Source organism: Salvia splendens, chromosome 19, assembly GCF_004379255.2.
Source record: "Salvia splendens isolate huo1 chromosome 19, SspV2, whole genome shotgun sequence".
Taxonomy (NCBI): Eukaryota; Viridiplantae; Streptophyta; class Magnoliopsida; order Lamiales; family Lamiaceae; genus Salvia; species Salvia splendens.
Window position 1 is genome coordinate 13566365 of NC_056050.1, and position 144179 is coordinate 13710543.

General features: G+C 39.2%; 9 protein-coding genes and 2 pseudogenes across 12 annotated transcripts; 3 read left to right on the plus strand and 8 right to left on the minus strand.

The window, feature by feature from the left end:
* Nucleotides 1–6861: 6861 nt before the first annotated feature.
* LOC121779042 lies at nt 6862–8356 on the plus strand. Its single transcript, XM_042176393.1, has 5 exons — nt 6862–7020; nt 7153–7379; nt 7459–7936; nt 8101–8187; nt 8276–8356. The coding sequence occupies exons 1-5, from the start codon at nt 6862–6864 to the stop codon at nt 8354–8356; spliced, it is 1032 nt and encodes a 343-aa protein (XP_042032327.1).
* Nucleotides 8357–12827: 4471 nt separating this feature from the next.
* LOC121779043 (L-type lectin-domain containing receptor kinase S.1-like) lies at nt 12828–21751 on the plus strand. Its single transcript, XM_042176394.1, has 4 exons — nt 12828–12888; nt 20973–21031; nt 21095–21215; nt 21468–21751. The coding sequence occupies exons 1-4, from the start codon at nt 12828–12830 to the stop codon at nt 21749–21751; spliced, it is 525 nt and encodes a 174-aa protein (XP_042032328.1).
* Nucleotides 21752–22097: 346 nt separating this feature from the next.
* LOC121779822 (ferric reduction oxidase 8, mitochondrial-like) lies at nt 22098–25109 on the minus strand. 2 transcript variants are annotated; one of them, XM_042177265.1, is made up of 8 exons: nt 24762–25109; nt 24588–24681; nt 24315–24503; nt 24012–24249; nt 23598–23925; nt 23254–23518; nt 22512–23173; nt 22098–22419 (listed from the first exon to the last, which is right to left on the minus strand). In XM_042177265.1, exons 1-8 carry the CDS (start codon nt 24901–24903, stop codon nt 22241–22243), a joined length of 2097 nt encoding a protein of 698 aa, XP_042033199.1. In that variant the 5' UTR covers nt 24904–25109; the 3' UTR covers nt 22098–22240. The 2 variants fall into 2 exon arrangements, with proteins under 2 accessions (XP_042033199.1, XP_042033201.1); XM_042177267.1 differs by having other exon boundaries at nt 24315–24441; nt 24762–24786.
* Nucleotides 25110–37245: 12136 nt separating this feature from the next.
* On the minus strand, nt 37246–37965 carry LOC121779044. The gene has a single exon (XM_042176395.1). It carries the CDS (start codon nt 37963–37965, stop codon nt 37246–37248), a length of 720 nt encoding a protein of 239 aa, XP_042032329.1.
* Nucleotides 37966–42039: 4074 nt separating this feature from the next.
* Nucleotides 42040–44121, minus strand: LOC121778693 (putative pentatricopeptide repeat-containing protein At1g64310). Its single transcript, XM_042176089.1, has one exon. It carries the CDS (start codon nt 44103–44105, stop codon nt 42450–42452), a length of 1656 nt encoding a protein of 551 aa, XP_042032023.1. The 5' UTR covers nt 44106–44121; the 3' UTR covers nt 42040–42449.
* A 645-nt stretch (nt 44122–44766) lies between these two features.
* LOC121778247 (bet1-like protein At4g14600) lies at nt 44767–47277 on the minus strand. The gene is made up of 4 exons (XM_042175569.1): nt 47137–47277; nt 46900–47023; nt 46135–46191; nt 44767–45108 (listed from the first exon to the last, which is right to left on the minus strand). Exons 1-4 carry the CDS (start codon nt 47157–47159, stop codon nt 44947–44949), a joined length of 366 nt encoding a protein of 121 aa, XP_042031503.1. The 5' UTR covers nt 47160–47277; the 3' UTR covers nt 44767–44946.
* Nucleotides 47278–54260: 6983 nt separating this feature from the next.
* On the minus strand, nt 54261–56313 carry LOC121779046. The gene is made up of 3 exons (XM_042176396.1): nt 55870–56313; nt 55311–55826; nt 54261–54386 (listed from the first exon to the last, which is right to left on the minus strand). The coding sequence occupies exons 1-3, from the start codon at nt 56311–56313 to the stop codon at nt 54261–54263; spliced, it is 1086 nt and encodes a 361-aa protein (XP_042032330.1).
* Nucleotides 56314–57172: 859 nt separating this feature from the next.
* On the minus strand, nt 57173–63378 carry LOC121779047 (annotated as a pseudogene).
* A 2870-nt stretch (nt 63379–66248) lies between these two features.
* LOC121779855 lies at nt 66249–72322 on the minus strand (annotated as a pseudogene).
* A 19485-nt stretch (nt 72323–91807) lies between these two features.
* Nucleotides 91808–92989, minus strand: LOC121779048. Its single transcript, XM_042176397.1, has 3 exons — nt 92430–92989; nt 92257–92375; nt 91808–92193 (listed from the first exon to the last, which is right to left on the minus strand). The coding sequence occupies exons 1-3, from the start codon at nt 92987–92989 to the stop codon at nt 91808–91810; spliced, it is 1065 nt and encodes a 354-aa protein (XP_042032331.1).
* Nucleotides 92990–116688: 23699 nt separating this feature from the next.
* LOC121778312 (protein LATERAL ORGAN BOUNDARIES-like) lies at nt 116689–118202 on the plus strand. 3 transcript variants are annotated; one of them, XM_042175641.1, is made up of 2 exons: nt 116689–117009; nt 117548–118202. In XM_042175641.1, exon 2 carries the CDS (start codon nt 117554–117556, stop codon nt 117989–117991), a length of 438 nt encoding a protein of 145 aa, XP_042031575.1. In that variant the 5' UTR covers nt 116689–117009; nt 117548–117553; the 3' UTR covers nt 117992–118202. The 3 variants fall into 3 exon arrangements, with proteins under 3 accessions (XP_042031575.1, XP_042031574.1, XP_042031573.1); XM_042175640.1 differs by having other exon boundaries at nt 116690–117009; nt 117514–118202; XM_042175639.1 differs by having other exon boundaries at nt 116691–117009; nt 117535–118202.
* The last annotated feature ends 25977 nt before the right edge of the window (nt 118203–144179 follow it).

Consider the following 144179-nt stretch of genomic DNA (forward strand, 5'->3'; position numbering starts at 1 on the left):
TTCAGACTTGTGGCGCATCAAATAGACATATCCAATTTTCGAGAAGTCGTCAATAAAAGTGATGAAGTATCGAAAACCACCTCTTGCTTCTGTTGACATTGGTCCACACACATCAGTATGAACGAGCCCAAGTACTTCCTTGGCCCTATTGCCCTTAGCCTTAAAAGGCCTCTTTGTCATCTTGCCTTTTAAGCATGATTCACACTTATGAAAAGGTTCCTCCTCTAGACCTCTAATAAGGTCTTGTTCCATAAGAGAATGGATCATCCTTTCATTGGCATGACCAAGTCTAAGCTGCCATAAGTACGTTTCGTTCATTGAACATGAAGGTTCTTTTCTTTTCTTTGAAATTTTTGATGTTGTATTGAGTTCTGATTTGAGAATATTAGACTGTGCAGATGTGATTGTGTACAGATTGTTTTCCATGATACCACGACATATATAAGAACCATCTTTCTTAATAATGCAACTGTCATTAAAAGAAATCGAATATCCATCAAAAACCAATTTAGAAACTGAAATTAAATTTCTCCTAAAAGAAGGTATCAAAAAAACATTCTTCAAAATCAAAAATCTATCACTACTAAAACGCAAATAAACGTCTCCCACTGCAACGGCAGCCAATTTTGTTGCGTCGCCCAGCTGAACTTTGATCTCACGATCATATAGCCGTCTTGTCACCTGCATTAAGTCAGGATCAAAACAAATATGATCAATGGCTCATATGTCAATAACCCAAGTATGAGTAGATGTCGAAGTGAAACATGACTCGACTACTAGAGCATGGTGCATACATGTAGCCTTGCCCTTTTTAGGACAATCTGGCTTCTCTCCACACTTGAAACACTTCCCCAAAGGCTTCTCATTAGCCTTCTTCTTCTTTCCCTTAGCAATCTTAGCCTCATCAGGGTTCGGTGCCCTCTTCTTTCCTACGCCAGGCTTAGAGCCATACGAATGAGGCGCCAAACTCAACATGTCTACCTTAGCCTGAACCATAAGGTCCTCTGCAGACTGAAGTTCAGTAAACAACTCTGCCAAGGTGTAGTTCCTTTTGTTCATCTCGAAGTTGAGTTTGAACTGCTGGAAGCTAGGGGAAAGACTCTGAAGGATAATGGTTACTTGGGAGTCGGGATCGATCGACCCTCCCAAAACCTCAATTTTGTTGAGGTGGCCCATCATCTCGAGGACATGGTCCAGCACAGACGTGCCTTCCTTCATAGTCTTCGTCATGATACTCCGAAAGGCTTGAGACTTAACCGTTCGATTCTGAGTACCAAAAAGATTTGTGAGATTTTGCATAATCTCGGTGGCAGTTGCCATGGCAGAATGCTGATGCTTGAGCACTGAAGACATAGAAGCCAACATATAGCACTTAGCCATCTCATTCGCCTTATGCAACCATTTGTGCACATCTCTGACTCCTGCCGCGGCGTTAGCCGCCAGCACTAGAGGCCGTGGGGTTGAGCACAAAACTGTACTCTTCCGCTGTGAGAACGATGTACAAATTTTATTTCCATTCTATGTAATTCTTTTAGTATCTTACTTTAGGAAATTAATTATTCTAGAATTTAATTCTTATTCATGTCTACTATAAGATATTTCTAAAATAAGAGAATTATTTAAATCTTAGTTTAGACATGAAGCATTAAATTCAAATTATTTCTATATTCAAGATTAGGAAGAGTAATTTTATTATTTAATGTACTTATACATATATATCCTTATTAGGATTCTAGATATATAATAATTAGGAAACTATTAAATTATTCTTGTCCATATCATCTAAGAATCAAAATAATATTATTTATTTCCATAGATATAGTCAATAATCCAAATATTCCTAAAATCTAGGGAAATCTTCCCAAAATATTTTATTTCCGTTAAATAATAATGAAAATATTTTATTTCTATTAAATAATAATATTTTAATGATATCATTTAATTAATGAATTAAATAATCATTAAAATAATCCATCATCGATATCTCATCGTACGAGGTTTGCACGAACGATGAACTACAAAAATCTGATGAGTTCGTCGTCGGAACCCCAACGCACACGGCGTCTCGGCCAGTAGCGCACAGGGTGCGCCTACTCTCGGCCGTCTGGCTCGTACACCGGCTTGACAGCGACCCAGCACCTCTCGGCCAACAGGACGCGTGTGTGCGCCGCTCCTCTCGGTCAGGCGAGGCTCTCCGTCTCGGCATGCCGTGGCTCGTCAGGTGACGCGAGCTCTCGTCCAGCAGCGCGCATGGTGGCGCTGCTGCTCTCGGCCAGCTCCTTCCTCCCGTCTCGGCCAGGCGCGCATCGCATGCTCCCACTGTCCCTGCCAGCGTCACGCCCAGTGGCGCGTCTCTCTGCTGGTGCCTGGTGCAATGGCGGCACTTCAGCTTAGGGTTCTCGGTCTGGTGGCTCGTGGTGTCTCGGAAGTTCTCGGACGAACTGCCACGCCGCGCCGGCCGCCGCCTTGTCGAGCTTTCCGGGTGAGAACTCCCTAGGGTTCGCGGTCTGGGTCAGGGGTGCGCACGAGCCAACGCTCGTCTGCACATCGCCCCGTGATCACGACTTCCTTGGCTCCCACTCGATTCAACATCCCTATCTCGATCGCGCGTGGTGCGATACGTCTCGGCTCGAGCGCTGACGGATCGCACGTCTCGTATGATCAAAAAATTCAAGTTCTTTGATTCGATAGTTCTTGAGTTCATCATGCATAAAATATAAACAAAAACACCAAGAACATGCTTTGCAATCAAATAACACATGAATACATGAATTTCGTGAAATTTAAATCCAAACAATCAGAGCAAAAGATTGGCTCTGGTACCAATTGAAGGGGTTGGCAGCGGATGCGTGCCTTTAAACGGATAACATGATAATTCTGATCTATTTAGGAGATTATTTAGACAAACTCTATTCGCGTAATTTTCACATGTATCATGCTTCATAACTTGAATTTGAACATGCTTTAGCACAAATAATACCTAAAACATGCTTGCTACGGAGTAAGCCAATTTACTTCATTGATTCACTGAAGAATCGAAGATGGCTCGCGTCTTCTCCACGTGAAGATCTCGAGTACTAAACCACAGATCTTCTTACTGGTTCTCGGACTGTAATCTGATATCAGTGTGGGTTGATCTCACCAGAATACTAGGACTTGAATAAAGAAGACGAAAACTGCTCACGGAGGGAGAGTAAAAATCGTCCCCTTTAAGGAATAGGGGGACGAAAAATTCAGTGAAAATAAAAGTTTATTTTATGTCTCCTTTATTCTCCTGTTTATATTAAGTCACATATTGGGCTCAGTCAGGGATCTATGTAAGAATTTGGATATGGCATCCCCCAATTAGGTTCTTTCTAATTAAATTGAACTCACAATTTAATATAGAGTGAACTGCACAAAAGGTCTCTAACTTTTTGCCTTGTAACAGCAGAGACCCTTAACATTTAAAAATCCCATCACAAGTATCTAACAAAATATATAATCACAAACCTTGTTTTTTCAGACCATAACACCCTCAGGGCTTGAAAGGGCAAACTCGACCTTTTGTGAGGCTGCCACTGCATCCCACCTGCTGCATGTACTGTGGACGAGACGCCAATGCTAATTGATGTGACAGAAACATCATGTCTTTTGTCCTCTCTCTTCTTTTCCCACTTTAGACGCCTCTTCACGACCTGCATTGAAATTTTAGATAATGTAAATTACAAAACACTTAGGATGTTGTTTCTCTTTCCTATTTCCCTCCAATTCACTTTCACTTCATCATTTTCGTGTCGCACACCCTATCTCACCACATTTTTCTACTCATTCTCGGAAAACGCCGCTGCCATTTTCGACACGCCATTTTCATCAATGCCTCCAAAACAGAACCGAAGTTCTGCTGGAGCGTCCTCCTCCCGTAGTTCTTCAAGGCGCAAAAAGAAGCCGTCAACGCCATCGTCTTCATCACCATCACCTCCGGCATCACCTAGATACGGTAGATACGGTCGAGGACCGGAGATAATCGACGTAGACCAAGAAACATTGAGCATTCGCGATCCTAGGTTGGATTTCTTTGTCCCAGAAGAAGAAAATAGTAAGTTCAAATTTAAAATTGCACAAAGCTTGCACTTTAATTAAAAATTCCAAGCAAGCGATTTTGACTGTGATTTAGGGCTCCGAAAATTGGTTGTTTTGTGAAATTGTTTTGATGTCGTCGCGTTTGGGAAATTATTTTGACTGTGATTTAGGACTTTATATGTGAAATTTGTTGGTTTAAATTTGGAATTTTTCTAACTCTATACAAACCCTGACAGGGGACCGTTTCGGGATGTTTTCCGTCGCTTTTCATCACGGAGGGTCAATCTTCGAAATCAATGGACAGAAGAAGTATGTTGGGGGGAAATTGACATTCTTTGACTTTTGCAATATTCTCCAATTCTAGCTCTTAGATCTTTCCAGTATGGTGTTGCGGTTGAGGTATGATAGGAAAACCATCTGTGAGTTCTATTACATTCATCCAAGGTACAGTGATGGTTGTATGGGCGTGGACAGAAGAGGTCCCTTGCTACCCATTACTGACAATCCACATCTGGCCTCTTTTCTCGAAGTCGCGGCTACTAGCACAAAGCTAGTTCACATTTATCTCGTGGAGATGACAGAGGCGGCCGCCTTGCTCAAGAAGCGAAAGGAAGAAGCGGAGGAGTTTATAAAATTTGTGAAAGCTTGTAAAAAAACCACGGTGGTCATTGAAGAGATTGACGAACCGGAACCAATTGTGCCGAAACGTAAACCGAAAAGTAAGAAACATCAGCACGAGGAGCAGAGGAAACCATCGGCACCATTATTGATGCTTGACTGGTACCCTAGGGATGTCGAGTTTGAAGAGTATTTGACCAAAAGTTTAGAAGACAAACGTCGGGAATGGAAGAGGGAAGAGGGGGCAGCACGTAAGAATTTGATGGATGCATTTGCATCATGTAGTGCAGAACAAGCCGAAACTGGTGTGGTGGAGGTTGAAGAGAATGATGCAGTTGATGGAGTTATTGGACAAGGAGAGGTCCATGCATGCGAATCTGTTGTGGTGCAAGATGTCCCAACCCCAATTCACCCCATGTCAAGACCTCCTACTGGGCAATCATTGCCTACTCCAATTCACCCCTCTGTTACAGATATACAACCTGATGTTGAGGTAGAAGATGGAGTTGAACAAGTTAGACATGGTGAACAAGTTATACAACCTAAGGTTGAGGTTGAAGCAGTTGTAGACCCTGCAGAGGTTAGTACACCACTGTGGACTATGTTTGTGATTTGTTATTTATGTTTGGTATTCATATGTGATTCATCTTTTTGTCAGATTGGGCAATAAGATCACTACCATCAAGAATTACAACATGAAGATGAAGTAATTGTAGACCCTGATAGCGTGGCAGAGGTTAGTGCACACCTTTGTACTAGAGTTGTGATTTATGTTTGTATGTATGGTGTTCATTTGTGATTTTATGTTAAATCAGATGGGGCAATCAATCCATAGCCAAGATGTTCAACATGTTGAAGACAGTGTGTACAACCCGACCCTGGATTTTTCAGACGAACCTCAATGTCAACTACAGTCGGAAGTTCCCATTATCGAGGAGATTCCGAATGAATTGCTAATGTCCGGACTTGAACGTGATGTGGAACATGTTGGACATGAAGTACATGATGGGCCTGAAGTGCATGCTGGACCCGAAGTGCAAGCTGGACCGGAAGTACATGATGGGCCGGAAGTTGAACCTCAAGAGGAGGTATACATTCCATCATTTGAGTACGTTCCGGACGGCTGCCATCTCCATAACGAAGGACCGCCGTCTGATGATAAAGATGATGAGACCGACCATTTTATCTCATTGGCACACATGTGCCGAGATGAGTAGCTTTTTACGTTATATTACGAATCTATTTTCCAACAACAACATGCGAGTCAGGAACCAGAGAATGTAGACCAGCCGGGTGAAGGCGAAGACCTGCCGGGGTCAGGGGGGTCAGGGGATAAACTGCGGAGGAAGTATTCGCCTTATGTGGAAAAGAGGAACATGACAGATAACCCACTTTTCGAGGAAGAATTTGTGGACGAGCTACAAGATATTGATGACCTTGAAGATTTGGGGGGGTTTGAAGAAGAGAGGCATAAAGTTTACCCCGTTCAAGCTCATGCGTAAGGAGCTTCCGTTGTAGAAGCCTGGTGATGTTTTTAAGCATAAAGATTTCTTCTATGACGTGTAGAGGCATTGCGCAATAATGACCAGAAGGCGGGTGCACGTGAAAAGAAATGACGGCGACAAACTTCGTACGATTTGTAAAGGGCAAGGCTGTGAGTGGTATGTGTACTTGAGGAAGCTCGAAATACACAACGGTCAGGATTATGTGGTGATGAATATGCAAAGCGATCACGCGCACACATGCTCTCATGTGTTGGATTCGAAGTGGCTGACGGCAAAGTGGCTAGGTGAGCGTTACATGGACAAGATCAAAGCCAACCCTCACATTCCACTGGCAGCTATACGGCAGTGTGTCGATGAAGATTTTGGGCTGAAGATAGGTAGGATGAAGGCATATCGGGCCTGAGAGCACACACTGGACGACATATTCGGCTCTGCGGCAACCCAATATAGAAACTTGTTCTACTACAAAGCTGAATTGGAGCTGACGCACCCTGATTCCAGCATACATATACATTATGAGAATACGAGGGATTCTGGCACTGGAGGTCCGAGATTCCTGAGGTTCTACTGTTGTCTAGGACCATTGAAAAGGGGATGGATGCAGTTATGTCGGCCAATTATCTTCTTCGACGCTTGTTTCTTGCGATGAATGTACAAATGACAGCTCATGACAGCAATGGGAATTGATCCCAACAATGGCTGGTGGCCGATTGCTTGGGCTGTGACTAAGGCCGAGAGTTATGTCCAGTGGAAGTGGTTCGTGGAGTACCTATCTGATGACCTTAACTTGCATGCAAATGTCCCACGATATGTGTTTATGTCTGACCAACAAAAGGTATGGCCACCGTGATTTCAATATTACATAATGTACTTGATATTTGATTTAATTTTATCTGTAATTTGATCAATACATTATGTACTGGAACTGTGATTTTGTGGTAATTTTTATTTTGTTGTGTTTCATCAGGGCCTTGCAAAGGTGGTTGTTGAGGAATTTTCCACAGAGCGAGCATCGCTTCTGTGTTTAGCACATATACAACAATTTCAAGAAGAGATTTGTCGGAGAAAATTTCAAAGACCGGTTGTGGGAGATTGCCGCGAGTACCACCCTCGAACATTATGTGGACAAGATGGATATGCAGACCGAGTAACCCCAACCACATCAGTGCCTTCTGGAGTTGCTCCCAAAGAAAAGTGGGTCAAGGCATTTTTCTCTCCACACACTTGTTGTGATGTGCTCCTCAACAACATTTGTGAGACATTCAATTCGAAGATTGCATTGGCTCGAGAGAAAGCAAGTATCAGCATGTTGGAGGACATTAGAACAAGTCAAATGGAAAGGATTCAGATTAGAGGCCAGTGGATCAAAAGCTACGATCACGCAGTCTCCTGTTATCAAGGAGCTTGTGGATAAGTGGTACGCGCGGGCTGCATCGTGGAGGGCTACATGGAACGGACAGTCTTCGTACCAAGTAATTGGGCCGTCTGGCCAATATGTTGTCAACATGCGCGATTTTACATGCTCCTATAGATTGTGGCAGCTAACCGGAATCCCGTGCACTCATGCTATCGCAACAATCAACAAGAATGGCGACGACGTGACACGATACGTCTCCCGCTATTATTTGAAGTCAACAATGATCATGTTGTACGAGAATGTCATTTATCTAATCAATGGGGTGGACAATTGGCCCAAGACTACTTCTGATGGTGTGTTGGAACTGGCGCCCCGAGGTCAAAGCGACAGCGTGGTAGGCCGAAGAAACTGAGGCGTGAGGAGCCCCAGATTCGTCTTCATGCGGACGGAGGTGAGTCATTGCGTCGAACCTTCGTGATGAAATGTCATCGGTGCGGTCAAGAAGGTCATAATAGGAGGACATGCAGCAATGATCCTCGGACATATGCTCGTTCTCAGGTTGGGGAGACTTCACAGCACAACGAGTCGCGTGAGCGTGGTGAGAGTACTTTGCCTGAATCGTCAAACAATCGCCGACGCCAAGAGGTACTATTCAATAAGCATCTACAACTATATTCTCTACTTGTACACAGTGCTTTCTCATATATACTTACTATACTATTAATTGTTGCAGCCTAATGTTTCAGATCCGGGACCAAGCACTTGGACCAAGACTCAGCCTCAGAGATGTGGCCGCCGCGGTGATCAAGATTGATGGGCCTTACTTACTCTAAAAACTTGGTGTTTGTTTGGGATGGGTGAACCGTTCGTATGAACCAAAATTACTTGTTTTTGGTTAATATTTTGGTTAATATTTTGTGGCAGTGATGATATGATATGTATGTTAACGAAGAGTTGTTACAGACTAGTTTGTAACAAATTACTCTAGTATTTTGGTGGAAATGATATCATGATATATTTTGGTGGCATTTGATAGAGTACTTCGTCGGTTTGTATTCATTTGTGTACATAGTTTGTGATTTCAGTCATAGTTGAGTAACTTCATTCGTGATTTCAGGCATAGATGAAAACAAAACGTAATCAATCAACATCAGAAGATAACGAAGAAGTGAACACGACATAGCTTTGTTATAAAAGTAGAAAAATTACAATGCATAAGAACAAGATTGTGATTTTTAAATTTCGGAAAGTTGTTGCCGTTTTAGCAATTGTTAGCGTCAATGCTTCACACTCTTCAGTTTTCATGCCCAGTTGTAACTTCAAGGCTTCACACTCCATAGTTTTCATGCGCAATTTCTCTTGCAGAACACCTTCAAGTAGCGATTTGGCTCGAAGTTCAGATTCGAATTGGTCTCGCTCAAGTTTCACTATCTGAAAGTAACTATCTTGGCTTGGGGATAGACTCGCATCAACCCATCGAAAAAACTTGCAATCATCTTCCTGCATAATACTTTCTCATTAAACTTTCTGCCAACAAAATTAATGGAAAACCGAACAAAATACATGATTTTAACCTTCCATAATGGGCAGCGATAGTAACGTCTACCCGGGTTAGCATCAGTCCTAGATGTCACAAGCTCGGCCTCAAGATCGTGATTACAATTCACAATTTTGGGACGAGGCCAATTCCAATTGAAGCTTGAACCGAAAGATCGAGAAGAAGAAGAAGAAGAAGAAGAAGAAGAAGAAGAAGAAGAAGAAGAAGAAGACATTGCAACACGACCTGAATTCAATTCGACATTACAGAATTCAAATCAGCAATGCAATTTTGCCGAAACATAGCACATAGCACAAAAACTAAAATCATAATTCCAGATGTCCAACTGTAAACTTCAACCAAGAACTGCAAAATTTTCCAGATGCCCCGACTGTAACCCTACAACCATAAAATTCGACCAAGAATTGCAAAATAGTTTTTCAGATGCCCGACAGTAACCCTACAATAATAAAATTCAACCAACAATTGCAAAATAAAATTCCAGATGAAATCGCCTAAACCCTTGTGGATACCCTAAATTTAGGGGATTCCAGATGAAATCCCCTTAAATTCCAGATGCCGAATAAATGAAATCCCCTAAAATGTGGATACCACTGTAACCCTACAACCATAAACCCTTGCCGAACAAACCACAATTGCAAAATACCTGTTACAACTTACAAAAAACAAACAGAAGATCGGCCAGTCTATTACGTTTAGAGAGGGAAAGATGAAAGCCGAAGAAGATGAAAGGGAAGGAATGAAATCATTTTGAGAGGGAAAGATGAAAGAAAATAGGAGAATGGAAAAATAGAGTCTATTATGTTTGAAGAGACAACTCTTACACAGTAGCCTAGATGTGCAGCTTAGGGTGTGCAGAAATGCAGGTTTGGTAGGTAAAGAGACTAAACTGCCCTTCAGTCCATTTGGGCATTTTCGTCCGGATAATGGCAAAAAACACAAGGTTTGTGATTATATATTTTGTTAGATACCTGTGATGGTATTTTTAAATGTTATGGGTCTTTGCTGTTACAAGGCGAAAAGTTAGGGACCTTTTGTGCAGTTCACTCTTTAATATAAGCTTATATTGGAATATTACAAGCGACCACTACAGAAGTAATATTGCACTGCCCATCCAAATCCGAGATTACAAATATTTCGGGTTTCCATTTATTTGTCATTTATTTCCCGCGCTTAAGATAGAAACGTACATTAATTAATCAATGTCTGCTATGGACTTAATTAATTAACATATTATTAACTCCAAGAGTGGACTTAGCAAGAAACACTTATTTATTATTCATAGAGTACTCAAACTCCAACTAGCTAGGTTCCGAATAATAAAACCTTGTTTCGAGCTCCTCTTGTGGACGTTATCAAACGAGACTCACCTCGCGCACGATTCAATATAATAGCAATCCTAACACCACTAGATATTAATCACATCTACCCAATATACCAGGATTCTTGGGTTACCAAAAACCCGCACCTATTGGTAAGTCAAAGTAGTAGATAATTAATATCGTATGCTCAACGCTAACGTACATTAATTAAGAAATTAATTATCAAGACTTCGTCTTTCAGTAGATAGCATAAAGACTTGTCTTGCCGTTAAATCCAATTCAGTGCTACACCACACCAATGTCATCTTATTTCAGTAAGGCTTAGAAATATGCGGACTGACATTGCAACCTTTCACGATAGGTAGTCTAGGTCTATCTAGGTTGGAAAATTCTTATTTTTCTTTGTTCAGAACTGACCGTGTTACCTTAAAGTGGACGACGCCCACAACCGGTCTACTAAAACAAAGACTTGGACTTTGTTACGTTACTTATACATTTAAATATGCAATAAACATCCATTAAATGTAAAACATAACAACATTATGACAAAAATAATCTGTTGCATTACATTGGAAAATAAAATATAGAGTTTTACAATATTCAATCACTCGAAAGGTGATTTCTAGTATTCAAACTCTAACAATACAAATTCCAACTACAATACCCTAGGACAGTTCTTACTTCAGTAAGACGAGTCACCCAAGTTATGCTCGTGCGATACAAACGTAGATTACTAACACTAGGGTTGTCAATCCTAGATCCGTAACTCCTAAAAACTCCCTAAGACCCTTGAAAAATCTTCACTCTCAATTAACAGTGTTGTTTTAAGGGAAGCTAGTTGTAGTGTCTATTAAGCAGATCTAACTCGTCAACCTCCTCTCACGATTATGTAGCAAGTTATATTAAATTATCACATAATGTGTCATTCAAATGTAAAGCAATTATCCAACACTTAGAAAAGAAATGAAGTAAGAACAAAACGGATATTAAATAGAAAAGGAATTGTATAACCAATGTCATTACTAACACATCCCTAGAATCCTATGAATTTAGTTACACATGATAGAATAAGCTAAAGACATACTCCCTCCATTCCATAGTAGTGGGGGCATTTCTTTTCGGCACGGAGATTAAGAAAGTAGAGAGATGAAGAGAGAATAAAGTAAGAGAGAATAAAGTAAGAGAGAGTAAAGTAAGTGAGAAGAAATGTGTTAACTTTTACTAAAAAGGGAAATGACTCCACTACTATGGAATGTACCAAAATGGCAAAATGACTCCACTACTATGGAACGGAGGGAGTAGTTTTTAGGAAAGTAAAAAGAACATAAGAACTAAAGCAATAAAACTCAAATGGTAGAATCCTCTTCACTTGAATCCTTCTTCAAGCCCTTGAATTTTGAGGAACAAAGAAGAACTCTCAAATATTATTCTCTGGAATTAGTTTGTAGATGATGTTCTCTTGTTGAAGAGGTTTGAGGGGGGTATTTGTAGCTGTAATTTCAATCCTCATCAGTCTATGCAAAAAGTGGCTAAGTATGGTAAATCTTGGGGAGAAAGTAGGTCAAATTCGTCCGCCGCGTTTTCCCAGCGGGCCACTGTACCTTGGCCAGCGGTCGCTGTGGGTTGATACGTAGCTTCTACCTCTCGAACAGCGGTCACTGCACTTTGTTTCAGCGGTCGCTGGTAATCTCCCCGTAGCTTCTGCATCATTTGGAGCGGTCGCTGCGCACACCCCAGCGGTCGCTGGGCGTGTTCCTCTTTTCAGCACAACTTTCCCGGAGCGGACAGCTACTTGCTCAGCGGTCGTTGGCCGCCAGCGGTCGCTACTGTGTTGCAGTGGACTCGCTAGTCATCTCGAAAGCTCCAGATTTCCAACTTCAACTTTTAGCTATCTTTTTAGGCTCAAATATGCACATTTCTCACAAAACATGTCAAAATACCAAAATAGACAAAATATGCAATTAAAGGAACTGTAATGGAACTTTGACACTCAAAATAGACCAAATAAGGGCCTTAAAACAGTGCAAAATACGAGCGTATCAACGAGCTTTAAGGAGATGTTATTTTGTGTGTTAAGTAGAGAGAGAAAATAGTACACCCTCCATCCCTAAGTGAGACTATTCTTTTCGGCATGATATTTAAGAAAATGAGATTTTGTTAATTAATTGGGGAGAATAAAGTAGGAGTGATGATAAAAATAGAGAGGAATAAAAAAGAACGCCAAAAAAAGAACATGACTCACTTAGCTTGGGACAACCCAAAAAGAAATATGAATCACTTAACAAGGGACGAGGGAGTATATTTATATTAATCTGAAAGAACTTTTTCCAAAAAAGAAAACATGACATCATTTGTGGGACAAACTAAAAAGTAAAGTGTGACATCTATTGTAAGATGAATGACAAATGCAAGCTCCTGTTGCTGCATCGTCGAGTTTCGAGGCGGAGCTTATGGCTCTCCTTCGAGGTCTTTCGATGGCCATGAAGTTTTCTACACATATCTGGATAGAGCTGGACTCAGCGGCTCTAGTTACTTTATTGTCATCTGGACAGCTTGGCTCTACAAATCTTAGACATCACATGACTTTGATTCAGAGCATGATTTTTCAGCGGGAGGTTCGATTCTCACATGTCTATAGAGAGGGAAATCGTACTGCCGACTTCCTTGCAGGGAGGGGGCCCAGACCCCTGCTTTGTCCTTCTATGATCCAGTCTCTGTGCCTCGGTATCTGAAGTCTCTTGTTAGAATGGACCAGCTAGGATATCCTAACTTCCCGCTTCCGATGCACAGATGTGGACTGATTTATTATTTTGGGAGTTTCGTTATTTCACTTTTATTCCTTCCACTTGCTCATTATAGTTTTAGCTCTAGTTTAGTTTTGATAGCATGGAGGGACTCGACTTCTAGGATCTCCAACTTATTTGTTCTTGTTCTTGTTTTGGATCCTATTCACTTTTGGGCTTGGATCATGTTTTGGAACGATATATTTTGATTCTATTCACGGGTTGGGGGTCTGTCTAAATCCCCCGCCCACACTGAATGGTTTTGATTAAAAAAAATCTATTATGGGACGGATAGAGTTTAAAACTACCATCCACTACATTATGAGAAAATATTCCCTAGTCATGACATACCACATGTCAAAATGAGTTGATATGCCCAACCATTAATATTTTGACAAATGGATCTACAAAAGATCACTTGCATATGGAAATTCAAGTAAATATATAATTTTTTCCTAAAATTGTGATCCTGACAAATATTCATACAAATACAAATTTACACATATATTTAGCATAATTAAAAAAAACAAAAAATCATATGCAATTTCGTGACATGCTTTAATTTTTACTGATTTATATTTGTTGTATATGTACACGAAAATATACTAGTAGTAGGTTATATCTTAAATTTTATTTGTGTGTTAATTAATTGATATTAAGTTTTAAAATACTTTTTTTAACATATCAGAAATTTAATAAAATATTTAAAAAAATATATCAAAATGGATCATTCATACATTCTGTAAACATAATACGACAAATAATTTATACTTTAATTAAGTAGAGTTGTTAAGATTGATAGCATGATAATTTGATTAATAATGATAACGTGAGTTTAGACTGCTGAAATTAATTAATAAATATAAAAGAGAATACATTAAAGGATGAAAATGCCATGACATATATGACTTGTCTTTTTAAATTATGCAAAATATATGTATGAATTTTTACTTGTACAAATATATTCTACTATGCAATTTTTGAAAAACTTTCTATATATATTTCCATTGTTATATGCGAGTAATTCTATGTGGTTCTGTTTTTCAAACTATTAATGGTTGGACATACCAACTCATTTTGACATGTCATATGTCTAGACTAGGGAATATTTTTCTCATACATTAGTCCATTTATTTTTCATTTAAAAATATTAATTGAAGAAATTTATTTATGTTTAAACTAATAAAGATATACATATGAATAGTACGAGTGAGGAGTATTTACTAAATAGAGTTTAAACTAATAAATTTACATAAATTGTAAATTGTACTGTGTATTTAAATCTGACGGTTTGGCAGTTCAGAATTGGCGATTTCTATACAGTTCTGGTTTCAATCGGAACCATAAGTCCATAACCGAGATTCCAATTTTATAATATATTAACCACTGATTCAAGAAGCTTTGAGCATCTCTAATCTATGCCATTGATAAGTAAAAACTCTTATGTTGCACTCCAAATTTGTTTTGTTTCGAAACTCTATTTTGTTCTAACTTATAATTGTAGTATCATCTTTGAAAATCTAACAGTCGAATGATGAGAGTTGTCTAATCTACGTTTTAATAATTCTCTCATCCAAAAAATAGATTTCATAATACACTTACGTATTAATATAAAATTAATAAAATAAAAATTATAGAGACAACTTTATTAGAGAGTAGTAATATGCAAGGACTAAATTTCGTCGACGAATAAATTAAATAACTAAATTATTTCCGTGAATGAAGTTGCATTAGCTTAAAAATATGTGTACCATACAATATTGCACTTAAAAAAAACAATTGTTAAGAAACTAAATACGCTAATTTGTGTTATGAAATATACTACTAATGTCTCAAAAACGTCTTTATTGTTGATGTATCAACTAAAATTAGAGGGCGCAAATGAAAGCGTTCTAAAAAACTAAAAGATTAAATTAATATGTGCTTAATTTAGGAATGCTTTCTTTTCCGTCATAAAGTTATTATTTTTCAAAAAAATTTAGCGCAAGTGATTGCGTCTCAATTGTTGTATTCCTATAAAAGTTTTTATATTGTTATAGAAGTTTTTATATTGTTGCCATTTCAGCTTCATCTAGTTTCGACTATAATGTATATAAATAAATATAATAGATTTAAATATAACAGACAAAATTTGGCTCTAATAAGTTAAGTTCAGCATATATCAAGTATGCTTGTAAATTGGTGTGCAATATTAAATTTCATTAACGTTCAATAACTTATAATATAACCCCATTTATTTAAATATACTTCACCCAACTTGTGGTATTGTTCTTTATAATAATCTGTCAATAACTAGTTAATTTAATTTTATTACTTATTTGTGAAGGCTATCCGATTATCTGATATGGCTGTGACTTGGTGGGATGTGGCAACGACATCTATCAGATGAATTAAAATGGTTGGGATGCAATTTTCAGTTCTTATCTAAGTATAGATAAAAAAGCAGTCAACAGATTTTTGTCACTATTCCACACAAACAAAATAATGTGCTGCAGTTTTATCCACAAATCTATTCTTCGATGTTTTCTGTTTCTTGATTCTCTCTCACATATATACATCATGTGTGTGGGTGTGTGAGTTCAAGTTTTCGACCGAATATGAATAAGTTTATTCCAATTAAATTATGAATTATAGTACTTCTTATTGCAAGTATACTTTCGAATAATGGTACACCACTATAGTATAGGCATGGAAATTATGGAATTGACTTATATACGCTATGAGAAACGCTTGGATGACATGCAATACATATTAATATTTGTTCTTCTTTAGATATATATTGATTTTACATGCTCTAATACCATGTACAAATAAGTCTTTCATTTTTTAAAAAAATTATAAAATTCAAAAATATATTAATAAAACATGATTATCATCAAGTTAATATGGGACAAAAAGGAGAGTTTCAATATTATCTGCTATTTCACATAAAATTTTCAAATTCGATAGAATAATAATGATGATGGAATTAGTCGAATATATTATCACATAAATTTGCAAATTGAAAAGAATAGTAATGGTGATGGAATTAGTCCAATGTATTTCCAAATTCCAGCATCTTACTAGCGTCATAGGAGTAGTTCGGATCTTAATCAAAATCATAATTTGATCAATTTGGATAGAAATTTTGGGCCTTAAATTGGGGGTGGGCTCATGTTTCACAATCTGAGCCCATTTAACTGTTTCCGATTTCAATTTCTAATTTTAGGTAATGCAATTAGGCCTGCTATACCAGCCGGTTCTGGTTCTATCCGATCTGGTTTGACCGGGTATCTGGTTACAAATTTTCATGAATTTCGGAATTGGAACCGGAACCGGATCCGACCGGTTCCGGTTCTTACCCCACCTATTCCGGTTACGAACCAGATCCGATTTGTAGTTTTAATTTTTTTTTTGAATAATTCAACATTTAAAAATATAGCAATTTATACCTAAAAATTCAAAGAAACACACAAAAATACAAATCAACAAGATAACAATATTCATCATCCAATATTCTAATACTTAAAAACAATAATTCAATAAATACCTAAAAAGTATAACACCTAAAATTTAAATAAACACACAACAAAATACTAACAAGTATACACCTAAACATATGCAGCACCATACACACACACAACACCTTAAACACACACACACACAACACCTTAACGCACACATACAACCAGTGGCGGACGCAGGATTTTAACGATGGGGGGTCCAAAAATAATTTATAATAAAATTAGAAAAATATAAAAATGTTTAAATATTAAAGGAAAAAACAAACATATCATAACATTTCTCTTCTATTCTTCATCTTCTGGAATCGCTGCATAATAGTTTCATTAGTAACATTAACAAAGACATCCTTTTCAATGTAAGGAACTAAGCAATCTTGTAACAGTTGGTCTCCCATACTATTACGTAGAGAACTCTTGATGAATTTCATTGCTGAAAATGCTCTTTCCACTGAGGCAGTAGCAACCGGCAAGATCAATGACAACTTGACTAACAAATAAACCAATGGAAATTATGCTTGCGTGGTTGACATGGACCTCTTAGTAAATAAGCTCTACGAATGTCTTCTATTGAGTTTGGTGGATAACTCATTATGTCAGGTCGTTCCCCGGGATCACTTGGAAGCTTCTCTAAATCGACTTTATCTTTGTCTTCACTCGGTAACTCTTGAGGTTGGAGAAGTGCGGATCCATCCTCTAGATCAACTTTATTTCTGTCTTCATTAGGTAACTCTTGTGGTTGGAGAAGTGGAGGTTCATTCTCTGACTGAGATAAAACCGCGGTAACAGGAGAAACTTTCTTGAAAAAATGATGCATCACCCTACATATAATAAAATGCACAATTAATAAATGCATATTGTAAAAAAAATCACATAACCAAATGAAAGGCTGCCATTTACAAATCAAAACAAAAATAAGGAAAGGCTTTATATTACAAACTTTCTAGAACAGAATTATACATAGGGGAACTCCAATATTAAAATATAAGCATAACATACCTCTTTTGTTAAATGAAAATATACCACAAAATTAAATGGGGGACCACTACATCACTACTAACTCAATGAAAATGAAACAGTACATAATTAAATAAAAAGCTCAATATGACAATCACAAACAAACAAAATTAAATGTTATTCTATATCTAGAACTAGAAGATATATACAAATACAATATAAAGCTCAAAGCCACAAACACCCAATTTTAAGAATGCAAAACAATTTTTCTCTCACTTGTTTTCTGAACTGCCAAACCAACAGCAACTCAACTATTCAACAAGACAACAATGGAAATTGGAAGTGAACATCACAATACAGAATTGCCGTAGTGCCGTTAATTCTAGAGATGGAGAAAATTTATGTATTGGTTATTGGAAAAAGATGGAAGATTGGTAGCGGCGCCTGGGAGTGAATATTGGCCGAGAAGGTTAATTATCTAGGTTTAACTATAATTTAATATAAAATAATATTTAATTTAATTTAAATGTGAAATTACTAAAATACCCTTGGAATTTTTAAAAAATATTGGGGGTTCCATGGGCCCCCCATGGCTCTTCTTATGTTCGCCTCTGCATACAACCCTATGCTCAAACACACGACTGATGCACTTTTTATTAGCACTATAAATACCTGCAAATATACAAAGTAGGAATAGTATAGCTAAAGGTTAGTACCGGATATCGATCACGGGGAAAACAGACATAGACTGTCTATCTTCTACTAAAACTCAATTACTATTTAGAAAACCGAAAGATTTTTGAATTTTTGAAAACAAAGAACGAATTGAAAGCAATAAACAACTGATTGCAAATAAAACACGGAGATAAAAGTATAGAGATAAGAGAATTCCAGGGATGTGCACAGTTATGGTTATACAAATACCAACTACGATACCCTAGCACAGTTCTTACTCTGATAGAACGAGTCACCTACTTTATGCTCATGCGATGCAAACGTTGATTACAAACATTAGGGTTGTCAATCCTAAATACGTAACTCTTAAAAGCTCCTAAGACCCTTAAAAAGTCATCAATCTCAATTAACAATGATGTTTTAAAGGAAGCTAATTGTAGTGTCTATTAAGTGGATCTAACTCGCCAACCCCCTCTCACGATTATGTAGCAAGTTATATTAATTCATCACAGAATGTATCACTCAAACATGAAACATTATCCATTAACTTAAGGAAGAAACAAAGTAAGAACAAAACGGATATTAAATAGAAAATGAATTGTATAACCAAAGTCGTTACTAACACATCCCTAGAATCCTATGAATTTAGTTACACGTTATATAATAATGTAAAAACACAGATTGAAGGGAAGGCAATGAAAACGTAAAACTAAAGCAAATAAAACTCAAAGGTTGAATCCTTGTAGCTTTGATGTTCTTGAATCCCTCTTCAACTCCTTGCACAATGAAGTACTCTAACTTTAAACTCTGGAATTATGTTGCAAAAAGAAGATCCTAGTGATGAAGCTTGAGGGGGTATTTATAGCTGAATTTTCATCCTCCTCCAATAAGGAAAAAGACTGCAAAGTATGGTAAATCTTGGGGAGTAAGTAGGGCAATTTCTGTGCGCCGCTGCACCTTGGCTAGCGGTCGCTGCACGATGTCCCGTAGCTACTGGAACTTTTGGAGCGGTCGCCACGCACTGCCTAGCGGCCGCTGAGCGTGTTCTTCATTCCATGCACAACTTTCCCGGAGTGGACCGCTACGCGTTCAGTGGTCGCTGGACGCTCCTAGAATCTTCAGATTTCCAACTTCGTCTTCTAGCTATGTTTTTAGGCTAAAAATGCACATTTCTCACAAAACACGTCAAAAATACCAAAATAGATAAAACATACATAATATGGACATGAATTGTGATTTTGACATTAAAAACTGACCAAATAAAGACCCTAAAACAGTGCAAAATCCGAGCGTATCAACGACATATACACACATAGCCCCTATAAGATAATTGGATAATAATTAATATCTTATAAAATCTATAATTGAAAATCTAAAATTGATTTATTATTCAGTTCAGGGTAGAACCGGAACAAGAATTTTTTAAAACATTATGACTGGAACCGGTAAACCGGTTCCCGGTTCTTCAATTATCCGGTCGGTTGCGGTTTCGATTCCGGGTACTCGAGAACCGGAGAACCGATTAAGACGGCCTAAATGCAATAGTCAAAAGTTAGTGTGGTGAATGATTTGATATTTTTGAAATTATATGTTTGGAAAATGAAAATATGTGTCTGACTGTTGTCCATCTTTGATTTTTGGTAGTGTGATGTGATGAATATGTTTAGGCGGCAATATTTTTGTTGTAACGATTAGAGCATCTTCAATGGCGGACGTCCGGTCGGACATCCGCGACGGGCGACCGGGACGTCAGCCATTGTAACGAAGCAACTAGGATACGGACGTCCCGTAAGGACGTTAGATGTCCTCGGACATCCGGGCGACGGGCGGGCGGACGTCCGCCATTGTGGCGAGGGTCGGACGTCCGGTATTATTTTTTTTATTTTTTATTACTATGTAATTTTTTTTTCGAATCATGTATGTTTTTTTTAATGAAGTTATTAATTTTTCCCGTTCGTATTCGTGTTGAAATTTTATTTCCGTAAACGTAAATTGCTTTATTTGTGAATTTGTGATTTTTTTTATTGCGGGAAGTCCTAGTGGGAAGGGCGATGGGAAGGGCGGATTGTGCAGGGGAAGTCCTAGTGACGTGGCAGTGGGATGGGAAGTCCTAGTGACGTGGCAGGAGGTGTTTTTGGGAAGTCCTAGTGGATGTCCGAGTGGGACATCCGTACATTGGAGATGCTCTTATATATGATTATGAAATGGTAGAGAATTGAAACAGAGGATTAGTAGAGTAGCCATATGTTAACAAGGGGTGCATACATTTATACTCCTAGTTTGTTTTTTATAATATTGATATTGACTTTATTGTTGTATACAGTCGTCTGCATAAGTCCAATACTCACTTGTCACAACTTCTTCTCATATCAATTGAAACCAGTTCAATAATTGTCCTTTGTTGAAAAACTTGTTTAAACAGAGGGAGACGCGAGAATTAATCGCTTGTGTTTTAAATACTTTAATTCTTCCAGATTCTACTATACAGAGTAATTTTTTGGAACGATGTTCACAATGAATAAGTTGCAAATAGCGATCAATGTATATTTCTACAAGTTTTCGATGGCAATATTTTCTACCACTTGAAAGAAATGAACACTAAAAAATAAATTAAGTTATTTTTTTTACTGTGCAGAGACACTAAAGAGGATAAATGCACAACTATGGGATGGAATTCTTCTTCCTGAAACTATGGTTTGTAAAATTTGAAAATAGATTATTCATCTATATTAATTTGATTTTCCGATATATTTTTAGGAAAAACTCGTGGAGCTTCACAACTTGGAACACGTGTCTGAATCTGACCTCACCACATTGGTATTCTTCGGCATCGTTTGGTTCGTAAGATTTGGTATACTGAAAAGCATGTTTGGAGCAAGTTCGCATGAATAGAATCTTGCTTTACGAAAAACTTTACAATCCACTTTTAACCCGATTCAGTCTTATTCGAATAGTATCGCACAAATATGATCAATATATTATTACATTGTGTTTGCTTGTGCATTTATAAGATGTTTTATAAACATTTAAATGTATAAGAAGCAAACAAAGTCTAAGTGTTTTGCTTAGTAAATTGGTTGTGGGCGTCGTCCACTTTAAGGTAACACAGTCGGTTCTAGACAATGATCAGGTGGGAGGCTAGGCGATTTTGGATTAGCAAAGCTGTACACTCATGGTCAGGTGCCTAGCACGACACGGGTTGAGGGGATGTTGGGGTACTTGGCGCCCGAGGTGGTCACATTGGCTTCCCCGACTGCAGCTAGTGATGTTTATAGCTTTGGTATTGTGGTCATGGAGGTGGCGTGTGGGCGGAAGCCTATTGAGACGAGGGTGGAGGACGAGGATCAGGAGGTGTTGATAGATTGGGTGAGGCATAAATATGTAGAAGGGAGGATCTTGAAAAGCGAGGATTAAGGGGGAGTACGAGGTGGGGGAGATGGAGGCTGTGTTGAAGCTGGGTTTGTCGTGTTGCCACTCTGATCCTAACCGGAGGCCTACTATGAAGGAGGTGACAGCGATTTTGTTGGGCAAACACGTGGAAATGGAGCCAAGGGATATGCTGTCGGGATTGACTCCCGAGAAGAGCATCATTGATAGAGATGAAGATGGAAATGAGCAAGAAAAAGGGTTCCTGGCTTAAGATGAGGTGTGAAGGTCTCTTTTTATTTTGTATCTTGTATTTGATATGTATATATAGTTTTGTTGTGGTTTTTGGAGTGTGACTTGAATATATGCGGTTCTTGCCATTGTTGTTGTATCATATAGATAAGAATTTTTCCAATTATGAACTAAGTGCTTTGCTACATTTCCTTATAGTCTATCTTATTGCACTCTTATTAGTTATTATAGACTATAGTGTTACAATATATGGCCTCAAATTAATTTTTGCAGTTATCGTGCAAACTAAAGTGTAAAACTGAGTGAATGAAAGCTGAAGTTTGCCCTCTTTCCCTTAGCATTCCTCTGTGAGACCCGAGGTTGTCTGCAAGCTAAGGCAACAGATTCTTTCATCCCTTGAGGGCCACAGACGAAAACTCCTATATCCGATCCACCAGTTTCTCTAGCGAATGTTGAGATTAAATCTGTTAAATCATGAATGAGTTAGGCTGTGTGTGATGCAGGATCACGATGTTTCATTAAATTCTGTTGTGAAATAGACAAATTCGTGTGTTACCTTGAAATATTGGTCTTCCTCCAAAATGAATATCATGTTCATCAAGATCTCTGCTAGCTTCAAGTGAGCTCTGTTTCACAGCTTTGGTTTGCTTATCGGAGAATAACTGTAGCTTGTTAGTTACCCTCTTCCACCGTAGGGTGATGGCCATTATAGCCGCGAATATGATTGCTATGGCAAAGGAGCAAACAAGGAGGAGATCAGTTTGTGAGGAGGGATTCTTCTGAATTGCTGCCGGTGTTATAACAAAATGGTTGAAAACAACAAGGGAGACGAGAAACATGACTGACGAAACGGCTGTGACAGCAGCCATCCATGCTAATCTTTCAGGTCCATGAACTGCATAAGTGGTGCCTGCAGTGCTAAAATTCGTTGTTTGTGCTTCAGGAACTTCGTTGAGCACGTCTCTTAGTGTCGTGCCAATTTGGTTTTCCCTAGTGACGAATACACTGAGTTTTGTGTGAAATTGTTTGATATCTAACAGCAGTGGGAGTATTGGATCCAGTAAGCATACATCTTGTGACTTCTTTATAGTGTATAAGAGATGTATTCTATGTGGATATGCATTTCTGCCGCTGCTCATGCTGCAGCTTAATTCGCGAAGAATGCTGAGAAATGGTGTCACCCCAATCCCTCCAGCAACCAAGAGTAAGTTATTGTACCTGAATATCATAAATATGGAGATGAATTTGAGATTTAGCATTTTAATCCTATGCTAAGTTGATCCTGGATTGCATTTTACCTTAACAACTCCATGGATGCAGGCCCGTATGGACCTTCGACTGCAACTGGGATGCATCCCCTTTGATCTTCTTCCAAGTCTTGTTCTTCAGCATGAGTGATCTTGCTGTGGAGGGAACTAGTCCATTGCCCCTCGCTCTTTACGATAACTGAGATGCTGTGCTCGTCTACGCTTGAGCTAGAAATTATGCTAAACGGATGCCATTGCAGCTTGGAAATGCTCGGTATATTGAGGAAGACGACACTGGTTGGCGCATATTTCAACCCTGCAGCAATGAGGTATGGATTTTATAAGTAGTTTCTTGAAATTTTAAAAATGACGAAGGTGAAGTGATGATGACTAACTTGGATCCTTTGGCAATGTGAGTTCTATTGCTTTGCAGGGAAACACTCGAGCAGAGAGAATGCACGTCTCTGGCCTTGACTGCACTACACGGAGGAGCTTATCCAAGGCGAAGAGGAAGACTCCGGGGAACACTGTGTAGAAGTGGCGGTCTCCACCGTGGAAGAGGAAGAATAGAATGAAGACTACATAGAGATGATGAGTGTAGTAAAAAAGTTGAAACCATTTTCTTCTAATCTGTGGAAGTGCTGTGAGAGCCATTACAAAAGCCGTTGCGAGAGCAATCTCTCCAGCAAGGTATATACGCCCTTTCTTCTGCCACTTCCACATCTGTTTGATCGATTTATAACTGTCAACTGTCATATGCAATGTGAGAAAAAGTTTTAGCTTGAACAATGTTGGTGATCGTTAATTACCTCGTCTTGGATTCTGTGTTTGATTCCCCAGACTAAGAGGGTGCCTCCGCCATGTAAAGTGGCGAAGAGTATCATTGCAGAACCGAGCCAGATATGGTACCTGATCGAAGCCTCGAATTGGATACCAAGAAACCGGAATATGGACATTCCTCGTAGCACGGGAAGAAGCAGCAGAGCGAGGCAGGCTTCTGATAACAAGCCACAGCGCGTCGCCATTCTGAAGAGCTTATATTGCCATCTGAAACCAGGTAATGATGATTTTACAAGCCAGCTTCTTTATTTTGAAAAAAATTGAATGCTTACAGGCTAAGTTTGAACGATTTGAGTGGCGTCATCTTCTTGAGGTCATTAGAGATACGAACATAGAAAGTCCAGATGATGAGCATGATGAACAGAGACGAGGTTAGAATCTGTGCTCCTGATAAAATACCTATGTATCGATTCACCAAAAGTGGATTAGAGAGAGCAGTGAGTGGAGTTTTCCTTCCTAGTCTGCATCAAATTGTCATTACATATTTAGATGTAGAAATAGGAAAGGTTGAATGTTGCTGGTGAGTTGAGGGAGTTTGTATATACCTATTTCTGGGTTCGCCTCGTTTCAGTTCCAAGTAGATGAACCCGATTATAGACAGAAGGATTAGAGGAAATGTAAAGACAACAAAATCAAGACCTGTGCAATTTGATCATACAAAAACATACTTAGGCTCTACCTGTGCAGAAACAACTTGAAAAAAATAGTAGTAAACGTACTGTTATAGCCAAACGCTGTGGTTGATGCTTTCGCCTCCATGCCCTTCCATATCCTCGTCCAGAACTCAGTTGGCTTGAGAACCCATAGCGACACCCAACCGGCAAATATGAAGATGAGTATTAGAAGAGACAAGCTAGTCATTTTTTGGTTTTTTAATAACCCAAGGCTTGGTTCAACCTTATATAGTTCTTGAGTAAGAAATGCTATTGCTAGTTGCTAGAATCCCCACCACCATTTCAAGAGAGAGATAGGCATTGCTGCACAATGGAGACAGCACCATATATGTGATTGGATATTTGTGATAATTTCCCTTAGTTTCATCTCAAACATTATGCCAATTTGGACTGTGGTTATGTTCAATGACTGGAAACACTGTTCCGTTTCACACCGTGACGCAAGCATGGCGATATATATATATATATATAATATTATTTCTTTTTATGAAGTTTGATATACATATATAGATCAATTGATGTATAGAAACACCTCGATTGCTATTGAGATCATTGGTCCAACATTCTTGTAGTGGAAATGGTCCAACCTACCCACTAATCTCTTTTCCTGTAGGAAGATTTTGACAAACACCTATCTTCTTCTACATACATGAACACCAAATCGCATCCATTAGATCAAAAAATGGATGGATCACTTTTAGATTTTGAAAACACGGGGGTCATTTTTAGATCCATACGAGGGGTAGGGTAACACCATCATTTTATCAACGGCAATCCGTTGATAAAGGCTATTGCAAACATGTTTTCAAGAGCTACTTGTGGTAAAATTCAATTTTGTAGTCATTTTTTTATTATCTAATTACTTAGTACATGAAATATGTGTGTTTCATATGATTCTTCAAGTAGTGGAATAGTAGATACTTGAGTGTGGAAGTCGCCTAAAAGATTGTTGATGATGAAATTCCATGTGAAGAGAGAAGAAAGAAGTTGAAAAGGTTTGTTACACATGCAAGAAGTGGTCTACTTGTGCTAACTTTTTTTCCATCTTCATTCGTCGCGTTGCTTGTGCCTTTTGGAGTGAACTTCTTTATGCAAATTGCTTCTTGAGTAAAATCTCCAGCTATCATATATGGAGTATTATGAATTTTGATATTGGGTGGTTATGCTAAGTAGGGGTGAGCAATAAACCTGAAAACCGAATATCCAAATCGGACTAACCGAAAAATTTAAAATTCGGTTCGGTTCGGAGGGAAAAAAAACCGAAAAACTGAATTATATTATACTAATATATATACTAAAAAATATATATATGCAATAAAACTAAACCCTAGAAAATGAATCCCCAACACGCCAAACCTTCCGCCTCCAACTCTTCTTCCTCCACTCCTTTCCATCTCCACTCAGCCTCCATCTCTACTCAGCCTCCATCTCCAAACTCCAATCCTAAATCTCTCCACCTCCAAACCTCCAGCCGTGAGCTGTCCACCCAAGCTATCGCACTTGCCTTCAACTTCACGCCATCACCGGTAACCTCCGCCATCCAGCCATTCACGCGGCGACTCCGGATCTGGCATCTATCCCTAAATGCTAAATCTCTCCGGATCTAGCTCAGCAGAATGCTATGTTAAGCTAGAATGCTATGTATAATCCAAGTAAAACATATAGTGGAAACTTAAGAATTTTGTAATCGAAAATTATGGAAATTTAAGATTTTTGTTGATTAATTTCCTGTTTAGTGTGTTCTAATTTTGTTGAAATTGTGGAAAATTGTTGTTGATGAGTTTACTGCTTACCCATTTTGATTAGATTAGTTAATAATGAAATTTAATTTTTTTGTATTTTAGATTTTGGTTGTTCTTTATGGGTGATAATCAATTTTTCTATTTTTTTTTTGGTTTTAGCTTTTTTTAGAATCTTATAGAATTTCAGTTTTTTCGTTTTTTTTAGTTCGGTTTTTGATTTTTCAGATTTCGGTTCGATTCGGTTTTGGCAAAAAAACCGAACCGAAACCCGAATGCTCACCCCTAATGCTAAGTATAATGCGTTTGTGCATTAACGAATCAGTCCAGGTTCTCGATTTCACTTTTTAATATCTCACCATTGGTTCCACCACACCTATTCAATTTAAATTCTTAAGTTTTTGTTTAGTTTACCAATTATTAACTACAACTAAATATCCTATTAGGCAAGACTATTAACTTTTGATTAGTTAATAATCGAACACTCCGCGTCTTTCCATAGTTAAGAGCATCTCCAGTGGGCGGACATCCCACTCGGACATCCACCAGGACATTCCAAAAACACCTCCTGTCACGTCACTAGGACATCCCACCCCACTGCCACATCACTAGGACATCCCGTGCATATCCGCCCTTCCCATCGCCCTTCCCACTAGGACATCCCGCAATTAAAAAATTCACAATAATTTAATTTTAACATAAACAAAAAGTACGGGAAAGCAAAAATACGGAAAAATTACGGGAAATACTTGAAAAGGGCAAACATACAAAGTCATAAAACATAAAAAAAAAAAAAACAAATTTAGGAAAAAAAGAAAAATACATAATCATGAAAAAAAAAATACATAGTCCAACATTCCCGGAACCGTTGACACAAGTGGTGCAAATGAAATGAAGTTCAACGAGCCGTATATATAGAATTTAAAAAAAAAAAAAAATCAAATATCGGACGTCCGACCGGGACGTCCGACCTTCGCCACAGTGGCGCCCGTCCACCCGCCCGTCCCCGGGACGTCCGAGGACACCCGACGTCCTCACGGGACGTCCGTATCCAACCTCCGACCTCCCAACGGCGGACGTCCCGTCGCCCTTCCCGGTGTCCGACCGGACGTTCTACCGGAGGGGCGCCATAGGAGATGCTCTTAGGATAATTTTTAGTAATAAATGATTATTATAATACTTTTTTTACAGTGAACATTAGTAGAATATCTACTGCTACAAATTATACTATAGCAAATTATCGATAGGATCTACGTCACATCACCAATGGTCTATTTTGTCTTAATTTTTTTTCCTACGAAAGATACAATGATATAAAAAATGATTATTTTTTATTAAACTTTTAAGACAAGTATTGCATTTATCATCGAAAGAAATTCGTGTGGATATCTAGCAAGATCGAAGTCTGGAGAGAGAGTAATGATTGATAAATGAAGACTGCACGCAGTCGCGCAACATTAGCTGATCATCGCAAAGCGGGATTAGTTGGTTCGTGGTTCGCGATGATCACTTGGGGTTGACGTGAAGCCCAACTTTTTTCCTATTTAAGATATACTACTTGTATGATTCGATTAATATCATATCTTATCATCCTCCACACTATAAATATGTATATTTTGGCACCAAAAATATATATTCAAGAATTTGTACTTTGTCTAGCTTTTGACACATTTTGATTAGAATTTTGTATTATACTATTAATTTATCTCAACCATAAACAACATTAGCAAAAGTGGTCGAGATGAAATCATTAATTTGAACCGCACGGCTAATTTAAATTGCTCAAACTAAAATAATTAACAGATAATTTATGAAAAAGTTTTTAAGTGGTATAACCATAATAACATTGTAAAGAGATACTCCCTCGTCCCACAATAATTGTCACTCTTATTGTGAGCACGAGTTTTAAGAAATGTAAAGAAAAGTTGGTTGGAAAAGTTAGTGGAATGTGATACCAATTTTTTATATTAGTTTTATAATAAAATGTAAATGAAATGAGTAGTGGAATGTGTGACCTACTTACCATTTATGGTAAAAATGAAGCGTGACAATTACTGTGGGACAAACCGAAATGGAAAAGAGTGACGATTATTGTGGAACGGTGAGAGTACTAGTCACAATACAGTAACATTTTCCCGTAAAATTTAGATTGGTTACAATCTAATCGAAGTCATAGTAATACACGAAATTATTCGATCCTAATATATTGTTAAGAGATAACTGATAAAATTTTCCATGATAATTCGATGGGTTACAATCTAATCAATGTCAAGTGTGAGACACGAGCATGATATGAAAAAGTATTGTGGACCCTAATATGTTATCATTCTTAGTGGATTCTTATGATTCAAGAAAATGTAAAAGAAGCCATCTTTCCAATAATGGTTGCTAAAAATAAAGTGAAATAGTGATGAAAACATACATGAGTGGCTACTATCAAAAGAAGAAGCCAAAAGATTCTTACATTATTGACATTGTGTTTGTAAGATTTTTGTGGACTCTAATATTTCAAGAAGATGTAAAAGAAGCCATCTTTGGTTGCTAAAAAATAAAGTGAAATAGTGATGAAAACATACATTGTCGTTTTTCTCTCAATTACATCTTGCTCTATCTTTTCCTTGTGTAAGAGGCGGACTAAAACACGGACTAGCGGTTAGGGCGTGGAGACGTCCATTATTACGTTAGGCTAACACGATGGACGTCCCGAATTAGGACGAGCACTCATCCGCGACCCAGCACCATTAGCCGATCGCTAGTCAGCTATTGCGCGGTCACCGATCGGCTAGCTGATTTTTTTATTTTTTATTTATACACTGTATTTACAACTCATTGCACTTCATTTTTTAATATTTGATAAACAACAACAATTAAAATGAATTAATTTTATTTGTCAATTTGTTTTATTGGCTAGGGAGTCGGCTAGTCCTAGGGCTATCCTATTATTGTGTTGTGCTTAGTCTTGATGATGTGGCAGGTTGTGGTTAGTCCTAGTGATGTGGCGGAATGTGTTTATAATTAGTCTTAGTACTGGACTATTGGTTAGTCCATCCTATTGCATAAGATTTTTGAGTTCATAATTGACATTGTGCTTTTTTATGTTTGGCAAAAAGTTTTGTATCTTTATTCCTGAAATGGGTTGGAAGCTATTTCATCTTTTTCGATCAGGCATTTATGTCATTATTGAGAAATGCAAGGTTTAAGTTCATATGCATCTCTATGAAATGAATTGGCTCCCCATCATATTTGCCTAGACATGGATAATACTAAGTGCAACATGATATTCCAAATGGATATCATTTAGATAGATAAATATTTTGTTATATAATTATATTCGATATTTATTCTCTTTTCCTCGTGGGGCTTTAGTTTACAAAATCCCTTCTTGCACTGTGCAAATTCGGGAGCTTCATCCAAGCCTAAGTCTGATGACTCGATGACTTGGAGTCTCAATCATTGTAAAGAAGCTTCAATGAGTACGTTGTTAATGGCGAATCCAGAAATCTTGATTCGAGGTGCGATATTTAATTGCAAAGACTTAGAGCACTAAAATTCGACCATTCATTATTGGATCATGCTATTTTTGCAATTAAAACGTCACTCACAAGTGTACAGGATAAGTAGCACGTGGCAAGTTAAAATTATCGATCCTCGAAGACTAAAAGCCGGTTTGAGTATTACGATGCAACTTTGAACACTATCTAGACTAATAAAAGGGGTTTTTGGTTTTTCTTAACTAAGAACAAAGAAAAAGTAAGCAAACAGAGACAATTAACTAAGCAAATCAATAAAAGATGGTTTTCACACAAAATGGGAAAGGATAGGGAAATGGACCCGTTAGAATGGATCAAGGATGTCATCTAAGGGTCATGCTCATCTATTGAGCCTCAAGTGTGGCTAGGAAAGTTGGGATGGTTGGTTAGACCCTCTCTTGAGTGCATCTAACTCGTTGGTAGGCCTCTAATGTCGGAGTCTCCTCCCTACAAGTCAAGGCCGACTCCTAAGACCTACGGACTCAAGCCCTCTCTCTAGCACATGCATCTCTCGATCACATGGGTTGCACGGAGTTGTTGATTGCACATCTATCCTAATCATACATTTCTCAATGACAACAATTAGGTAAAAAAGATGTATCTAATTGTTATCTAAGCAATTAGATAGTAAAAGCTCAAGAATCAGCAAAATCAACGAAATGAGATAGATAAGCATTCAACCATAGATTCAATCTATACAATCCATTCAAATTTCACCAAATCCCTACTAGAAACTTAGCTACTCATGATGCAAGCTAAAACAAAAGAAAATTGATAGGGCTCGTTTCAAGCATGGTTTAATAGTGGTTGTTATACTAATCGGGGCATTAATGTAAGAAAAAGTGGGTGTTTAAGTGTGCAGGAGCTGAGAAGCAACAATGTGGCTAAGTGTTGATGCGACTTGATCAAGTGGGGATAGAAGCGTAAAAATTGCCCAGAATTGGAGCAAACTGATCAGGCGAAGGCAGATGGAGCAACTAGACCTGGCGGTTGTGCGAGTTATTCAAGAGAAGTCGAAATTAGGAAGCAGCGAAGGATGAGTCATAGAGAGAGAAAGAAGAGTGCCTTCCTATGCAAGGGATTAATGCCAAATCATGAGGAACTTACCCTAGGGATTGGTGCCCCAAGCTATCCTATAGATAGAAGAAGAAATATGGAAGAAATCATCATCGAGAGAATCAATCATCCAACATACCGAGTACCATCTCCTCTCATATCATCACTCACATCCTAGTTAGCATGGAGCAACCGGAATCAAAGTTCTACCACAACAACCCTCTCTTCTTCCTCGTCTTGGGAGAAGAGAGCTTAGTTTAGAAAGAAGCTTGGTCATTCATGTTTTGTTTAAGTCCCGAGGGGTTGATACATTTGTTTACTCTATTTTACGTTCATTTTTAGATGCTTTGTTGGATCTACAGATACTTTTAAGTTTTCTTAAATTAGATCGTAATTTTCACATTTGTTGGCGCTCTGTTTTTTTAATCTGAAGTTTGATTGTTGTTTAAGTTGAAATTGCTGGAGTTTTTGTCGGTTGAAATGGAATTTGTGATGGATGTTGGTTTAGATCAGGAGTTTTCGGAGTTGGATTTTGTTCTGATCGTGTTCGGTTATGTTTGATTGTCGTCGATTGCTTAGATCTAGTGCCATAATGTGCCGATCGTTGTTTGTGGTCTCGGATTTATGTCTTCTTAGTTAGATTTACGTCGATCTGAGTTTTTACCTACGTCAGTTGCATGAAATTAGGATAGGTACTGGTGATCTGCTTTCATTCTGTTCAAATTGCATGGATCTAGTTCAGATATACTTTGTTTCATGTTTTATGATAGATGCTCTGTTCAGATCTGCCGTAGTTGTTTAGCTAGTTTATTTTGGCTGTTTGGAGAAGAAGAAGATAGTGACTAGTTAGCATAGCAGTCTCTGTCACCTTTTCATGGGTTTCATTTAAGAACTCATACGGGCACTCATTCCTACGCCTAGAGAATGTTGGTAGGATGCCGAGCACATTCGTCTTGATCTCAATGACCCTCTGGCGCTGATTCATCACTATAGCTTGGGCTGGCTCACCATCGAGATGGGCAGTGAGCGAACTAATCTCCGGATTTGGATCGACTACGTGCGCCATGTCTCTGATTTTTGTTTCCTCTGTATCTGTCTCTGAAGATGATTTAGGATCCTCCCTTCCTGACGAAGTCCAATCCTCTTCACTTTCTGAACCGAACGTAAATGGATCTCCCGTGGATAACCCCGATCTGGTGGTAACTGTAGATGTTGTGTCCTTGACTTGCCAAATAAACTGCTCGTTCCTCCACTCAGATGAGTCACCCAGTGTCCAAACCGTGAGCCTCTGCTCATAAACTGAAAATAAAGAAAAAGAAAAGAGAAATTAAAACTATGTACGCCTAAATCCTCTAAACACAATCACAAATTACGCCATCCATCCCCGGTAACGGCGCCATTTGAAAAGCCACTTGGAGCTAGAGTGTGTACGGTGTGTTCTACTGTTCTAGGTCGAGCTACTAAGTCCAATGAATCCACTAGATCACTAGGTCTAGGAACTCAAGGGAATATAGAAAGACTCAGTCGTTGGACACACAAGCTAGTGTTTCAAAGATCCCTTAACCCGTTATACTATAGATTAGTATAGAGAAGCAGAGGTCGATCCCACGAAGATGGACGCGTAAGAAAGCATCTAGAGACCTTGGTATAAAAAGCGGCTGCTGCCACGCAAATTGGGTTGAGGTTGACTACTATTAGACCTAGGCACAAAATCAAACACTAGACCTAGGAAACTGTAAACATTATGCTGACATCGAACATTCTCATGACTACGAAATAACTAACTACCTTTCTAGACTTAGCAACCAACTTCCTAATCCAACTAACAGAAAGCTAATAAAAGTGGGGACCAACTTCCAGAAATATCAAGTACGGAAGGAAAGTTGCAACTAACTAACTAAGGATTTTACTAACAGCAACACGCATCTCATCAATTGAATTAAACACGAACATGAAGAAAACAGAGCATGCATCTAGATTCCAACAGAATATAGAAATTCGGACGTCGGAAACTTGCAAACAGCCGGAAATAAAACAGATCTACATATACTAGACGGAATGAAAAGAAAACACGAAAGCTAGGCATATATCTCGATCACTCTGTTTCAGATCCAAACGTCGGATGTTTAATCCACTCCGGATCCAAGCAATCCGAACCCAACAACAACCTGATTCAACTCCATAGTCTCAGATTCAAACGTCGGATGCTTAACCCACTCCGGATCCAAGCAATCCGAACCCAACAACAACCTGATTCAACTCCATAGTCTCAGATTCAACAAATTTGCTCCGATCAACGCTAGATTCCAACGATCTTACTCAAACTCAGCAACCAACATGAAATTCAGACATCCAACTCAGCGATCGTAACAAACTCAAAATGAAAAACTTCCATAATAGAAATCAACAGCAGCTCAAACACAGAAAATATAAATTGCATAAACAACGGAAATTTAACAGCAAACAGTGCCGAGCTTCGAACGGCGAAGCTCGGTGAAATTCACGACGGTAAAGTAAAATGAAAGCGATTAAAGTGTATCTTCGCCCTCCGCGAGGACGGTGTAGCCCAACTACGGACTAGCAAAGTAAAACCCAGACCCCTACAATTTCCCGATAAAACCCAAAAGTATGTAGAAGAGAGTGAGCTAGAGCAACAATCTGGTCATCAGGCCTCCACCGAGAAGGTCCCCTCTGATTGCATGCTTTCTTCTTTATATAGGTGCGGACATAATCTTCTAGAAGCCTTCGTAGAAATCTCCATTCTACCCTTCAGCCCCTTGATTTCCTCCGTCTTGTAATTTTTCTTCAAATTGCTCACTTATTCGCCAGTTTCCTTGGACCATGCAATTGTCCTTTTCTATTCCTGGATCTGGCGAAAACCTTCTACATAACTGGCTTAAAACATGTGTTAGACCCCGCAAATGAATGAGTTTCACCCCTAAATCTATGCATGAAATTAGTCTTATCAACGGCCTACCCCAATACCTGGGGCTGCTCCTTCTCTTGAAATGATGATTCTGTCCCTTCTAGATAGATGATCATTTATAGCAATCCACTCCTTCTAATCCTCAAGCTTCATGGCGTGCATTCTGATCAATATAGCACCCTTTCTGCGTTCCTTTCACCTGAATTTCTTCCGACCCTTTCCTCGTGACTAGTATCTCATCGTGCACACTTTAGCAACCATTATCCATTTAAGCATGCTATCATGACCTGTATCCAAGACTTAGAACGAACCTTATCATTGTCCATATGTCTCGGGACCCTATTGCTTATGTCACGGGCTTCGGACGAAAGCGGTACCAAAAAAATGCTTCATAAATATAAACAATAATTTGACCCTTCCAACATTAAAATTCTGGCTTGTCCACTAATCATCACAGTATTATATAAGAGCATTAGTTAGATGGCCGATCTTCTGAGGCCATCATAGGCCCGGAGATCGGCCGCCATTGCGGAGAATGGGCTGATGAAAGGCCCTCGCTCGCCACCCCCAAATGGTCGTTGGGTCGGCCATGATCGGCCCATCATTGCGGCGATAGGACCGATCATCGGCCCTATCGGAATTTATAATATTCCTTTAATGTTTTTTAAACCCTCAATATATACCTCCATACCCCATTACTTACATTTATCCCTTCATTTTAACTTTATACTTATAATTTATTTTTCTCTTAGAAATTATTTTTAACTAGTTTAACTTATTTTATTTGATACCAACAATTACCAACTAATTACCTACAACAATTACCTACTAATTATCTTATTCTAATTACCTACAACATGAAAAATCAAAGCAAACATTAATGACTTATAGCCCCCTATCATGTCGGCACCTTTACCGACACCGTTGTCCTCGAAACGGAACCGGACAACCTCCCCCCACTTGAGATGTTTGTGTACTATGGCTCTGAAAGCCCATACTACGGTCCACCACCATCATCACCCACCCCCTACTACGGACCACCCCCCCAGCCACCCCTACTACGGTCCACCACCCCAGCCACCCCCTACTATTGTCCACCACCACCATCCTACTCTGACAACTTACCTCAAGCTTCCCCCATCGTGTATTCAGCTATTGAGAGGGAAATGTTTGCGATCTTGCTGCCTAGGTTTTTGGATCTAATCTAAGCATGTTGTCCCTCAAATTCCTATCTTTCGGCTGATGATTTGTGTTTGGATGCTGTGGTTGGTCGATGGGTTGGAGCCTGAGGGTGTGGATGGGTTTGGAGGCTGGGGGTTTTGATGGATTTAGGGTTTGGAGGCTGGGGGTTTTGATGGATTTAGGGTTTGGAGGCTGGGGGTTTAGTTGGGTTTGGAGGCTGGGTAGGGCTGGCAATTTTCTACACGACACGATAATCCGACACGAATCCACACGAAATTATTGGGTTGGGGTCAAGTCTTATTGGATCTGTGTCCTTATCGGGTTGACCCATTAAGAACCCGATAATTTCGGGTTGGGTTCGGGTCGGATGCGGGTCGGATACGGGTAACCCATTAAGAAATAATATTATTATTTTTATTATTATTTAAAACTATATATATTACTTTAATATTTTAATTTCTTATAAATTAGGTTTAAATAGTATAAAACGAATTTTAATTGTGTAAATTAGGTTAAAAATTAAGGTTTAATCGTGTAATATTAGGTTTTAATCGTGTAATATCAGGTTCGGGTTGTTATAGTGTCGTGTCAACCCATATTATATCGTGTCGATAACGGGTTCGTGTCGGGTGCGGGTCGTGTTCGGATTTGAAGGTAGCAGGTCGGGTTCGTGTTCGGATTTACAGTTTCCTTAACAGGTCAGGTTCAGGTTAGGCCTTATTGGGTTGGGTCATTATCAGGTTGACCCGATAACGACCCAATCCGCACGATTTGTCAGCCCTAAGGCTGGGGTGTTGGACGGATTTAGGGTTTGGATGCTGGGGGTTTAGATGGGTTTGGAGGCTGGGGGTTTGTGATGATTTAGGGTTTCTTAAAATGGGTTTGGAGGCTGGATGTTGTGGGTGTTGATGGGTTTGGAGGCCGGATGTTGTGGTTTATGGTTGTTCTTTACACCGGAGGTTGTGGGGTTGGATGCCATGGTTGTTGTTTAATCTGGAGACTGTGGGTTTGGAGGATGTGGGAATGAATGTATTGGTTTTTGTTTTATGCTGTTGTTGTGATTGTGATGAATGGTTATGCTTGTGTTGCTCATACTGAGGCTTTTGCATTGTTTGTTGTGTCTGTTATGATGTTGTATGGTTTGCTGATGCTTGTGTGGTCCCTGTGATGATTTTGTTTGTGTTGCTTCTTGCTGAGTTGTTCTTATTAATAAGCCACCCCTGTTCTATGGTTAGGAGGTTTATCTGTCCATGATTTACACATGCTATTTGAGGGATTAAGCTTAAAAAACCATACAAATTCTTGCACATTACAAGTCACCCCTGTACATGGTTAGGAGTCTGTTATGTGTGATAGGGACCCTTAGAAGCCACCCCTATACAGGTTTGCAGGCTTCCCTATGATGAAAGCGTTCTGAGGGATTAGGATTTTAGAAGCCACCCCTACATTGGTTTGGAGGCTTTACAAAATGTAAAAACAGTTGAATAGCATAAGCCACACCTAATTCTGAGGCTTACTCAACCAACTGACAAAAAATATGATTCCTACATGATTAACTAGAAGCCTACAGCTTTTGTGACACTTGAGATGTCATAATTTGTACTCACATCATGCTCTGGCTGTTGGAGGTATGCCACAACAGCCTTCAAAACTCCTTCTTCAACCTCTAATGCATCTGGCAGTGTCCACATCCTTGCTAACCTTTCTTTATTCATGTGTGGAGTCTTGTAGCCATTCCACCCTTGCACCTTAAGAATCTCAGTTAGACAACCTTGTAGAGTAAGGAAAACATTATTGAGTGTGTATGGGCTAAGCTCATCAAAGGAGCTATGCACATTCCTCAACAACTCATCCACTCCCTTAGCTACCTTATCATCCCGTAGAGATTGGATTGCTCTAAAATATCTCAAATCCAACACATTGCAATCTGGGGATTGTGGTGGTTGGCACCTGATGTGAAACTTGAACCCATCTGTGGATGCAACTGACAGAAAGTCAGCATCATTGTGGTGTATATGAGGCTTGGCATTGTCTTGTTGAATGAAAATCTCCTTGCTCATATTCTCTGGTCATTTTGCCTTGATTGCTGGTATGATCTACACATATGATCTGTTACTATATGCCTTGTTAACTGATTGAATTGGCTTTATCTCCAGAGTGCCTCTTGGTCTGTTCTTGGACTTCCTCTTTGCTGGCTCCATAGTTGTGAATGGAAATATGCATATTTTTCCATCAAAAATGACTTCCCCATTTTTTGCAATATGTGGCCTACACACAGCACACATAAACATTACCTTTGTGATGAACCTCTTTGACTTACATGCTCTGTATGGCTCAGTTTCACCGGGCAGGAGGTAGTACCTATCTGAAGTCTTAGCCATGTAAAACCATTTTTCATCTATGTTCAGCACATTGTGCATTGGGTGATATTTTAGCATACCATTGGCTATGAGTGGTTGGATATGGCTTAGACTCCATCTCATTCTGACAACTTTGTTTGAAGAAGTAAGTATAGGCTTTATGGCATTTGTGTGTGGCCTTAGTTGGTATTCTTTCACAAACCTACCAACTGTGCTCTTGCTTACATCAAGTTTATAAGCAAGCTTACGGATGTTAGATCTCTCAAGAATTGACAGCTCTCTTACCTTGGCAGCATCAAGTTGGAATTTATCTTTGTGCTCATATCCTTTAACTCTGCCTTTTATGTTGACAGGTACCCCACTCTGAATTTGAAGTTTTGCTTCTGCCCAAATTCTCTGGGCTGTGTTGCTGCCTTTTGAATAGCTCCAGATGATACTTCTCCTGCTTTGCTCCATTGCAGCAGTGTCTGAGCTAGCAGATTTTTTTTGCTGGTTGGTATTATGCGTGATTCTCTTCCAGCAGGCTCCTCCTCCGTAGCCCAGTGATGAAAATTTTCTGAGGGCACAAGTTCTAAAAAACTGAAGTTGTAGTTAGTTCTAGTCCTTTTATAGCTATGTTTAGCTTGAAATTCCCTCCAATATTGTATGTTGTAAATTGTGTTCCCTCCATTAGTTTGAATTGTTTTCCCTCTTTGGAGTAGGTAGTTGGGGTATGGCCTCTCAACATGTATGGAATATGTGAGCCATATTTGTGTGTTTTTGAAGAATTTTCACTTCATATCCCCAAAAATTTCATTGTTAATCACAGATTTGTTAATCACATTACTTATGTAACCACATTATTTTTGTATTAATCCTTTTAATCACATTAATTTTGTAATCACAACATTAATTAATCACAATACTTATGTAACCACTTTAATTTTTGCATTAATCACTCTAATCTCTGTTTTTTTTAATCACATTCAATTTGTATTCACAAATGTAATTAATCACATTAATTTTTTAACCAACTAAATTTCGCATTACTCCTTTTAATCACATATTTTTTTAATCACGTTACTTTTGTAATCAAACAATTAATTAATCACATTAATGATTTAACCAAATTAATTTTGCATTAATCTGTTAATCACATTAATTAGTTAATCACATTTATTATTTAATCACACCTCATTTAAACAACAATAAAAGAAATACACCCATGTGGGACCCAAACTCCACTACACTCCTTCATTTAATACAAAGTCAAACAACTCCTTAAAACCCGTGCCCGGTTAAACCGGGATGAATTTTGGGGGACGGAGGGAGTATATGTTTACTGTGGAAAGACTTGATGGTTTATTGCTCTTCTATATTTGGTATGAGAATCCTATTGGCAAAAACTAAGTTCTTGTGCTATCCATGTGTTCTACATGATGCAATATGGTGCTGAGGTAATTACCTCGCTTGTGATCTCTCTCGGTCTGGGCCTGATCCTTGCCTCAAGGCTTCCCCTTGCTCCTCCTCCACTCCTTGCTGCACTCCTTGAATTTGAGTGAATTTATGGTGTCGAATTGTGGGGAGGAGAAGGGAGATGAGGGTTGTTTATATATATCTCAAGTCTTGGCTTTTTGCCTGAAATCCTTGGAAAGTGATATGCTATTTCGGGTTACAATCTTAGCTTGCTTTTGAGCTTTGTGATATTGTTGTTTTACTCCAAAATGGTGCAAGTTCTGGGGAAAGGCAAGTCCTCCCTTGGCTGTTCCTTGAGTCTCGATAAAAGGGAACCCTACTCCTCAACTTTTGGCTTGTGGTTGAGCCTTATTACTTGGTGGTAGCTTGGTTTTGATTCCTAGATGATGCAAGTTGAAATGAGACAATTTGTGGCTGATCTCACAGCCAAAAACCGCAGCCTCTTGGCTGCTCTACGTCGCCTATTACTTTCCCTTTCTTAATTGAGCTTGTGCCTCCCTTTCCTTTCATATGTGTGTCAAAAATTGATCCCCCTTTGATGTTAACATTGTAGGTGAAGTGGATGTCACATTTGGAGCTTGGCGGCTGTGAGATCGAGAAGGATGGAGAGGAAGATTTCACTCATGTCATCTTTATTGGCTATTTTCCCAATGTAGTTAAAAGCCAAGTCAAAACCTTGTATCTTTGTAAAAGAGTAGCTTGTGTGTATATTTTTTCTAAGATTGTGCTTGTAGAGAATCTTTCCTTATGTAAGCATGTACTATTGCATCTTCATTTCTTGAAATAATACTCCTCAAAGTATTTATCTCATAAAATTATATCCCTTACTTTTATCCTTGAATTAAAATTTCTCTGCACTTTGTTTCTCCCAACAACTACTTGATTTATTCCAAAATCGAAGATTACAACGAAAATTCTATGCCCACACGCCTTCTAAACGAGAATTAATTTAGCTAATACGTCTAATTTATCTCGAAAGACAGGAACGAAATTCCGGGGCGTCACACTCCAAAAATTGAGCAATACAATGTTCCTAAAATATACTACAATAAAATGTTGAGAGCTTGAGAGAGAATGAAGAATGTTTTTTTTTGTGTGTAATTCATCCACAACTCTATGCCTTTAGACACAAAATTAGGATATGAGAGATCATGGAATTAAAACATCATAAATTATAAAATTAAGAGAATATAGGTTATAAATTTTGTTAAATGCTCATTATCCTATTTAAAGATTTGTAACCGCTTACTCACTTTAAGTGCCTATTAAAATATTTAAATATATATTCATGAGAGTTACTTATAAATGTTCAAAGGATAGTGATTTAGAGACATAATGTCCCCATGCCATAATGCCCCTATGTCACTTTGCCGTAGCTATATTTATATCATGACTAATTTACCTAATGCTATATTAAGTAAATTTATACCATTAGATTATGATTGTTTCACATAATATAAAATTATATCATGACTAATTTACCTAATGCTATATTAAGTAAATTTATACCATTAGATTATGATTGTTTCACATAATATAAAATTCTTAATACACATTAATACACTTCTTTGGATATATACATACGGCAAGATTGGAATATTAAAAAAAATATTTAGTTATTTAATATTAATAATTTTAACTTGTTTATAAAATCAAATCCGCAAACTCAATCAGTATGATTATCAAATTTTAATTTGTTACATAATATAGTGAATGAGCCATAACCCTAATATTTTGTAAAGAAAAAGAGAAAACTTGAAGATATATCTTTCGATTATTAAATAGATGAGTTAAGAATATGTGATTATTTTTTATTGAGGTTCGATGTAATGTTTCAAAAATTAAGATTTTAAAAGAAATTAAAATTTTTGAAAGTAAAGAATTAAAATCATAAAATTCTTAAAATAAAAGCACTAAACTTAATTAGTAATATTATATATCAAATTTTAGTTTGTTGCATAGTGAGTGGAGTGGAGCCAAGAAGTCTAATAGTACTATTTTATAAATAAAAAAATATACAAGTTAAGAACATATGATTGTTTTTTATCGAGGTTCAATTGTAACGTTTCAGAAATTAAGAATATATAGAGATTAAATTTTGGAAAGAGCAAATATTAATTATGTAGACTTATTAATTTATTTAAATCAAAATTATAAAAACTAATTTGATAAGAAATCTATTATAAAATATTTGCAAATAAATAGTAGTATATCATTACTTTATTAGATAGATAAATGAACACTAAATATATAGAATCAATGGAATTACACTATTTTAAAACTTTAAATATGTGTCTTTAAATAAATGAATAGAAATATGAGATAAAAAAAAAAGATTGTCAATCATAAATATAAAGGTTGTATGTTAATTGAATACGCATAGTTAGAGCAATGTTCTTAATTAAGTATGTTAATGAACAATTTAATGTAAAGGGTAATAAAGTATATAAACATAACATATTTTAAATACAAATAATAATATAATACACAATTACTATTTTAACCTCATTATGGCATTGCCATTATGTCTCTAAAACATTTCTCATGTTCAAATTCATGCCTAAAACTTAAAAATATTTAAATTTATTCTCAAAACTCATAAATTCCCACATCTATTTTTTGACTATGTATTTTAAAATGATGCATAATTAAATAATTAGATGCAAAATTAAGGTAACTTAGATGCAAAATTAGGGTAAGATGCATAATCAACTTACACGATGTAATTAAATAAATGAGTATAAAGGTTAATTAATATTGAATGGAAATGTAAGGTTAATTAATATTAGTCTGCTCAATATATATTGGGAAGTGAAACCATAGTATGCAATTTGCCATGAGTTTATACGTAACTGTCATACTAATTCATTATGTAACTGCCGTTTAGGGCTAAATTTAATATTTAAAAAAAATATTCATGGCAGTTATTACAAGTATTTTAATTAATTTATTAGAAATTATGTTCAAATCATATAAATATTTCAACTTCTTCCCAAAATTAATAAATATTTCAAATCCAGAAAAAACTCTTTAATAGTTTTTATTTATTGCATTTACATCCCTTGCAAAAAAATAGTTATTCAAATCCTCCCAAAACTCGCATTTTATATATGTATAGATAGATAGATAGATGTGTTTAAAATACAATCGTTGCATTTTGGCCCTCGTTTTCCTTATACTTGAGGAGATATAAAAGAGGTGAACTTTCTTAAGCAAAAAACGACGATGACCGGGCATGGCAGGAAGCGTAGAGATAGACCATTGGGCCTCAGACAAAGGCGATGACCGGGCATGGCAGGAAGCGTAGATATAGACGATTGGGCCTCAGACAAAGGCGAACCGCTGTCATGTGGCTTCCTCAAGGAAGGTGTAGCATTCCCTCCCTAGAGACACATTCTTCACTCCAGACTCATCTCTAACTCCACACCTTTATCTAGTGAGACATGAAGGGATTTCAACGAGCTTTGCTTCGCCACTTGATTGATCTACGAAGCAATCCAGCTGCACCCAGGGAACTTCCCTTTGGCTCTGGCCCCATCAACCCTCAGCTGCTCCACACATTCCCACCTCCCAACGTGAGCAAACGAATTAGAGAGCATTACACTGTCACCACTGCTTATGCTCTCATTCTTTGAAAAATGCTTAGTAACGGCCTCATGCACCTCGTAGTTCTTATAGTGCTCACAGCACGACAAAAGAGCACCCCACACGCCAGAATCCACGGGTTGTGTCAATGACATAACGAGATCATAAGCCTCCCCTAACCTCCCACCCATCCCAAGAAGCTTAACCATGTAAACATAATGCTCAGTTCTCACTTCAACACCAAATCTATCTCTCAAAAGTTTGAAATACCCAATCCCTTCCTCGACTAATCCAGAGTGACAGCACGCACAGAGAATGCCGGTAAGAGTCGTCTCATCCGGTCTCATCCCCTGCTCAAGAACCTCGTCAAACACCCTCAGTGCTTCACCACTCCGCCCATACAAACCAAGCCCCAAGATCACAGTATTAAACGACACAATGTTCCGTTTAGGCATCCTCTCGAAAACCCTAATCCCCATCTCCAAGAATCCACATTTTGCATACATGTCAACAAGAGCAGAGGAAACTCCAACACTCTTATCAATTCCATGCCTCACAGCATAGCCATGAACCTCACACCCCGGCCCCACAACGGCCGTTTGAGAAATAGCTGCCAAAGCAATAGCAAGCAGAGGCGGATCCGACTTGCATCCAGACATAACAAACTCCCTAAAAAGCATCAATGCCTTAGCATGATCTCCACTCTGGGAGAAGCCAGCAATCAGTGCTGACCACGAGACTACATCCGGTAAAACTATATTTTCCACCACTTTACAAGCTAGCTCTACACTCCCACATCTCGAGTACATACCAACAAGGGCACTCCCCACATGATCACTCAAATCCAAACCACACTTAACACAAAATGAATGAACCATTTCTCCCACATTCACCAAACTAAAGCTTTTAAACCCAGTGATAAATCCCACCACCGTGTATCCATCCGGCCGTATTCCCATCCCCATCATTGCGTTAAACAACACCACTCCTTTAATCCAATCTCCACACCTCCCATAGCAAGAAACCATCGCATTGCAAAGCACCAAATCAGGCTCTCCATCGATCCCACTAAACAGAAGACTCGCTTCCTCAGCTATTCCCATCCTCGAGTAAGAGCTAACAAGCGCACTAGTGCAGATAAAATCATCTCCTAAGCCATAAGCAATCAGTTTCCCATGGACAGCTCTCAAGGCTGAGATGTCGAGCTTATCCGAGCAAGCACGGGCGAGGCACGCGAAAGTGAAGTTATCGGGTGGAGTCTCGGAGGTTAGCATGCGTTTGAAGAGACGAAATGTGTGGGAGAAGTGGTGGGACTGAGCGTGGGCGCGGATGATGGAGTTCCAAAGGTAGACGCTTCGCTGGGGACTTGTTTCGAACAGGTTGCGTGCGGAGAGTAAGTCGTTGTTGATGGCGTAGAAGCGCTGAATCTTGGTGGCGTAAAAAGGGTCGAAGGTGAGTCTGTGCTTGATGATCAAGGCGTGCAGGATTCGGGTTGTGGAGAGGGTTTGAGTTGGCTTTGTCAATTGCGGAACAAGTGACTGTATATGGCTTTTCATTTCTTTTTTCAATACCCATTAAAATTCAAACAAACTATGCATTTAATTATTTCATACTTACTGAAATTTTAATAAGTTAGCTCAGAGTATGCGCAATTATGAGAAATTTCAGAATATGGAATTTACACGAATATGAGATCAAAGCAACTGAATTTTTCATTTTAGGAAACTTTTGTATTTTCTCTTATTTGCTTATTCATTCCCGTATAAAATACAATAATCGATCAAAATAGCTTGGTCAATTCTTATATTTTACGAGGAATGAGATAAAAAAAAAAAAAAAACAGAAATCTCTTGCTAGATAACTTGGTCAATTATTTTATTTACAAAGAGAAATTTCAATATTAGGAAAATCGAAATCCCTTGTTGGGTAGTTAGATCAAATAATAAAAAACTGAAATCCCTCAACGGGTAATTTGGTTATGTGAGGGAATAGAATAAGAAAAGGATAAAATAGAAAGAAAGTGAAAAAATCCCCTAAAATGAAATCCTATATTATGAAAGGTGGAAGACAATCTATGGAATTTTGCAATATTAACCCCTGTATATTTAACCGAGTTTGAACAGTTGCACAAAGTGGAACCAAAGTATATTAATAGTGACAAACATGGATCACCATCATTTTGAACTACTAAAATGAAACCAAATCCCAAAACACGAATAGAAGGCAAAAATAATATGCTATTAATAATTCCATTTACTCAAGACTGGGTCAAACCACAAGCTTAGCAAACAAAGTTCCAAGTGAGATGGTATTTACAATAAGTTGCTCACAGTGTATTATGCCTGTCTATTAACCAACAGCAATCTTTGCCATAGTCACAACAGTTTGCTCACATCCTTATCTTCGAGATATTTTGGCTATAAAGTACACAACGAAAAATAATACCAAAGCAAAAAGAACGACATGCATCACATGGCTCGATCCTTCCCAGACGATGCTCTTGTTCAGTCTCCTCATGTTGTTTTTTACCCCAGCTTGTGCTTTGATCAATGTCATTTGCTGAATATATCGAATAAACAGATCCTTAGTTGTTTCGTTGCATTAATTTCAGCATCAAACTAAATATAATTTCAAGCAACAGATCAATTTATCTGGATCATACTAAGAAAACAGTTCCAAGGGGAGGGGCACATATTATGCAAGAGATAAACAACACTATATTACAATCCCACAATCAAATTACTCTAGCCCAAGTGGCTAAACAAGTTCAATTAACTACAACAAAGCCTTGATGATAACCAGCTAAAGTCCGTCATGCTGCTATCAGACTTACAATTCAGTACTTTTATAGATAAAAGATACCATTTTCACCAAATTAACAGTTGATTGCTCAAAAAAGGATGTAATCAGTTTTCAGAATATATATATATATATATATATAGGAAAATGATCAATACAAAACTTGATCTCAATACAAAATCCAGACCAAATCCTGACCATGAGATTTGACAATCCAATGGTCAATAATTAAACAAAAACACGGAGGGTCATTGTAAAGCAGTTTTAGGTCATATTATAAACTTTGGGTTTGAGGTCATGTTAAGATCATTTCATGTCATCCTTACTATAATGATGTAAAAATAAGCTTACAATGACCTAAAAATGACTTTTGTATGCTTGGTTCTGCATTTTTGTATTAAGAATGGTTTTGCATGGATCAAAACCCTGTGTGATCAAATACTTACTAAGTTACAGTAATAACTAATAACAAAATTCAATTTTGTATGTTAAAAATATCAACACAAAAACATAAATTTATCAATCTTCTTGTGTTGATAAACTTATGTCTTTGTGTTGATATTTAAATCTACATGTTGTATTGATATAATTATGCCTTTGTGTTGATAATTTTAATACACAGAATTGAAAGTTATTAGTTATTACTGTAAATTAGTTAGCACACTAACACAACTCTCTCTCTCTCTCTCTCTCTCTCTATATATATATATATATACATGCATTAAAACAATAGAACAAAAACTAGAGCTATCAATTTAGATTCTGAGCTCAGCTTTTGTAGCATACCAGCTGATTAAGGAAATCATTCTGAAACTTAGCTTCTGTCTCGATGTCTTGAGCTACCTGCGATTTCATCCAGGAATATTATCAAGTTAAACTTAATGCTATGGACAAGTAACAAACACTGTTTGATATAAGAAGCTATGTTTCTCAATAAAACTTAACAATCCTAATTAATAGTCCTTCCGTCCCATCTAAAGTGAGTCATTTCCTTTTTTGGCGAAATATAATACAATTACTCTCTCTTCCTTTATTCTATCTCCTACTTTATCTTCTCTCCACTTAACTCTCTAAACATCATTTTCTTAAGTCACGTGCAGCAATGTCTCGCTTAGGGCAGGAAGGAGGGAGTAATTATTACTGGAAAATGGAAAATACAGAAAGTAAATAGCACAAGGATAGATTATGAACTACATTAGGTCAAAATTGGGGGTTTGGATCCACAGGTTTGAAAATGGTGAATATGCCTAAAAGAACATACTCCAAATAACATGAGAATGATGAACAGAGGCATAACTGATCGACAGATCCTAAATTTCAATAAAAAGTTAAGAGTTCCAAGTAAAGCTACTGCGCGTTCATTTCTCCTAATCTAGGTAAATGCCTAGACAGCAATATCCCCAATTCACAGCAAAATTTTTAGGTAATCGAAAATTCAAAACTATTGAGGCATTATTTAGGTATCTCAATCTTATATCACCTGATCGGAACAAAATTTCACCGTCAAAACCTAAAAGAAGAATGAAAAACGAATTAAGAGCTGAAAATTACATCACGCAATCGTCGAACTTGCTTGCGAAGACCGGTGACCTCGTCTTCGAAATCGGGCTCGATTCGCACCTGAATCTCATCTGAATTGCTACCAAATGCCGCGGATCTGGTGCTTAATCCCTCCCTGCGATCAATTATCCGAAATTAAACAACACCCACGGCGATCTCGATTAATTTTAATTTTAATTTAAAAAAAAAACGAAACAGAACTAGTTGACGGATATATTTGTGGAATACCTCGATCGATAAGGGCCGGGCATTGGAGAAGACGTTGAAAAACTAAGAATTCCAAAATTCAGGAAAAAAAAGCTGGGATGGAAAGACGACGAAAATTATTTTCTCCCGAATTATGGAATGCTTAGATAGAAAGTTGAAGGTTTCAATTTATAGTACTCGCGTTAAACTTTGTTTGCCCTTTTTGACGGCGTAATTATTTTACCTAGGAAAAAAATGGCAATATTTTAATTTTGGTAAATCTATATGACATGGCATTTTAATTATTTCATGCTCAAATATTTTGATATTTTTATTCATACATAGTAGTATTTTTTAAACTAATTTTAGTATAGCATTAAATAATAGTTAAATTATAAAAGGTGGCACGTTTTAAAATTTTATTTGTTTTAATATATTTTTGTATATTCACTAATTATTATTTTTATTTTTTATTTACTTAATTTTATTCGGTTTACATTTATTATATAAACTCAATAATAACCATACTTACTACTTCTCCGTCCCCTAATAATTATCCACTTTGGTTTCGACACGAATTTTGATAAATGTAAAAAAAAGTGGGTTGAGAAAATTAAAGCACCCACAATGGGGCGCCCGATGGCGTCCATTGTCCTCGGGAGCGGACGATAGCACCATTGTGGGTGCCTGCCTTCGGGCGCGCCCGATGCTCCTGCCCAATACATCGTCCGCGGCGTATAGCGCGGACGATAGGCTATTGTCCGCCGCATTGTGAGCTCCGCGGACGATGGTCGCGGACAATGACACGCGGTTTCATTTTTTTTATAAATACCCTTCATTTGTAACTTTTATTTTTGCGATTCCACTTTCGAAACTCACATTTTTTATTACTACGAAATGGATTCATCAAGTCCCAACAGTCCAATGTTCAGTGGTGAGGCGCGTTGGCCGGGTACAGAACCCGACGAATATCGATCATTCACCGCCAACACGCAGTACGATCCCGAATTCAGCACGGAATCGTACGGTTTGTCTGACATGGAGCCGTCACCAAACTGACCCCGAAAGCCACCGTCTTTGAGTCGTTGGCAACAGCCTCGATGGCAAGGACGATGTTGCAGACGCACAAGGCCCTCAAGAAGTGTACGGACCCCAAAAAAGCCGAATATCACCGGGCGTTAACCGATGAGCTGCGCCGGAAGTTGGGAATTGCGTAGATTAGCCGGTTTTTTGTGTAAACTTGAATCGTGTAACTTGTTTTTTTAATCAATCTTCGCCGGTTTTTAGTTACTCATTCTTTTTTTGTTAATTTTCGTTTGCACACTATATTTGAAAACATTTAAATTAATTAAACAAAACAATAGTACAACTGATGACGTGGCGCGCCTTAGGGCACCCACTGCAGGTGGGGGGGTAGGAGGATAAAACTGATGACGTGGCGTGCCATAGGGCGCGCCTTAGAGCATCTCCAATGGAGGCGTCAGCACCGGCACGCCGATTTTTCGCGGACGTTGGTGCTGACGCTGAACCATTGCAGCCGGCGTTGGCGAAATCGGCGTCAAAATCGGCGTGCCCACGCCGATTCTTGGGCTGACGCCGATCCTCACGGCGCCATTGTAGGCCCCGGATCGGCGTCAGACCGGCGTCAGATTTTTAATTTTTTTATTTTTCGAAACACTATATATACGCGCTTTGGACATCATTTTCATTCGCACCACTTGTTTTAACGAGTACTCTCTCTATCTTAATTAATTTCTGTACAAGATCAACAACGAGAAATGGAGAACAACTACGAAGGTACTCCAGTGACGACCGGGTCTCAGACTCCCTTGACTCCCGGGGGAGGGTCTCAGACTCCCCCGACTCCCGTGGGAGGTGGTTGGCCTCCGATGACCGGGTACTACAACATGTACCCGTGGCAGCAGATGATGCCACCGATGGCCGAGGGGGGAAGTGTGCCGGCTTGGCAGGGGGTACCGCCGATGCAACCCCCTATGCAGATGATGTCGGGGTGGGCACCCGGGATGCAGCCACCGGCGCAGCAGATGATGCCACCGCCGCAGGGGATGCCCGGGGGGAAAACGACTATCGGCCGGCTTTTGATTTTTCCACCGGTTCTTCGCACACATCGACTCCAACGATGCACAGTACACGCAGTATGAGACCTTCTCCTTAGAGGAGTTGGGTTTTGATATTAACGAGGTTCCGGAAACTCCCATTCAAAGCCGGGGAGTAGGGAGGGGTCGGAGCGCCCCTAAGAAGAAGGGCAAGGCCAAGAAGGTCGGCGAGTCGTCGCAGCCGGGTGAGGATAGCCGGGTCCGGAGGAAGTGGACGGACGCGGAGAACGTTGCGGTGGCCAAGGCGTGGGTGAGTGTCTGCGATGATCCTCTCGTTTCGAACAACCAGAGGATCGTCAACTTGTGGGCCAAGATAGCCGCAGCCTACAGGGCATTTTGCCCTGAAGGGAGACCGCGCACCGGGGAGGAGTGCCGGAAGTGCTGCGACCGAATCAGGTCTGCCGTCTCTCGATTTTTCAGGTTTGTACGCCAACGCCCTCCGCATGCGGACCAGTGGCCAAACAGAGGAAGACTGCAGGAGGATTGCGGAGAGAGCCTACCCTGATCCCAGGAAGTACTATGAGTTCACCTACTGGAACTGCTACCTTGTGCTCAACGAGTCGGAGAAATTCCGGGCAGGTGTCGACGCTGGCTGGCCGAAGAAGCAGAAACTGAACTATACCGGTAATTATAGCGGCAGCAGATGTGGTTCCCACGACCTCCCCGAGACGGCCCAGGAGGTCCCGACCCCTCGTCCGTTCGGTCGCCGACCTCGCCCGGTTGGCCAAAGGCGGGCGCAACGGGATGCGAGGGGGGGCACCCCGAGTTCCCAGGAGGTCCAGTCGGCATCCCCCTCGGCAGGTCCACCGAGTAGCTCAAATTCTTCGCACGTCAACAAACGCGCGCTCAAATGGTGAAGACGTTAGCCGACTTCCGGACGGCGGTGGACCCCGAGGAGAAGGCTTATCTTCGCGTATTGCTCCGGAGCATGCGTGAAGAATTGGAGGGGTTGCAGAGGGATACCGGCGGGAGTAGCCGCGGTGTTGGTGGCGACGACGGCGGCGAGGAGTGATTTTTTATGTAATTTTTTTTATTGTACTTTTTAATTTTTGTACTTTTTTTTAAATTAATGTACATTTTTTAAAATTATTGTACTTTTTTAAATTTTAATAGTATTATTCAATTTTCTTGTATTTGTCTCGTAAATTAAATTCCGTATGTTGCTACGATTGTAAATTAAATTATATAATTGTTATTAGTGGTGTGGATAGGCTATGGGAGGGCTATTGCATGTCTAGTTGCATGTCCAGATGATGTGGCAGGAGGATTTTAGTGCTGATGATGTGGCAGTGGCAAGGCTATGGGAGGGCTATTGCATGTCCAGAACCACTGGAGATGCTCTTAGGGCGCCCCACTGCTAATGGTCTTAGTAGAATATGAGTCTCACTTTTGTATATTATTTTTATAATAAAACGTGAGTCGAATGAGTTAATGGAATGTGAGACAATTAATGAGGAACGGACGAAAATGTAAAAAGTGGACAATTAATAGTAGACGGGGGAAGTATTTGTTACTACTAGTAATATAAGAATGCATGTTTTTGGGTTGAGACTAGGGATGTCAATCGGGCCAGCTTGTTGGGTTTCGGGCCAACTCTACTCGGGTTGCGGGTCAATCGGGTGCTGGCTAATCGGGTTGTGATTTCTTCCGGTTTGTGATTTCTTTCGAGTTATCAAAGTTCAACCCTAACCCTAAAAGCTCGGGTTTCGGGCTAGCCCAGCGGGTTAATCGGGTTTCTGCCGATAATATTAACATGCGATTAATCCAATAAATAATGATTAATATTATTTATATTTATACAATGTAACACATTTAATTATGATATATTTGAGATATATGCTTAAACTCAATCATAAACAAGATCAAATACCAATATTTGAGATATTTCGTGGAATTTTAATGCATGTTTTAGAAATTTAAATTTTTTTTAGTGAATTTGAAAATTTTAATTTATTTATCAATTAATATATTAATAAAAATTCAATATATAATTTGTATATTTAATATAAAATTGAATGTTGTTTTTTAGTTATCTATATTATAAAATTAATCAATGAACTGTCGAATTAGGAGTAAAAAATAGAATAATAGAAACTTTTTATCGGGTTTTCGGGCCAGCCCATCGGGTTTTCGGGTCTGGCCCTAACGGGTTGCGGGTTAATCGGGTTTTGATTTTATCGGGCTATAAATTTCTAGCCCTAACCCTATAAATTTGGCGGGCTATTCGGGCCAGCCCACGAGTTGCGGGCTACATGTACATCTCTAGTTGAGAGTTGAGACGTGGTGTTGCGATGAGCAGTGGCGGATCCAAACAACTGTACCCCCAAATTATGATATTATTATTATACAATCAATGGATAGCTAAGTTGATTCCCTAGCCCAGAAGTAAATTCTTCTACAATCAATGGAGTGCCCCAAGTACTTTTCCTATTTATTTTAGTTTCTTCATTTTAGTAAGTACTTATTCCCCTAATTTTAACTTCTATATTTTATCAAGTATTTTTTCTTTTCATTATCCTCTCTGCTAATGCGTCTTATATTGTACTACTATTTCTATTTCAAATTTATGTATGCACTTTGTTTTTAAAACAATTCCTTATTTTATAAAAATTATGCATTTCAATTATTTTCTAATATATTTTAATATTAACTTTTTTTGTTTTAAATTCTTCTATCATATTTTGTTTTTTATCTTCTATGTTTTTAAATAATTGAAACACTAAAGATTTATTAGTAAAAATAACACGAAAAAGTTGATTTATTAGTAAGGATAACCCGATCTATTAAAACAATTTATTTATAATATTCAAATCTAAGAACATTGATTTAGAATAATGAAAGTCATTTAAGTAGTAACACCAAAATTAAAAATAATTCACATTTATATACAATGAATAATCTTAGTTTAAAATACAGTTAAAAATTTTGATTGAGAGAATAATTAAAGAGAAGAAAAAAGATTGGTATTTTAAAATTTGAAATCTCTACCATTATTTTTCGTACTCCCAAACTGATAATCATGGATGCGCCAGTGGCGATGAGACTTTCTTCATATTCTCCAACTAATAAAGTGAAAATAGGGCTACCTTAGTTAATTCGTTTCGTGAAATTTGAAAGGACACTATCGGTATCATAACAAATTAACTGGTTCTTATCGTGCATAGCGCCGGAAGCATACAGTTGTGGAACGTCGGTGGAGACTGTGTTACATGTTTTATGATTGAGAGGTGGTGCTACAACGGGAGATAACAACTCTAAAATATTTCCAGCTTTTTATATGATACTCCCCCCGTCCCTATGTGGTAGAGACATTTCTTTTTGGCACGGGATTTAAGAAAACTTGTTTTAAATGAGTTATGTAAAAGGAGAATAAAGTATAAAGGAAAAAGATAGAGAGATGAAGAGAGAGTAAAGTACGAGAGTGTAAAATACTTTTTGCCAAAAAAAGGAAATGACTCAGTTACAGTGTGACAACCAAAAAAGGAATACGACTCAGCTACATAGGGACGGGGGAAGTATTTATTATAAAGAATTTTTTTAAGTAAGGTATTACATGTGATAATTGATTCTTTAAATAAAAAATTATGACCGATTAAGCGGTAATTGATACTTTTAAATAAAATAACATTTTATGTTTTACATATCGAGCACATTATATACTGTAACAATTTAAGTTATGGATCTATTATTCATCCATTAGTGCATTCTATTTACTTAAAAAAATTAAAAAAAAATTTATTTTATATTCTTCCAAGGTAAGTTTCCAAAACTATAATGATTAACTTGAGTGTATTTGCCTCGAAAATAGGTAGTATGATTGGTTGTAATAAAAAAAAATTAGGGCATGATAATATATTATTCTGAAATTGCTTTATAATCTTTAATTTAAATACTTTTGTATAGGTGATTTTCGTGAATCTATTGGATACTCGGAAAATTTATTAAAATTGTAGTTGATTCAAGTTTTTTTGAATTTGGTCAAAATGAAAGTAATTATTAATCAGTTGGTGTTGTTTGTGAGAAAATATTCCATGGTCTTGGCATACCAAGTTGGCAATATGATTTGGTGTTAGGCTTGTAAATTTAGTCCGCGGGTTTCAGGTATACCCGATCCCGACCCAATACCAGACGGGTTTTGGGTACCCAGAACCCGAAATTATGGGTTCGGGTATGGGTTCGGGTAGTTAATGTTAGGATTTTTTGGCTTTAGAGTACCCGAAACCCGTATTAGGATACCCGACTAATACCCGATTATTATGTATTTGTGATAAATATTTTTATTTAGTATAGGGCCTATGACCAGTACGGTAAATTTATTTAATCACATGTAGATTTATGCCAAAAATTTCTTTATTTTAAAATTAAGTATTGTCTATTTGTTTAATGTCTATTATAAACTCCCTCCGTCCTATAGAAATAGGTCATATTTCATTTTTCGTTTGTCCCATACAAATAGCCCATATCCAATTATAGCAAGATTTTTCTCCTTCTCTTACTTTATCTTTTTATGGGTCCCACCATTCACCACATAATTTCAACTACTTTTTCTCTTTCTCTCTTACTTTACCAATTATGCATTAAAACTCATGTCAATCCGAAGTGGTCTATTTCTATGGGACAGAGGGAGTATATATATACACATAGTCATAGAATCATAATCTAGAGAAAGTTAAAGCATTAGAATTGAAGTTTAGTGTGACGCCCCGGAATTTCGTTCATTTCTTTCGAGATAAATCGGATTTATTAGCTTAATTAATTTCTCGTTTGGAAGGCGTAGAATTTTCGTTGTAATATCTGATTTTGGAATAAATTAAGTATTACGTTGGGAGAATTAAAGTGCAAAGAAATTTACTTCAAGGATAAAAGTAAATGAAATACTCTTACTAGAGAAATACGGAACATACATGTGAGTAGTAGAGTACAAAACAAACTATACAATTGGATGCATGGAGCTACAAGTAAAGTCTCTTTCAAGCATGGGAGACCCTTCTCGAGAGGGGAATGAAGTAATAGCTAGTCCTACTCTATTGGAATTGTAGCAGCAAAAACTTAGATAAAAGTTAAGGTTGCTTCGGTCAAGGGAGCTATAGTAAGAGATCTTCTTTTCTCCCTCTTCTCCTCTCCATCTTTCTCGAATTTGTGCCCCATAAGATTCCAAATGTGCAGCCAAAGTACCTACAATTTTACACCAAGAGGGGTATTAGATTTTGACACATAAGACCATGTTTATCAGCAACCCCCAACCCAACCCAACCATCCACTTTTTCAATATTTAATTCATTTCTATCTCATCCACATCATTAATATTCATTCAACCCAACCACACATATTTTCATGGTTTATCAATGACCACCCAACCACACTATTATATATTTATTTTTATATTATTTTTAATACTATTATTATTACATGAAATACTTATTATTGTAAATTTATCGAAAAACGTAATAAATGACAAACTAAAAATTATAAAAACAAACAAATAAAAAACATAAATTACAATCATTGAAATACGTAATTGAAAATACATAATTGGTGCTCATACATAAGATGAAAACTAGTCATTCAATATTGCAATTGCCGAATTTTACCCATATATGCTCTACCAAATCGTTTAGCAGAGTTTTGTGAGCTTCTCTGTTTTGAAGTTGGGCTTTATTTTTCATGTAAGAAGCTAGACTCGCAATCCTATTCGTAGAATATATGAAATCATTATTCGCATCTCCATCTTCATTTTCACGACTACTTTGTTCAAGTCGATCTTGAATAAATTCTGCTGGATCACAATAGTTCGAATATGTGCTTCTTTCTTCTTCCACTATCATATTGTGCAAGATTATGCAAGCAATCATTATTTTCCCCATAATATCACGATCCCAAATAAGACATGGACATTTGATAAAAGCAAAACGAGCTTGCAAAACACCAAAAGCTCGCTCAACATCTTTTCGCGCGGACTCTTGATGTTGAGCAAACAACTTGTGCTTCATCGTTTGTGGACCTGGGATAGATTTGACAAATGCCGCCCATTGAGGATATATGCCATCAGTGAGATAATATCCCATATTTTTTTTCGTGGCCATTTACTATGTAATTAACCTTCGGTGCTCGACCTTCCAAAATATCATAAAAAACAGGAGATTGATCAAGCACGTTAATATCATTTCTCGAACCTGGAGTTCCAAAAAAAGCATGCCATATCCACAGATCTTGAGATGCTACTGCTTCCAAGATGATTGTCGGACTCCCGCTTCTTCCGGCATATTGTCCAGCCCTTGAAGTGAGACAATTCTTCCATTCCCAATGCATGCAGTCAATACTACCCAACATGCCTGGAAACCCACGTTGTTCTCCAATATGCAGAAGTCTTGCCAAGTCTTCTTCGTTGGGCTTTCGCAAGTACTCATCGCCGAAGTTAGAAATTACACCTCCAACGAACTTGATGAGAGATTTGCGAATGAGTTGTGCGCTCATTCTCAAATATTCGTCGTGCAAGTCGGCCGCTGCCCCGTAGGCAAACATCCTCATCACTGCTATACATTTCTGAATTGCAGACATACCAAGTCGACCAGTAGCATCACGCTTTTGCACAAAAAAGTTGTCGGTGTCGATGAGCTAATTCATTATTTTTTCGAACAAAGGTTTTCGCATGAGATACCTTGTTCGAACAAAGGTTTTCGTATACATTTGCGTTGAGTCGTTTGTAGCGCTGCTTCAATGACTCCAAACTTCTTTGTTCACCAATTCTTGGATTTTCTTTTCTTGTCTGCTCATATAGATTAAGAACATTTTGCCATAGATGGTTACTAGTTTGGTTGGTGCCAACAACTGCATTCGTGCTCACGAAACACCAAGCAGGCATTAATGCCATGTCTTCTTGCTCACTCCAACCATGTGGGGTCTTAACATCACTCTTGGTTTGTGATATGTCTTGGCTTGATTGTTGATTTTGAAATGAACTTTGAAATTGCTCAGAATTCGGAAAATCATCAAAGTTAGGGAAATAATCTTGAGAAGGGTTAACATTTTGGGAAGGGTTGATGTTTTGGGAATGGTAGAAATTTGGAGAATCGGAGAATATATTATTCTCATCATCCTCCATAGCTAGCAACAATGGAAACTAAAAAATATGAAATTCTATTAAACAATAAGGATTATAGGAGGAGAAAAGATGATATTTTTTTTGTGTGCAAAACTATAGCAAATGTGGTCTATATTTATCGAGGAAGAAAAATTATGAATTTTGGTATAATTTTTTAATATAATATATATTAAAGATATATAAATTATTAAAAATAATATCAGCCAATGAAATTGTGCCATTTGGCACAATCTCATTGGCTGAGTGGTGAGAGTGGGGGAGAGACCTTTCGATCAGTTTGAAGAGAGAAGGCAACCTATGTCAGAGAGAGACTCATGTATTGAATAATTTTTTTTAAAATTAGTTTAATGATGTGGCGGTCGACCTCATGGACCGATGAGATTGACCGCCACATCATTAAACTAATTAAAAAAAATTTATTCAATACATGAGTCTCTCTCTTTGACATAGGTTGTTTTCTCTCTTCAAACAGATCGAAAGGTCTCTCCTCCACTCTCACCACTCAGCCAATGAGATTGTGCCAAATTGCACAATTTCATTGGCTGATATTATTATTTTTAATAATTTAGTGTATAAAGATGGGATTTTTTGGAACTTCAAGTGCTCCTATACTTCAAAGAGCAGATACGGCGTACTATCCGTGCTTTAGGTTGGTTCTCGAAATTAAATTTGTCTGCTTATTATACCCTCTCTTCAGGCATGCATTAATTTATTTAACATGATTTGTGTTGTGGCTATCAAAGATTATTGTTTGACAAACTCAATGCCCCCTTACCGGAACTTCAGTTAACTAAAACCAAAAACCGAGCACGGTTAATGAGCAGATACCAATCTTTAACTGACAAGTATATGGAGTATATTCCTGAGATATTTACTTTTAATTTATTCCAACCAAGATAACATATTAGTACTAAAGAAAATGGAGTACTTTGTCAGCACAAAATCAGTCATTGGTTGAAGCAAATCAACAAACACCTAACATGCATTTTCATAAGGCTTCCACATATCAACATAGAACATCAACGGCCGCGGCAGCTTCTTCCTCCACTCGGCGGTGTCAGGCATTCCTCCCGTCATCGCAACCGCACTATCATCCTTTCGATTATCGAGGCTCAGCACGTACACATCGCGCCCGAACACCTCGTACATCGCCCTCAACGTCTCCTCCATTATAACCTTCCCATCTCTCCGTATATCCTCCGGCTCCACGCAGCTCCCGCCCACATTCACCATCATCCTCCCGCCCTTCCTCAAACTTCTCCTCAGCTTCTCCCACGTCGCCGCGTCCTGCAATTCCGGAATCACGCAGCCTTTGCTGAACAAATCGATCAGAATCCCAGCGAATTTCTCCTTCTCGCCGGCATTCAGCGCGTTGCCCATGTAGATCTTCAGCCGCTCCGAGTATTTCTTCTCGAGGCCGAAGTACTCTCGGGAGACGGCGAGGACGGAGGGATCGAGCTCCCAGCCGTGGATGGCGGCGTCGGGGTGGAGGTCGAGGATGATTCGGGCGGCGGATCCTGCTCCGAAGCCTAGGATTGCAATTGGACCGGGCGGAAGGAGTGGGGGGAAAGTGGCGAAGACGTCGAAGTAGGCATTGGTTAGGGATTTGAAGAGATAGGAGATGCTGTGGATGTTGCCAGGGGCGTCGAGGCGGGAGCCGGCGAGAGGGTGGTCCGCCGGCCGGGAGACTTGGATTTGAATTTTACTAGGGTTTTGACGTGCTCAACTGGGATTCCGTCGTCGGAGGATGATGATTTGGTGGCTGATTGAGCGGGGAGAGGCGGAATTTGATGGGGATGGGGCGGTGGGTGGCGGTGGTCGGAGCGGGGAAATTTGGGTAATGGATATGCAGGATTTGGGGAAAATTTTGTGCCAAGGCTAATTTCATGGTTAAAGATTACGCGCTGAATTGCAGTTGTCTCTAATCTATTGTTGAAAATTTAAGTCTGATATTTTGGACCACAACTATGTAAATTCAATCAGTACTTGGAATGCTACGTTTTCCTTTTTAATTTGTATGGATCCTCTGCCGTCCCACACAGCCGACCAAAACGACGTCGTCCATCCCATTAATTCCCAACTCCTTTTTCCTTTAGTCCTTTACCTTCATTTCCGTTTCATTTTTTTTTCATTGCTTATACATGACTTCCAAACTTTTTTAATACTATTATATTTGTACTCTATATTTCAATAAAAGTTCCAAATTTTTACTGGATTACATTGTCACTGTGTGTTTAAACTATTTTATTTTAGTCTTCTTCACATTTAAAAAGGTTAATTAAAAGTTTAAAATTGTCATGATGCTTTTCTTTATTTCTAAAACAAAAACATAAACAAATATTTTTAATGGTATGCATTTAAAGGGATTATTTATAATTTTTATTTTCCCCACAGAATTTTCATAATATTTTATACAAGTACTCCCTTCGTCCATACATAAATGTCTCATATATGACTGCCACAGGTTTTAAGAAATTTTTAACTTTATATTGGTTTTATCTTAAAATGTGAGTGGAATGAGTTAGTAGAATGTACCACTTACGAAATAACGTAAAAATGAAATGAGACATTCATTGGCGAACGGAAAATGAAAAAATGGAACATTTAACGGCGGACGGAGAGATTAGTACTTTAGAAGTACATAAAGGCAAAACAATAAGTTGGACTTTATTAAAGATTTCTACACAAGGACTCAATGAGTATAAAAACTACTCCTCCGTCCCACAAGAATATGCACTCTTTCATTTTTAGTTCGTCCTTCCAGAATATGCATTTTCTAATTTTGGATACTCTTTTTTCTCTAATGAGATGAAACTCATTCTCCACCAATAATATTTTATTTATTTTTTTTCTCTTTACATCTCTCTTACTTTATCAATTTTGCATTAAAATCAGTGTGGACCCAAAATGCATAACTTTTGGGGACGGAGGGAGGGAGGGAGGGAGTATAGAATATTATCAAAATGAAAATTCTTATATTTGCGCATGGAAGCTTTTATAAATTATAAAGCTTATTTAAATAAAAAAACTTATCATGTATCCTTCTACATTATATCTAATACCATTGGTCATTAAATTCGAAAATATTATGTGGAAGTGTTACATGAAAAATAGATAAATAAAACAAAAAAAAAAGTTTTCGGTGCTAGGAACCGGCATGTTTGCCTAAGGAAATTAAAAGGAATTTGATGCAAGAATAACCTTTTTATTTAGATAATAACTAAAGTTGGAATAAATAAATTATATGCAAGTGTATCACTAAAGGGAATAGAAAATTAAGTCACTAAAGGAAAAAAAGGAAACGGAAATGAAGGTAAGGGAAAGGACAAAGGAGTTGGGGAATTAAGGGGATGGACGACGTCGTTTTTGGTGCATAGCACTAGGGCTGGCAATTTTCGACACGACACGATAATCCGACACGAATCCGCACGAAATTATTGGGTTGGAGTCAAGTCTTATTGGATCCGTGTCCTTATCGGGTTGACCCATTAAGAACCCGATAATTTCGGGTTGGGTTCGGGTCGGATGCGGGTCGGATACGGGTAACCCATTAAGAAATATTATTATTATTTTTATTATTATTTAAAAATATATATATTACTTTAATGTTTTAATTTCTTATAAATTAGGTTTAAATAGTATAAAACGAATTTTAATTGTGTAAATTAGGTTAAAAATTAAGGTTTAATCGTGTAATATTAGGTTTTAATCGTGTAATATCATGTTCGGGTTGTTATCGTGTCGTGTCAACCCATATTATATCGTGTCGATAACGGGTTCGTGTCGGGTGCGGGTCGTGTTCGGATTTGAAGGTAGCAGGTCGGGTTCGTGTTCAGATTTACAGTTTCCTTAACAGGTCGGGTTCAGGTTAGGCCTTATTGGGTTGGGTCATTATCAGGTTGACCCGATAACGACCCAATCCGCACGACTTGCCAGCCCTACATAGCACCCAGACACAACAGAGGATCCATCGGTGGGCGGACACACATATGATTAAGGAGGGGCTTGAGCCCTTCCCCAACTAATTTTTTTTCATTATTTTAGCTATATAATATTATGATTTTGTTAGTATTTTGTGTAAAATGAAGTGTAAAAGCCCCCATCAAAATAATAAAATATAGAAAAATTTTTATCTCATACAAAATTTGAATATACAGCCCCTAATGTTACATTTTTCTGTGTCCGCCCCATCCCCAATGACACACTTCTTTTTTTAAGAAATTTTCTCTCTCCAATTAATATATCCAACCACTTTTTCTCACTCCTATTAAAATATTCATTTCTCTCTCTCCCTCTCTATTTTAATACTTACGCCCAACTTTTCTGTCTCCTATTAAACACATTAACCAATAGCTCCTAAAATTTTGTGCCGGCTAAGAAATGTGTTACCTTAGCTGGGACAAAGGGATTAGTTATGTGTTGTTAATGGAAAATAGAGCACATTGCTTAAGAGGGAAAAATTTATTATTCCCCTCGTTCTATAGTAGTGGAGTCATTTTGTCATTTCGGTACGTTCCATAGTAGTTGAGTCATTTTCCTTTTTAGTAAAAGTCAAATACATTTCTTCTCACTTACTTTACTCTTTCTTACTTTCTTACTTTCACTTTACTCTGTCTTACTTTATTCTCTCTTCATCTCTTTACCTTTTTCATTTCTACTTTATTCTTCCTTTACTTAACTCATTTAACATATTTTTTCTTAAATCACGTATCGAAAAGAAATGCCTCTACTACTATGAAATAGAGGGAATACTATTAACCGACCCAAAAGTTTTATTTTCTTACGATAACTTCTAATTCCAAAGCACTTCCCAAATAATATAAACCTATAAAATTGGATATTCGTGTGTACCCTGCACCTGACGAGCCGACAACATGTACATGCACAAAGTTGCTTCTTAATACTTGCCCCGCTAGCAAGTTGGGTATACCCGATACCGACTCGGGTATCCCGCACATAAGCACTTCCATCGGTGGATCCGGTGACTATTCTCCATGCTGATTTGTAAGCACCTCGATGGGTGGGACATTGCCTTTGACCATTTGGTTAAGGTTGGACGAAACCATGCCACTGCACGACAAACCTTTAATTTGGGACTAATGTACTTCCTCATCTCATTCTAAGTGACATTTTCCATTATTTGGATATTCCACTCTAATTGACACATTCTTAAAATGAAAACATTGTTATTTCTACTTTGTTCTCATTCTTACTTTATGTTATCCACCCAACTCAAAAAATAAAATTGCATAAAATATTGTGTCAAATACGAAATGCTTCACTTAGAGTGGGGCAAAGGAAGTACTCCCTCCGTCCCACAATAGGAGTCACTCTTATTGTGGCTACGAATTTTAAGAAATATAAAGAATAATGGGTTGAAAAAGTTAGTGGAATATGAGACTCACTTTTTTATATGGTTTTATAATAAAATGTGAGTGAAGTGAGTGAAGTGGAATGTGAGACCTACTTACCATTTATGGTAAAAATGAAGTGTGACTCTTATTGTGAGATGGACCAAAATGACAAAGTGCGACTCTTATTATGGGACGAGGGAGTATTAAATACTCCCTCCGTCCCCTTATAGTTAAGGCAGAACTTTTCGGCATGGAGTTTAAGAAATGAATGTTTAGTGTAATAGGGTGGAAAGATAAAAAAAATAAGAGAGAGGAAAAAGTAGAGAGAATAGAGTAGAAAGTGAATAAAGTAGAGAGAGTAAAGTAAGAGTGTGAACATTATTATTATATATAGAAATGACTCTACTATGAAGGAACTTCCCAAAATGGAAAAATGACTCAACTATGAGGGAATAGAGTGAGTATTCGACTAATGGAGAGGGTGGTCATGGTAGATTCAACTAACACTATGGGGCTTTTAGGCTATGTTGGTTCGACTCCGCTTGCCCTATACAACCTAGTAACCAATGTTTTAAAAACCGGACTAGACCGGCCGGTTCGACCGGTCGGACCGCGAACCGGTAGGTAGTCCGGTCCGGTTCACCCCTTTAAACCACTACTGCATTGAACCGCCGTGAACCGGTGGAACCGGCCGGTCGGACCGGTTGGACAGTGAACCGGAAACCGGTGTTCTATTTTTTTTTCAAAATTTTTTAAAATTTGTTGTTGGTAGAGGTAGAACTCATGACCTCTCTTCTAGTTAAGAAGACCTCTACCACTCCACCACATGGGCTCATTGAATAATCTGAACATTAAATATTTTTATACATTAACCATTATTTTTATCTACAAAAACTAATAATTCATTTTAATTTTATTATTCTTTAATATAATTGTTAATTATAATATATATAATTATCATCCTTTATATTTTAATGATGCTCTACTTACCACCTATATTATTATTTGTACTATATAAGATTCATTATTTACTATAAATAAATTTTTTATATTATATGCTTAATTTATATACCCTAGCTATTGACATGAATGAATAATCTTATCTAAACTAATTAATAAGTACTTAATTCATATTTAATTATATATTATTTTACGAAATAAATTTTCTTAAATTAATATAAACATTATCTATTTTAGTACATGAAATATTAAATTTTTTATCTAGACTAACTAATATTAAATATATATATATATATATATATATATATATATATATCTGAATATATTTACTCAATTTTAATATTATTTATATTTATACATCACTAATTATCTATAAGGTTTAATGTTTTGTGATATATTATTAATTGTAAATAATTTACAAAATTTAATATATTTTTATATATATTTGCAACAGTAAAACGGTTAGACCGGTGGTTCGACCGGTTGGACCGGTTGAACCTTGAACCAGTAACGTCGCCGGTTCGCTTGCCGGTTCGGTTTTTAAAACATTGCTAGTAACTGACCGAGTGAAGAATTATTGTTTTGAAGCTTTTTTGGATCGGAAAACAAACAAAGACCTTGTGTTTAGTTTTCAAATTGTTCAGCCAAGAAGCGTCGACTCAACCAACGATAGGACTTGTGCCGAGATGTCTTCATCAATCATCGTCATCTTCGTCGTCTCCATCTCCAAAACCATTTGAAGCTGCTCCATTACTATTCTTATCTTCCTCTTCTAAAAATAGAAAATAAATATAAAAAATCATGTCCTTTTTGCTCCTAGGCATCTTTCTTATCCTTTGGAAGTCTATTCAATTGGATCAATATATCAACTCTTTTTTATAAGTGAGATTATGAAAAATGATGGTTGATTTTGCTATCAAGTGTAAAATTCACATGAAAAAAAAATACTAAGAAAATGGTAATCATCAATCTAGCAATGAACCACTCCCACAAAAGCCATAAGGTAATATCATCTTTCCAAAACAGCCGATTTTTTTATTCAAACAAAATAACATTAAAAATCAGAATAACACTAAGTTCTTTCTTCGGAAATTAATTTCATGCGATTCTTAATAGGTGATCGATTCTCCCACAATTTTTACTCCATGCGTTCTCTCATAGTGGAGTTATTTTTCCATTTTGAAAAATTAGTTCTTAGTTGAGTCATTTCCATATATAATATACACTTTTTCTCGCTCTTACTTTACTATCTCTTACTTGATCATCTCTACTTTATTCACTTTCAACTCTATTTTCTCAACTTTTTTCTCACTCTTGACTATCTACTTAACACACTAAATATCCATTTACTTTCTTACTTTTATTTTCTCTACTTTATTCACTTTCTACTCTTTTCTCTCTATTTTTTTCTTCCTCTTACTTTTTATTAGGGATGTCAATGTAACCCGAACCCGCGGGCCGGCCCGAATAACCCGATAAAAATACAGGGTTAGGGTTGTAATTTCGCAGCCCGAATTTAAAATCGGGCCATTCGGGCTGACCCATTCGGGTTGTCGGGTTAGGCGGGCTAACCCAGTTCGGGTTACGGGTCGGCCCGTCGGGTTGAAGGCTTCTGCACAACGAGCAGTTTTTGTAACGGTCATAACTTTTTCTACAAAGCTCCGATTGAGGCGTGCAATATATCCACGCGAAGCTCTTTCGAAGACGAAGAGAATGATATGTATTAGAGGTTTACCAGACTTCAAAATCGCGAGAAACATTGACTCAAACAAGGCTGCTGCACATCCACATATTTTGTGTACATTTTCTAATCAATTTTCTATCATTTCTCAACAAACATATAAACATACCAAAATATAGAAATATAATCAAAATCATCCGAGACAACTCTCTAAAACCATGCAAAATCCAAATACGTCAACTGACTATATAAGATCACGAAAAAATCACCATGTGGTTAATGGATTCATAAATACCCGTATATAAAAGCTTTCTTTTAGTATATTTCAAATATAATAGTGCAAAGTGTTTTGAGGCCGCTTCGTCATTGAATTATGCGTACTTTGATGATTCTTAAAACAAAGATAAATTATTATTTGACTTATTTACAGCTGGAATAAATTAAATTTGACCAATCATAATTCAAGAAAACTTAGAGTTACTCCAATTAGCTAGCATCTTGATAATTCACTCTTTAACAATTCAAAATATTTTTGTTACATCTACGATGCACCTCTCACGTTATGAAAATTTTATTTAATTTTCTACGAATTGATTTATGTTTGAATTTTGAAACAAAGTGTTGATTTATGTTTTAAATACATAAACATACTATTGATAGATATTTTGTAAATAATTATGTAATGAATAAGTTATTTAAATTTAAATAACTTAATCTTTTTTAAAAATATTTAAGAAAATTAAAAATATGTATATCATTGTTGAATGATTAATTAAAAAATATGTATATAATTAAAGAAAATTTAAAATACGTATTAGTTTTTGAAAATATTAAAGAATTAAAAATACGCATTGGCCCGAATAACCCAGTGGGTTAGCCCGAAACCCAAAGGGTTAGGGTTAGGGTCGAACTTTTATAACCCGAAAAAATCATAACCCGAATAGCCCGTACCCGAATGGCTCGACAACCCGAACGGGTTGGCCCGATTGACATCCCTACTTTTTATCTATCTACTTAAGACACTAATGACATGTTTGGTAGGGTTGATAAATCATCTAGGGATGAAATTCTATGAACAAACTTTATTCACTTTCTCCTCTATTGCCTCTACTTTTTCTTCTCTTACTTTTTTTTTATCTATTTTAACACACTAAATATCCATTTCTTAAACACCGTGCTGAGTTCGGCCTCAACTATGAGGGAACGGAGGGAGTATATGACTTAACATGAGATTTTCTCTCTAACATATAGCTTCTTCTCCTATTTTTTAGCAGGGCAATAATATAGAGTAATTAACGTTTTTATTCTATAGAGATAAGAATATGAAATATCCAGAAGCCAAGACCAAAAATCTAACACAGTGATCATTCGCATCTTCACTACAAACATCAAAATAGAAATCAACAGTATAGCAAAAAAGGCACTCTTGCTGCCCAAAAACGAAATCAAAAGTGGACATGAAATAGCCTTCAATTGTTGGGAAAATCTGTTTGAGAAATGCAAAGGACCTTCAAATTCTCAATACCATGCATCTAACAAGGCTGGTTGGCTGGTGTTGAAAAAAATAAAACATGTAAACATCCCGTAAACACAATAAACAATAATTTACTACATACAAGGATTTATAGTGAAGTGATGGTAAGGGGTCAAATATTTGTCAAGCAAAATACTATAGTATTTAACAACATCCAAGTTTCAATCTTTGTAAATCAAACCACAAATCAAATGCATTTTATGAAATCGACTTAACAAAATTCAAGCATGGCATCATCTTATTCTAATCAGCATCGAAGTGAAAAATATCAGCACATTCATAGAAGAAGTCTGGAATATCTCAAAATCTTATAAATGTGATCCAATATTCAAAACACGAAAGCATCCAATTAGAGTATAAAACGATAAATTCATTCAAAAGCAAAATTAAAAAACAAAACCCTAATTCAAGCAGTGAGCACGACGGCGCCGCCAGCTTCCTTGATCTTCTTCTCGGCGTTCTTGGAGACGAGCTTAGCCTTGAGAAGGACCGGCTTCCCCTCCGGAAGCAATCCCTTGCCGAGGACCTTGAAGTAGCCGAACTGCGTGACGTCAATGAGAGGCGCGTTGTCCTTGGACGCCTTGTCCTTGACCTCTTGCGGCACCAGCGACCAGAGGCGGTCGATGTTGACGGTGGGGCAGTGGAACTTGTTGCGCAGGCGATGGAAGTAGCGCATACCAACCTTGCCGAAGTAGCCAGGATGGTACTTGTCGAAGAGGTGTTACGATCCGAGCTCGTAGCTTCCCTATCTTAGCTCGTCACTGCCGAACTCAGTGACTTCTTCTCGGTCTCCCTTGTTACGATCCGAGCTCGTAGCTTCCCTATCTTAGCTCGTCACTGCCGAACTCAGCGACTTCTTCTCGGTCTCCCTCTCTTAGTTCGGCATTGCCGAACTCAGCGATAATACGCAAGGCAACTCTTGAATGAACAATCGAGGATCGTATTATTGAATCAACAAGAAGTTTACACGATAGAAACAATCAAACGAAGAGGAGGAACTAGATCCACGATCTAAGCTCCGATTTACAATTCAACACTATACTCGACATAACCGAAAGAAATAAGCAACTCCTCTACTTATACTCTTCATCTTAGCTCACTTAACTAACTAACATCCACGTGCTCGACTCTCATTGGCTGCAACACGTCATATCTCACGTGATGATTGCCAGCTGGCTTGAGTTAGTTACACAGCAACTAACTCCTACTTAACTCCCAACTTCCAACGACTTCCTTTATAGCTCGCTATCTTGTGTTGCATGCATTTTACGCATGAATGATCATGCATGCAACAATACCCCCGACTTAAGGTTCCTTGTCCTCAAGGAACCAAGGGAAACGCTCGGTGATCACGTCCGCGAATTCCCAAGAAGCATCGGCAGGGGATCTATCTTTCCAATGGATCAGCCATTTTGTAGCCGCTTGATTGTGTCGCTTCACCATTTTTCTATCCAGAATCGCTTGTGGTATAGCATCATTGATATGAGATGTAGATGGTAGATCTGAAATAGGCCCGAGAGGAGGTGCAGCGGCCTTCAGTAATGAAACATGAAAGACATCATGTATAGCAGCTGATGAGGGTAAATTCAGCTTATAAGCTACCTTCCCCATTCTATCCACGATCTGATATGGTCCAAAAAACTTAGCTTCAAACTTGTGGTGTTTGCCCCGAATAGATTTCTGCCTATAGTCTTGAAGCTTCAGCCAAACCCAATCACCAATCTGAAACTCTCTGTCAAAACGATGAAGATCAGCTTGTTTCTTCATTCTTGCTGCAGCTTTCTCAATATTTTTCTTTAATATGACAATCATCTCCTCTCTATCTCTCAAAGCAATGTCTATAGCTTCAATATCTGAATCCCCAGGTAGGTATGGGACATGTAAAGGAGGTGGAAATCCATATAATGCTTCAAAGGGAGTCATCCGAATACTCGAGTGATAAGTAGTGTTGTACCAATATTCGGCTAATCCCAGCCATTGAACCCAAGAGTGTGGTTTCTCTCCCATAGAGCATCTCAAATAACATTGTAAACATCTATTAACAACCTCAGATTGTCCATCGGTCTCAGGGTGATAGGCTGTAGAATATAGCAATTCCACACCCAATAAAGTCATAAACTCCTTCCAGAAAGCTCCCACAAACACAGCACCTCGATCACTCACAATTTTAGCAGGCATGCCATGTAATTTGAAAACAAAATCCATGAATATTTCTGCTACTTTCTTGGCTGTAAAAGGATGGGACAAAGCCATAAAATGAGCATACTTACTCAACCGGTCTACCACCACAAATATAGTGTCTTTTCCATGCGAAGTAGGTAAAGCCTCTATGAAATCCATAGTGATATCAGTAAAAATTGCAGCAGGCATAGGCAGGGGTTGAAGTAATCCAGCCGGGGAAGTAGTGCTTGGTTTATATCTTTGGCAAGTCACACACATCCTCACAAATTCTTTAACATCCTTCATCATTTTAGGCCAATAACACAAGGCAGAGATCCTCTTGTAAGTTCCCAACACACCCGAATGGCCAGCTGTTGCAGACTCATGGAATATAGTTAGAATTTTGGCCTTCAAGAATACATCATTTCCAACTACAAGTCTGCCATTTCTCCTTAACTCACCATTTTTCCAGCTAAATTTAGGGTGAGAAGTAGTATCAGTCTGTTTTGCATTCAAAATTAATTGAATTTGTTGATCTGCTTTCCAAGATTCCTTAATCTGCTCAATTAATTCCAAGGGAATTATAAGAGAAGTTAGAGCAAATATCATAGATTCTGGCACCCTAGATAAGGCATCAGCCACTGCATTATCACATCCTTTCTTGTACCTTATCTCATAATCGAATTGCATAAGTTTTGTCATCCAAGCTTGTTGAGTTGGAGTTGTCAACTTCTGCTCAACCAAATATTTGAGGCTCTGATGATCAGTTAGGATTATAAACCTCCTACATTGCAGGTAGTAATACCATTTTTTTACTGCCATCAAGATAGCCAAGAGTTCTTTTTCATACACAGACAGGGCTTGATGTTTAGGAGTTAAGGCTTTGCTGATAAAAGCTATAGGATGTTTCTCCTGCATTAGTACAGCACCAATACCCACTCCAGATGCGTCTGTTTCAACTACAAACTCCTTGGAGAAATCGGGTAAAGCTAAAACTGGTGCAGATATCATAGCACTTTTTAATTTATCAAAAGCCTCTTGTGCTTCCTCAGGCCAACTAAATGCAGCACCTTTTGTCACCTCTATCAATGGTTTAGCAATGACTCCATAATTGTATACAAATCGCCTATAATATCCAGTTAAACCCAAGAAGCTTCTAACATGTTTAATCGTTTTTGGTCTTGGCCAATTCTTAACCGCTGCTATCTTGGCTTCATCAGTAGCAACACCATCAGCAGAAATGACATGTCCCAAGTATTCCACCCTTCTACACCCAAAACTACATTTAGACTTCTTAGCTAGAAGGCTGTGCTGCTTCATTAAGTTCATCATAGCCTTCAAGTGAAACTCATGGTCTTCCTTACTTTTGCTATAGATCAAGATGTCATCAAAGAAAACCAAAATAAATTTCCTCAAATGCTCTCTGAAGACAGAATTCATCAAGTTTTGAAAGGTGGCCGGAGCATTTGTTAATCCAAATGGCATCACTAAAAATTCATAGTGACCGGAGTGAGTTTTGAAGGCTGTTTTATGGATGTCCTCCAGCCTCATTCGAACTTGCCAATAGCCAGACCGTAGATCAATTTTAGAAAACCAAGTAGCCCCACCCAACTCATCCAAAAGCTCCTCAATAACCGGTATAGGATATTTATCCTTAACCGTGATAGCATTTAAAGCTCTATAATCCACACACATGCGCCATGATGAGTCCTTCTTCTTGACTAAAACAATAGGGCTAGCAAAGGAACTCTCACTATGCCTTATAACTCCAGATTTCAGCATTTCATCAATCATAGTTTCAATGATATCTTTCTGTTTGGAAGCATATTTATAGGGCCTTATGTTGACAGCATTAGACCCCTCTTTCAAAATGATTTTGTGATCTTGCTCCCTCGGTGGTGGTAATGAACTTGGCTCTGCAAATATGGCTTCATTCTCATCCAATATCAGTTTAAGTTCTGGCCATATTTCCTCTGTACTGATCTCATAACAGAAGGAAATTTCCTCTTCTATTGAAGGCATCAGCTGGCTGATCTTTCTTTCATTTTCATCTTTTTCTTGCAGGTTGCAGATATGTAAACAATGTAATTGATCAGATTTTGGTGACCATAGCTCTCCTTGCAACTTCACAACCGCACCAGATAATTTGAATTGCATAGTCAGCTTGTTGAAATCCCATGTAATCTCACCCAAGGTAGACAACCAAGCACCACCCAATATCAAATCATAAGTTTCTAAATGAATAAGATAGACCTCAGCTTGAAATGTTGCTCCCTGCATTTCCCACTCAAGGTTACTACATTTCTGATTGCATTGCAGTAGTTGTCCATTAGCAACCTCTACAGCCTTAGAGCTCACTGCAGTGAGTTCACACTTAATCTTTTTAGCTACTCTGGAACTCAAGAAGTTATGAGTACTCCCAGTATCAATTAAGATCTTTAAAGCCTTTTTCTGACAGATTCCCCTAATCCTCATCAGTTGAGGTCCATTCTTACCCCAAACAGCATGTAAAGACAGCTGGAGATCCGGTTCTTCACCATCCCTTGTTTCATCTGCCAAATCTGCTTGTTCCTCACTTTCTGCTGTGTCTCCCAGCTCAATCAGTTGTATAACATAAAATTTCCTCTTAGAACATTGATGATTAGGAGTGAATTTTTCAGTGCACCAGAAACACTCCTTCCTAGCTCTTTTTTCATCCATTTCTTTGGGTGATAGATTAGTGCTAGCTCTAACACCACCCAAACGATTAGGCTCCTTATTACCTCCACTCCAATTGTTAGTATTCACCACAGGTTTACTATTAGTGGTGACTGCCAGAGGCTTACTACTCGAGTAATAACTGCTATTAGAATACACATTACTCTGCATCACCTTAGGCTTAATTCCTAAAGCCTTCACAGTTAGTTCTTGCAATTTAGCTAATGAGTAAGCCTCAGCCAAGCTCTTAGGTTTAAACATTCTCACTGGCATTTGTAGTTCATCAATAAGTCCAGATAAGAAAAAACTAAGTGCTTGATCCTCTCTTATACTAGCTCTCGGATACAACTCATCAAAAGTATCCATGTATGATTGTAGCGTACCTTTTTGTTTGAGATTCCTCAGATCTGCAAGCGGATCCTCAAAAGCATGAGCTCCAAAGCGAGCTGCTACGCACGAGATGTAATATCTCCAATCAACATACGCCTCATTTCCATGTAGAGTCAAAAATCCTCTATGCCATTGGAGAGCTTTTCCTTCCATATGAATTGCTGCTACCTTTACTTTCTCCGCCTCTGGTACCCTTGCTACTTGAAAAAAATATTCAGCTCTCATCATCCAACCTTCAAATCCTTCACCATCAAATTTAGGAAACTCATATCGAGTAGATCTTCCCCAATCTGATTTTCCTTCGCTACTTCCTTCACCATTATCCATTGCTGCGTTGTTTTTCTGATTCTGCAAATTAATCGTAGCGATTGCTTGCCTCAATTCCAAAATTTGGATTTCCTGCTCATGAATGACTTGATCACGCTCACTTAACTTCTGATCCATCAATTCCGCCATTTTCTTCTCCATTTCAGCGCCTCGCGTCACCGTTCCAGTTTCCGGAGATCGACTGCTCTGGATACCACATGTTACGATCCGAGCTCGTAGCTTCCCTATCTTAGCTCGTCACTGCCGAACTCAGTGACTTCTTCTCGGTCTCCCTTGTTACGATCCGAGCTCGTAGCTTCCCTATCTTAGCTCGTCACTGCCGAACTCAGCGACTTCTTCTCGGTCTCCCTCTCTTAGTTCGGCATTGCCGAACTCAGCGATAATACGCAAGGCAACTCTTGAATGAACAATCGAGGATCGTATTATTGAATCAACAAGAAGTTTACACGATAGAAACAATCAAACGAAGAGGAGGAACTAGATCCACGATCTAAGCTCCGATTTACAATTCAACACTATACTCGACATAACCGAAAGAAATAAGCAACTCCTCTACTTATACTCTTCATCTTAGCTCACTTAACTAACTAACATCCACGTGCTCGACTCTCATTGGCTGCAACACGTCATATCTCACGTGATGATTGCCAGCTGGCTTGAGTTAGTTACACAGCAACTAACTCCTACTTAACTCCCAACTTCCAACGACTTCCTTTATAGCTCGCTATCTTGTGTTGCATGCATTTTACGCATGAATGATCATGCATGCAACAAGAGGATGCGGTGGTGATGCATTCCTCCGGCGTTTCCGCGACCCCCGGGATGCTTCCTGTGCTTGCCGATTCTACCATGGCCAGCGCTCACATGGCCGCGCTTCTTGCGGTTCTTCTTGAATCTGGTGGTCATGGCGGCGGTTGGAATCACAATTGAATTGGGGGTTAGGGTTTCGGGATTTTATCGCACACAAATTAGGGCCCTTGCCCTGGCCCGATACAAATTTAAGAAGCCCATTTTCCAAGTAAAATTTATAAGTGATTGGTGTGTTTTAATATATTTTAAATTAGCTATGTAGAGACCAGTGTTTCTCTTTTAAAATACGCGTGCTATGCACGGGACATAAGATTTTTAAATTATATGTAAATAAAGATAAAAGAGTATGATTTAAATAGAATAAAAGATTAGTAGTAAAAATAAATACAAAATAGAAAAAGAAAGGAAATAAAACATGTGCAAATAAATTCAAAACCGAATAAAAGGAACAAAATAAACATCTCACCAAAATATGTTCCAATTGTTTTCCCTTCAATCTATGTTTTTAGATTATTCTGTCATGTGTAACTAAATTCATAGGATTATAGGGATGTGTTAGTAACGACTTTGGTTATATAATTCTTTTTCTTTTTAATATCAGTTTTGTTCTTACTTTGATTATTCCTTAAGTTGTTGGATAATGTTTCATGTTTGAGTGACACTTTTTGTGATGATTTAATATAACTTGCTATATAATCGTGAGAGGAGATTGACGAGTTAGATCCACTTAATAGACACTACAATTAGCTTCATTTAAAACGACACTGTTAATTGAGAGTGAGGATTTTTCAAGGGTCTTAGGAGCTTTTAGGAGTTACGTATTTAGGATTGACAACCCTGATGTTTGTAACCAACGTTTGCATCGCATGAGCATAAACTAGGTGACTCGTTCTATCAAAGTAAGAACTGTGCTAGGGTATTGTAGTTGGAATTTGTATAACCATAACTGTGAACACACATCCCCGGAATTCCCTTATCTCTATACTTTTATCTCTGTGATTTATCTGCAATTAGTTGTTTATTTCTTTCAAACTGTTCTTTGTTTTCAAAAATCCAAAAATCTTTCGGTTCTCCAAATAGTAATTGAATTTTAGTAGAAGATAGCCAGTTTGTGTCAGTTTTCCCCGTGATCGATATCCGGTACTAACCTTTAGCTATACTATACCTACTCTGTATACTTGCAGGTATTTATAGTGCTAATAAAAAGTGCATCAAGTTTTTTACGCCGTTGCCGGGGAATATATTCAATTTGTGATTGATATCTTCAAACGGACAATTTTACTACTTTGGATTTTAATTGCTTTATGTTTTTAATTTTAGTTAATAAGTTTTTGTTTTTGTTTCTTTTAGGTTGTGTATGCGAACACGTTCTGGGAAGGACAACTGAGAACCGCTCGATCTTGAACTTGAAAGGACCCGAAGGAAAATAAGAAGCGAGCAAGGATTAATGGCAGAAAAAACAGAGCTCGAGAGGCTTCAAGCCATGGTTCAGATGGTGATGGATGAGTGAGAAGCGGAAAAGACTGCTCGCGAGGCACAGGAAAAGAAAGAAAAGGAGATAGTACCCGTGATGCACATGTTCAATCACGGGAATATGATTACTTTTCCCGAGGGCCCTCGTGTTGATGCTAACAATTTTGAGCTGCGAATGACCCTTATACAAAGGGTCGAGCAGTCTCCTTTTGCAGGTAGGGCCACGAAAGACGCCAACCGCCATCTCTCAAAGTTCGTGGAAATCGCCAACATTCTGAAATTAAATGGTGTCGACGACGACGCCATAAGGGTAAGACTTTTTCCCTTTTCTTTAATTGATTCTGCTAAAGAGTGGTTTGAGTGTATGCCTATAGAGCGAGTCTCCACATGGAAGGATATAGTGGCTGCCTTCCTCGACAAGTACTATCCGTCGGGCACAATTTTAAAGCTCAAGAGTGAGATCTTCCAATTCATGCAAGGCCATGACGAGCAAGTGCCCGATTCAAAGCCCTCCTCCGCAAGTGCCCCAACCACGGTTTCACCGTGGACCATCAGGTAGGAAGCCTATGAGACATTTGCTCGATTCAAAGCCCTCCTCCGCAAGTGCCCCAACCACTGTTTCACCGTGGACCATCAGGTAGGAATCCTTTACAATGGATTTAATGAAAAGATTTGTGCTATGTTGGATCACGAGGCATTTGCTCGATTCAAAGCCCTCCTCCTCAAGTGCCCCAACCATGGTTTCACCGTGGAACATCAGGTAGGAATCCTTTACAATTGCCACTGCCGTCTCAAACATTCAAACTCAAATGGACCAAGTCCACAAGAAAATTAAAGAGGACAAGGCAAAGGCAGCAACACGAGTGGTGGACATAAACAAGAAGTAGGTCTCCAAGCAAAAGAAGAACGATGACAGTGCCTCCGGAGGGAGATCTGGGGATTGCCCGACAAAGGCCGACGACAGCTGCACACCCTGCAGCAGCCCGCCGCCCGATCACAGAATGGAATATGCCAAACGCCTGGCAGACCGCCACATACCCCACAGCGCCCGCCACTGAAGAGGCAGAGGCGCCAGCCAAAAAAGAGCTCGTGCAGCACAACAGGATTGTACTCACCTTCCAGCCGAAGAAGAAGTTCAAGCTTGCTCTAGAAGAAGCTCAAGCTTGAAGAGCAATTCAAGGATTTTCTAAATATGTTTTGCAAGGTCCATGCTAATATTCCTCTCGTTGAATCGTTGCAGGAAATACCTAGGTACACGAAGCTACTAAGGGAGGCAGTTGACACACTCATAGTTTAGGATGGTTTTAGAGGTGATTAACCCATGTTTTTTGTGAATTGAGGTGTTTATTATAGGTTTTCACCCATTTAGTCATCAAATAGATGAAGTAATGAGTTTGTTGGAGTTTTGAAGTGAAAACAGGTTAAAATGGGCAAAACGGAGTGAGCGAGGCTGATTCCAAAAAGAAGACCTGACCGAGTGTTTTCTATTGCGCGGAAAACCAGGCCGGGTGTTTTGAAGCAGAGAGATGGGGTCCAGAGAGAAGACCCGGCCGGGTGTTTCTCCACTTATGGATCACCCGACCGGGTGTTTTATACGCGTAACCGTTTGATTCTGATTTTCTTTCCGAGTATAAATGGCTTTTTCACACATTTTGAGCGGTATCTTCCGAAAACTTCCCAAAAACTGCAAGATCAAGAGAGAATAGAAGTAGAAGAGGACACTTCCCAACATCAATTGAATCTTAGGGAGTTCTTGTATCCATTTCCATCATGTTTTCCTTTGTTTCTTTTGTATTTTGTGTTGTTGTGTGTTTGACTATGAGTAACTAGACTTTTATTAGGGATGTAGTGAAGTTGTATGAATCTATGGGGTGAACCTTGAATTATGTTTATCTATCTATTGTGCGTGAGAAACCTAAAAGAAAAAGAAATGCGAAAGAAGCCAAGCCTCAACCCCCAACCGACGTCGGCCAAGTCTCATGTTGCTCAAAGAACTCGACGGAAAGTACAAAATGTGGAAAAAGATTTGCAACCAAAATGTCCCGTTCGCAGTTTTCAGCACTAGGGTCGTTGATCCGCCCATTTAGTTGGGCCACTTCAAGTCGAGCCAACGACTTAAAACAAAAGCGCTTGTTGGGAGGAAACACAATTTGTTTTTCTTTTAAATTCATTCGGTTTTGTTTTTCTTCTATTTTTCCCTTAATTTTCGTGCATTTTCTTTGCACATAATAAAAATATAACGAGTGGCGACTGCCGCACAATCCACGGCGGTCGCTACCGGTTGTTCAGTGTGCAGGAACAGGCCAGGACCTAGGGCGGACTAGAGAAACCGCTGTGCGGTCCGCAGCGGCCCACTGGAGAAGCGCCGTTTTCACAACACATATGGCGGTCGCTGCACGTCGCGTGGCGGTCGCCACGGAGAGGTCAGTGAGGCGAATTTGCTTATTTAAGGTGAGTTTTCTCTCATTCTTTCCACCATCTTCTCCAATTCTCTCTTGCACACGACCCTAACTACAAAATGTCACCAAATTCACACACCCACACTCTCATTCTCCCTTTCAATTACGACTTTCAAGCTTTCATCGCCCAATTTTCTCCAACTCAAGGTATGAATCCTACACTTAATTTCTGAGTTTTGGTTGAATTTTTCCATGGATTTTACTCTTTCATTGATGAATTGTTCGGTTGAAAAGCATGTTCTAGTATGGGGGATGAGTTTGATGGTGTTTATATTTGATTTTCTTGGTTAGATTTTGCATAGGGTAGTGAATTGTTGATTTTTGTTGGTGAAATTCCCTCTTGTTCTTTAGTGTTTATATGTTGCAATCATGTTCATAGCATTGTGAGGCTATTATTACTTTCATGAATTGCAATACATGTTTAGTTATAAAGATTGTTGATTTGTTTTGATTTTTTTGATACGTCTCTGCATGGGGATGAATTCACGTTGGGGGATGGATTGCTTATGTTCTAAATTGTTGTTTTGTTTTACATGATCACATGCTACAGTTTAGGATGCCTTGTTGTTACAACTTGCACATCTTTGTTGATTATTGAAGTATGCTTAGTTGAGTGCAAGTTTGGGGGACCCCTTGTTTGTCTATTATGTGGTGCTCTTTTTAGAGTTTGTTTTTCTTTTGTAAGACAATGACAACAAGAGGAAAGCCCGAGAATGCTAAGAACTATGGGATTAGCCTTGCGATGGATGATCAAAAGGCTATGTGAAAGAAAGTGTCGGCGAGAGAGACAACACCCTTGAGATACCCCTGTTAGAGTTTGTATACTAGAAATCACCTTTCGAGGGATTGAATACTGTAAAACTCTATATTCTATTTTCCAATGAATGCAATAGATTATTTTTGTCATAATGATGTTATGTTTTACATTTAATGGATGTTTATTGCATATTTAAATGTATAAGCAACGTAACAAATTATAAGTCTTTGTTTTAGTAGACCGGTTGTGGGCGTCGTCCACTTTAAGGTAACACGGTCAGTTCTGAACAAAGAAAAATAAGAATTTCACAACCTAGATAGGACTAGACTACCTATCGTGAAAGGTTGCAATGTCAGTCTGCATATTTCTAAGTCTTACTGAAAAAAGATGACATTGGTGTGGTATAGCACTGAATTGGATCTACAACAAGACGAGTCTTTATGCTATCTACTGAAAGACGAGGTCTTGATAATTAATTTCTTAATCAATGTACATTAGCATTGAGCACACGATATTGATTATGCACTACTTTGACTTACCAAAAGGTGCGGGTTTTTCGCAACCCAAGAATCCTGGTATATTGGATAGTGGTGATTAATATCGGAACAATGTTTTATTATTCGGAACCTAACTATTATATTGAATCGTGCGCGAGGTGAGTCTCGTTTGGTAACGTCCACAAGAGGAGCTCGAAACAATGTTTTATTATTCGGAACCTAACTAGTTGGAGTTTGATTACTCTATGAATAATGAATAAGCATTTCTTGCTAAGAGCATCCGCAATGGCGGACATCAACGCGGAATTCCCATGGACGTGCCGGAATTCGGTGGCAGACGTCCGTCATTGTGCATAACGGGTGCGGATACGGAATTCCGTGGAGGACGTCGCAGGTCTGCGGAGTTTAGCAAAATTTTGCACGGAATTCCATCATGACGTCCGCCATTGAGTAGACTGTCACGGAATTCCGCATGGAATTCCTGTGTGTTGCATTAATTGTTTTTTTTTTATTTTCTATAAATGCATCCCATTGAACTTCATTTCATTCACACCACTTGTTTTAACGAGTATCTCTCTCTCTCTAAATACCTTTCTTTTGAATCATCAATGGAGCACCATGATAGCGATTCTTCTCCTGCCTCGAGCGATTCACCGGCACCGCATTTTCCCATCGGCAAGAGTACGCAATTTTCCCAGTCGATGTCCCAAATTCCAGGGATGCTGCCCCAATCTCAAATGCCATCGGGCATGATGCCGGGGTGCTGCAACATGTACCCACAATGGTATGGGATGATGCCCCAGATAACGGGGTGATGCCCCAAATGCCGGGGATGATGCCCCAGATGCCGGGGATGATGCAAGGATCGCCTGGCGCTTAGGGGGGAGTAGGCCAGGGGTCCCCCAATCATCGGTGGACAACGTCTATCGGCTATTTATGGACTTACTGTCGACGGACAACCCGATGAGTTCTCCTCTCGAGACTCAGTTCACTAGCATCGACACGTTCTCGTTGGAGGAGTTGGGGCTTTCTTCGACCCGGGAGAATCCGCCGACGATAGAGAGGAGGGGGAGGACAGGGCGAGGGAGGGGCAGGAGACGAGGCGTCCCGGTGTACGCTGCTGACGTGGGGGAGGGATCCAGCGGGACCCAGAGGACCATCTGGAGCTCGGACGAGTGCGTCGCGCTGGCAAAGGCGTGGATCAGTGTGGTTGAGGATCCATACGTCGGGGCGAATCAGCACATCGACCGGATATGGTGGCGCATTAGCTAGAGCTACCTCCAGTTCAAACCGCCAACGGGAAAGCTCCACAACTCGGAGCAATGCCGGAAACAGTGGGATCGGTTGAAGAAGCCGCTCCCGATTTGCCGGCATTTACACAAACAACCTCAGCTCGGCAACCAGCGGCATGTCTGCCGAGGATGTGAAGCTGCTGTTTCACCAGCAGTTCCACGACTCCGAAAAGGGCTTCGGGGAATTTAAATATTGGGGGGTGTATCTCGCGGTGCAGGATTCACCCAAGTTCACTGCGGGTGTGGAATCTGGCTGGCCAAAGCGGACGAGGATCAGCGCATCCGGAGAGTACAACAGCAGTGATGGTTCCGCTGAACTCCCCCCGCCGATAGAGAGTTCCCCACTCCCACATCTTCGGCCCGCCACCGTCGCCCGATTGGGCAAAGGTCTGTGGCACATTTGTCGAGGGGAAGTCCCAGCGGATCCACCGAGGCCCAATCTGCAGCACCCACCCAAAACGATCCGGATCTCGAGAACCCCTCCTATGCCCGCATCGCTGCACATGACGCATTGTTACGTGGGATGCAGGAATGGCGCTAAACGGCCGACCCCCACTACAAGCGGAAGCTTAGACCTCTCCTCAACAGTATGCGCCGCGACTTGGGGTTCGACGCGATGTCGGATAGCGAAGGCGAGGGGGGCAGCGGCGGGGACGGCGAGGGAACCGACGTCGGGGAATTCGAGGAGTGAGGAGCCGGTTTTTATTTAAAAAATAATGTACTTTTTTCAATCAAGTATGTTTTTTTAAAAATAAAGTGGTTGAATTTTCTCCGTATTCGTGTCGAACTTTTTAATTCCGTACATTGTTTAATTTCGGAAAGTGTTTAATTTGTTAATTTGTGAATTTTGTTTGTTGTGGGAATTCCGTTGGAAATTCCGCAGGGAATTCCACCACTGTGCAGTGGGAATTCCGTATGACGTGACAGAGCAGTGGGGAGTCCTTATGACGTGGCAGGAGGTGTTTTTGGGAATTTCGCGGGGAATTCCACCGGGACATCCGCACCACTGCGGATGCCCTAAGTCCACTCTTGGAGTTGATAATATGTTAATTAATTAAGTCCATAACAGACATTAATTAATTAATGGACGTTTCTATCTTAAGCGCGGGAAATACATAACTAACAAATGGAAACCCGGAATACTTGTAATTTCGAATTTTTATGGGCAGTGCAATATTACTTCTGTAGTGGCTGCTCGTAATATTCCAATATAAGCTTATATTAAATTATGGGTTCAATTTAATTAGCAAGAAACTAATTGGGGGAGGTCATATCCAAATTCTTCCATATATCCCTGACTGGGCCCAATATATGACTTAATATAAATAAGTGAATAAAGGAGACAGAAAAGATACATTATTTTCATAAAAATTTTCGTCCCCCTCGCTGTCTTGAAGATGGATGATTTTCAGCTCCATCCGTGAGCAGTTTTCGTCTTCTTTATTTGAGTCCTAGTATTCTAGTGAGATCAGCCCACATTGATATCAGATTACAGTCCGGGAACCAGTCAGAAGATCCGTGGTTTAGTACTCAAGATCTTCACGTGGAGAAGGCGCTAGCTATCTTCGATTCTTTGGAGAATCAACGAGGTATATTGGCTAACTCCATAGTAAGCGTGTGTTAGGTGTTAATTGTGATAAAGCATGTTTAAATTCAAGTTATGACCATGATACATGTGAGAATTACGAGAATAGAATTTGTCTAAATAATCCGCTAAATAGATCAGAATTTTATGTGATCCGTTAGTGCGCACACTTCCGCTGCCAACCCCTTCAATTGGTATCAGAGCCAGTTTTTGGCTCTGATTATTTGGATTTAAATTTCGCGAAATTCATGTATGCATGTGTTATTTGAATACGAAGCATGTTCTTAGTGTCTTTGTTTATATTTTATGCATGATGAACTCAAGAACTATTGAATCAAAGAACTTGAATTTTTCGATCGTACGAAATGTGCGAGCACCATGAACGATCAAGATATGGTCCTCGATTGAGTGGGAGCCGAGGGTTCATGATCACGGGGTGACGCGCAGATGAGCGAGGGCTCGTGGCCACCGCCGTTCGAGATCACAAACCATAGACGTCCCCCTCTCCTGAACCAAGGTCGACAGATGGAGGCTGGCGTGATGCGGCGGTTCGATCGAGAACACGCCGAGGCGCCGAGACGCCGAGCCCCAGCCCTAGGCGGAAGGTCCCGACCGTCAGCACCAGGATGGCGGAGAGCGACGTGCCCCGTGGCGCGATGCTAGCTGAACTAATGGGAGCGGCAGATCGTGCCAAGCCGAGACGGATCATTGCGGATGGCCAAGAGCATCGCCACCGACGTGCGCACTGCTAGCCGAGGATCACGACACCCGACGGCCGAGACACCGCACCGGGAGGCGAGGCACTAGCTGAGAGCCTGCGCCACCCGACGCACACGGATGTGCGTCGTCTGGCTGAGACGCTGGCATGCGATACGCGTGCTGTTGGCCGAGAGGCGTGGCGCGTCGTTATCCAACGATGAAATCGCCGGATCTTCGTCGTTCATTGTTCGTGCAAACCCCGTGCGATGAGATATCGATGATGGATTATTTTAATGATTATTTAATTCATTAATTAAAAGATATCATTAAAATATTATTATTTAATGGAAATAGAATATTTTGAGAAGATTTCCCTAGATTTTAGGAATTTTTGAATTATTGAATATATCTATAGAAATAAATAATATTATTTTGATTCCTAGATGATATGGACAAGAATAATTTAATAGTTTCTTAATTATTATATATCTAAAATCCTAATAAGGATAGATATGTATGAATACGTTAAATAATATAATTTATCTTCCTTATCTTGAACATGGAAATAATATGAATTCAATTTTTCATATCTAATTAAGATTTAAATAATTCTTTTATTTTTGAAATATCTTATAGAAGACATAAATAAGAATTAAATTCTAGAACAATTAGTTTCCTAAAGTAAGATACTAAAAGATAATGAATGATTTAATTATCCAGTCAATTAAATGTCAACATTATTTAATTAAGCCTTTTTTTTGCCTTGAGGCTAAGGATGATTTAAGAAAAACTATAACAAAATATCTATGCTATTACGAACTTAATGTTTGTATATGGTCTCCATCGATTGGTCTGCAGTTTATGAAGCTAATTTCTAATATTATCGCCACCCATTATGTGGGGACAATAATCCTAAGAAATAGTAAGTTCATATGGGCGGACTTCTCAAATATAAAGAGTATGAACCAGAATGTGGTTTCGAATATTATCGCCACCCATTATGTGGGGACAATAATCCTAATAAACTACGAGATTCAGAAGTTCACACAGAATTTATGAGATAGCTTGATTTTATTAGCAGCACATGAACATTGTTATTGGAGTGTGTTGTAGAAATAAGATACTGTAATTCTAAACCTGGTGGTCTTTCTTTGGCAACATTAGGCGGCCATGCCATTATGTGGTCTCTGGACTATTGATCGGTATTGTGACCAGTAAAATGCTAAAATTTTAATGCGTATTGAACTCTTATGGAGGGCACAAAATTTTCATTTTACAGTTGTAAGATTTTGAAAAGTTTTATGGTTAATCTACTCAAACTTCTTACATAAGTTTATGACAAATAGTAAATATTATGTTTTGTAGTGCAAAATAAATTGTCAAGATGGCATTCAATCCTCTTTCTGTAATTCTTAAAGAAAACAAACTCGAGGGCCAAAATTACATAGAATGGAAACAAAATTTGGACATCGTTCTCACAGCGGAAGAGTATAGTTTTGTGCTCACTACCCCACGACCTCCAGTGCCGGCGGCTAACGCCACAATATGAGTTAGAGATGCGCATAAAAGGTGGCATAAGGCGAATGAGATGGCTAAGTGCTATATGTTGGCTTCTATGTCTTCCGTGCTCAAGCATCAGCATTCTGCCACGACAACTGCCACCGAGATTATGCAAAATCTCACAAATCTTTTTGGTACTCAGAATCGAACGACTAAGTCTCAAGCCTTTCGGAGTATCATGGCGAAGACTATGAAGGAAGGCACGTCTGTGCGAGACCATGTCCTCGAGATGATGGGCCACTTCAACCAAATTGAGGTTTTGGGAGGGACGATCGATCCCGAGTCCCAAGTAACTATTGTCCTTCAGAGTTTTGCCCCTAGCTTCCAACAGTTCAAGCTCAACTTCGAGATGAACAAAAGGAATTACACCTTGGCAGAGCTGTTAACTGAACTTCAGTCGGCAGAGTACCTTATGGTTCAGGCCAAAGTAGCTATGCTGAGTTTGGCGCATCATTCCTCTGGCTCTAAGCCTGGCGCAGGAAAGAAGAGGGCACCGAACCTAGTTGCGGCTAAGAGTTCTAAGGGAAAGAAGAAAAAGAAGGCTAACAAAAAGCCTTCGGGGAAGTGTTTTAAGTGTGGAGAGAAGGGGCATTGGAAGCTAGACTGTCCTAAAAAGGGCAAGGCTACAGGTATGCACCAAGCTCTAGTGGTCGAGTCATGTTTGACTTCGACATCTACTCATACTTGGGTTATTGACACATGAGCTACTGATCATATTTGTTTTGATCCTGACTTAATGCAAGTGACAAGACAACTATATGATAGTGAGATCGTAGTCTAGCTGGGTGACGCTACAAAAGTGGCGGCCGTTGCAATGGGAGATATTTATTTGCGATTTAGTAGTAATAGATCTTTGATTTTGAAGAATGTTTTGTTGATACCTTCTTTTAGAAGAAATTTAATTTCAGTTTCTAAATTGGTTTTTGATGGATATTCGATTTCTTTTAATGACAATTGCGTTATTAAGAAAGATAGTTCTTATATCTGATATGCAGTCGTTGGACGCACACTTTCCCGCTTCAAAAACCTCAACCCACTACACTATTGGCTAGTATAGGGAAGTAAAAGATCGATCCACGAGGACGGATGAGTTGGCAATGCAGTTAGAGAGTTTTGGAAGGGTTTGGCTACTGCCACGCAACAAGTGGGTCGAGAACTTAAACTATTAGACTTGAGAAATAAAAGCCGAATTGCTCTACCTACTGGGTCTAGAGAATTAAAAGCGATGTACACATAAACACATTCATGATTCGAGACTGGAATTTAACTTTGGAAAGTTTATCAAACTATTGGGTTAGGTAAAATAAGGTCTCCTAAAACAGTTAGACAAAAGAGCATGAAAAAGCAGTGGGACAGTTTTCCCGAAATAGTTAATGACAGAAAAAGCTGCAACTAACAAACAACTACGGATCTAGATCTATCTACCCACGATCTTCATCTTCCTCAATAAATAGTGAACTTAAACAGAACAGAGCATCAAAACAGAGCAAACTTCAGATCGAACGTTAAACATGATGATTAGGTAGAAAATTAACAGATTTAAACTACTAGTAACTCAGAAATAACAAACATGGCCATGCAGATCTAACAAGTACCTATCAGATTCATCCTTTAAAAACTCAATCTACTCCAGATCTAACCGATTCAAACTCAACAATACCCAGATCCATATCCTTCAACTCCGATTCAAACAAACTTCCAGCAAATCAACTCAGATCCCTCCGATCTCAACTCCAATCCAACATTCAATTGCGAAATGCATCCAAAATCAGTAAAGCAACATCAAAACATCAAATACCAGAGTAAAACAGAAAACAGAAACTATTATAACCATGGAAATTCAAAGTTCAACACAAAATGGTCGCCGAATTTCCAGCAAGGAAATCTCGGTAAGGGAAATCATTGACGGAAAATTAAATGAGATTGTTTCTTCGCTCACAATAGGACGATGTTACACTTCTGAACCGATGAAAACACACCACACTATCCAGGATTCCCCATATGATCCAAATGCGTGAGAGTGAGCTAAGAAAAATGAACTCTGGAGTGAGCCGAGAGCTCCTAAAGATGTTCTAAAATTATGCGGCCCCCATTCTTCAATGTTTAGCTCATATTTATAGATGTGGCTCAGATCCTTAGGGAAACGATCTTTGTGAAATGACATTTGTGCCCCTGACATATGATCTTTAACTTTTACTCATTTTCTTCACTTTTTGTTCATCTTATCTCTGCCCTGGTAAATGATATGCGTTCCTGGGTCCGACAGATATTTCACGCACCTGAACTTACAAATACACATTAACACCTTGGAAAACACAGAATTTAGACCAAAAACCAATGCATGAAACAAGCCTTATCAAACTGCTCACACTTAACCATACTTGGTCTCAAGTATGATAGACAAGAAAAAGAAATAAGGCAAGTTTCAATGCATGGTTCCCCTTTTTAACCGACTCTACGAAAAAGAAACAGACATAAAGTCCTAGACCTAGACCCAAAAAGACTTGGACAGCGAAACAGATATAAACACACAGACAGAAAACAACAAGACAAAGAAAAACTCATTAACACATAAACGCATAAACTGGTATTTTTTCTAGCAACCATCCTCACAAGTTTAAGGTCAATCCAAGTATCTACAGCCTCAAATTCTTTCCCCTCCCTTCCTCTATCTAGTCAGGTTGTCAGTTCGTCAAGTTAGGCTTAGTCCTTACCATCTATTGGATTCACTCGATCATTCATTCCTCACCAGGGATATTAGGATCATTCGCTCATCATTTTTTCGTACCCCTGATGTCTTAAGATCGGATGTCACAGAATAGTTCCTTAAGGTCTTTCGTTAGGTTGTAATGGGGCTAGGGGATCACAGTATATATAGGTAAGAGTCCTAGGGGGCCTAAGTTCGAGAAGTATAAGTAAAAACATGGTGCAGACATGTGAACTTAGGGACAAAACTTGGTAACAACCTCCCTATATATAATTCTAAATTCCCAAAATTTGGAGATGTACCCTGGCTAATTAGCCTTATTCCCTACATTTTCCACTAGGTCAAATAAAATTTTTTTGCCCTTTTTTTTAATCTGTATTTTTCTTGGGTCAGGTGACAACTGTTCCTGCCCATTTTCTTTTCTAATTTTTTTTCTCTTTTTCCCTGGGCCTGGCAATATATATATATATATATATATATATATATATATATATATATATATATATATATATATATATATATATATATATATATTTATATTTATATTTATTTATTTTCTGCCCATATTCTAACTTTTTTCTCAGGTCAAGTTACAACTTTCGTTGCCCGTTTATCTTCTAACTTTTGTTGCTTTATATTTTCCCTTTTCCTCAACCTATTTCTCCATCCCTGTCGCCTCGTTCACATGGCATGGAGGCTAATGGTTCCAAAAAAATGGAAATTTCAGTATAGGCCCAAAGAGTTCACTAAGGTGTGCCCTTCCAATGAGGCAGGTTCAGCAAGTTCGAAAGAATTGAGCTCAAGTGGTTATCCCTATTGCCTTTAGTCCTTACTACCCGTGTCACTTTTCTCTTAGCATCAATGGCAGCCACTCTATTCTTTTTACTGTGTTTAGTAGAAAGTGTTCTACTCTAGGCTTATAACTCACTTTTAAGAGGGCTTCACAGTTAGTTAAAATTAAAGCTTTTCTATCGTTCTTACTTCATCCAAACTTACTTCGATTTATTAAGGAAAAGGGTTTTCACATATTGACACGTATTCTCTCTTCAATTACTCTCCATAAGGGGCTTTTGCTATTTATTTAACCAGTTATGCAGAAACACAGGACCTAAAAAGAACTATAGACTCCTAGACCTAGCAGAATATTTACATGCTTGACACTAACTGCACTAACTGCTCTCCCCTCCCACTTCATTAATGCTTGTCATCAAGCAATCCCGATGAGGTGGAAAACAAGGCAGTTAGTGGCCACACAAAAACAGACAACACAAACACAAGTAAAACACAAACTTCTCACACTTAGACCAAGAATTGGGCTAAGTAGGAGAAGATATAAACATATAGAACATATATACATAACAGTCTTCTCATACTTAGGCCAAGCCATGGGCTACGTGGGAGAAGATGTACACAAAAACACAGAAAACAAACACATGCTATGCACACAAACTTCTCACACTTAGGCCAAGCCATAGCCTAAGTGGGGGGAAGGCACAGAAACAACAGACTAGACATGCAATTAATACAATTAAAAATTTAGAACATAAATTTAAAATTACTTGTTTTTTTTAGGGGGGGGGGGTCAATTCTGACTCTGGTCCCCAGGGACCAGGCTTCTGGGACTTTTTGGGTGGTGGTGGTGGTGGTGGTGGTACATCATTCATCTTGGCCTTCTGTCCAGTTGGCCTCGGGATGTTCTTCTTCGTTGGTACACTAGTGGTGGTGGTTGTTGTTGTTGACTCTTGCTTTCTGAAATGGGGCGACTCCTGAGGTCTGCTGCATAGGTTCTGCTAGCGCTTTAGAAACCTGACGCTGCTGTGCAAGTAGTAACTGCTGCTCGACCACAGAGACCATCCTCATCATAACATCGATGGCCTGGGTCATCTTTTCAGTTTGAATCTCCATCATCCCCCTCTGTCCCACAGCGGCGTCGCTCAGCCTGCTCATTATCTCCTTCATTCTTCTTCTCCATTCATCATCGGCTACCTTGGCTAGAACATCTTCCTCCTCTCTCTCCGTCTTCATAGTCATCCCCTCTTGTTGTCCGACCTCATAAAATCGAACCACACCTTCCTTGATTACGGTGACTCCCTTGTTAAAAAGGAAGGGGATATCAAAACTCCCTGAGGTATCGCACTTAGGTAGGTGGTTGACTGACTTGTCTATCTTCATAGCCACATTCCTCTTAAGGAAAGCTCCGAGGAGGTAGCGATCTGAGTGAGTCCTGACTAAGTGGCAGGCTTGGGCTATCCAGTAACCTAAGTGCACCTTCACTCCCTTAAGCATGCACCAGATAAAGTAGAGCTCTGGAGTGGTGAGAGTTGTGCCTACTTGACTAAGCAGGTTGTATCCGATATAGAATTGTGCCATGCGGAGGACGTGATCTGTGATATGTACTCCCTTGGAGCAACTTGTCTTGAATTTTTCCCCTTTTATAGGAGGATCAGTAGGGTCTTGGATTAGTAATATGGGGGTTATTGCTCGGTTTGGGGTTTCGGTTGGAATTTGGGGCTTTTCTCTTAGGGTGTACATGGCTAGAGTTGTGGGTGTCTCAATAAAGGTGTGGGATCTGGGTGAAATCTTTAGTGGGGTCAGGGTTGAGATGGCTTCTTCTTCTTGACACGCAACTGCCATTCGAGTGAAAAGATTACTCGCCTTCACTCCTCCGCCGAATTTCTAGAGAAACTCTTTCATAATTTGCTCTGGATCAAGCTCGTCGGTCATCGGGACAGCGGTCGGAGCTACCGTAGTTACTGGTGATGGAAGGTTTACGGTCGGCGCTTGCATCGAAACTGTAGCAGTTGTGGGCACTGTAGCAGAGGCAATCACTGCCTCGGAAGTTTTTTGTGGTGGTGCCAACGGTGGTTTTTTGGAAGGTAGGGTTTGCAGACGTCTCCTTTGTCGATGTTTCGCTGGTCGTCCCCTGTTTTGTCCGAAAATTTTTCCCCCTCACTTAATTGTCAATTTCATGCTTATCCCTTCACAAACAATACTTAGGAATAACTTTAAACTAAGAAAAACGAGACACCAAACTCCCCGGTCAAGGAAATTTAATCAGAAATAATTTTAACCTCTAGTTACTTTTCTGGGTGTGTTCGGCATTTCAAAAATATTTTTGAGCGAACAATTTTTTCCTTTGTTTGGTTTTTTTATCAATATTCAAGAAAACATAATCACATTATTTACAAAAGTGTTTAAGTATTCTTGGGAAAATTGGTTCAGTTCTAAAATTTTCAAGAATTTCATGCTTATCTACCTGACCCAAGAATTCCCGAAAAATACTTAAACATTCTAACCAGTTAGGCAGGCGATAGTGGGGAGTATGCGCAGTGGAATTTCTTCCACCACACACAACTCTGAACTATCCCTAAACACCTTAACTCTATGTCCATTAACAAGGAAATTGATAGAGTTAGAAGCGCATCCCTGAATTTCCACAGCTCCGTTTGCTCTGAGACTCACGATCATGTAGGGTTTTGTCCATTTAGATTTCAGCTTCCCGGGCATCAGCTTAAACCGTGATTGGAACAGGAGCACTTTCTGATCAACCTGCAACTCCTTGACCCGGAGGTTTCTATCGTGCCACAACTTGGTTTTTTCTTTGTACCACATCACATCATCGTAAGATTCAAGCCTCAACTCCTCCAGTTCTTGCAGTTGGTGCTTCCTTTGACCTTCACAGGCCTGGGGCTTCATGTTCATCTCTCTGACCGGCTAATATGCCTTATGTTCAATGCCAACCGGAAGATGACACATCTTGTCGAACACGAGCATGTAAGGAGACATTCCAATGGGAGTTTTGAACGTAGTCCGGTAGACCCAGAGCGCGTCATCGAACACGAGCATGTAAGGAGACATTCTCTATAACACCTTTTATCTCCTTGTTGGAAATTTCTGCCTGCCCGTTGCTCTGTGGATGATACGGAGTAGAGAGTCGGTGATGTACTCCATATTTCTTCATAAGGGCCTCCATGGTTCGATTACAGAAGTGCGCACCTTGGTCTGAAATGACCGCCCTTGGCACCCCATATCGGCTGAAAATGTTAGCCTTGAGGAATCATTTGCTTCACATGTGGCAGTCGTCTTCGCCTCTATCCACTTTGATACATAATCTACTGCCACCAGTATATAAGAATTTTCGTAGGAAGATGAGAATGGACCCATGAAGTCCATCCCCAGACATCGAACACTTCACACACAATTACTGGAACCTGGGGCATCTCATCACAAGTAGAGATTCTACCAGTCTTCTGGCATCGTCCACAATTCCGGTAGTACTCATAAGCGTCCTTGTTCAATGACGGCCAGTAGAATCCGCTGTCTAAAACCATTCGAGCAGTCTGCCTTGGACCAAAATGTCCACCGCATGCCAATGCATGACAATGGTCCAGCACGCCCCTATGTTCCCATTCTGAGGTGCATCTTCTGATCACTTGGTCCGATCCCATTCTCCAAAGATATGGATCATCCCAAAAGTAGTACTTGGCCTCACTTTTAATTTTCATCCTCTGGGCCCGAGAAATTTCCGGTGCACTGGGCATCTCTCCTATGACCAAGTAGTTGGCTAAGTCCTCAAACCATGGCTCTGCATTCAGCTGATACTTCCCTTTGTCGGAAACTCCTGGCCCGGTCACTGGCAACACCTTATCCCATCTGATAGGTCTCGGTGAATCCCCTGTATAGTATAGATGCTCTTTCGAGAATGCATCCGGTATAGCTTCTTCTGTGTCTCCTTGAAAGATCCTGCTTAGATGGCCAGCCACCTTATTTTCGGTACCCTTTTTGTCCTTCACTTCCCAGTCAAACTCTTGTTGTAACAACACCCATCGGATCAGTCTTGGCTTAGACTCATTCTTTGCCAACAAGTACATGATCGCTGCGTGATCAGTGAATACTATCACCTTCGACCCAAGTAAGTATGGTCGGAACTATTCAAAAGAGTATACGATAGATAACATTTCTTTCTCTGTGGTGTCGTAATTCTTCTGGGCTTGATTAAGAGTCTTCGAGGCATAGAAAATCACATAGTTCTTCCCTTCAATTTTGTGACCTAGCACTGCTCCGACACGTAGTCGCTGACGTCGCACATCACCTCGAAGGGGTGATTCCAGTCTAGAGCTCTGATGATAGGGGTTGATACAAGCTTGTCCTTCATAAGTTGGAAGGCCCCTTGACATGCCTCGTCAGAGTTGAAATCTACGTCATTCTGCAGGAGGCGGGTAAGTAGCTGTGCGATTTTTGCGAAATCCTTGATGAACCTTCGGTAGAATCCTGCGTGGCCCAAAAATCCCCTTATTTCCTTCTGATTTGTAGGATAAGGAAGCCCTGAGATCACGTCTACCTTTGTCTTATCCACCTGAATACCCTTTTCCGAGATGATGTGGCCCAGAACAACTCCCTCCTGTACCATAAAGTGGCATTTCTCAAAATTCAGCACCAGATTCTTCTCTCGGCATCTCTGTAATACCAGATCCAAGTTAGCTAGGCAAGTTTCGAAGGAACTCCCATAAACTGTGAAATCGTCCATAAAGATTTGGATATATTCTTCCAGCAGGTTCGAGAAGATGCTCATTATGCACCTCTGAAAAGTGCCCGGTGCATTACACAGGCCAAAGGGCATCCTTCTATAGGCATACGTCCCAAAAGGGCACGTAAAAGTTATCTTCTCCTGGTCTTCCAGATCTACATAAATCTGGAAATACCCACTGTAGCCATCCAAAAAGCAGAAGAATTTCTTGCCCGCTAGCCTCTCCAACATCTGGTCGATAAACGGCAATAGAAAGCGATCTTTTCGTGTAGCCTCGTTCAACTTCCGGTAGTCGATGCACATTCTCCAGCATGTTACTAGTCTTGTGGGCACTAGCTCATTCTTCTCATTCTTCACCACTTCAAGTCCCGACTTTTTCGGCACCATGTGGACTGGGTTTACCCACTCACTATCTAGGATTGAGTAGATGTTTTCCAATGACAGTAGCTTCAGGACTTCTTTCAAGACTTCTTCCCTCATATTCGGGTTCAATTTCCTCTATGGATCTCGGTGGGCCTTGGCTTCTTCCTCCAGACGAATATGACGCAGGCAGAGGTCGGGACTGATTCCCACTAAGTCAGATAGAGTCCATCCTATGACCTTTTTATTCCTCATGATCACCTCCAGTAACTCACCCTCTTGTCCCTCGGTCAGGTTGCTGTTGACGATCACTGGGAACATCTCGTTCTCCTCCAAATAAGCATACCTTAGACCAGGTGGCAGTGTCTTCAGCTCATTTTTTGGCGGACTTATCTCCTGGGGTAGTGGATTCTTCTTCATCTCTTGGGTAATTGATCCTTTGGGTCCAGGAAAATTTTCCACACTAGCCGCATAGGCTAATCCTTTTGACCTGGTGGATTCAGGACTCATATAGAATTCTGAAATTGCCTCTGCTAGCTCCTCATTTGTCAACTCCAGAGTATTTATGGCCTCGCACAATCCTTGTACCTCTCTATTAATAGAGTGGCTTAGCTTTGAATTGTCAATATGCTCATGCATTAATTCGGTCTCGAGATATTCTTGGACTAGGGTTTAATAATATCCACAACATGCATATTTTCCACATCCAACGGCTTTTTCATAGCCTCATCAATATTGAACGTGAATTTCTCCCCATGATAATCCAAACATATGGTTCCATCAAACACATCAATTATGGTCTTAGCGGTGCGCAGAAATGGTCTACCTAAAAGCACTCCGCTAGATTCAGCAGATTCATACTCACTCATCTTAATCACATGGAAATCAGCTGGATACAAGAAATCATGCACTTTAACTATCACGTTTTCCAGCACACCCTCGGGACTAATGCACGACCTATCCGCTAATTGAATTACCACTTTCGTATAAACCATTCTTACTCTTTCCAATTTCTTATAGATGGAAAGTGGTAAAACATTTATTGATGCTCCTAGGTCACACATAGAATGCTCAAATCTAATGTTCTCGATTGAAATGAGAAGAGTGAACATACCTGGGTCAGTGCGCTTCGACGACATCCTCCTCTTCTGAATCACTACCGACACAGTTTCTCCGATCACTATTTTGCCATTGGGTTTAGTCTTCCCGGTGATAAATTCCTTGATGAACTTGCTAAAAATGGGCAGCTTCAAGGATTGGAGAAGCGGCAGGTTGATTTCCAGCTACCTGAAGATTTCCATGAAGTCTACCAGATCATCCTTCTTCTTCTTGACCTCCCCTCTGTAGGGAAAAGGTTTCACTTGGTTCGCCTTGTTGCTGACATCTCCCTTGGATGATTCTCCAGCTTCTTTCCTTATTTCTTCAACCTCCACCTCAGCTCCTGGGTCTGAAAAGAGTGGGTCAGCCGCTTGGGGTACTGGTTTCCCAAAGTCTCTGTTCTGGATATCATCCTTTGTTCTGGCTTCCCCTGTTTCAGTTTCTTTCTCTAGTGGGGTTTGATTCATCCCTTCATCAATCTTCATTGTCGGACCTTCATACTCTCGGCCAGATCTGAGGGTGATCTGACTGACGTTCGCCCTGTCCGGTGGCTTAACTGAGGCAGGAATCCGTCCTTCGTTTCTGCACATCTCACTCAGGGAAGTTGCGATCTGATATAGCTGCTTTTCCAGCATGTCCATGGCTGCCTGTTGCTCTACTTGAGCGTCTTGAAGCTTATGTACCACATCATTGTTGGACTGCATATTGTTCTGCATGTGTTGTTGTGAGCTAACCAAATTGTTCACCATCTCGTCGAGGTTTTTTGACTGCCTGGGGTGCGGTTGACTGGTATTCGGTCCTTGAGGATAGTTCGGACCATGCCCCTAATTTGGACGGAAATTCCCATGGCCTCCCGGATTGTTGTTGTATTGCTGACTCGACCCTTGATACTCTTGGTAGTTGGGTTGAGGGTTCTGGTTGTTGCCTTGGTAACTCCTCTGGTGTGGTGGCACATAGGAGTTTGTTGGATTGTTCTGATTCCTATTGACCCAATTGGACTGGTCGCCTAGATTCTGATATCCCCAATTGTTCTGCCCCTCCTGGTTCCTGTTCCCCCAGAAAAAAAATTCAAAAAAATCAAATTTATCTAACTTGGTCACAAAGTCAGTAAATCATTTAATTAAAGATTCTCAGATATTTTCTTTCCCTCAACCCACGTTGGAAAAACCGTTCTCTCTCCCCAAATCTCTCTCACATCCAAACCACCCATCCCTCTATTTTAAATCTCCAAATTCAGTTTATTTTCCAATTATACTCGTTCTCTGCAGCAAGAAAACCAAGACCTCTTCTTCACAACTTCAATTCAAGAAATGGAGAACCAAATTCGTGAGAAGAGAGAGAGAGCTACCAGTTGTCTTTCGAAATCTGTCCAAGGTATAATTTCTACCCAATTTTTAAAGCATGAATTTTTAGCATTCTATTCACGACATATCATCCTACACGCTTCCCACATAATGCAATCAACAAGCATCACCAATCAAACTCCAATAATCGAACACCCATCACAGTGAAATTGTTAACTAAAAATGAAAAGAAGCATACTTTGAATGAGAACCGATCTGTTCGGTTGAAACCGGGTTGGTTTCGGGGCTGTTCGGGTTGGTTTTGGGACGAACCGGGGGCTGCGGTGATGTTTCGGGGCTGCACGACCACCGACGGAGCAACGGCGAACAACAGCCGACGGCTTTGTGCAGACGGAGCAGCGGCGAACTGCAGCGATGACTCTGTGCAGCGGCGACAGCAGCGTCCTCTCGGCGAGACAGCAGCAGCTCTTCCGGCGATTGGCGGCGGTGGCTTGACGCTGAAGACGACCGACGGCTCTGGCGGAATTGGAGACGGCGACGGAGATCCTGGAATTGCCCGTTTTGGGCGAAGAGAATTAGAGAGATAGGGAGAGAGGAAGTTTGGGGCATGAAGGAGGGAGGAGTTTAAGTGGGCCATTTGTTTTTTTTCAGATTTAGGCCTTTGTTATTTTAAAACGATTTGGGCCTTAAAATTAAATTGGAGGATTTATTTAAGTTGGGCTAACTAAATAATTAATTTGATTCTTGGGCTGATAAATTAATCGTGGGAAATTATTTAATTAGCTCCCGAATAATTTGAAGTACGAATAATTTATCCTAAGTCCGAAATAAATATATTTTCGAGGGAAAATAATTTCGATGATAATTTATGTGCTTAAATAATTTTGGGATTTTAATTCGATATTGTGGAGAGAAATACGAAGAGCCAACGGAGGAATTATGGGCGTAAGCGGCCGACCGGCGTCTCAAGCGATGTCTTGGGCGGCCGCCGAATAATCAAAAATATGCGAAAACCGAGAAACGAGATAAAAGACCTTAATGAGGGTGCATGCATTCTAATTGGCATTTTTCTCGCGCTGATTGTTGTGTTATTATTTTATTTATCTAAAGGGAATTGTTCCGTGAGACTCTAATCCGGAAAGAGGAAATACTCAAGTGCGACACCTTTAAGCAGTCGAGGTGGGCTTTCGAACTAAATTATTTTCAAGAGCTTGCGATTTATTATGTCCGGTTTGAGCATCTTTTAAAGTGATGAATTGCTTTCTAGGTGTGATTGCCAAGTATTATTTCATTCCATGGCAATGTGATATATGTGTTTAAGGTGTGAAAGTGATTGTCATATGTTGTGAATTGGTTGTGAATTGCTCGACTTTGTGGATGTAATATGATGATGCTCGACCTTGACAGAAAAATGATTTATGTTTTAAATATGTTTTTGAGGAAAAATAAAGTTTGCAAAGGGTATGCCATGCCATGTTTTTGTTTTGGAGAAATTGCCTATATGTTTGTTTTGCAAGTGAGTTGTCCCTACTAGACCTATTGAAATCGAATTCGGGTCTAACTAGGGAGTGAGTCCCTACTCGGACTAGTGTACACCAATGGGGATCGTGAACCGTCTTTTGGGTCGGCCGGTCTAGTGATCGAGTTTGCGGCCACATTCTCGTTCACAGGATGTTGATGTTGATGTTGTTGTTGAGGTTGAGGTTGTTGAGATGATGATTATTTAGTGGGGAGTAAATCCCTACTATGAGTTTAATCAAATTCGGTTCCTAGCAAGGGTGCGTCCCTACTCGGACTAGTGTACATGATGAGGACCGTGAGTCATTGAACGGGTTGGCCAGTTTTCGTGCTCGTGGAAAGTGGCCCCTTACACGGCACCCTAAAGAACAGATATGACAGTTTCTTAAATAAATCACGGAAAATGGTTGTGTTTTGAAATGATGAGGAAAAAGGATTTGAGGATGAGTTGAAAGTTTGTGTTTGGGATATTTTTAGTGTCTCGGGCCTTTTCAAGTTAAAACCCTGAGGTCACTCAATGGTGGCATAATATAATTGTTTTTATAAAATTGTTTTGGCATTTGTTCACTGAGTACATCAAGTACTCAGCCCTGCATGTGTTTTCCCTATGTGCAGGTTGAGCGGTGACGAGCGCGGTGGGTGCTGAGCATAAAAGTGAAGAATGTCTATCAAATGTCTAGAATATATTGTGTCTTCATACATAGCATTATTCTACTCTCGAAATGCTACCGCTAAATATTGTTTCTTTTGAGTTCGTGTATTGTTGAGATATTTTCGTTTGGAGTTGTTGATTGTTGAAATGATACTCTGATTTTATTCGAGCTATTCCCATTTGTTTCGAGCTATGGCCGATTTGTATTGTTTTCCCCTTAAATCATGCTTATACCTTGTGAGATTTGAACCTTAATTATTTTTTGTGTGATCTATTTGCATGCATGTATATGTTTCTAGAACTTGCTCCTAGTCTGCCTAAGTTTACATAGTGTTTAAGTTGATTTAGGAGAATGTTAGGCCATCTTTTCTTAGCTACTTTTATTCCTAAATTTTCGACCCTCTCAAAATTTTCCCTTTGGAGCTAATTTTGAGCCTTTAAGAATATTCTTTGAAAGTTAAAATAAATGGGGACAATTCTTTGGGTTAGTTTAGTTTTTATCTTTTGTAAAGGAATTGGAGAGATAAGGAGGAAAATTATAAAAAGTAGTGTGCTTAAACATAGAAAAGTTCAAGTTGTGAAATAGAAAAAATTAAAACTGTGTGCTTAATCTTAGAAAGGATGCTTATGAAAAAAAGAAAGAAAAGAAAGAAAAGAAAAAGTTGTGAAAGGTTGTGAAGAAAATAGAGAAAAATCAAAGGTTTGGAAAGTGAGTTGAAGGAGAAAAATAAAGTGTTAAAAGTGTCTTGGGTTATTAGAAAAGTGGAGTTATTTTTACTCTACTTGGGATATTTTTATTTTTGAAGTCACTTTTTAGCCAAATAATCCTCACGTACCAAAGAGCCTACATTACAATAAAAAATAAAGACATTTCAGACTTTTGATTCTTAATCACATTTAGTAGAGGAGGGATTAGACTTTGAGCAAGCCTATGGTAAACTTTGCATGATGCATGATTTGAGAGTTATACACTTTGCCATATAAACTTTGAGAGTGAAAGATAAATCACTTCCCATCTTTGGAAGTTTGCCACATGTGAGTGCATGATTTCAAGATGTTCCATGAGTTAGTAATGAAAGTGCACTAATAAGCCTTGCTTGATTTGATTGCATTAATACATGCTTAATCTATTCTTCCATCTTTTGAGAAAATTACGACGTCTAGTCCTTGTGCATTCTGTGCGTCTATCATTGTGTCATGTTTTGTTCGAGGACAAACAAAAATGTAAGTTTGGGGGAGTCGATACGCCCAGATTTTGCATGGTTTTAAGGCCATTATTTGGTCCTTTTGAATATCAAAGTTGCATTACATGTCTATTATTTGCATATTTTATATATTTAGGTATTTTGACATGTTTTGTGAGAAATGTGCATATTTGAGCTTAAAAAGGAGTCAAAATGCGAAGTAAGAAATCTGGAGTTTCTGGGAGCAACCAGCGACCGCCATATCTGTAGCGGTCCGTTTCGGAAAATATGTGCATAGAATGAAGACACGCCTAGCGACCGTCAGGCAATACGTGGCAACTGCCACCCAAGAGTCAGAAGCCTCGGATCAATGCATGGCGATCGCTGGCCAAGGTGCGGCAGTCCGCCACAAAAGAACGGCGATCAGATTTGCCCTAATTTTCTCTACAAGATTTACCATATTTTGCAACCATTTTCCTTATTTGAGAAGGGGCGATTTTTCTCCTATAAATACCCCCTCAAACTTCTCATTAGAAATCCTCTTTTTTGCAACATACTTTCCAGAGGTTAAAAGTTAGAGTGCTTCATTGTGCAAGGAGTTGGAGAAGGATTCAAATAGTTTTATGTTCCAATTGTTTTCCCTTCAATCTATGTTTTTAGATTATTCTATCATGTGTAACTAAATTCATAGGATTTTAGGGATGTGTTAGTAACGACTTTGGTTATACAATTCCTTTTCTTTTTAATATCCGTTTTGTTCTTACTTTGTTTCTTCCTAAAGTTGTTGGATAATGCTTCATGTTTGAGTGACACATTCTGTGATGATTTAATATAACCAGCTACATAATCGTGACAGGAGTTTGGCGAGTTAGATCCACTTAATAGACACTACAATTAGCTTCCCTTTAAAATGGCACTGTTAATTAAAAGTGAGGACTTTTTAAGGGTCTTAGGAGCTTTTAGGAGTTACATATTTAGGATTGACAACCCTAATGTTTGTAACCAACGTTTGCATCGCATGAGCATAAACTAGGTGACTCGTTCTATCAAAGTAAGAACTGTGCTAGGGTATTGTAGTTGGAATTTGTATAACCATAACTGTGAACACACATCCCTGGAATTCCCTTATCTCTATACTTTTATCTGTGTGATTTATCTGCAATTAGTTGTTTATTGCTTTCAAACTGTTCTTTGTTTTCAAAAATCCAAAAATCTTTTGGTTCTTCAAATAGTAATTGAGTTTTAGTAGAAGAGAGCTAGTTTGTGTCAGTTTTCCCCGTGATCGATATCCGATACTAACCTTTAGTTATACTATACCTACTCTGTATACTTGCAGGTATTTATAGTGCTAATAAAAATTGTATCAAGTTTATTGAAGCCTATACTAATCTATGAGATCATAATTTACAGCAGGCACAATTGTACACAGAAACAAAGACATCTTCAAGTTAAAAATAAGTTAAAAATGAAGAGGAGCAACCAGGGAATAATCCCAACGAGCTAAAAAGGTAAGTGAACTAGAGTGTATAACTAAATTTGTACAGATAATTCTACAATGTATATGTATTACATATGCAACCATATTTTTTTAGCATATATTATAATTTTTTATGGCATTTGAGTGAATGATGGATTGAACATTGAAAATGCTTATTATGTTGAACTTGCATCTCTTAAAAGATTGACATATTTATTTTATTTAACTTATATCTTTTACTAAACTGTTATGGAGTGAGAAAAAATAATGAACTATAACTTAAAAACTTCATTATAAAATAAAGGGATAGATAAACATTACAAAATTTTCTCATTCTTCTCATCTAACTAACTTGACTACATGGAAAACATGCACATTCCACTACAGCATCAAAAAAACGGTCAAGTTCAGTGACAATAAAAAACCAACTCAAAAAAACATAAGATGAGAACTCTTGCAAGATCAAAAAAGGAAAAAATAAAACTGCAAAACACATAAAACCCAAATCTGATTTCCCATCTAATTAAGACCAGTAATTTTCTCTTTCTTCTTCAGCTGAACTTTATTAGAATCATCACATCCTTCAAATTCAGTCTCCAAACATCACTTCACAGAGCCTTCAACACTCAATTCATGAATTTTCTCATTAGTAACAGTGGCAGGTGTAAGAAAGACTTCCTGAGATACCTATAATAGTTAGGAGTAATAAAAATGAGTTATCAAACAGTAAGAAGAATTACAAAATAATAAATATAGCTAAAATATAATTACAAAATAGAAATACCTCAACAAAATCAGCTCCAAAAAGTAGTTAAGATCCTTTAACACACCATTCATTACTTTTCTCATTAGCAACATTGGAAAAATCAAGTGAAACATATGCTTTCTGAGAAACCTATAAGTAACCTAGAAGACTGATCTCACATTGTTGGCCATGTTATAAGCTCTGAAAAATGATAATGGAAGTTACAATAGGATGGTCATAAACAATTTACAACTGACAGCATTCAATGGATGTAGACAATACACATGAACTCCAAAAACCTTGCAATACAGTGTATCACAAATAATAAACTTTCATTTCCTACACATAATATTAATTTGAGAATGATTTCAATTTTTTTTCCAGATTATAAGCAATGAAAGAAGGAGGCATGAAGTGATAAATGGATGATCAGAGAGATGTTAATGGATGTAAACATTACAGAGGTGAACTCCATAAACCTTTTCACTACACTATATCACCAACCATAAATAATAATTGCCTACACAGAATATTAATTTGAGACTGAATTCAAACTTTTTGCCAGATTATAAACTGAGAAAGAAGGAGGCATGAAGTGATAAATGGATGATCAGAGAGATGTTCTACACAAAAAGAAAAGGCAATTAAAAAAGGTCAGAACTCAAAACCATTATAAGAATACATATGACCAGAGAATGAAAGAATTTATAGAGAATGGACAGAAGCAAATACTATATAATTGTATAACAGAACCACTTAGTTGCACAGCTGCTGTAAAATAATGATTGTATAGGTGAATATACTGTTAGAACATGATAATAATAAATGACAAAATAAAAGAAAACAGAAATAATGAATATTTTCTTTAACTGAACTGGAAACTTTAAGAGCATCCACAATAGGGTGAAAACTTCCTCCCGCCCCACCACTTTTTTTGTCCACGGCCACTTCTAATTTGTCTGCGGCCACAAAAAAAAGTTTCCGCAGCAATAGTGAACACTTTTTTTAGCCACATTTCACTTTATTTTATTCTTTGTATACTTTAATTCAATGGAGATTAAAATTATCGTACTATACATAATTAGAAAAAAGCGGCTAATTAAATAAATTAAAATTGAAAACACTAAATTCGTGTATTATTAACATAGTTAGAGTACTGAGTTAGTACTACAAATTATATAATCAATTATAATTAAATATATAATTGAGGCCCACAACTATCAAGCCCATACAGAATAACCTAATTTAATAGCCTCCGTCCGTCTTCTTCATATGTAGAATAACATAATTTAATAGCCTCCATCCGTCTTCTTCGTATGTATCTCTCCAGAATCCAAATTCGTCGTATATCTCTCCACGGTTCTTCTTTCAGCCATTTCCTCTTCATCAGGTAAGGGTTTGTTTAAATATATTTGATAAAAATTTATTCAAAAATTTTCTAAATTAATAATAAAAAAATCCGCCGGCCGGACGCGCAATAGGTAGGCACGCCGAACGCGCACCGGCATGGCCTAGCCGCCTGCTCGCCGATGGATGTTCCTCCCCCTCCCATTCGTCCGCGTCGGGGTGGACGCTTTTCCTACAATAGTTAGACGGGGCGGCGGCGACTCCTGGGCGGCCGGCGCGCCGCCCCTATTGTGGATGCTCTAAGATGCTAGATGGTGTTTTCTTTTCAGATTTTGAATGTGTTTGGATGATTGAAAATCGAAGACATCAAGGTATTTATAGAAGATAGGAAGCTGAGCATGCACTCCAAAAGTTTGGTGTAGGTTCCCAAAAAGACATCATCATGAGAAAAACTTTCCAAATAACAAAAAATAAATAAACCACCTATATACCACATTTTATTTGTCAGCACCGCCCTTACTAAGGATAGTAAAGACGAAGAACTCGTGACTATGGGGAAACGATAAAGAACAACATTTAATATGAAAACTCAATTAAACTTCAAGATGAAGTGTTATAGTCTACAAAATGTTTAAGCAGGGAATAAATGTCTCAAAGTACTTAGTGGCATAAAACTGTATAGATTAATGCGGAAGACTGTTAGAAAATAGTTTCAAATAAGGAAGCGGAAAACAAGTGTCAAGGGATGACGCCCATGTATGAAGACACGACGCATCCGGGAATTTCCTAAAGCTCGACTCAACATCCGCCGCAACATCCCGCTCAACCTGCACATAGGGAAAACATAAGCAGGGCTCAGTACTTGGTATACTCAATGGACACACGTCAAAATAGTTGATAAAAGTTATGTCATCCATACCATAGTGAACTCGAATTTTAACATTTTAGAAAAGAATATCATCGAGTATCACAAAACATTTTCGTAGACTGGCCAGTCAAAACAACCTCCCCACTTTCTCCACAATCAATCAATCACATCCTCTTACCATAGTGCGACGAAAGTGTGGCAACACTATTCGCCCACGAGACCGGCCGACTAGCAAGGACGGCTCCCGATCCCACCTGTGTACACAGCCTGATAGGGTTTGCGGCCCTACTCAGACCCGAATTCATTTCACACATAGCCATATAGCTTAACGGAGCAAGCTCAAACGAACTAGGCATCAGACAACAATCTCAACATCAAAACAATCATGGCATGACATAACACTTTAAACCATCCTTATATCTCCAATATCATAATTTTGAAACACAAAAGAGTTTTAGTAAAGAAAGCCCACCTCGATTGCTTATAAACACGGTTCACAACTTTATTGAAATCCTTGCTCTTTGTACCCACGTACGCACAACAACTCTTATCAACATCATAACCACATAATACAACACAATCAGTTTTCTATCAACATATTATTCATGCATGCCCTATCGTTCCTTTCATCTTTTTCTCATATTGCCCATCCCAACGTTCACCATCATAAACGATACGAACCCTTTGGCATACATCAACGTGCAACGCATAATCACATCATAGGATAAGTTCTTACTCACACATGTATAATGTATTTCATTCAAAACTTGCCAACAAGACTATTTCAATCAAGACATGAATCTGGCAGAACAGCGTAGTTGTTTTGTAAAAAATCATTAAAAATCCATCTGATATCATTTGAAGCTAAACTTTGGTCACCACACAGTAGACACATCAAGGTTCATCCAGTTAAAAATCCACACCAAAATCACATCTTTAGGTCGGTCAAAAATATAAACGAAACTCACTAGATGAGAATACAAATTCTGACAAGACTGCGCAGTTCAATTGAAAAATTCGTTAAAATTTCATCTTTCGTCAAAAGAGGCTGAAATTTTGACACAACACAGAAGACACTTAAAATTTCACTCAGTTAAAAATTCGTGCCAAAATAAGATCGTTTGGTTGGCCAAACACTCGTCGGAACCTATTTTCTGAATACCACAGTTTTCATGCTCAACATTTACAAACTAGTGTTTGTCTATCATTCATCCACACATACATATTCATGCTTTCAACACATATTCCCACTTCAAAACGACATCACAACCATGTTCTCCTATTTACACATAGCATTCACCAATGAATCATCCACAAACTCACATACACATACTTTCTCATGCAAACATCCTTCCCAACCGATTAATTTTTAGATCTACAATTTCTACACTCATTATATGCATGAGGGGATCAAGAAACATGGATTCAATGGTAAGAAGGAGAAAGATGAATCAAAGTATACCTTTTTCTTGAAAAATAATCGGTAGGAATGACGAATGATGCGATTCTTCAATAAATCTTGAAATTCCTACTCCACAATGATGCAAGAACAAGGAATTGGTGAATGATTGGTGGAGAAGGAGAGGAAGAGAGAGACGTGTGGTATGGAAAGAAGAGGGGGGCGAAAATATGAGGGCTAGGCTTAGGGTTCTTTTAATTTATAGTCTAGGATAAATCTCACAATAAAGCAATTAAAATTGTGGAAGAATAAAATAGAGGTCAATGAATAAATCCCACGATTAAAAGAAAAATAGGCGTGTAGTATGTGGGGGAGTAATTTTCAAAAATTGCTATTTAATTAGCATAGATATTTATTTGGTATTTACTTGAAGAGAAAGACACTCACAAAATAGGTAAAAAGATATTGAGTATCTCATAAATAATGTAACAAAATAATTCAAGTATCTCCAACTGGGGAAATAAAAAGGGGCATGTATAATGGGAAAAATCAAGGAAAAATACTTAAATCCTCAAATCAAATAGGAATAGGATTTAAATTTGGTAATTTCTTGTAGGAAAAGACTCCCACAAAATAGGTAACAAATAAATTAATCTCACAAGTAATTGAAAGGCATATGGGCGAAAATTATGAGGTTTTAGGGAAAGAAAGAATTAAATCCTAATTAACATAGGATATGGAGAGATTTGGCAAGATATGGTAAGATTTAATTGGATTTTAATTCAAGCAAAGAGATAAACAAGATACCAATTAAATCTACAAAAATAATTTCTTCTCCTAATTAATGGGAGATTTCAAAAATCTCAAGGGATGGCCAAGGGGGTCGAAAATCATTTAGAATAGCATAGGGATAATTTGGATTGGATTTAATTTGGATAAATATCTCAAAGCAATTAATTAAATCCAAGAAGAAAGTATTATTTCCAATAAATAGGAGGGCCAAAAATTTCAAATAAAATGGCTAGAATGATTATGCATTAACCCATTTAATTTAATTCACACATTGGAAGCTTAATCACATTAACTCACATAACTCACAACAACTAATTTCATATAATTAACTCAAATACATAGAGACTCAATTTCCACAAAAGAAATTCTCATTCAACATCCACATTAATTAAAATAAAATAAGCCATCAAATAAAAATAATTAAAAAAAAAGTCACAATTTTCTGGGGTGCTACATTATTTAAACAAATTACTAACATCTAAAGTTATATCTGCACGAAAACATAAACAACAATAAAAATGGGAATTTAAAGAGAGTTGAAGAAACCTAAAAAATAATTAGAAAAAACCTATATATAATAATTCGGTAAGAAACCTAACAACTAAGTGACTTAAATGACTAAAACTCACAACATTAACCTAAACCATAAAGAGCCTCTAAATTGTTGAAATACTAAACTTTAACCGAATGCTATATCTAATGTATATAATACATTGAAAATAATGGCACATTAAATGGGGCTCTCTGACTGGCACATTTAATTAGAAATTATTGAACTTTCTCCTATTAAAAAAGCGACCTTTCACAGGAATACCAAGAGGAGGAAAAAGTAAACCTAATTGGAGACCAGCCGCCTCCTTCGAGAATAAGGAAAGAGAGTTTCTGCTGAATGCAAAATGATTACAGAAGGGCACACATAGATGATGCACGCGTAAAGAGCTGCACAAGTCTATAACCAGAAGAAAATGGTAGGAAGAAAGAAGAATAAATAAAAGGTAAGAAAATTAATTACATTATAGATATATCTTTTCAGATTACATTTTCAACACTAATACAATCCTGATGTGCAGGAAATATTACAAAACGGTTTACATGATGTCTAGCACTAAAGACTGAAGTTGTAAACTAACAGACAAAAGGTATTAATACTGAGCATCCCTCAATACCTATGACTGAATATTTCATGTGCTCAATGTACATATAATCATAAACTGTTATTTCAAATAATACTATACATATAAATAAAAAAAATTAATGTATATTTCAGGTACACTACACCTGAATCAAAGCAGCTTTTGTAAGATGGAACAAATCTTGTTTCTAGTGCCTGCCCAGGCATAAACAGCACAAATAATTTGAAAAGGTAAGAAATATTTTACTGAATATAGTTTATTCAATGTGGAACCAAAATATTTTTAAACTTAGACTATATGATTTGGATTAAAGTTTTGTTTGGTTTAATACATGGTGAGTAGAGGACTAACAAATACACTTTCAATTCCAAAAAATATTACTTGTATAATAAGGGTTTCTTTGTAAAGTTTGATTTCAATTTTATTTCCTTTGATTTAAACTCAGACTAATGATTTGGATTGAAGTTCTATTTGGTTTAACACATGGTAAGTAGATGACTAACAAATATACATTCAATTCCATATTTCTGCTGCTTTTTGTGTTTTTTTGCATGATTTTGTGTTAGTATTCTACATCATGTTATTTTAAATGGGGGGTATGAAGGCCAATATGCTCTGGAGTGTCTGGGACGACGATGTCGTCCAGATCGTCGGCCGACAAACCAGCCCAGGAGTTGGGATCTCCAGACTCTTCGAAAAAATTAGGGTTTCCGTGAGACATTATGACGGAGGCGAAGGTGCGAAAAAATTAGGGTTTTCGATCGGGGCTATATGAGGTGGATGTTGCCTGAAATCAAATCGTGGAGGAAGGAGGTGCTCCACGACCTAGGGTTTCGGTGGAGTGAAGGAGGCGGTGGGTGGAAGGGGGATGGATGTCGACGATTTAAATGAGGAAGACGATGGAGGGTGGTTGCGTAGCATTGAAGGAGGCGGTTGGGTGGCTTAATGGCATTCATGGAGGCAGTGGGGTGGTGGTGCATTGATGAAGGAGGCGGTGGGTGGTTGTGTAGAGTGAAGGAAGCGGTGGAGTAATGAGGGAGACGAAAGGGTGGAATGCAAAATGCATTCACCCGATTGTAAGTGAGAGAGGATCAAAATGCAGATAACAATAATGTGGAGGAGTAAATAGATATGTCCATTTTTAGTAAGTTTGAAGTGGGATAAATTTTCAGGGACGGACCGAAATGGTAAATTGGGACAAATTTTGGACGGACCGAAATGGTAAATTGGGACAATTTTTCAAGGACGGAGGGAGTATAAGAGTAAGGACTATATACAGTAAACTAATCGCCCAAAAGGAAAAGTCAGGAATCGGCATCATAGCTACCGAGTAGGGAACCACAAAACGAACCAAGTAATAGGATAAAGACTTAGCTTTAGGCCGAGAGGAAGTCGACGAGGCGAGCCGGAACCCCGGAGGGCAGGCTGAGGCGGCGGAACGGCGGCTGGCAAGCGGCAACTCTGCCTGCCGAGCACCGGAAGCGAGGGCGGCAGCGCTGCAAATCCGCCGGTGCCGCTGCCTCCAGAGGGCTCGACGTGAGGGGGGGGGAGCTCGAAGACCGACGAGAGGCCATCGGTGAGTTCGAGGAGAGAGGAAGAGAACCCGACGAAGAGATCGGGCTCGGATTCCGGCAGCTCGGTGCATGCTGGCTTTGGAGACGCCGACATCGGAGAAAAGGGAGGCGTGAGAGGGAGAATTCCCGATGAATGAATGGTGGATCCGACGGAGGGAGAAAACACGGTGGAGAAGGGAGCACGCACCGACGGGACTCCGGAGCTCCGTCAAAGTAGCGGCGGTTTCACGGAGAAGAGAGTGTGGCGAGGCTCCAACCGTGAACTCACCGGAAGGGAGAGAAGGAGAGGCGATGCCTCTCGGTCCTCTCGGTTTGATTGCAGAACCCGAATGGTGGACAAGGGAGGGGTGCTAACGGCGTGAGTTGGTCGGAGAAATTGAGGGAAGGAGCCGCTGCGTTTTCTTCAATTTAGGGATTTACAATTGAGAAGAAATGTGATTTGGGGGAGGAAGTACCGATGGGTAAGAAGAAGTAAGTATTTGGGCTGATGCCCCACTATTTAGTTGCTGGGCCAAGTAAATTAAATAGTATTTGGGCTAAGTCCCATTTGAATTAATTGATTGAGTATATTTTTATGATGGGCCACTATATATATATACATCTTAAATATGATTTGGGCCCAGAAGTGAATAGGAGAGAAAAGAGAAAGAGAATGGGCTGAGTTTTCTTTTCAGTAGGGCGACATAATTAAATTAGCTAGGACCGAAAATTATTTGTGCTTGGATTGGAATTTAATTAGTGGACTAAGTCCCGATCTACTAAATTAATTAATTAAGGGCCGAGTTTTAATTGGAAAAATGGAGCTTGGATGCTTAATCGAAATTCTCGTATAATTTAATTAATTCCCAAAGACGGGAAGTAAGGAAGTTGGGGACGCGAAGGCCGACCGGCATCGCCCAGCGACACCATGGGCGGCCTTAAGATAAATCCGAAGAAAAAGGATTTAAGAAGGGATTTTTCCAAGAATCACAATTTATTAAATGAGTGCCCAAATATTTATTTTAGAGAAAATAGAAATTTTCCAAAATTAGTAAAGAGAATAATTAAATTCTGCAGAGCAGTGAAGCCCGAGAATAGGATTTGAGAAAAATCATATGAGCCGAGACTAAGATATAGGTGCTATCCTTTAGGATGCATGCATTCTTCTCTCAAGAAAATTAGTCCAAGTACTAATTAGCGTGCTACGCTATTTATTTTCAAAGGATAAATTATTCAAGGGCAAGTAAGGTCAGACAAGAGTTGTTACTCGGGAATAAGCATATCAGGTGGGCTTTCTTCTAATATCCATCACTATAGTGTGGATATAAAGCAAATACTTTTGAAGTTATGAAATATCATCTTTTCCCAAAATGGAGCTGTGATTATGTTAAAGTTGTTGTCATGCCATAAAATGTTTGTTTTCGAGGCCTATCTGTTGGGGCTATATGTCGAGAGTTTTGGCGATGCCAAAACTAAGTAACGAATTCTGTTCCCAATAGGACCGCAAATCCTGTTCGGAATAATGTGCACAAGAGCTGTGAGCCATGCTAGAGAGGTTGGCCGGCAAGGGTGTCCGTTGAAGGTGGCCACCTTCACGGCACGCGATTCTCAGACATGGTATGAGTTTTAAAGAACTTAGACTGCAGTCGGACTTTTAAGATCACAAAAGAATTTAGTATGCTCGGGCCTTTTTAAGAAAAACCCCGTGTGATACTGTTGATCATGACAAATATATAATGTATGTTTTGTTTTGGCACGTGTCCACTGAGTACTCCTGTACTCAGCCCTGCATGTATTTATAAATGTGCAGGTTGAACGTCAAGAGGAAGGAGCATTGATCGGAGTCGATGTTATTAAATAATCATGTGGATTTCTCGACGATTCGTGTCTTCATACACGAAGTCGTTTAGTAAGGACTTATTCCGCTGTGCTTTTGTTAAGTGAGATTTTCAAAGTCTCACCTTCGAACTCTGATTTAGTTGATATGATTAATTATTCTATTTTGAGATCTTGTAATTAAATACTAGGCTCCTAGTTCATGGTATTAATCGATTGGCTTTCGACAAGTTCCTTGAATTCTACCCCTTTTCTTCCCCGCTTCTATAATCCCCTTATTAGTCGCGAATTACCCATTTTCGCTATCCTTAGCAAAATAGGGTCGTGACATGGAGCTCTATCAAGTTTATCGGTGCCTAGCAGGTTTGAGATGTTATATACGTTAGGAGGAAGCCGTTTCATCTTTGGGGATAATATGTCAATTCGAGAGCACTAACCATGATGTAATTTGTCTTGCGGAAAGAGGGTTTTCTCGACTAGATTTATAGTTCGGTTTATTTTATAATTTTGATTGTAATTTCCATTTCATTTGGGGTTGTTTTTTTTCTTTGATTATAGTAGTTAGAGTACCGCGTGTATATAGTTCAAGAATTTTATCCTAATATTTCTTACAATTCTTAGAGATGGATAATTGTAACATCCTAAACTTGAAACATGCATAATATTTATCTTCATCTTTACGCAATTTATTATTTTTATATATTTATATTGTCACTGGCGCTATAATTATATTAAATGGTGTCATACAAAATATAATATTTTATCACTTATTATGAATTAATAAGTGGTGCATAATATGCATATTTGCAATGAGATAATTAAACCTATCAAAATCGAGTTGATCAAACAATTAGTTGTTCAAATAAAATAAAATAGTCTACTACAAAATTTTGCTTTACTAATAATACTATTGTTGAAATTAGGATTTAGCACTTAATTATTCAGGGATACAACTGATTTTATATAAAGAATATAATTATCTTATCTATAGGTGATCATGCCGAGTGAAATATATATTATATTAAATATATTTTTACAAAAAGAAAATTTGCAGTATTGAGAATGGCAAATTAGCATAAAAAATAGTATAGATGTTTCATGTTCCAACAAATCACATTCAAAAGAGCTATCATTATTCATTAATATAATAGTATTAATTCAACCAATTAATGTAATATTTTTTTTTGTAGTTTATCATTTCAATTTTTTTATGGTCATAATTTTGACGTTTTGAATATTATGAGTTATCGATTTATTATTTTGTTAAAAGTGTGACTAACATTATTTTTAGTAGAGATATATGAAGGATTATTTTAAACATATTTTTTAAAAGTGTCAGCACTTGATATAGTCTCTTTATCATTGTCCAAATAATTGTATTTGTCTTGATTCCATTTCAAATATGTTTAATTTTATGTCTTTAGGTGTAAAATGAATTGAGGAGTATATATTTATTGAATTATTATTATATAGTACTCCATATTTTTCTATTTTAAATATTATATAGTTATATTATTTCTTATTTTAACATGTTAAAAGATTATTTTATTAAGTTGTGAGAGGTGGAGTAGGAATGAAGTGGGAAAGGTGGTGTAGGAGATCCGCTTCGATAAAAATTTGATAAAATTTTAATTTGGTCAAAATCGGCTAAACTGTTGTTTGACCGTTACTTTTAACGGAGCCGTCCAAAATGGACTGATTCTGGCCCGAGTTCAAATGCGTGGGATGCAATAATTCAAAACGTAATGTCTAGGACCAAAATCGTAAAAACGTCATATGTTTAGGACCAATTTTGGCATTTACTCTTAAAAAAATTATTAATAGCGTAAATTATTTTAATTACATGTGATAAATAATCTACTAGGATGCTTGGTAGATTCTATCATGTTTTAAAATTGATGTAGAAAAATAATCAGACCATGTGGATAAGAAATTTTATCTCCAAAATTGAGTTTATTATCTTGGACTTCCCCTTAATCATGGGCTTTGAAGCTAAATAAACTATACTACCAAATTTTTAAAAAAGTATAGATCAAATAAACTAATCATAATTAACATAGTCACTAAACTATTCCTTATGTTTTATTTGGATATGGTCTAACTTAAACTCGCGTATTATTTGGACTAGTATCACACCCGTGCGATGCACGATAAATTTTTTTCACACTTATTTAATATAAACTGATTTTGCTTAAAAACTTGATAAACAAATCTAATATCCGTTAATTATAAATCAATATGAATTACAGTAGCTTAAAAATTTTAATCTATTAACCAATTTATTAAATACTCCATCCGTTCTTTGTTATTAGAAACATTTCTTTTTGACACGGATTTGAAGAATAGTGTGTTAAATTTATGGTGAAAAAAGTAAGAGAGAGTAAAGTAAGAGAGATGAAAAGAGAATAAAGTAAAAGAGAGAATTACTTTTTGCCAAAAATAGAAATGACTCAATTAATTTAGAACTTCTCAAAATAGAAAAATGACTCTATTAATATGGAATATAGGGAGTAGTATTTAAAAAAAAAATTCAAACTCATAAGCTAAATCATCCGATTAAACGGTCCGTTGAAAAGCCCATTCAATCCATTTTAAACGGTCCGTTGAAAAGCCCATTCAATCCATTTTTAAAAAATTCATAAATATTAGTAATTGTTTAAGCTTAAATTTATGTGTGGTTGCCTTGTCGCCTCTGTCATTCTTCTTTATCGATTTCTTTTTCTTCCCCTTTCCTTGAACTTTCCTTCTATATGCCTTTTCTTGTTATACTAACATGAGTCAACATAATGCAATTTTTCGATTATAGACTAACATTTAATCAAAAAAAACAGTTATAATCATAATGGCATTTAATCTTGCTTTTATACATGAAATATTAAATGAGACCTTACATTTTCTCTTTCTTGTTATAAAATCAATATTTTTAGTCAACATAACTGTTGGATATAACTGCCGTATAAGATTTTATATTTGTATCTAATTATTGTATAAATTTAAATTAATTGCAACTGCACCCAAAACTTACAAATATTCAAAACTATGCTACTTTACAATTCTCAATACTGCAAATTTTCTTTTTGTAAAAAGTATACTTAATATAATATATATTTTACCCAGCATGATCACCTATAGATATGGGTGTCGAAACAGGTAGCGGGTAACTGGTAATCCCGAACCCGACCCGATACCCGCCGGGTATCGGGTACTCGTTACACGTCGGGTATCGGGTACCCGTTACCAGATGGAATCGGGAAACGGGGCGGGGTCGGGTATAATAATTTTGGGTTTTGCGGGTATCGGGTATCCCGATAGTCCCGAAAATACCCGATATACAGGTGGTATTTGGATCAACTCATATGATTATTTAAAGTAGATAATTCAAAAAAAATTAAAATATAAGTTCTCAATTATTCTTAAAAGTTATTCAAATGAGCATTTGTGCAGCTCATATGATTATTTAATCATCTAATTCCTTATTTATTCTTAAATTTAGATGTATAAGTGTAACAATATAAAAGATTAAGAATTTTAACTCAAAAATTAGAAATAGACGAAGACAAAGAATCAAAGATTACATGGCTTGATCTCAATTCTCAACAAAATTAAATAATAATAAAAAAAATTCAAGTGAGACTATTACATTAAGCAAGTAGTATTTTTTAAAAAGCATCTAAAATATACAAATAATATTTAAAAAAAGAAGATTTCAAAAAAAGAAGATTTCAAAAAGCATCTATATAAAATCAGTTGTATCCCTGAACAAGTAAGTGTTAAATTCTAATTTTAATAATACTTAAACCAAAATTTAGTAGCAAACTATTTTATTTTTTTTGAACAACTAATTGTTTGATCAACTCAATTTTGATAGATTTAATTATCTCCATGCAAATATAAAAATAATAATCATCGTATGAGTATGGCAAAGTATTCAAATTTTTTCATGCTCAACTACTATGAGTAACTATGTATAAGTCTTAAATATATAGATATATTATAATACTCTCTTCATCCCTATGTAGCCGAGTCGTATTTCTTTTTGGATTGTCCTACGGTAGCCGAGTCATTTCATTTTTTTTGGCAAAAAGTAACTTATTTCTTCTCACTTACTTTACACTCTCTTATTTTATTCTTTTTTATCTCTCTACCTAATTTTCACTTTTCTAGCTTATTTTCCATTCACTTAACGCACTTTTAACACAATTTTTAAAATCTTGTGCCGAAAAGAAATGCATCTCACTACTAGAAAATTGGCTTGTAATGACACTTAAAATTGTCACTACAAAATTACTGTGCTGACACTTCATCTATAATGGCACTTATGCAAGTGCAGCACCGGGTACCTGTAGTAAGAGGTAGTGTGTAGATAGTACATCTATGATGGCACTTTTTATGTTGAAGTGCAGTAACAATATATTATAAAGTGCAGTGAAAAGCTAGTGTGTAGATAGTACATCTATGCTGGCACTTTTTATAAAGTGTGATAAAAAAAGTGTAGTGAGAAGCAATTTTTCTAGTAGTGTCTACTACAGAGGAACGAATGGAGTACTAAACTATGAATCCTATTAATTTATTATTATTGAAAGTGTTGAATATTTTTTTATAAATATAAATAATTTAACGTAGATGGTGTTAATATATGTTAAAAATGGGCGTGTTATAATGCTAACTTTTGTTAAATTGTTAACTTGCCAACTAATCGCAGTGTATTAAAAATGTCAACACAAATTTGTGTTGACATTTTCATATACTATGATGACATTTTAATGTCAACTAAGTTTATGTTTATATTTCAATGTCATCGTTTTGATATTTTTAATACACTGCATTGATGAGTTAGCATAATTAACAATTTTAGAAAGTTAGTAACAGATCACACCTCTATTAAAAATATGCATATGTATATTGGATTTTCAAAACAGTTCGAATAATAGATGTTGTAAAAGTGTGATTGTTTTGTTCGAAATAATAATATTATTTTAAAGTTCATGTAATAGTATTTTCATTATTTTTCATTTATGTAGATTTATTGAGAATGTATAATCAGTGCGTAAAAATGATTTGGTCGGTGCATCGATCGCATGGGTGATGATACTTGTGTATTGTAGCACCCCGGAAAATTGTGACTTTTTAATTTTTTTTTATTTGATGGCTTATTTTTTTTATTAATGTGGATGTTGAATAAGAATTTCTTTTGTGGAAATTGAGTCTCTATGTGTTTGAGTTAATTATGTAAAATTAGTTGTTGTGGGTTATGTGAGTTAATGTAATTAAGCTTCCAATGTGTGAATTAATTTAAGTGGGATCATGCATATATTTCTAGCCATATTATTTGGAATTTTCGGCCCTCCTATCCATTGGGAATAATACTTTCTTTCTTGGATTTAATTAATTACTTTGGGATATTTATCTAAATTAAATCCAAACCAAATTATCCATATGCTATTCTACATAATTTTCGCCCATATGCCTTTCAATTACTTGTGAGATTAATTTATTTGTTACCTATTTTATGGGAGTCTTTTCCTACAAGAAATTACCAATTTAAATCCTATTCCTATTTAATTGAGGATTTAAATATATTTTTTTAAAATACTCCCCTAGTACACGTCCCTTTTCCCTATTTTCACTCCACAATTTGTTTTATTTTTTATTTTTGTTTATTTAAGTGGGGAATTAATCCTAGAATATAAAAAGGGAGAAACCCAAACCCTAGCCCCATTATTTCAACGCCTTTTTCTCTCCCTCTCCTCTCTCCCACGCGTTTTTTTCCTCTCTTCCTCTCCTTCTCCACCAATCCTTCACAAATTCTCCAATCTTGCTTCGTTTTGGAGTTGGAAACTCAAGAATCATTGAAGAATCGAGCCATTCGTTGTTTCTACAGATTGTTTTTCAAGAGAAAGGTATAATTTGATTCATCCTTCTCATTCTTATCATTGAATCCATAAATTTTGAACCTCTCATGCATATAGTGAGTGTAGAGATCATAGATCTCAAAGTTAATCGGTTGGGATTGATGGCTGCATTTATATGTGTTTATTGATGTGTATGAATGAGTTTGTGGATGATTCGTTGGTGAATACTATGTGAATATATGAGAACATGGTTGTGAGATCTTTTTGAAGCATGTTTATGTGTTGGAAGCATGAAAAATTATGTTTGGATAAATGAGGAAGAAACCCTAATTTCGAAATTGTGAAACCTGAAAACTGTGGTGTTCGGACAGTGGATTCCAACGTGTGTTTGACTGACCAAACGATCGTATTTTGGTGCGAATTTTTAACTGAGTAATATTTGAGATGTCTTCTCTGTTGTGTATAAATTTCAGCCTCTTTTGACGAAAGATTAATTTTAAATGAATTTTTAAAGTTAACTGCGCAGTTCTGTCAGAATTTGTATTCTCGTCCAGTGAGTTTCGTTTTTTATTTGACCGACCTAAAGATGTGATTTTGATGTGAAATTTTAATTGGGTAATCTTTGATGTGTCTACTGTATTGTGGTAAAATTTTAGCCCCAACGGAGGTCGGATGGATTTTTAATGATTTTTACAAAACGACCGTGCAGTTTTGCCAGATTTCTGTCATGTTAAAATAATACTTGTTGTCAAGTTTTGAGTGAATAAATTATACAAGTGTGATTAAGGAACATATCTTATGTCGTGGTTATGTGTGACAGGTTGAGAAATATTATGGCATGTTTTCCTTATGTTGATGAATGTTTGGGATGGGTAATTTAAGAGAACGATGAAAGGAACGATAGGACATGCATGATAAATTGTATCGATGGAAGGCTGATTGTGTTGTGGTGTTGACAAGGGTTGTTGTGCGTACGTGAGCATAAGGAACGAGGGTTGCTTTTGAGTTGCGTATTGTGTTGTCTAAGCAGGCGAGGTGGGCTTTCTTTACTAAAACTCTTTTACGTTTCAAAATTATGATATTGGAGATATAAGGGTGGTTTAAAGTGTTATGTCATGCCATGATTATTTTGATGTTGAGATTGTTGCCTGATGCCTAGTTCGTTTGAGCTTACTCCGTTAGGCTATAGGGCTATGTGTGAAACGAATTCGGGTCTGAGTAGGGCCGCAAACTCTATCAGGCTGTGTACACAGGTGGGATCGGGAGCCGTCCTTGCTAGTTGGCCGGTCTCGTGGGCGAATAGTGTGGCCACACTTTCGTCGCACTATGGTAAAAGGATGTGAATGATTGATTGATTGATGAGAAAGTGGGGAGATTGTTTTGTCTGGCCAGACTATGAAAATGTTTTTGTGTTCTCGATGATATTTCTTAACTACATGTAAAACTCGAGTTCACTGGTATAGATGACATAACTGTTATAAAATGTTTTTGGCATGAGCCCATTGAGTATAACAAGTACTCAGCCCTGCATTTCTTTTAAAAATTTTGCAGGTTGAGCGGGATGTTGCGATGGATGTTGAGTGAGCTTTAGGAATTCCCGGATGCGTCGTGTCTTCATACATGGGCGTCATCCTATGACTCTCCTTTGATACTTGTTTTTCCGCTGCCTTGTTTCGAATCGTTCTTGATAAAGTCTTTCATTTTTCCCCACACTACGTTATGACATTATTTACCTTGAGACATTAATCCGTTGTTTAATTATTCGATAGACCAAAATATTTCTTTTTGAAGTTAATTGGGTTTTCATATTCAATCTCGTCCTTTATTGTTGTCTTTCATTGCGTCCCCCTTTTCTTCCCCGCTCCTTAGTCCCTCCCCTCGTCACGTTTTCCCCGTTTTCACTATCCTTAGTAAGGGCGGTCGTGACATGTATGCCACACGGAAACAAGATATTGAAAATAATATTTTTTATTTCCGATCAATTTGTTTCATGATTTTCATGTTTATTAAACGCAGATTTAATGTAAAATAATGAAATTGAAACCTCAATCAGTCTGTCTGACTGTACAGATACAAACAAATATGGACATATGATGATTATAGTGCACTACACACTTTGATGTTCGAGAAAACAAGTACATAATCATGAGATGATCTCCACTACTTCACCAAAGGTCCTTTGTGTGATTCATTCCCACGTACAAAATATGCATACAGTTTCATGTAGATAAACAAATTTTAATATATGTAGCGTAACTTTATATCAATACTATAACGAGATTAAATATCTATCATTATACATATAGTGGATTTCGGCAAAAGTTGAAAATTAACATGCATTACTATCACACAAGATGAAGGACTAGATTATGATAAATATAAATGGCTCATATGCTTCTATGTTTTCTTTAACTTCTCTACTTATATGATTTATTCTCGCAGATAATAATTGTAAAAATACTATTTCATCTTCCATTCTCACAACATTAATACAAGACTTTAAACAAAGATTTTATAGGTTACACTATCTTAGACACTCAATTAAAAGGTTTGTGGGAAAGAATACAAAAAATGAGTTGGCTATATGTACTATAAATTTCTACTTATTGCAAATGAGAATGAGAGGGAAAAATATATACTTTTAGGAAAAGGTAACTTGGATTTTTTTTCCAATTTGCATGAGAAAATGAGAGGAAAAATAGAAATATAGCACGTAACAGTAAGAAAAAACTGGGGGTTGCATCCCCTCCACAAGTATGATAAAATTATTAGATGGAGTGTCACACTCATCTTTTCTCTTTATTGTACCTCTCATTTATTATCTTTGTCCTTTCTATTCATTCCATCTTCATCACACTATATTCTCTTAGCTCTCATCTCTCATATCTCTAGCTCAGCCTTATTGCTTCCCATTACCACATTGAAATTCCCAAAATTTGATGCAAATTAGGGTTTCACCAGCCCCAATTGAACATCTCAGTTTGGGTTCATTTTAGCTGTCGAAGAAGGAAAAGATAGATTCTTGGGACATCAAGGGAAAACAGTGTTTTTCTTCTTATGCATTAATAAGAAAAAAGAGAGAGAAAGTAATAGTAAGGCCTCATCACAGGTATATAATTAATTAAGTTGATGTGGCTTTTATATCCATATTTTTTTTGTGTGTTACTTAGTTTGTGGATTAGCGTTTCCTTTATGAAATGGAGAATATATTAGTAATTGAAGTGATATAGCCAATTTCTTGATGTAGGGTTTGTGGTGTAAGTTGTTAAAGTGATTAATTAGCACATATGAATGCATGACCTTCACTTCATATTCTGTTTAGATCTATGTAGATAACTATGACTTAATTAATTAATTAGCATCCAGATCTAAAAACTAAATCACGATAAGATTTATTACTACTACTTAGCTAGAAAGTTTTCAATTTTTTTCTTAATGAGTACAAGGTTTGTATATCTGCAAAATCTGCTTAAGTGATGATTTAAAAGGGGGGAGAGCTCAAATAAAATTCGAATAATCTATGTTAGCATATAAACATGTATAAGTGAGAGAGACAGAGAACAATTGTTTTTATGGTATGTTTTGTTTGCGTCCCTTAATTTTAATTAATTAGGACACCAACCAAAATTGATAGAAACACAAATTAGCAATCGATGGCTTCCTCAAGCTCGTACAACCCGCCCTGCGCGGCGTGCAAATTCCTAAGGCGGAAGTGCATGGCGGGATGCATCTTCTCGGCGTACTTCCCGGCGGAGGAGCCGCAGAAGTTCGCGAACGTGCACAAGATCTTCGGCGCGAGCAACGTGGGGAAGCTCCTGCACGAGCTGCTGCCCCACCAGCGAGACGACGCGGTCAACTCCCTTGCCTACGAGGCGGAGGCCCGCGTCCGAGACCCCGTGTACGGCTGCATCGGCGCCATTTCGTTCCTCCAGAGCCAAGTCGATCGCCTCCAGAAGGAGCTCGACGCCGCCAATGCAGACCTCGTTAGGTTCGCTTGCAATGACAATAGCCAGATCGGAAGAAATGGTGTGCCATGGAATCATATTTATAGTAATTCTTATGGCGGTGAAGGGATGGATGGAAGTAATTGATGCTCTTCTCATCATCATCTAAAATAGCTAGGGTTTGAATAATTGTAATTGTGGTATGGAAAATTGGTATATTTATGAGTATTGGTCTTGATCATGGAGTTTTCTTTAATAAATGTGGATTTGTAAACTATGTATATCTCGAGGTAGAAATGATCTGTCTGTACTATTAAATCTTTTCTAAGATATTACATACAATTGTTTTATTTGTATATATCTGCAAGTGTATAGCATGCACCACTTATTGTATATTGCAGCAACAATTTTAGGAACATGATTCGGTATACAAGTAGCTAGTCTGATTTGATTTAAATATATTTTGTTACAATGATTTTGTGTGTGGTCAGCATATATGAGGGGCCGTGACATGAAAAAGAATGTATTCAGGCCATCCACAACGCTGTTCCTATACCGTTCCTATACCGTTCCTTAAACCACTATTTGAGGGCCCCACTGTACTTTTTTACTCCATTCCTTAACTAAGGAACGGAACCTGCAACCCTCCGTTCCTTAACCGTTCCTTAACCGTTCCTTAAATTACTATTCATTCTATTTCAATTTTTATTTTTATTTCCAACTAAATTAAATTAAATAAACACACTTTATTAAAAAACAAACATACTTTATTAAAAAACAAACATACTTTATTAAAAAACACACAATATTAAAAAAAATTACAACTTAAACTTAAAAAAATTAAAAAAAACACACAATTCAAATCCTAAAAAAATAAAAAACACACAATAAAAAACACACAATTAAACGTGGGAAAATAAAAAAACTACTCCGCCGGCGAATCATCCTCCGGAGGCGGTCGAGGTTTAGGGGGAGGGGGAAGACCAAGTAGTCCTGCCATATGCACAATTCCGTTCCACCAGGCCGTGTATTGGGCGTACGAGAAGCGGGAAGTGTCCGCCATTGTGGCGGTTATGTACGCCACCATAAGTGTGTTCGAGCCTCCTTGTGAGCCCGATCCCGAGGCCGACTGGCTTGATTCTCCTCGGCCCTTCCTCGCTCTAGCCGCTTTCGCCGCCTTCGTCCCTTGCGGACGACGGCGCCCACGGCTAGATCCCTCGTACTCGGCGGCCGTAACCCCAACCTCCTGCGTGCCACGATCACTGGGCGCATCGGTGTCACCAGACGAGTACTGGCCGCTCGTCGTGTGCTTCGTCCGCTTTGAGGTTGATCCCGAGCTGGAGCGGACACCACCGGCCCACCTTTCCTCGTCCTTGACGAGCTGCCAAATATCAACATATTTGAACTGTACACCGGTGTCCTGGTGGAAGGCGCGCATAGCCGCCCTCAGTATGTCGGCGCCCGAAGCTCCGCTTTGGTAGTGCGCCGCTTCGGTGGAGTAGATCCCGCAGAATTTTTTGACCTGTAAATCGACTCGGCCAAAGTGAGCACGAAGCATTGTATATTTGCGCTTCCGGGCCCCTTTCGGCTTAGTCTCGTGGTAGACATCACGGACCTTTTCCCAGAAGCACTTGGCGGCTTGTTGGTTGCCGACGATGGGATCATATGAGACGGTGAGCCAGGCGGTGTACACCGCCTTTGTTTCTTCGTTGGTGTAGGGATGCCGGCCCAGATCCTCCGGCTCCTCCTCCTCATCCTCCTCGGGTGCCTCAGACGCAGCCCTGTAGCTTCCTCCCTGAGTGGGTTCAACGGGGATATCCTCCCGAATCTGGGACAAACCCTGGGAAAGCCGCGAGCCGGAGCCTCGAGCGTAGGCATCCACATCGAAAGTGGGTGGTTGGTACCCACCCGGCGTCGCCGACCCCTGCGTGCCCGGCGTCGATGACCCAGAACCACCAAGTGTGTTGTACATGGTCTCCCAATCGCCGAACGCGTTGAGATCCCACCCTCCGGCGCCGCCACCACCGTAATTGCCGTCGCCGGACATTTTTTGAAGAGATAGAATATGAAAATTGGAGAGAAATTGATGTTGATGTAGGAAGAATAGATGTGTAGTTGTGTATAAAATGAATGAATTAGGTGTATTTATAGAATAAGAAAATAAAAATAAAAATTAAAAAAATTAAGAAAAAGTTAAAAAAAACGGTAATGTTACCGTTTAAAAAAAATTTTTTTTTTTAAAAATTCGATTTTTATAAAAAAAAAAATAATTATTGCGTCATTGCTGACGTGTCCCACTCGCGGGCCGGCGAGTGGGAAGCACGCACGCACGGGGATCGGCCACGTCGCCCAGGCGCGTGGCGGCTTGTTCCGTGCCGCGTTACGTGCCGTCGGCACCCGGCACGGAATGGGAACGAGACGGGAGCGGAATGCAGCGCCGCAACGCGTTCCGCGGCGAAACCGTTCCGGCGGAACGGCACGCGGAACGGTTTCGGCACGCGTTGCGGGTGCTCTCAGTATTCTTGAATGGAGTATTATACTAAGTCCACTTGACGATAATTTTGGTTAAAAATGTGTGATATCAATATCAAATATGACGCCCCACCCCATCTCCAACCGTAAAAATAAAATAATAAAAAATGAAAATTACTGATATGACTAGACTGCACACATCAAAATAAACGAGTAATGATATAACATTGAAAAGACTTGATTTGTTTAAGGTGGCAGTACTCATAATAGAGAGTATTATGTGTGATATTATACCTTTAGAGCATCTCCAATGGCGGACGTCCGATCGGACATCCGCGACGGGCGACTGGGACGTCCACCATTGTGGCATTTCAACTCGGATACGGACGTCCCGTAAGGACGTCGGATGTCCTCGGACGTGCGGGCGACGGGCGGGCGGACGTCCGCTATTGTGGCGTGGGTCGGACGTCCGGTATTTATTTTTTTTTAACTATATATACACGGCTCGTTGAACTTTATTTCATTCGCACCACTTGTGTTAACAAGTTTCTCTCTCTACATCTCTATTTTCAAGTATATCTAAAATGACTAGTGACAGTGATAGCGAGGATGAATTGGAGGTCGCTGTGGAAGGTGCGATAGATAGGCTGCTACACTAGAGGGAGCAGCGGCGGCAGCAGGCGGTGGTACATCGGCCGATCTGTCGTCGAACTACAATACCCCGTGACCACATTGCTGCACATATTCGGTTGTATCAGGACTACTTCGTTCCGCAGCCGCGTTTTGGGGATGCCTTATTCCGGCGACGTTTTAGGATGCATCGTCCGCTGTTTATGCATATCGTGGGTGCTTTAGAGAGAAGATACCTGTATTTTAGGATCAGGGAGGATGCAGTTGGCAAACCCGGACTCACGCCCTTACAGAAGTGCACTGTCGCAATCAGACAACTGGCGTACGGAGGCGCGACCGACATGTTTGACGAGTACCTCCACATTGGCGAGTCGACAGCCGTCGAGTGTCTGCAGAATTTTTGCGCGGGTGAGAGCGATATTCGGGGAGCGGTATCTTCGGAGTCCGGGCCCCGAAGACTGCCAGATGCTGATAGATATGCATGGGTCGGTGCACGGGTTCCCTGGGATGTTGGGCATCATAGATTGTATGCATTGGGAGTGGAAGAACTGCCCCGCCGCCTGGAAGGGGATGTACACTACCGGCTTCAAAGCCAAGCATCCCACGATGATCCTTGAAGTTGTAGCTGACTACCGGCTGTGGATATGGCATGCTTATTTTGGAGTCGCCGGGTCGAACAACGACATCAACGTTCTCCAGTCGTCGCCCCTGTTCAACGCTCAGTGCAATGGCGTTGGTCCTGCCATCAGTTTCGTCGCCAACGGCAACCAGCACAATATGGGATACTATTTGGCGGATGGGATATACCCAAACTGGCCAGTCTTTGTGAAGACAATCAAGAATCTGCTCGGACAAAAGAAGGCATACTTTGCGAGCCGTCAGGAAGCAGCGCGCAAGGATGTGGAGCGGGCATTTGGTGTGCTCCAGAGTCGATGGGCGGTAGTAAAGGGTCCTGCACGGCAGTGGTATATTCCCAACATCGGCGATGTCATGTACGCATGTATCATAATGCACAACATGATTGTCGAAAATGAAGCTGCGGAACTGACTCAGTGGACCAATGAAGATGATACGAGTGCAGGTCCAAGTCACGGCGTGGCCACCGAGAATGTGAATATGGGGGTACCTCATGGAAAGGTCGAGCGGATGCGTGCATTTACCGACATGCGGCAAACAGATGCCCATGTTCGACTTCAGCACGATATTATTGAAGAGGTTTGGACGCGGAGGGGTTGACGTTGATGTTATTACTTTTTTTTGTTTTATTACTATGTATTTTTTTTTCAAATCATGTATGTTTTTTTTAATGAAGTTGATAATTTTTCCCGTTCGTATTCGTGTTGAAATTTTATTTTCGTAAACTTAATTTGCTTTATTTGTGAATTTGTAATTTTTTTTATTGAGGGAAGTCCTAGTGGGAAGGGCGATGGGAAGGGCGGATTGTGAAGGGGATGTCCTAGTGACGTGGCAGTGGGATGGGAAGTCCTAGTGACGTGACAGGAGGTGTTTTTGGGAAGTCCTAGTGGATGTCCGAATGGGACATCCGTTCATTAGAGATGCTCTTAATATGATCTTATGATCCTTTTTTTACCTTCAAACTTGTCCTAAACAAATAAGTACACGTAATTATTGTCCTGGCAATTTTAATATCACACCTCCATTATTTCCACCCCAGAAAAGCTGAAATTAGAATAGGTTAATAGTTGCCAATCATTCATGGAATTCACTTGTGAGATAGAGAGAGAAGATGGTAATTTTGTTAGGCCATCCATAATAGCGCCTAGTGCACCGCTTAGCCGAGCGCCGGCGCTAGGCGGTGCGCTAGGCGATCTATTGCAACCGCCCAGCCATTTTCGGAATTAAAAACCGCCTAGCACTCGGCGGTTCCGTGTCGCTAGGCGGTGCGCTGGGCGATCCGCTTGGCGCTATTGCAGGGTCTGGATCGCCTAGCGCACCGCCTAGCGCGATTTTTTTTTCGAAACACTATATATACGCGCCTTGCACTTCATTTTCATTCGCACCACTTGTTTAAACGAGTACTCTCTCTATCTAAATTTCTGTACAAGATCAACAACGGTAAATGGATCTCAACAACGAGCCTACTTCAGGGAGTAGCGGGTCTCAAGCTCAAACTCCCCCGGTCCCCGTGGGAAGTGGATGGAGTCAGATGCCACCATACTACAACATGTACCTGTGGCAGCAGATGATGCCCGGGATGCCAGCCGGGGGGTTTTCCGGCACTGCTCAGGTGGGCACCCAATGCCCAGATGATGCCGGGGTGGGCACCCGGGATGCAGATGATGCTCGGGGGGTACTGGCGACGCAAGGGACGCCGGGGGGGGTACCGGCGACGCAGTGGACGACAGGGGGATCCCAGGCGACATAGGGGACGCCGGGGGGGGGGTACCGGCTACGCAGTGGACGACGGGGGGATCCCCGGCGACACATGGGACGCCGGGGGACGTCTATCGCCCCAGTTTTGATTTTTCGACTGGTTCGTCGCACACATCGACCCCAACGGAGGCGCAGCCGTTGCCCTAATTTGACACTTTCTCCTTCGATGACTTGGGGTTAGATCTTCTCGGTGTTCCGGATGCTCCCGTTCAAACGGGGGGCGCAGGGCGGGGTCGTGGCTCCCCAAAGAAGAAAAGCAAGGGGAAGAGGGTCGGCGAGTCCTCGCAGCCGGGTGAGGACGACAGCTCTGTACGGAGGAGGTGGACGGACGCGGAGAACGTCGCGCTGTCCAAGGCATGGGTGAGTGTTTGCGACGATCCTCTCGTTTCGAACAACCAGAGGATCGTCAACTTGTGGGGCAAGATAGCAGCAGCCTACCAGAGGTTTTGCCCGGAGGGGAGGCGATGCACCGGGGAGGATTGCCGGAAGGGGTGGGACCGAATCAAGGATGCGGTCTCCCGATTTTCGGGCTTGTACACCAACGTCCTCCGCATGATGAGCAGTGGCCAAACGGAGGAAGACTGCAGGAGGATAGCGGAGAAAGCCTTCCCCTGAAGGGGGTGTATAAGGACTTCACCTACTGGAACTGCTATCTTGTGCTGAACGACTCCGAGAAGTTCCGAGTAGGTGTCGACGCTGGCTGGCCGAAGAAGCAACGACTGAACTATACCGGTGATTTCAGCGGCAACAGCGGTGGTTCCCACGACCTCCCCAAGACGGCCCCTCGTTCGTTCGCTCGCCGAACTCGCCCGAGTGGGCACAAGCGGGCTCAACGGGAGGCGAGGGGGGCGCCGGGGGTTCCCAGGAGGTCCAGTCGGCATCCCCCCTTGGCCAATCCACAGCGGATCTCAAATTCTTCGCGCGTAAACAAACGCGCGCTCAGATGGTCAAGACGATGGCCGAATGGCGGCGGCGGTGGACCCCGTGGAGAAGAGTTTGCTTCAAACATTGCTCCTGAGCATGCAGGAGGATTTGGAGGCGGCACGGAGGGAAGCTGCCGGGAGTAGAGGCGGCAGCGACGGAGGCGGAGGCGGAGGCGATGGTGCCGACAACGACGGATGAGACGACGACGGAGCAGAGGAGTGAATTATTGTACTTTTTTGTTAATTATTGTAATTTTTTTAAATTATTGTACTTTTTAAAAATTATTGTACTTTTTAAAATTTTAATCGTATTATTAATGTTTCCCGTATATGTCTCGTAAATTAAATTCCGTATATTGTGTGATTGTTAATTATATCATTTTTATATAATTGTTATTAGTGATGTGACTATTGATGTGGCTGGGCTATTTATGATGTGGCTAGGTTATGGCTGGGCTATTTATGATGTGGTAGGAGAATTTTTAATATTGATGATGTGACAGGAGGAGTTTGTGGCTAGGCTATGACTGAGCTATTGTTGGGCTATTCCTATTGTGGATGGCCTTACACATCCATTGATATGCAGTTGTAACTTGTAGACAGTCAGTCACACGAGTGTTGATGCAAATGAGTTTGTCTACTGATAAAAGCTGGTCTTTTTTGTAGCAACAGTTATTCTCTCTCTCTACTGAAAAAGCTGTCCTCTTAAAAACACAGATTTTTGTGACACTTAACTCTCCCTCCCTTTCCACCTCGTAATCTTGAGCTGGTCTCTCTTAAAACAAGAGATTTTTGTAGCAACAGTTATTCTCTCTCTCTACTGAAAAAGCTGTCCTCTTAAAACACAGATTTTTGTGACACTTAACTCTCCCTCCCTTTCCACCTCGTAATCTTGGAAATTTGGGTCGTTTATTTAGTAAAATAAGAAGTAAAATATTATTGTAAAATAGGCCACGTCTCATGAATTTTTTATAAAATAGAAAGTTTCTATTTTTTAAGGAACGGAACAAAACAAGAAATAGTTTCTAATTTTATACTCCTTCCGTCCCACAAAAATATATACTCTTTTCTTTTTAGTCCGTCCTATAAGAATATGCACTTTCTAATTTTGGAAAGTCTATTCTCTCTAATAAGGTGGGATCCATTCCCCACTAACAATACTTTACTTACTTTTTATCTCTACATCTCTCTTACTTTACTAATTTTACATTAAAACTCGTGCCGTCCCTAAAGTGCATATTCTTTGAGGACGGAGGGAGTAGAATGAAGGGAGTACGAAAATAAAGTGGATCATCATCCATTCATCTTCTAAAAGTTAATACTCCCTCCGTCCTAAGGTAGATGTCACACTTTCATTTTTTAGTTGTCCCACAAAAGATTTCACATTTCTTCTTTTGGAAAAAGTTCCCTCTCACATCAATAATAAAATTATATTTTCTCTCACCACTTAACACACAAAATAACATTTCCTAAAATCCCGTGCCATCTCCCAATTGTGACATCTACCTTGGGACGGATGGAGTACTTAGGAGTTGTTTGGTTACTATGTTTCAAAAATATAAGGATTCAAAACTATGCGAAACTGGACGTTTGGTTGTGAAATTGGTGTCCAAGCGAAGCCCGTATTTCACCCCGGCCCGCAGTGTTCATTTAGTTTGGATTTAATTCATATCTACCTAATCGAGCTATGGAGTTAACTTGATTCGAAATATGTGTCCGATAACTCATTTTCTTTCAAACTGCCTTTCAATCATTCTTATGTTTTCAAATCGTGAACCTCATTTATTCATTTTACCAACATCAATAGCCAAAACTGCAACCCTATAGAACCAACTCCATTTTATCAGACGAAATTTAAGGTGCACGAAGGAATCGAAGAGGAAGAAGGAACAACAACAGCATAGCCAGAATCCGGCTACTGCGTCGCTGGAATCTGATGCCTCCAGCGTCTCGGCTAGTAGCGCACATGCTCTCGTCCAGTAGCCGCGCCTTCCGGCTTAGTCACGCCTGCCCCGTTGCGCGCACTAGGCGCGCCGACTCTCGAACACAGCGCATCACACTGCACTAACACCTCTCGGCCAGCACCACCTCACAAAACGCGTGATGCTCTCGGCTAGGTTGTGCTGCCTTGAAGGGGTTGGCAGCGGAAGCGTGCGATAAAATCCGATCACATAATTTGATCTATTTAGCAGATTATTTAGACAAATTCTATTCGCGTAATTATCACATGTATCATGTTCATAACTTGAATTAAAACATGCTTTAGCATATTAAATCCCTAAAACATGCTTACTACGGAATTAGCCAGTTTACCTCGTTGATTCAATCAAGAATCGATGATGGCTTGCTCCGTCTCCACGTGAAGATCTACAGTACTCGACCTTAGATCTTCTGACTGGTGTCCCGGACTGTACACTGATATTTGTGTGGGAAAATCTCACCAACGTACTAGGACTTGAATAACGAAGACAGAACTATGCTCACAGAGGAAGCAATTTTCGAACTCTCTCTTTCTCTAGAGGGGGACGAAAATTCTAGCAATAATAATTATTGTTATTGTCGTTGTTGTCTTGTTTTGTCCCCTTTATTCTCCTATTTATATTAAGTCACATATTGGGCCCAGTCATGGATCTAATGAAGAATTTTGATCAGGCCTCACCCAATTAGCTTTTTACTAATTAAATTGAACCCATAATTTAATATAAGCTTATATTGGAATATTACAAGCAGCCACTACAGAAGTAATATTGCACTGCCTCTCCAAATCCGAAATTACGAGTATTCCGGGTTTCCTTTTTAAGTAAGTAAATTATTTTCCGTGCTTAAGATGGAAACATCAATTAATTTATTAATGTCTGCTATGGACTTAATTATTTAACATATTTTAATCTCCAAGAGTGGACTCAGCAAGAAACTCTTATTTATTATTCATAGAGTAATTAAACTCCAACTAGCTAGGTTCCGAATAATAAAATCTTGTTTCGAGCTCCTCTCGTGGATGTTATCAAACGAGACTCTCCTCGCGCACGATTCAACGTAATAGCAATCCTAGCACCGCTGGATAACGATCACCACTACCCAATATACCTGGATCGTTGGGTGACGAAAACCCCACACCTTTGGTAAGTCAAAGTAGTAGATACTCAGTATCGTATGCTCAATGCTAACGTACATTGATTAAGAAATTAATTATCAAGTCCTCGTCTTTCAGTAGATAGCATAAAGACATGTCTTGCTGTTAGATCCATTCAGTGCTATACCACACCAACGTCATCTTATTTCAATAAGGCTTAGAAATAATTGGACTGACATTGCAACCTTTCACGATAGGTAGTCTAGGCCTATCTGGGTTGTGAAATTCTGTTTTTTCTTTGTTCAGAACTGACCGTGTTACCTTAAATTGGACGACGCCCACAACCGGTCTGCTAGAACAAAGACTTAGACTTTGTTACGTTCTTATACATTTAAATATGCAATAAACAACCATTAAATGTAAAACATAACAATATTATGACAAAAATAATCTGTTTTATTTATTGAAAAATAGCTTATAGAGTTTTACAGTATTCAATCACTCGAAAGGTGATTTCTAGTATATAAACTCTAACAATCTCCCACTCATACTCAAAAAAGCTTTCGAGTATACAAAAAATAGTATTTAGTGCACACGTCATGTATTTCTCCCACTTATACTGAAAGCGAGTTGAGGTCTTGAATGAGTCGAAGCCCCATCCTTTTAACGTGGTATTCGAACGGTTTCACCGCCAATGCCTTTGTAAAAGGATCTGCCAGGTTGTTCTCTGACGCAATCTTGACCACTTGTATGTCTCCTCTCTGCACTATATCTCTAATGATATGATACTTCCGTTCTATGTGTTTGCTCGCTTTGTGAGTTCTTGGTTCTTTCGAGTTTGCCATAGCGCTAGAGTTGTCACAATAAACAGTGATGCTCTTGGGCGGATTCGAAACCACACCTAAGTCCATGAGGAAGTTTTTGAGCCATACTGCCTCTTTTGCAGCCTCCGAAGCGGCTACATACTCGGCTTCCATGGTCGAGTCCGCGATGCATTTCTGCTTCACACTCTTCCAAATTACGGCTCCACCTCCTAAGGTGAACACATATCCTGAAGTAGATTTTCTCGAGTCCTGATCAGCCTGAAAGTCTGAGTCAGTGTATCCCAAAGGACAGACCTCGGCTGCATTGTAAACTAGAACATAGTCCTTAGTCCGTTTAAGGTACTTGAGTATGTTCTTTACGGCAGTCCAATGTCCTTGGCCCGGATTTGACTGATATCTTGCTACCATGCCAACAACAAAGCAAATATCAGGTCTCGTACAAAGCATAGCATATATGAGACTTCCAACTGCCGAAGCATATGGAATCCTTCTCATAACTTGTATCTCAGACGGCGTTTTGGGGCACATCTCTTGAGATAGATGGATGCCATGTCTGAAAGGTAAGAAACCTTTCTTGGCGTCCTGCATGCTAAAACAGCTAAGTACTGTGTCGATGTAAGATTCTTGAGATAAGTAAAACATCTTCTTATCTCGATTCCGAAGAACCTTGATACCGAGGATGTGTCCCGCGTCTCCCATATCCTTCATCTCAAACTAGTTTGACAACCATGTTCGTACTGATGACAACAACTTTTTATTGTTTCCAATTAGAAGAATGTCATCTACATATAGAACTAAGAACACAACATTTCCCTTTTCAACTTTCTTATACATGCAGCTTTCATTTGGGCATTTTTCGAATCCAAACATGCGAACAATTTGATCGAAACACTGGTTCCACGATCTAGATGCTTGCTTAAGGCCATAAATGGCCTTCTTAAGCTGCCAAACCATGTGTTCTTTGCCCTTTATGGCATATCCCTCGGGTTGTTCCGTGTAGATGGTCTCCTCAAGACCGCCGTTTAGAAATGCAGTCTTAACGTCCATCTGCCATACATCCCAATCCATATAAGCTGCTATAGACAACAGTATCCGGATCGATTTGAGCATGGCCACTGGGAGAAAGTCTCGTCATAATCGACACCTTCCTTTTGGGTATATCCCTTGGCCACTAGTCTTGCCTAGAAGACTTTAACTCATCCATCGGGTTCACGTTTACGTTTATATATCCACTTGCTCCCAATGGCAGTACAGCCTTCGGGTAGGACGGATAAATCGTAGACGTCTTTGTCTATCATAGATTGTAGTTCCGAATCCATTGCTTTCACCCATTCACAATGATCGACATCTTCCAGCGCCTCCGCAAAGTTCCAGGGATCCAATACATTTTCGTCCGGGGAGTGATCGATAGATTCCCCCAAACGAACGTATCTATCGGGCTCGTAAGATACCCTCCCACTTCGGCGCGGCACTAATACTTGGAGTAGAAGTTGAAGTTTCTGGAATTGTTTGTACACTTGGTACTTGTTCTTGGTTAATGGAACTTGTGACAGAAATTAGCTCATCAAGAGCCACTTCTCTGCTGAGTTTATGATTCATTACATAGTCTTCCTCTAAGAATGTCGCGTGAGTATTCACAATGACTTTCTTGTCTCGGAGACTAAAGAATTCATATGCTTTTGTTCCTCTAGGGTACCCTATAAACAAACATACCTCCATCCTTGATCCTAGCTTAGTTGGATCATTTTCCAATACATGAGCCGGACAACCCAAAATCTTGAGATGTGCTAGATTGGGCTTACGCCTAGTCCACAACTCATAAGGAGTAGTAGATACGAATTTTGACGGTAAATTGTCTAAAATGTGACTTGCAGAAAGCAAGGCATGTCCCCAAAATGAAGTAGGTAACTGTGCATAACTCATCATCGACCGGACCATGTTCAACAAGGTCCTATTCCTTCTTTTAGCCACGCCGTTCTGCTGGGGCGTGCCCGGCGCAGTCAGTTGGGATTCAATTCCGGACTCCGACAAGTAGTCCAAAAACTCAGCACTGAGGTACTCGCCTCCACGATCAGATCGTAGGCTTTTGATACTCTTACCATGATACTTCTCCACAAGAGTCTTAAAGTCCTTGAACTTGTCAAAAAACTTTGACTTGTGGCGCATCAAATAGACGTATCCAATTTTCGAGAAGACATCAATAAATGTGATGAAGTATCGAAAACCACCTCTTGCTTCAGTAGACATTGGTCCACATACATCGGAATGAGCGAGCTTAAGTACTTCCTTGGCCCTATTGCCCTTAGCCTGAAAAGGCCTCTTGGTCATCCTGCCTTCCAAGCATGACTCACACTTATGAAAAGGTTCCTCCTCTAGATCTTTAATAAGATCTTGTTAAACAAGAGAATGGATCCTCCTTTCATTGGCATGACAAAGTCTAAGGTGCCATAAGTACGTTTTGTTCATTGAACTTGAAGGTTCCTTTCGTTTCTTTGAAATTTTCGATGTTGTATTGAGTCCTAATTTGCGATTGTTAAACCGTGTAGATGTGATTGTGTACAGATCGTTTTCCATGATGTCACGACAGATATAAGAACCATCTTTCTTAATAACACAATTGTCATTAAAAGAAATTGAATATCCATCAAAAACCAATTTAGAAACTGAAATTAAATTTCTTCTAAAAGAAGGTATCAACAAAACGTTCTTCAAAATAAAAAATCTATCACTACTAAAATGCAAATAAATGTCTCCCACTGCAACGGCCGCCACTTTTGTAGCGTCGCCTAGCTGGACTTCGATCTCTCGATCACGTAACCATCTTGTCACCTGCATTAAGTCAGGATCAAAACAAATATGATCAGTAGCTCCAGGTCAATAACCCAAGTGCAAGTTGATGTCGAAGTCAAACAAGACTCGACTACTAGAGCTTGGTGCATACCTGTAGCCTTGCCCCGTTTAGGACAATCTGCCTTCCAATGCCCCTTCTCTCCGCACTTGAAACACTTCCCCATGGGCTTCTTGTTTGCCCTTTTCTTCTTCTTTCCCTTAGCTATCTTGGTCAGTCCTGAGTTCAGTGCCTGCCTTTTTCATGCGCTAGGCTTGGAGCAAGAGGAACGAGGCGCCGAAGTCATCAAGGCCGCCTTAGCCTGGATCATAAGATTCTCCGCCGACTGAAGTTCAGTCAACAGTTCCGCCAAGGTGTAGTTCCTTTTGTTCATCTTGAAGTTAAGCTTGAACTGTTGGAAGCTAGGGGGAAGACTTTGAAGGATAATGGTCACTTGGGACTCGGGATCGATCGTCCCTCCCAAGACCTTAATCTGGTTGAGGTGGTTCATCATATCGAGGACATGGTCCATCACAAACGAGCCCTCCTTCATAGTCTTCGACATGATACTCCGAAAGGCTTGAGACTTAGCCGTTTGATTCTGAGTACCAAAAAGATTCTTGAGCTTCTGCATAATCTCGGCGGCAGTATCCATGGCAGAATGCTGATGCTTGAGTACTGATGACATAGATGCCAACATGTAGCACTTAGCTATCTCATTCGCCTTATGCCACCGTCTGTGTGCATCTCTGACTCCTGCCGCAGCGTTAGCTGGTGGCACTATAGGTCGCGGGGTTGTGAGTACAAAGCTGTACTCTTCAGCTGTAAGAACGATGTCCAAATTTTGTTTCAATTCTACGTAATTTTGGCCCTCGAGTTTACTTTCTTTTAGAATTGCAGATAGAGGATTGAATGACATCTTGACGATTTGATTTGCACTGCAAAACAGTGTATTTACTATTCATCATAATCTTATGTAAGATGTTTGATTAGATTAACCATAAAACTTTTCAAAATCTTACAACTGTAAAATTAAAATTTTGTACCCTCTAGAGGAAGTTAATACGCATTAAAATCTTACATTTTTGCTAGTCAAAACACCGACGAATAGTCCAGAGACCACAGAGTGGCATGGCCGCCTAATGTTGCCTAAGCAAGACCACCTCTTTAGCATTACAGAGTCTCATTTCTACAACACACTCCCATAACAATGCTTATGTGCTGCTAAATAAGATCAAGCTATCTCATAAATTCTGTGTGAACTTCTGAATCTCGTAGTTTCTTAGGATTATTGTCCCCACAGAGCAGGTGACGATAGTATTGGAAACCACATTCTAGTTCATGCTATTTATTTTTTAGAAGTCCGCCCTCATGAACTTGCTATTTTCTTATGATTATTGTCCCCACAGAGCAGGTGGCGATAATATTAGAAAAAAGCTTCATAAATTGCAGACCAATTGATGGAGACCATATACAAACGTTGAGTTCGTATTTATAGCTTAGATATTTGGGTTATGGTTTTTCTTAAATTATCCTTAGCCTTTAGGTAGACAAAAGCTTAATTAAATTCTGTTGGTATTTAATTTGCTGGATAATTAAATCTTTAGTTTTATGTTGTTATCTTCCTTTAGGAAACTATTATTCTAGAATTTAATTCTTATTTATGTCTACTATAAGGTATATCTAAAATAAACAAATTATTTAATCCTTAATAAGATATGAAAAATAAATTCAAATTATTTCCTTGTTCAAGATTAGGAAGAGATATTTTATTATTTAATGTATTCATACATATCTATCCTTATTAGGATCTTAGATATATAAACATTAGGAAACTATTAAATTATTCTCATCCATATCATCTAGGAATCAAAATAATATTATTTATTTCCATAGATATAGAAAATAATAAAAAATATTCCTAAAATCTAGGTAAATCTTCCAAAAAGATTTTATTTGCATTAAATAATAATATTTTAATGATATCTTTTAATAAAATAATTAAATAATCTTTAAAATAATCCTTCATCGTTATCTCATAGCACGAGGTTCGCACGAACGATGAAGGACGAAAATCCGATGAATTCGTCGTCGGATCACGACGCATGAAGCGTCTCGGCCGTGGCACGCCAGTGTCTCGGCCGCCTGGCTCGTCGGGTGTCGCATCCTCTTGGCTAGGAGCGCGCACGTCGGTGCCGCTTCTCTCGGCCAGGTGCGCTCCACCCGTCTCGGCGCGTTGATCCGTCGGGTGTCAACGCTTCTCGGCCAGGCGCGCGCCTCTCGGCCAGCTCCGACCACCCTTCCTTCCGCCTAGGGATCCAGCTCTCGGTGCCTGGTGTCTCGGTGGTTCTCGGACGAACCACCACTCCGTGCCAGCCTTCACGTCGGCCTTTGTGCGGGGGCCGCCTTGGGGTTGCGGTCTCGGCCGGCTTCGCGCTCGAGCCCCGTGATCGTGATCCCTCGGCTCCCACTAAATCGACAACCCTATTTCACGATCGCGCGTGGTGCAATCCGTCTCGGCGGGAGCGCCAACGGATCGCACATGTCGTACGATCGAGTAATTCAAGTTCTTTGATTCGATAGTTCTTGAGTTCATCATGCATAATAAATTAAACAAAACACCAAGAACATGCTTCGCAATAAAATAATACATGCATACATGAATTTCGTGAAATTCAAATCCAAATAATCCGAGCCAAAGACTGGCTCTGATACCAATTGAAGGGGTTGGCAGCGGAAGCGTGCGATAAAATCCGATCACATAATTTGATCTATTTAGCAGATTATTTAGACAAATTCTATTCGCGTAATTATCATATGTATCATGCTCATACCTTGAATTAAAACATGCTTTAGCATATTAAATTCCTAAAACATGCTTACTACGGAATGAGCCAGTTTACCTCGTTGATTCAATCAAGAATCGATGATGGCTTGCTCCGTCTCCACGTGAAGATCTACAGTACTCGACCTTGGATCTTCTGACTGGTGTTGTAACGCCCCACTTTTTGAACCCTAATTTTCGAACCCTAAAGTACTTGCATTTAATGCTTTTAATGTCGCGAAATCCGTGAATTAATTGTCGAATGGAATTGTTATTGGTTACTTTACGTGACCTAATTTTGAGTTGGAATTTTGACTTGGTCAACTTTATGGAATACGTGATGGCTGCTTTGAATAATTGACGTGGAGTGAAATTAAATGGTTGTGAATAATTGATAATTTATTTTAGAGTTGGACATTGTGAAGTAAATCACAATGCGGATTTTAAATAGTTCTTGTCCGTGAGGAATATTTATTGGACTCGATTCCGTGTTGGATCCGATAAATTAAATAAATGATATAAAAATTCAGTCCGTGATAAATAAATTGTGGGCTGCATAATTTAATTAAAATACAAAGGACCGTGAATTAAGCAAAACAAATTAAATCATCTTCCGGTTGACTCGGTCACCAAGTCGATAATTCAATTTAATTAAAGATTCTTAGAGTTTTTTTTCTCCTCCGTAATGAGGTATTCCTCCTCCGTGATCTGCAAATAAATACCAAATAAATTCAATTTAAATGAAAAAAAAAGAAAGAATTCAAAAATTTCCCTCAACCCACGTTGAAAAAAAAAACGTCCCCTTTCTCCCCAAATCTCTCTCATCCAAACAGCCCATCCCTCTATACTATTCACTCCAAATCAATTTCTTTCTCCTATCCGTCCTCTGCATCAGGAAAACAAGCTTCAATCTTTCAAGGTAATCTCACAAATTTCTCTCTATTTTTTTTCATGATTCAAAGTTCAAACCAACTCATCTAATCTCCTTCCAGCTGAAATCGAGAACCCAACTCAAGGAGGGAGTTATCGGTTGTTTCCTCAAATCCCATTCAAGGTATACTCATTTTCAACCGATTAATTTCAGTTCTTAAGCATAGTATATTCATACATCAACCTCGCATCTAACGTAATCAATACTCCACAAGAACCGAACAATACAACCGACATCCTACGACAATTAATCAGAAAATATGAATTAGCATAAAAATAGGGTAAAGAACGCATCTTTGGGGTTGGTGGCGAGTCTGTTCGGGGCTGTTTCGGGGTGGTGGTTCGGATTGGTTTTGGGACGAATCGGGGGCTGCGGAGATGTTTCGGGGCTGCACGACCACCGACGGAGCAGCGGCTCCTAGCGGCAGCAGCAGCAGCCTGACCCGGCGGCTGAGAGGCGACGACAGAGCAGCGGCGCGTCGCTGTTCGACTGACCGGTACAGCAGCAGTGGCGTTGCGTCTTCCCGGCGTCTGGAAGCGACGGCAGACGAATCTAGACGGCGACGGAGCAGCGGACCGACAGCAGCAGCCTGACCGGTGGACGCCGAGGACGATCGACGGTGGCTGGACGCTGAGAACGAATCAGCGGCGAGCCCCGTGCGGTCAGCAGCGACGACGACGACGTCCTCCGGCAAGTCGTGGTTTCTGATCTGGAATTGAGTGAGGGAGCTGGAATTCTCCTTTCATTTGACCGAAAGGTAGGGAGAGAGAAAGAGGAAGGGCGTGTAGATGATGGAGTGTGATTTGGGCTCATTTTTTTATTTTGGGCCTCAAAAAATGATGTTTTATTTGTTGGGCCTTGGGTTTTTAAAAATAATTTGGGCCTTTGTCATTTATTAAAGAATAGGGCTTGTGCTTTTTATATGGAATTGGGCCTCATTAATTAGAATTTGATGATTTATTAAGGATGGGCTCCATTTAATAGTTGGGCTTTAATTTGTAGTTGGAGATATAAGGTGGGGAAATAATTAAGTCTTGAGCTTTTAATTAAATCTTTGGGCCAATAACTAAATAAATTTTTGAGTTAAAAATTAAATTAATAGTGACGAATTATTTAGTTAATTCTCGAAATAATTCGATGTACAAATAATTTATCCCAAGTCTTGAAATAAATATAACTGCGAAGGGAAATAATGTGATAATTTAATCATGCGCTTAAATAATTTTTGGGGATTTATTTGACATCGTGGTGGAAAATACGAGGAGCCAACGGAGGATTTATGGGTGCAAGCGGCGGCCGAATAATCGAAAATCGAGTTAAATCGAGATAAAAGACTTTGCCTAGGATGCATGCATTTCCATTTATTTATTTGAAACAGTGTGTTGATTTATCTATTATATAAATTGTTAAAGGTGAATCATGGCAAGAGAATCGTGATCGCAAGGGAAAGAATGTAATTTCAAATTAAGCACTCGAGGTGGGCTTTCTTTTACTAAACTCTTTTACGTTTTTCAAAAGTATGATTATGGTGTAATAAGGGTGGTTTAAATTGTTATGTCATGCCATGTTTGTTTTGATGATGAGATTGCGCCTGATGCCTAGCTTGTGAGTTCGCTCCATTAGGCTATAGGGCTATGTTGAGATTGTTGCCTGATGCCTAGTTTGTGAGTGCGCTCCATTAGGCTATAGGGCTATGTTAAACGAATTCGGGTATGAGTAGGGCCGCAAACCCTATCAGGCTGTGTACACACGTGGGATCGTGAGCCGTCCTTGCTAGTCGGCCGGTCTCGTGGGCGAATAGTGTGGCCACACTTTCGTCGCACTATGGAAAGATGATATGATTGATTGGTTGTTGACAAAGTGGGGAGATTGTTTTGCCTGGCCAGGCTATGAAACTGTTTTTGTGATACTCGATGATATTTCTTTTCTAAATGTAAAACTCGAGTTCACTATGGTATGGATGACATAACTTTCATCAAATGTTTTCGGCGTGAGCCCACTGAGTATATTTCATAGTACTCAGCCCTGCATGTGTTTTCCCTATGTGCAGGTTGAGTGGCGACGAGGATGTGGTGGTGTTGAGCAAGTGAATTTAAGAGATTATTATTGTCTTTGAACCTTGAGTGCCGTTGTGTCTTCACACATGGCGTCACTCTTCCTCTTGGTCGTTTCCGCTGTGTCGTTTTGTTTAATTATGTTATATTTGGGCCGACAACTTTAATCATTAGGATAATGGATATTTTGAATTTCTTGTTGGATAATATCAAACTCTTGGTTATTTATTGGGATATTAATTGTTGGTCCAACTTGTGATTGAAACCCTAATTCTTTTCGTCTGTTTATTTAATACTTTTCATCACGATCGCCCGTATTTATTAACCCTAAAAGGGCGGTCGTGACAGTTTGGTATCAGAGCCTCAGTTTCTTTCCGCTCTGGACCCAAGAGTCTTTTTGAGTTGTAGTCTACCCTTGTATCGATAGACTAAAGTGTTAAACGTCGAAGGCTCAACACCACAACTCGTCACGCCCAACCACGAAAGAAGAGGTAAGAATATTTTGATGACTTTTGAAATGAATTACTAACATTTTTGAACTTCGATGGAAAAATGGTTCCTTGTGAAAATGGCAAGTTTTGGCCTATTGGAAATTTAAAGTAAATGCTATGGCTTCTGGAAATGTTGTGGTCATACGAGACGTGAGACACTATGGGAGTATGTGATTAAAGGTGTTGAATGTTATGGATATTGAAGTGTGAAAATGAATCGCATGCTTGAGACGGAGACTTGTTATTACATGTTTGAATTGCGAATTTAATTTGAAGAACATATATGTTGATTACTTGAACGGCGAAAATTTAAATGCATATTTTGTTGAAATTATATGATTTTGGAACTATGAAACGCAAAGTATGACGCGTGTGTAGTGCAATTATGTGATTGTGATATATAGATGGACATGAATTGCATGATTTATGAAATGTGATTTCCATGGACGAGGGATAGATTGAATTATTATTATTATTTTTTTAATATTAATATATGCTGGATGAAATGCTATGGAATGCCAAATGGTTTATGTGGATAAACATGTTTGACTGCGCAATATATAAATGACGTTTTATGTGATGATAATTCATGATTGATGAAGTACGAAGTATCGTATATGAAAGTGAAATGTGAAATTTTGAACTTTGTTGCAAACGTAGAACCCATATGTAGCTTGAATTAAGCAACGATCGAATATATGTTGAAGTATGAGACTATGAACTACGTCCGGAAAACATAGAGAGCCTAAGAAGTATGCTAGGCTGAACGTGCTCGAACGTAATTGTAAATTGACGACTACAATATCACTTTCCCGAGTGATGGGACAAACGAAAATATATACTTTAAACTAGACGGATTATTGTAATTGCCTATTGTCTTCCCCGGATGATAAGAACAAGACGAAAGGAAGTTTCTAACGAGATCAAGACAAGAAGAAATGTTAGGTGATGTATCCTTACAACTACGAGAATTTGTGCCTGCAATCAAATAAAGTGAATGCAATCGTGCATAACATGTTAATGCGACTACACGTTACAAATATGACAACACTTATGACACGTTAAGGCCAGGAGGGTTATTATGTTTTGATGAGAATGACCGCTAGGGCGTGCCAAAAACAATATGAAGATGTGACCTTCAAGGTCAGTTAATTGATGTAACAACACCAAGAATCTTGACTTAGCATCTAGAGTTTTCGAGAACGCTTCTATTATCTTCGAGAAATGATGGAGTGCTACCTTTGTAGCTAGAATGGATGAGTTTAATTGACAGTACTTACTTGGATTATCATAAATTTCTTTCTATGAAGCTCCTTGACAATGGTATTCTTTTCGTGCATTTAAAACCTTTGATTGACCTGCAATTTGCAAGTGATGCATCACTATTTCCTTTTAATGAAAGTAGTGACTCATTCTTGTTCCTCTTGAGTCATTTTCGGAGTCATTCTAATCAAGGGTAATTTCAATAGTGCTCCTCATGTTGAAACTTGTTCTGATCCAAGTAAGACTGTTAAATAGATTTCTAAATTCTGGATACAAGACTCTCAAGAAAGACAATGGCTCGATCTCTACAAACACATATGAGGAATAAGTTGAAGAGACACATACGAAAAGATGATACACCAACAACACGCAGAGTTGAATATTTTTGCATCTATGCTTAGTTGTAGCAAGCGGCCGAAGAATCAAACGTTATGCCATACCTAGATATAAGGTCTTGAGAAATAGAAAGTTGAGAGAAGCCGTGTACACCAAATTATCATGTTTTGCGGCTCAGAACTTATGTAAGTGGTTGACCAAGGGATATACGGATAACAACAGAAAGCTGTGAGTCGGAGTATTCAAGATCGTCGCATAAGATCATAGTTGTACGATAGTATTGGAATGAAAATATGAGCACCCTGATAGATTATGATATACGAACAAAGGTCGTAGACGAGAGGAAATAGTTCTGGCAGTGGCGAAATTGAATTAACTAAAATGGGAAATAATCGAAAGGAGAAACGCGTGCAAACATCATCACCATCACCTCCTCAACCTAAGCCGGAATGGCATATTGAATAGTTTTTGCTAAAGCAAAATCCTCCTGTCTTCGATGGAATGGGAGAACTGGCAAAGGCCGAGACATGGATACGCGCACTAGAGCGCATTTTCACAGTTCTGATGTGAAACGACGAGGAACGAATAACTTGTGTGACCTACCAACTAACTGGGTCAGCCGACTTCTGGTGGGATACCAAGATGAAGACTACGCCACGAGATCAAGTCGGTAGAATGACATGGGAGAACTTCAAGGAGGAGATATATAATAAGTACGTACTAAAGAGCTACCAAAAGGCAAAGGCGGTTGAGTTTTACAACTTAACCCAAGGGCGCATGTCGGTGACTGAATATGATCGCGCACTCTGCGATATGACTCTGTATGCACCTGAACAAGTTGACACCGACGAGAAGCTGGCCGATAAGTTCCGTGAGGGTCTAAGGCATGGGATAAAGATGACATTAGCTAGTCGTGGGAGACTTACATATGCAGAAGCGTTGGCCCTTGCACTAGATGTTGAGGCAGCTATGCCCAATGAGAGAGTGACGGAGAACACTACATTGGCTTTACCTCCACCACATCATTCCCTGGAGAAGAGGTAGTGTGATGGGAATAGGACCCACAATGAGAACAAGAGGTACTAGCCCACCCAAAACCGACCATAGTATGGGGGCAGACAAATTTTCTCTAACCAGAAGGGTGACTTCCGACCCAGACCACCACAATACAATGTGTGCTCCAGGTACCATTTTGGAGGGTGTAGAATGCAGAACACTACCAAGTGCTTTAACTGTGGGGTAAATGGCCACTTCTCTAGAGAGTGTCCGAGCAAGAATGCGCGGATGGGGTCAAGGCAGAACAATCAAGGATTCCGTCAGCAGTCGAGGGCACCACCGACTGAACTAAGGATTAATCGTGATCAATCTCCGCGACAACAACAACCTCACCGCCCAAGACTTCCCTCCCAGGCTAGAGAATATGCACTGAGTTCTTGACAAACCAAGACTGAACAAGGGAGTCACGAGAGCAGAAATTTGGCAGAACTATGTGTGGACACATCAAGTTGCCTGCTAATAAATCTGAACATAAGCTGATGGTGACCTCACCAGTGGGAGGGGTAGTAGAGATTTCTCGATTTTGGTCGAACGTAGAAATTGTTATGAGAGAACTTAGGCTAGTCGCGCACGACTTACAAGTTATGGCCATGAAGGATGTCGATGTAATCTTGGGAATGGATTGGTTGACTGCAAATTTTGCTACGATTTGTTGTAAAGAGAAACAAATATCATTACAAGCCCCTGGAAAGGAATCAATTGTGTATCATGGGATCATGATGAACCGAAAAAAACGTCTATCATCTCCGCACTCCAAGCCACTGCGATGTTGAGAAAAGGGCGTCCTGCCTATCTGGTCTGTCTACAAGGAGATGAGAAGGAAGAAAGGAAAGAGGAGGATGTCGCTTTGGTACGAGAATTTCCAAACGTCTTTCCTAAAGCGTTACCTGGTCCACCGCTAGATCGACAATTTGAGTTCACAATCGACCTAGAGCCAAGGTCGGCACCGGTGTCCAAGGCCCCTTATCGAATGGCGTCTAAGGAGTTGGAAGAACTCAAGATACAACTACAAGAGCTTATGGACTTGGGTTTTATTAGACCCAGTGTTTCACCGTGGGGCGCGCCTGTGCTTTTTGTCAAGAAGAAGGATGGATCGATGAGAATGTGTATCGATTACAGAGAATTGTACAAGATGACTCTCAAGAACAAGTATCCACTGCCGAGAATAGATGACCTATTCGATCAACTTCGAGGAGCTGGTGTGTTCTCAAAGATGGACTTAAGATCCGGATACCATCAGTTGAGAGTCCGACGAGAAGACATACCGAAGACTGCTTTTCGCACGAGATATGGTCACTATGAGTTTTGGTAATGTCGTTTGGGTTGACGAATGCACCTGCGGTATTCATGGATTTGATGAACCGAGTATTTCACCCATACTTGGATAATTTCGTTTTGGTATTCATAGATGATGTACTCGTCTATTCGAGGAATGAGAAGGAACACGAGGAGCACCTGCGAATCACTTTGGAGACATTGAGGAGTGAGAAACTGTATGCCAAATTCAACAAGTGCGAGTTTTGGCTTAAGGAAGTGAACTTCATTGGTCACATTGTGTCAGCAGAGGGAATCCGAGTGGACCCCGCCAAGGTCGAGGTGGTGCAGCAGTGGAAAGCACCCTCAACACCAAACGAGATTCGGAGTTTCCTAGGCCTGGCAGGATACTACCAATGGTTTATAGAGGGATTCTCCAAGATAGCGAGACCCATGACCCAACAACTCAAGAAGGGGGTAAAAGTCAATTGGACCCCAGAGTGTGAGGCAAGTTTCCAACTGTTGAAGGAAAAGCTAACTAGTGCACCGATTCTAGCTGTGCCAGAGCCTGGAGTGAACTAGGTGGTATACACTGACGCTTCGAAGGTGGGACTTTGATGCGTATTGATGCAAAACAACAAGGTGATTGCTTACGCGTCACGACAATTGAGGCCATACGAGTTGAACTATCCAACCCACGACTTGGAGTTAGCAGCGGTAGTACATGCCTTAAGGATTTGGGGACATCATCTCTATGGAGTTCGATGTGAGATCTTTACGGACCACAAAAGCCTGAAGTACTTCTTCGAGCAGAAAGACTTAAACATGCGGCAACGAAGATGGCTCAAATTGGTGAAGGACTACAATTGTAGCATCAATTACCACCCCGACAAAGCAAATGTAGTGGCAGATGCATTGAGTCGGAAGGACCATTCTCAACTGGCCACTTTTCTCACCAAAGAGGAAAGCCTGATTCGCGAGTTCAGCAGGATGCATTTGGAAGTGGTGAGGGCACCTGAAACAGGGGATGCACGAATCGCCACTCTAGCTGTTGAACCTGATCTAAGGTCGAGGATTATTAAAGCACAACGGATGGATGCGAAGTTGGAAGAAATTCATGTAGAAGTGTGAATCGACGAATCTGGGAATTTTAGTGAAGAAGGTGACAATGCCCTTACTTTCGAAGGAGAATATGCATACCGAATAACGAGAAGCTCCAAAAAAATGAGGTTATGAGTGAAGCGCATGAGACTCCTTACACCGCTCACCCAGGAAGTACGAAAATGTATCAAGATCTGAAGAAATCCTTTTGGTGGAATGGTATGAAGAGGGACATAGCGTCATTCGTCGAGAAATGTTTAGTCTGCCAGCAAGTGAAGATTTTACATCAACGGCCACATGGGAAGCTACAACCACTAGAAATTCCTGAGTGGAAATGGGAGCACATCGCTATGGATTTCGTGACAGGTTTGCCAAGGACTCTAAGAGGGAACGCCGCCATTTGGGTAATTATAGATCGACTTACCAAGAGTGCGCATTTCATACCGATTCTCATAAGCTTTGGGTCCAACACACTAGCTCAATTTACATAAGGAAAATAGTTCGATTGCATGGAGTCCCAGTGACTATCACGTCCGACCGTGACCTGAAATTCACCTCAAGATTTTGGATAAGTCTACAGAAGGAGCTTGGAACCAAATTGAATTTCAATACAGCGTTTCACCCGCAAACCGATGGGCAGTCCGAAAGAACAATCCAAACTCTAGAGGATATGTTGAGAGCCGTGGTACTCGACCGAGGAGGAAGTTGGGAGGCAACACTACCACTGATTGAGTTCGCCTACACCGACAGTTTTCAGGCAACTATAAACATGGCGCCGTACGAGGCATTATACGGAAGGAAGTGTAGATCGCCGCTCTACTAAGACGAAGTTGGCGAGAGAAGAATACTTGGACCCGATGCAGTTGAGGAAATGGTGGGAATCGTTCGGCAAATTCGTGAAAGGATCAAAGAAGCTTAAGACAGACAGAAATCATACGCGGAAATCCGACGAATTGACTTACAATTCCAAGCTGGTGACAAAGTTTTCCTGAAAGTATCCCCGTTAAAAGGGATAACACGGATTGGCGTCAAGGGCAAGTTGAAACCACGATTTATTGGGCCTTAAGAAATTCTTGAAGAAGTGTGCCCTGTTGGATACCGTTTGGCGTTACCACCAAATCTTGGAAATGTTCACAACGTTTTCATGTGTCGCGGTTACGAAAATACGTCTTCGACCCGAAGCACGTGATCCGTTTTGAGGAAGTCGCGTTAAATCCAGATTTGAGCTACGAAAAGAGACCCCAATCCATTTTGGACCGAAAGATCCAAATTGCGAGAAATAAACCTGTTGCTTGTATGAAAGTACTATGGGAAAATCATGGGCATGAAGAAGCCACGTGGGAGAATGAGAAGAAAATGATGAAATTGTATCCAGAACTCTTTACTTGAGGGTAACAAATTTCGGGACGAAATTTCCGTTAAGGTTGGTAGGATGTAACGCCCCACTTTTTGAACCCTAATTTTCGAACCCTAAAGTACTTGCATTTAATGCTTTTAATGTCGCGAAATCCGTGAATTAACTGTCGAATGGAATTGTTATTGGTTACTTTACGTGACCTAATTTTGAGTTGGAATTTTGACTTGGTCAACTTTATGGAATACGTGATGGCTGCTTTGAATAATTGACGTGGAGTGAAATTAAATGGTTGTGAATAATTGATAATTTATTTTAGAGTTGGACATTGTGAAGTAAATCGCAATGCGGATTTTAAATAGTTCTTGTCCGTGAGGAATATTTATTGGACTCGATTCCGTGTTGTATCCGATAAATTAAATAAATGATATAAAAATTCAGTCCGTGATAAATAAATTGTGGGCTGCATAATTTAATTAAAATAAAAAGGACCGTGAATTAAGCAAAACAAATTAAATCATCTTCCGG

Excerpts from the sequence above, each read along its gene's own strand:
- LOC121779042 (XM_042176393.1), top strand. The coding sequence starts at position 6,862 with ATGGGAATTGATCCCAACAATGGCTGGTGGCCGATTGCTTGGGCTGTG. Across the intron at positions 7,380-7,458 it reads GGAGTTGCTCCCAAAGAAAA|ATTGCATTGGCTCGAGAGAA; the intron begins GTGGGTCAAGGC and ends TTCAATTCGAAG. Across the intron at positions 8,188-8,275 it reads ACAATCGCCGACGCCAAGAG|CCTAATGTTTCAGATCCGGG; the intron begins GTACTATTCAAT and ends TAATTGTTGCAG.
- LOC121779043 (XM_042176394.1), top strand. The coding sequence starts at position 12,828 with ATGCAAGCTCCTGTTGCTGCATCGTCGAGTTTCGAGGCGGAGCTTATG. Across the intron at positions 12,889-20,972 it reads GCTTATGGCTCTCCTTCGAG|AGACACTAAAGAGGATAAAT; the intron begins GTCTTTCGATGG and ends TTTACTGTGCAG. Across the intron at positions 21,216-21,467 it reads GAAAAGCATGTTTGGAGCAA|GTGGGAGGCTAGGCGATTTT; the intron begins GTTCGCATGAAT and ends GACAATGATCAG.
- LOC121779822 (XM_042177265.1), bottom strand. The coding sequence starts at position 24,903 with ATGACTAGCTTGTCTCTTCTAATACTCATCTTCATATTTGCCGGTTGG. Across the intron at positions 24,682-24,761 it reads CACAGCGTTTGGCTATAACA|GTCTTGATTTTGTTGTCTTT; the intron begins GTACGTTTACTA and ends CAAATTGCACAG. Across the intron at positions 24,250-24,314 it reads AAATCGTTCAAACTTAGCCT|ATGGCAATATAAGCTCTTCA; the intron begins GTAAGCATTCAA and ends ACCTGGTTTCAG.
- LOC121779044 (XM_042176395.1), bottom strand. The coding sequence starts at position 37,965 with ATGGAGCAAAGCAGGAGAAGTATCATCTGGAGCTATTCAAAAGGCAGC.
- LOC121778693 (XM_042176089.1), bottom strand. The coding sequence starts at position 44,105 with ATGAAAAGCCATATACAGTCACTTGTTCCGCAATTGACAAAGCCAACT.
- LOC121778247 (XM_042175569.1), bottom strand. The coding sequence starts at position 47,159 with ATGCCCGGCCCTTATCGATCGAG. Across the intron at positions 47,024-47,136 it reads CCCGGCCCTTATCGATCGAG|GGAGGGATTAAGCACCAGAT; the intron begins GTATTCCACAAA and ends AATTGATCGCAG. Across the intron at positions 45,109-46,134 it reads ATGATTTCCTTAATCAGCTG|CAAATGACATTGATCAAAGC; the intron begins GTATGCTACAAA and ends CGATATATTCAG.
- LOC121779046 (XM_042176396.1), bottom strand. The coding sequence starts at position 56,313 with ATGGAGGATGATGAGAATAATATATTCTCCGATTCTCCAAATTTCTAC. Across the intron at positions 55,827-55,869 it reads AAAACCTTTGTTCGAACAAG|CTCATCGACACCGACAACTT; the intron begins GTATCTCATGCG and ends ATAATGAATTAG. Across the intron at positions 54,387-55,310 it reads TGGAAGGTCGAGCACCGAAG|GTACTTTGGCTGCACATTTG; the intron begins GTTAATTACATA and ends GTAAAATTGTAG.
- LOC121779048 (XM_042176397.1), bottom strand. The coding sequence starts at position 92,989 with ATGGTGAACAATTTGGTTAGCTCACAACAACACATGCAGAACAATATG. Across the intron at positions 92,376-92,429 it reads GACTTCATGGAAATCTTCAG|CAAGTTCATCAAGGAATTTA; the intron begins GTAGCTGGAAAT and ends GCCCATTTTTAG. Across the intron at positions 92,194-92,256 it reads GTCGAAGCGCACTGACCCAG|GAGCATCAATAAATGTTTTA; the intron begins GTATGTTCACTC and ends TGTGTGACCTAG.
- LOC121778312 (XM_042175641.1), top strand. The coding sequence starts at position 117,554 with ATGGCTTCCTCAAGCTCGTACAACCCGCCCTGCGCGGCGTGCAAATTC.